The sequence below is a fragment of the Chaetodon auriga genome, chromosome 19, assembly GCF_051107435.1.
Source record: "Chaetodon auriga isolate fChaAug3 chromosome 19, fChaAug3.hap1, whole genome shotgun sequence".
NCBI classification, from domain to species: Eukaryota; Metazoa; Chordata; class Actinopteri; order Chaetodontiformes; family Chaetodontidae; genus Chaetodon; species Chaetodon auriga.
In genome coordinates, this window is record NC_135092.1 from 962769 (window position 1) to 1106947 (window position 144179).

Sequence of the window (144179 nt, forward strand, 5' to 3'; positions counted from 1 at the left end):
TGCCCCGGTTGGCTGGTCAGTCGGGCCGTAAACAATCCCTGAAAATCCGGCTCACTTTAAGTTTCGTTTCTGTTCAGCTGATCCGTATCCGCGTGTTAGATTTCGCGTGGCTGTGACCAACTCCGCATCAGCGAGTGGTTTGCTACTGCTCAGTTCTCTCAGATCCTCTGTTTGGCTGGCTCGAAATCTCGCACGGGCTTACTGATGACTTGGCCTGGTTTAATGCATAGACTATCATCAAAAACAAGGCAGGCAGGGCTGAGAGACAGACTCAGGGTGAGCCCGTGCGAGATTTCGCGCCGAGACAGATCCGAGAGAGAGCAGCTGCAGCAGCAGCTCCCTGAGGATTGCCGAGTTGGTCACCCACACAAAACGAAACCTAACAGTCGGTACGACCAGCGGGTGCGACGAATCAGCGAGGATTTGGTTGCTCACAGTACAGAAACGAAACTTAAGGTGAACCGAGGGATACGTTACGGCCCGCCTGACCGTGGATTTGCTGGATCTCGCCAGCAGCCCAGCACAGCAGACTCGAGGAGGAGTCTCTTGCTGACTGTACGAGGCGGGGTTTCGGAACAAGTCTGGACTCTGAGAGAGTTACGTGTAATATAGGTACTTAGCAGAAGCTTTTACTTTATTTTTATTTTTTAAATTTTTTTGGTGACTCAAGTGATTCTAGTGATCCGTAATGATTCGACTCCCCTCTTCAGACTGATCCGATCAATCGTAATCCCTCAAAAGATTCTAGTTTATCATCACTACCCCTGAATCACCTGAGTTCAAGTAATTTAAACAAAGCCTTCGTTAGTTTTTAAAATGAAGTGGATCTGTAAAATTTGCAAATTTGAAACACCAAGAAAGATAGATCTCTTAAAGCACTATAGACTAAGACATGGCCACGGGGGAGAATTTCTCCCTTGTCTTTATTGGGAGTGTTATTGCTCATTTAAAACATGGGGCAGCCTGCGAACCCATCTGTCAAGAAGTCACTCGACCTGTGAGTCAGTGACACTCTCCACTGTACTGTCATTTAAATGTCCATGTTGCTCTTTGAACACCATCTCCACAGAAAGAGAATACTTTGAGCACATTGGTCGTCATTTAACGAAACAGGAAACTGTGTCTTATGTTTTTGAAAACTGTCCTTTCAAAACAAACATTATGGAACATTTGCCTCTCATAAGAGCCATAAGCACACTCCTCACACTCTTGATGACTTCAAGCCTGAGTTTTTGCAGAGGTATGTCAATCCTCTAAATGCAGGGGATGATCCCGTGGATGAGGACGATACTGAAGGTGCAGTGAGTGAAGATCCTGAAGGTAATGAAATGAGAGAACTGCCTGATTTAATAGAAAAACATGTAGCCCACCTGCTGCTTAAGTTGGAAAGCATATTTAGTGTACCACAACGGTGTATTGATGAGTTAGTTGAAGAACTACACTTTATTTCCTCATCAGCTTCAGGTCCTATTTTAAAAGAGATTTTACAGTCATGCTTAAAGAAGCATAATTGTGAGGTTGATGATTTGATCATCTCAGAGATGGTAACAGACCTATGTGAGAGCAACCCAATTACATTGGAATTAAGGAGTGATGGTCCTTTTTCCACCTCCTACAAAAGAAGAGAATATTTCAAGGAGCATTTTTCCATGGTGGAACCCATAGAGTATATGCTCAGTGCCAGGGAGCAGAAAAGTTTCCAATATGTACCTATTTTGAAGTCCTTGCATGAAGTTTTGAAGAAAAAAGAGATCCAGGATTTGCTCACACTCAGTTGTGAAGCAGACAGCAGTTCTGAAAGTCAAAACAAATCATTTCAGGATGGCACACATTTTAAAAACAATACATTGCTATCAGAAAATTATCCAGCTATTTCTCTCATTCTGTATGTAGATGATTTTGAAGTGTGTAATCCACTTGGCACTTCGAGAAAAAAAAGCACAAAATTACTGCTGTGTATTGGGTTTTAGCAAATGTGCCACCATTGCTCAGATCATCACTAACATCGATATACCTCGCCATTCTCTACAAGGCTGACGATATCAAAAAGTATGGCTATAATGCTGTGTTTGAGCCATTGCTAAAAGATCTTGCCAGCCTTGAAGAAGAGGGACTTTACATTTTCATTAGGCATTCGAGTCAAAGGTACTGTGTATTGTGTTGTTGCAGATAACCTTGGCACTCACTCCATTGGAGGATTTGTGGAGAGCTTCTCGAGTACACACGTCTGCAGGTTCTGTCTTGGAGAAAGATCCCAGTTCCAAGTAAGTGAAGTTAGAACTGGAGCATTTAATCCTAGGACAATACAAGAGCACAGGGCTCATGTTCAGACAGCAAAGGGACATAATCATTGTTATGGAGTAAAGAGACAGTGCCCACTGACTGAAAGGCTAAAACATTTTGATGTTTTATCTGGTTATCCACCTGATTTGCTCCACGACCTCTTTGAAGGTATTGTACCTTTTGAGTTAACACTGTGCCTAAATGCCTTAATCAAAAAGAAATATTTCACCCATGAGGAACTAAATAAATTGATCAAAGAGTTCCCATACATGGGCAGATAAATCTGATGCACCACAAGCAGTTCCATTGTCTTTTGCTACAAGAAAAACTGTTGGTGCGAATGCCCATGAAAATTGGGCTTTGCTTCGCCTCCTTCCCCTGATAGTTGGAGAAAGAATACCAGAGAGTGAACCAACGTGGCTGGTCCCTCTGAACCTTAAGGACATAGTTGAACTTGTCCTTTCCCCTGTGCATACAGACTTAACTATTTGTTTCCTTGAAAGCAACATTTCTGAGCATTGCCACAGATTCCCGGAGACTTTCCCTCAGGAAAGACTTATTCCAAAGCATCGTTTCCTAGAGCACTACCCACAGCTAATAAAGGCTTTTGGTCCACTTGTATCTCTTTGGACTATGCGCTTTGAAGCTAAACACAGCTTTTTCAAGCGTGTGGTTAGGCATACCCACAGCTTCCGGAACATTCTGTTGTCTCTTGCAGCAAAGCAACAGTTAATGGTTGCACACCATCTATATGATGGTGCAATTGTTCCATCGTCTCTCCAGGCAACAAAACTGTCAATGGTGGATTTGACTGTGCTGAGGGAAGACATATAAAAAGCACTGCAAGTAAAATTCCCCAGCGAGTCGTTTGTCCAGATGGCAACCACAGTGTGTCGCAGTGGCACCAGTTACTCCACTGGAATGATCTTGGCACAAGGTTCAACAGGTTGTCTTCCAGGTTTTGTGGAGTTGATTCAGATAGCTGTTATAAATGGGAAGGTTTGCTTCATTGTGAAATGTTTAAATGCATGGTATATTGAACATTTTGGAAGCTATGAACTTGAAAACACAAGAAGCGTTAAGGTGATTGAGCCAAGTGAGTTGTCTGACATCTTCCCAATGGCAGCATACACTGTTGCAGGGAAGCATAATCAATAATAATAATAATAATCAAATCATAATCATAATCAAAAATGCTATCATCTTCTTTATAAATGAGATCATAATTTCATGGAGAAAACGAAAAGGTTGCTTACATAAATGTACTAATGTACTTATCTCACACTCACACAAGTGCAAATAATCATTTTCACCTGGCCTCTACAAACAGTTAGCAATTCACTTCAATATACACATTTTTTTTTACAGTTTAAGTGAGAATGTTATGTCTATTATCAAACATTGGACAGTAATAGTGTCTGGCTTAGCCAAAAAAAGCCTGGAATGCCTTTTAAGTTCAAATCATGTCATTTGTTACTGCAAATGGAGATGATGCAAAAAAGTAAATCTGAGTAGTAGTTGTGGCATATAACTGAAAATGTCATGGTTCATGGTAGGTTTTATGTGAAATAACAGTACTCTTAGCCACTGTAATTTTCTAATCATTGTAGTTTTACTTTTATCACATTATGCTTCAATGGAAAAATGGAAAATGTTAGGAAGGTGAAAATGTTATTTGCCATAGAAATATATGTTTTTAGTCAAACTAAAAGTGGATATATAAATGGATGCTCAGTTTCACAGTAGTCCAATTTTGACAAAAAGAAGAAATAAAATGTCACAATTCAACATGAAAGTTAATTATTAGAGACATAATCAACAGCATAATTCCTTTCTCCATGCAAATTAATATCGTGAAGGTGATGAAAAGTCCTTTGCTTATGAAAGGTAATATTCCCCTCTGACCCTTAATGTTTTAAGGATGACACTGGATGTATTCTATAAATCAAACTGAGGCGATGTGGTTTCTCTTACAGATGCTCCAATGGCTCATCAAGCTAAACTTAGGATCATTCTTCAGGACCGTGACATTCGCAAACTTGACTTACCTCATGGCCTCCCTGGGACTGTTATTGAACTTGAGTCCATTGTTAGAGAGTCATTTGGGCTTCAAGGGAACTTAACTTTGCATTACAAGGATGCTGATTTTGGAGAGGAATATTTTAGTCTTACCTCAACAAGTGACATCAATGACAAGGACACAATAAAAGTGGTTAACATTGTTGAGCCTCCCACATTTACTCTGAACTTAACTGAAGTGGACAGTTCCTTTGAAAGTGAATCAGAAACCTCCATCTATAGCTCAGCAACCTCAGTCAGTACTTCAGTGACCACCGTCCATACTCCCCAAAGAAGTTCCTCTTCTGGATCCCAGGAAACACTGATCCTATCGTCACCTGAACACAGGATTCAGCGATCACAGCGGTGGCCGACTGAATTTCCTGTACCTCACTTTGCCTATGACACAGAGCTTATGCTTGCCTCAGGAAATGAAGCTTTCAAGAAGGATGGAATTCCACTCAACTTTGCCTCAGTCCTCCCAGACATCCTTGAGAGACTGGCTGAAAGCATCTTTCAGTATGTTGCCTACCCAACAAGCGTGCAGTTTTCAGATATTGCTGAGGCGCTGATTCAGAAGCATCCTTGCCTTAAAGAACCGGGATCATATAATGGATGCTATGGTTGGCAACAGAGACTAAAATACAAAATGGCCAACTATAGAACCAAGTTGAGAGGGCTTGGATGCGCTGAACTTGATGTGAACTCTCTCAGAAAGAAGTGAGCACATGAGAGAGCACCTGCAAAGAATGTCAAAAAGCCAAAAACATCAGAAGTGAACCATTTACCCCCTCACCCACAAGGAGAAACGGAAGAAAGTTTGGAAAATGAAAGGGTGGAGCTCCTCAATGAAGTGAGGAAGAAGGACAACTGTCTGATCATCAGTGGAAAAAATGGCGAAGACATTCTCCATTCGCAGGCAGGAAGTTGTCAACTAAGAACCAACAGTCACTGACCTGAAAGAAAGATGGCCTGCTCTTTTTGATGCAGCTCAGGTAGATGTTTTTCCATTAGTTAATTTGCAGTATGTGTTCTTTTGAAGTATATTGTATACATTAACATGTTGTGCCCATTTTTGCTTTTGTTTTACAGATAAACCAAGAATTCAGAAGGATCACCACTGTTAACCTGGAGACAACATTCACGGCAAAGCTGGACCAGTACTCCCTGAAAATAATGTCCTTGCTGTCCTCAAGAGGGGGGCAGCAAAAATGAATATTCAGCGCATCCGGAACATGCTGCTAGAGGTGTGAATAAATAAAATGTTGTTAATTTCAAATAGGATATTACACTTTTTTTTCCAATTGATGATGTTCTGTGTTTGACCATGATTTATGCATGTCAGGCTATCAGTAGTGCTGTGCCATTCAGTGTAACTTGAGAGTGAATAATGGACCTAAATTTTACAGGTTGCCAGAAATACAATTTAAAATCAATGGCAAGATTGTCCATTGTCTCCTGGATGTATAAAAAGGTAGCTGTTTACAACTCTAATTCTTATAAGGGAATAATATGTCAGATTATTGTTTAGGGCTTAGTCTAAGGCAAAAATATCTATTGAAACTATAAATACTGAATATGAAAACAAATATTAAGGTGACATGGAACATGATAGGCAGAGTAATTGTAAGATTTTGCATTTTTTTCTATTTTTTACCTGGATTTTTCGAGTTATATTGGCTATCCTTAAAATGATCAATTCATTATTTTGATTATCACAGGAAATCTATAATCGGTACAGGTCAGACCTCATAAAGTTTACCCTTCTGTCTTTTTCTTTTTGGATGTAATTATCAAAAACGCATCCTCCTAAAAGAGCAGTTCAACATCCTCTTTCTATTCACAGGACGATTCTGTCGAGAGGAGAGAGGTCGCTATCTGTGGCTTGGAGGTGTATCTCAGGGAAAAGGAGGAGGATCTCTTCAAAGAGCAGGTAAAGACACCACTATACTTTGTGTTAGAGCTGCTACAATTCATTGTATAATCAATAATTAATCGATTACTAAACTAATTGTCAATTATTTCGATGATTGATTAATCGGTTCAAGTAATTAATTAAGAAAGGAAGTCCAGATTCACTGATTTCAGCTTCATAAATGTGAATATTTTCTGCTTTCTTGACTCCTTGAAACATTGACATTTTCCACCATTTTCTGACATTTTATGGACCAAACAACTAACTGATTCATTGAGAAAATAATCGACAGATAAAGCGATAGTGAAAATAATCGTTAGTTGCAGCCCTACTTTGTGTTACTCTCATGTTTAGGTATTATTACTTAAAACATTCACATTGATTCTGACCTACCAGGATGGTGGCAGGGATTTTACCAGTGAAGTGATGAAGATTGTGGTAACCAGAGGTGCCATGACGTCTGAGCCAGCCAGCGCAACGATCATACTTGAAGGAACAGAAGTCCTAGCAGACCTGGATGTACCCAGAGCCTGTGCCTTGCTAATGCGGCTGATATATGCCCTCAACCTCAGCTACCCAAAAGAACTGAAAAACACTTTTGAAGTGTTTCAAAAGATATTCCTCAAGCTGGATGATCTGAAGGCCAGTCCTAAGGTGAGGCTATCCTCAAATTAAAGAGAAAATGTTGCACTGTTGTGACTTCAGTGTTAGTTTGTGTTAGTTCAGAATTACCAAAGTCACACAAACAAACCAAGCCTATCTTGTGTGCCAGTGGCCCTGTCTACCAGGAGCCACCAACCACTGTCTGTGTAATGCGCTCTACGCATATACCTCATACAACCCCACTTAAAAAAAAAAACTGAACTAATACTTGAATATAAAAGAACTTGAATCAGTCTGACCAGCATGACTGTCAAAATGTTCAGTCTTTTTGAGACAGTTTTACAGGGATGTTTTGTGTCACTTATTTTATGGAGGCTGCAGTTTTGTGTACTATTGAAATGTCAATATGCAGTCAGTCCTGGCAAATGGGATGCTTACTGCTGTTCTAAAAAACAGATTCATCATAAAACTGGAGTTTCAAGGTGTAATTTATTCTGACTTAGAGAAATAAGTTACGAGTACTTAAAAAATTAAGGTAACAATTTGCATGGACATTTCTGAGCAGAATGAAAGTAAAAGAATAAGTTAGAATAACTAAATGGAGCAGTTTTTACACAATTAAAAACTGACTTGGTTCAACTTAATTAAGCTTGTAGAGGACAAAGCAAATCATGTTGTTTGTGCTTAAGTAGTAGAGTTTACCTAACTAGATAAGTCTTGTTGCATTTACACAATAATGACAAAGTTGAAAGAACTTAAAAAGATCCATGCAAATTGTTACCTGAATTTTTTTTACGTTGAGCCAGCATATCATTTTTTAGAATGTATGGTGTATCTTGGGAACATTGAAGGTGTTGTGATGAAAGATGAGACCTACCTACTAAGGTATTACTTGCAGTAAGTAAGAAATCTGTTACCAGAAAGTGGCTTAATGAAGACACCTTATAATAATAATAATAATAATAATAATAATAATAATAATGTAGGGGAATTACCTCTAAATTAATGTTACATTCGTTAATAAATGCAGGGCACCAACCTTCCTCAGCTAAGAAGGATTTTGTATATCATATCTGGTAATGCTGATGTAGTGAACGAATGAGCCAACAGTAGATCAGTCTGATAATCTAAGGCGTAAACTCTCAGTACAGGGATTGCTTATATCCAGCTCAAAAGGACACTGTCTGACAACGACTTGTATGCAAAAGATTATTTATTAAACACAATAATGAAATGAATATGAATCATGGATAATGCGATAGATTATATGGATGAGGTAGATTAACACAAACACTGCACAGAGGAACTTATGGCAAGAGAATGGTAAAATGAGTTTGGCGATAGTGAGAAGTAGGTTTTTAAAGGGAAATGGGGATGCGAATATGAAGTTAATTTGTTGAATGAACGATTTAGAGAATTTAGACAAATTGACAATATCTCAACCTCACGGACCAACTCTTATTCAAAACCGCTTATGTATGCCTACTTTGTCAGCGACGTTCCTAGATGTCTGCCCAGAACTGACACAAAGAGGCTCCGCATCGTCGCCCGTCACTCTGATCTGCACAGCGGTCTGCCGGACGAATCAAGTGAACCACTGTTGAGAGCCGGTGTTGGACAGGGATGTCTCGGGAGCTGAGGGTCTTCGGTGTCGGTTACAGACGAGGAACGGCTTCCGATGGTTATTTAACCCGGACCAGTGGGTCAGCAGCAGGCTACAGGTCTTCGGTGCGGTCAGTTAGTTGTTGGCCGTTTGGCAAGGCTTTTGATTAGTAATAATAAGATTGAGAAACTCTTCGATGGCCGGTTGAAAATGTCTTCAAAATTATTATTGTGTGACTAGAGTTTAACAACAAAAATAGGAATTATGCGGCTTGGCGTGGCAAGCAAAAATGAAAGTTTCACGAAGATTAGAAAAGTGCGTTTTCTGCAGAATTAAATCAGGCCACTCTGTGTAGTTGTGAGCAGCAACAAAAAGACTGAGAAAACAACGGAGCAAAAAAAAAATACTTGAAAACTAAAGACAAAGAACTTAACACAAACTAAGACAGAACTAGACAAAAAGAAAAACAAAACTAGAAGAAAGAAGAAACTAAAAACTAGACTAGTCCGTTGCGCGCGGCTAACTTTATCATCGCTCCAGGGCGTGTCTAATCAATAGGACGTCACGCATGTGGGATGGTTCGCAGACGCGCAACGTGATTTCATTTCACAGAGCGAGAATTAATTAATGATTCATACGAGGGCTCATCTGCTTCTCACTATGGTCAATCGAATATATTTTAAATGATCAATTTTCAATGGCACTTCAACAACAACATGCGTGTTCACTACATGCGTTAGACAATTCTTATGAATAACGACAACATTAAACAATGAACATGGTAACATTTCCTAACACTAATCCTAATAAACATGCTGACTAAGGGTATAACTACTTCAATATGATGAAGGCATAAAGAAGGGCAGACTATATTTGCCGAAATGATTATCGCTATTATGGTTACTTATTAATAAATGTATCCCGCTAAGCACATTCAACTTAACCGCTATGAACCCCTAGATGGCAGTATGGTTCCATGGTAGAAGCTCAGAGAAAACCTTTGAAATAGTTAAATTCACAGTTTCGTCATCCTGTAAGTTAGAAAAACCAGGAAAGCACTGTTATTGTACAGATCACGAGCTTAGCAATGTAATAAAATCTACAGTTAAATCAAACATTGAGATTTGGTTAATTTGGTAGGTTAAGCAAAAAGGCACACAGACATACAGAACAGTTTGCTTCAGGAATGTCTAATTTACAACCCATCAGCATTATCTGGTTTGAAGATTCCTTTGAGACATGGCATTCGTCCATCCAGGCAGTTTTATTGTCCTTAACTCCCATGGGCTATCAAGAAAGAGTTAGCACCTCCATGAGAACATCTTGACAGATGTAAATTAGGAGTAAAAGTGTTATCAGTGACTCTTGTTGCCCTGAAAGAGTGTGAGAAGATGTCTCTAAACCAGACATCCTGTCTCTGCCTGGGTTCACACCTTCCTGTGAACCTTCCAGATGGTCAATAACTCTTAAAAGTCTGATTGTTTTATCACTACACTTCTCCTGAGCAATGCAAAGAGGGGAGAAGAGGGTCAGCTACAGACCAGTTCTGCTACAATAATAATAGTAAATTTGTTTCTATAGCACTTTTCATACAGAAGGAAATGTAGCACAAAGTGCTTTACAATCAAAGATAAAGAAAATAAAGACCCCCCACACACACACACACCTCAACCCTGCCCACACATACCCACACACAAGATCACAAACTCACACAATCAACACTCACGTTACACAAGATAAATCTGAAATATTAAAACAATAAAAAACTAATAAAATTGAACAAAATTAAAATTAGAAATATATACCCAGACAACATGTCCACCTGGGTACCATATGGGCTCAATGTGTGTTACCTGGGTACAAAGTGGGCATGGGCTAGAAGTGGGCAATTGTTCTGGGTTCCATATAGGTTCCATATGGGCTAAGTGGGCATGGGTTAGAACTAGGCAAATTTGGTGGGTTCTATATGGGTTACACATGGGCTAAGTGGCTATGGGTTAGAACTGGGCAGCCATGGTTGGGTCCCATTAGGGTTATGTATGGGTGAAGTGGGCATGGGTTTGAACTGGTCAACCATATCTTGGTGCCGTATGGGTTATGTGTGGGCTCAATGGGCATGGGTTAGAACTGGTCAACCACATCTGGGTCCGGTAAGAGTTTTATATGGGCTAAGTGGGCATGGGCTGGAACTGTTCACCCATGTCTGGATCCCATATGGGCTATCTATGGGTTAAGTGGGCATGGGTTCGAACTGGGCAACCATGGTTGGGTCCCATTATGGTCATGTATGGGTGCAGTGGGCATGTGTTTGAACTGGTCAACCATATCTGGGTCTGGTAAGAGTTTTATATGGGCTAAGTAGGCATGGGCTGGACCTGGTCAACCATATCTGGGTGCCGTATGGGTTATCTATGGGCTAAGTGGTGAAGGACACCCAGAAGGTCCATACCAGGATGCTAACCAACCTCCTGAAACAAAAAGAGGGTGTTCAAGTGCTGACTGTGCCAGAGGGAGCAGTGTTCCCACTAAACACAGTGGAGGATGTCGAGGCCAAGCTGGGCGACGCAGAGTTCAATTCTGCAGTTGTAAGTTCAAATCTCTTATTCACTTCAAAATGTAATTGTATTTTTTATATCTCTTATTCACTTCAATATCTATTTTCTAATGACATTGGTGATTATTTTTTAGTAGAATAGCTTTTGTAGCCTACATCTGGACACCTGTGCATTTACACACACACACACACACACACACACACACACACACACACACACACCGACACACACACATGCAAAAGTAGACATGGTCTTGATCAAATCCAATACAGAATTTCCTTCCTGTGACTTTTATCATACTCAAGTTGCCATCGTTGCAGACATTGGTGGAACTTCATTGCATGACAGTGTCAGAAGGATGATGGCGTTCATCATCACCAATGTTCTGTCTCTCCAATACAATCTCTTTGGACCTCGTGGCAAGAAGAAGTTCCGAGACCTGCCTCTTCTTAATGTTATATACGGTAATTTTGAGTTTTTAATAGGACATTGTAATTCCTTTTGTATTTTTATCTTTAAATAAAGGCTTTTATGCCTTTATTTACATAGTATGTAGTGGAGATTAACAGGAGAGACTTGGTGGAGATACCTGCAGTAATGTTCGTCAGGAACGGTACTCAAACTCATAATGCAGCAGACCTTAGCCATTCTTGCTGTCAGGCTCTATACATATTCGTGCCATTTCCTGTACTCTTATACACATACGCATTATGCATACACATTTCTCAGTGATATAAGACTTTTTACGGATGTCTTTCTCATAAGGTTTCATAATCAAAGAATTAAGTTAGTTTTACTAAGTTGGCTTCCTGTCATTTATTTTTAGGGGCACTCAAAAGGAACACATCCACTAAGGACATAAACCAGAAAGAAGCAGAGGCGGCTCTGTCAAAGTGGTTTACGGGAGCCCGGGATCGAAGTGGGAATAGGGCCGTAAGAGCTCGGAGATCACTTGGCATTGGCAACACACAGGACAACGGCAGCGCACCTGGCAACTCACAGGACAATGGGACACAGCCCCAATAGGCAGAATGTCATCTGCCACCATCTTGGTATCTCTCTCACACGCACACACTTTAGCTGTCCATCACGTGCAATGATGATGACACTTGCGAGTGGGGTTTTCAGCTATGTTTCTGCTGATTGTGAAGGAAGGTTGGAACCTAGGAGCAAAACCAGATGGAACCCTAAATGGGCAGACACAGATGTGGCCTACATGGATTGCATATAGGTTGCCCAGCTGGAACCCACTTAATGCCCATTTAGATCCCAGTTCAAGCCCATATAGGCAAACACAGGTGGCACAAAGGTGGGTCAGATATAAAATAGCCCATTTGGAACCCACTTAAGACACAGTCAGAAACCCACAAAAGCCCATATGGGCTAACACAGGTGGGCCCCTGTAGGAACCCAGGAGCAAAACCAGATGGAACCCATGCCCACATGCCCATGTCAAAACCCATATGGGGCCCATATGGAAATGTTGACTGGGTAAAATGGAATAAAATAAATAAAATGAAATAAAATACCTAAAATTGATTAAATGAAAAATTTAGTTAAAAGCTAGACTAAAAAGGTGGGTCTTAAGTTTGCTTTTAAAAGTATCAATATTACATGTTGCCCTCAGATCTTCAGGCAGGCTATTCCATAAACGGGGGGCATAGGAATAAAAAGATGCCTCAACATATGTTTTGGTTCTAACTTTGGGTACTGTTAAAAGGCCACTTCCAGAAGACCTGAGGGCTCTGCTGGGTTCATATGGTAAAAGCAAGTTAGATAAATGAGAAGTAGCAAGACCATTAAGAGCTTTATAAATCAATAAAAGAATTTTAAAATCAATTCTAAAATCCACAAGAAGCCAGTGCAGAGACTTTAAAATCGGTATATGAGCTCTCTTTCTGGTCTTTGTCAGCATTCGAGCGGCTGAGTTTTGAAGTAATTGTAGTTGAAAAATATTCTTTCTGGGGAGACCAGAAAAAAGAGCATTGCAGTAATCAATCCTACAGTTAATAAAAGCATGAATACATGTCTCTGCATTGGCTTGAGAGAGAACCTGGAGTACTTTGGCAAATTCTTAAATGATAAAATGCCTTTCTTGTGACATCCTTTATATGAGCCTCAAAATTCAGTTCTGCGTCAAATGTTACACCAACATTTTTGACTTGTGGACATGGGCTAAAAGAGAGTTGCTCAGTTCAAGTGTACAGGGAGGCAAGCATTTAGATGCCAACTTTTTGCTCCTTTTTGTCCTCTGGACTCTGGACTACAGCATCTCTGCTGGGGTGTAACTGACCGGTCGCTTGGGCTTGGTCTTCAATGAGCCAGAAGTTCATGAGAAACACAGGGATGCACCCTTCAGGCCAGTCACCTTCAGGCCAACAATTTGAGTATTTATATAGGAAATGAATTAATTAAACAATTAACTCATGATGAAACATATTGCGGTATGAGTATTGTAATATTTCCAGACAACTGTTACTGGTAATCTTTGTACTTTGGTATATATCATTTTGTTTAAGACCCAAACGCAGTACCAACATGACATAGAGATTTCTGATGCTGACCCAGCGGCCATTCTCAAGAGTCCAGGATGTGGTAAGCAGGGACCCAGGATCTCTCTTCAGGACCATAACCCTCCCAGTCGACCAGATACTGAAGACCTCGTCATTGGTGGTGGGAGCACAGCAGACATTGAACAGAGTAAGTGGGACCTCCATCAATGAATCAAGAGTATTGTGGGTATATTTTGCCCACAGGAGCTGTTGCAACTTATTCTGGTTGCAGACGGAACAGGCATTGACGAATCCCCTGATGTCCTTGTTGAGCAGGGACCACCAGAAACGTTAATGGAGTACATCTTCTCTGCATCCTCAGATGACGTTAGCTTGGAGGAGTGGGCTCACTGATGGACATTTTAATGTCAGTCCGGACTTGGAGGGGTAACTTGGTACCCTCCAGCCAGTGGGACCAGTCCTCCAGGACCATCTCAACAGCCAGCAGTTTTCAGTTTCCGATGTCATAGTTTCTTTCAGCAGGAGACGATAATCGTGAGAAGAAGGTGCAGGTCTGGAGCTTCATGTAAGTGGCTGAGCACTGGGACAGCATGGCTCCCACTCCTCTGTTGATGTGTCCACTTTGACAACTAACTGTTGGTCAGAAACAGGCAGCTGGAGGTGGGGATCTGATGTGAACTGGGACTTGAAAGTCTGAAGGGCCTCATCCGCACCTTAGGTCCACTGGAAGGGCACCTTGGAGGACGTAAAAGCTGTAAGGGGAGCGGCTATGTAGCTGTAGATGAAGTGTCTGTAGAAGCTTGCAACTGCTGCAGTTGCTTGCAGGAGTTGGGAACGGAATTGAAAAAAATCTTTGCTGGGAAGCCTAAATTTCTCTCTTAACTGGTTATGGGTCACATCTCTATCCTGTGTCCATACACTGTCTTTCCCTCTTCATCACCTTGCAGCTGTTGTGCATGTTTCCATGTTGTTGACTGTGTTGCTGCTGTGGCTGCTTTGACATAGTGTGTTGGTGTTGAAGTTCGCTGTGTGCTATATTGTAAAATTTTAGCAAATTGTTGCAAATTGTTGTTAACAACCGACCATTCAAATTAAAACAAAATATGGATTTTTTATTATATAGACTGACTTTCTGTCACAGATAAGCTTGCACAGCAAACTGACGATAGACAAAATGTCTAAATCAGTGGTTCTCAAACTTTTTACACTAAGTACCACCTGAGAAAATACTTGGCTCTCCAAGTACCACCTAATGAACAACATTAAAGTACAGTAGCGTAGTAGGCCAAAGTTTTCATGAAAAACATTTTGAAAGTTTTATTTAACAAGTTTATTTAATATTGTTGGCCACTGTAACAATCATACACAGATGGAACACTGTGTTTAAAATTGGAAAAATAATAAACTGTACTTAAATAATAAATTAAAATGCACTGCATATGAAAATTAAATAAACATTGTAATAAAATAAATATACAAAAATTCTTCAATGTTATTTGAAAATGTACTTAAAATTTAAATAAAACTGTGCTGTGCTGAAATGTTAAAACTTCACTGTACTACTTGACTTAAAAAAAAAGAAAAAAAAAAAAAATTAAAACAGGCTATGCCTAACTACAACTTTCTCAGCTTTAGTGACTCCTTTCTGAAACAGAGACACAGACAAACACAGAGACAGAACAATAAGATTTAAGAGTAAAAAGTGTGGAAAAGCATTCAGAATAAGAGTTGCAATTAAACATCCACAGACATGATGACCACTTACATAAGCTTAATGTGATGGGTGTGCTTGCCTCTGTGAACACAGTCGAGGAATGTCTGGGTCAATGGAGGTCAGCTTCAGTCTCAGGTTGGGCTCAGCATCCACCCTGCTTCTGTACTTTGTTTTTATGACAACAAGTAAGACAACAAGCATCCCACCCCCTCCAAAACACACTCACTGCACTGAGGAGCTCCATCAGTGACAGGATGCTACATCCAAAGTGTGTGAAAGAGCGGTATCGCAGGTCATTCCTCCCTGCAGCTGTCAGACTGTACAATAAAAGCTACTCCAAGTAGTCAGTGCAATAGTCTGGACAATAAGCTATGCAATAAAAACATGTACATAGCAATCTGTAAATACGATCTACAATTTCTTACAATTTTTTTACAATGTCTTTCTTTTTATTTTTATTTAAATTCTCACTCTTTTGTATATACTGTTTTGTTTCTAATCTGCATTGCACTTCTTATATTAATCTAATCTTTACTGATGCTGCTGTATTCTGAAATTTCCCCTCGCGGGACAAATAAAGGAATATTGATCTTGATCTTGAAGTGAAGAGAAGCCTTTCTCGCAAAGGTAGGTGGTTGCAAAAGGAAGGAGAGTGTGCACTGCTTTGTCAGAAAGCACAGGGTACTCACTGTACTGCTTTATCCAAAAGTCCAACAAAGTGTGCTCTTTGAAAGTGGCCTTCAGTGTTTCGTCACAAGACAGCTCTATCAAACTCTCCTGCTCAACAGCAGTTAAGTCCCCTGAGGCCATGTGGGTAATGTCGATGGTGAAGGGATTTCTCATCCAGCTGCCAGCTCCATCTTTATGCATCCCTGGGAAATACTTGCAGAACTGTTGTCTGAGTGAGGCGAGGTGTGCAGCAATGTTCTCCCGCACTCCATCTTCAAGCATCAGGTCATTTTCTGACAAAAAGCTCTCCAAAGCAGGGAAAGCTGAGACATCACCTGCTCTGACTTTGATTTCAAATAACTCCAATTTTTTTGATCAGTGCATTGATTTTGTCCTGCACATCAAAAACATTTACGGAGAGTCCCTGCAGTCCCAAGTTAAGTTCATTTAAACATGAGAAAACGTCTGACAGGTAGGCCATCTGGCTGAGCCACACGGGTTCCTCAAAAAGGTCTGCAAAGGGGGAGGTTATTCCTTGCAAGAACAGCTGCACCTCTCTGTGTAATTCAAACAGCCTCGAAAGCACCTTCCCCCTTGAGAGCCATCTTACTTCAGTATGAAGTAAAAGCTGGACATGCTCACTTCCCATCTCCTCACAGAGCACGTGAAATAACCGAGCATTCATCGGTCTGGCCTTGATGAAGTTTACTGTTTTTACAGCTGAATCCAGTACAGACTTGAGGTTGTCAGGCATCCTCTTCACTGCCAGCGCCTCACGATGGATGCTGCAGTGAGTCCAGCGAATCTCGGGTGCCACCTCTCGGATGCGAGCCACAACCCCGCTATTACGGCCAGTCATTGCTCTTGCATTACACACACCCACACACTTTTTCCAGTCCAGTCCGTTCTCTTGCATGAAAGCATTCAGTACCTGGAATATATGGTCAGCTGTAGTTCTGGTCTCAAGTGGTTTACAAAACAAGAAATCCTCCGTAGCTGCACCGTCATGTTCATATCTCACATAAACCAATAATTGTGCTAAATCTGCAACGTCTGTCGTCTCATCAAGCTGTATGGCAAAATATCGACTTTTTTTAATGCGTTCAATCAGTGTGTTTTTAACATCGTTGGCCATTTCTGTTATTCTTCTTGATACGGTGTCGTTTGAAAGCGGCACGAAGTTTAACTTCTTGGCAGCTTCCTCTCCACACATGATCTTTGTCATCTCTTTGGCTAATGGTAAACACAGCTGTTCCCCAATTGTGTGAGGCTTACCGGCTCTGGTGATCCGGAGGCTGGCACGATATGATGCTTCATGTGCTTTGGCTGTGGGTGTACCATACGACTGAATCGTGGACTTTGACTGCTTCAGTCCTTCACGTTTTCATAAAAAAAAACTCACTGGTTTGTCCTTAAGTGCCGGGTGTTTGGTTGTTAGATGCCGTTTGAGATGTGAGGGTTTCATCGATTCATTGCCCAGCAGGTCACCACACACCACACACTGCGGTCGGGGCTCTTCCTCTCTTCCGCTAAACATAAATCCAAATTTAATGTAGTTTTCGTCATATCTCCTTACTGCTTTATGTCGTTTTTTGCTAGCAGTAGCAGATGTTGTGGGGCTGGTACCGGCATCACTGTTCGCGCTTGTGCTCGGCTCACACAAGTCCTCCTCTTCGGTTCTTGTTATCTCCTGTTCCACGTCTGTCTTTGCTGATTTAAGCCACGACAAGAGTTTTGTCGTACGTTTCATTTTTCTTGTCCTTGTTATTACAGTAACTAAACCGTCTTCCCATCACATCTCGGCTACAAACGGCGTCTGTATCGGCGGGAATATTACATATCGCCTAACTTTACCCAGAAACACTTGCGGATTTTTAAAATTATTAACTTAATTTATTGTCTTAATTTCCTTTCATTTTTTGTCATCGGTTGATACAGTTTTTTCATACATTCTCATATATTAAATAGTGTTTCACCTTTTAAATGTATTTTAGTATATAATTAAGTGATTATTTTGCGTACCACTAGAGGGAGCCCGCGTACCACTAGTGGTACGTGTACCACAGTTTGAGAAAGGCTGGTCTAAATAATCTCACTGTGTCCTGTGCATTCTAAAAGCTTCAGAATGGATTTCCTTTTACCGCAGTTATCACTTCACTGACACTGATGACGAAGAAAACATTGACATGATTTTAACCAACGAAGGGCGCATGGTGAATGAAGTAAGGTGGCTGCCCCCTGGTGCCCACTTGTGGAGCCAATGCTGAGAGGGAGGTCAGAAGGGCAGTTACTTGGCAGAAAGAGGTTAGGAGGAAAGTGAGCAGGCTGGATCTACAACGGAGAGGCGAGTTAGAAAGAAGACTGCACTTAAAGATGTATGCCATCATACCAAATATTTAGGCAAATAGTACTTTCGGAAACTGATGTGCTGCACAACAGTCATACCCTTCTGTTCTTGATATGCTAGAACTTTTAATAGTAAGAAACCATTACTCACATGTGTCTTGAAATCACGAAAACCAATATTTTTCTGAACATTAAAGAAGCTGGATATCATCCACCATCAAACGATTAACCAGTGAGACTGGGAAAACAAACGCCTGATTGCTGGACAAGAGAACAGTGTCATAGCTGGGAGGACAGGAACCCTTGGCTATGGATAAGGGATGGTACAATGGGATGCAGCTCATACAGAGATTCAAAGACCTTGTTACTGTCTGACAAAGGACCTGGAATTTACTTTTCTGATTAATGAATCAACGGAGCAGTGAACAGTATTTATAAAAAGGCAAAGACAATTAAGAAACATAGAGAAAGTGCATTACATCATCGGGTCACTGAAACAGAGGGAAAATGCTGCCCAGAAAAGTGATGGAAATTAACACAGGTTAAATCCAGAAAACTGTAACCTCATTCAGAACTACTACTGATGGCAGTGATGTCGATAACATTTTTCTAGATCTCGCTGAACTGAAAGAAGGCACTGATGCCAATTCCTTATATAATGCATTAAGTTTACAGGAAGCTGGCTTTGATTAAAAAAAAAAAAAAAAAAAAAAACAAATTTTATTAGCCCTGCAGCTGAATGAGCTTTCGTGTTGACAGGCTACATAAATGGAGTGATTTGGCCTGAAAGATGTTTTAAAGGAACTACAGAACTTCTCACTGAAGCTGCAGCAAAGAGGCAAAGCACTTAAGGCTATGTCCAACAGAAAATTGAAATTCTAACTGCAGTGAAAATGCAGGGTGGAAAGTAAACAGCAAAGGCTCAATAGAGCATCTTGGTAGGCCTGTTTAATGATGTGAACATTATTGGTGAGAGGTAAAATAAATAGCCATCAATTTTGATCAAGGGGGCGGCACGGTGGCGCAGCAGGTAGTGTGCGTGCCTCACAGCAAGAAGGTCGCTGGTTCCATCCCCTGCATGAAGTTTGCATGTTCTTCCCGTGCATGCGTGGGTTCTCTCCGGCTTCCTCCCACAGACCAAAAACATGCTCATTAGGTTAATTGGTGACTGAAAATTGTCCTTAGGTGTGAGTGTGAATGGTTGTCTGTGCGTATATGTGGCCCTGTAATCGACTGGCGACCGGTTCAGGGTGTACCCCGCCTCTCGCCCGTTGGCAGCTGGGATAGGCTCCAGCCCCCCGCAACCCCGAAAGGGATAGGCGGGTATAGAAAATGAATGAATTTTAATCAAGCAGTTGTTGACATCTTGACTGCTCACCTTCCAAGTAAGCTCATTTATAGAGGCCTCTTGAGAAGTCTAGTTGGCTGTAAAAGTGTGAAGAGCTTGTCTTGTTTGGTGAGACTGAGGTGCACAAGATGGCCATCCTCCTTTGTGTGGCGGAGGGAGGAGAGGGTGGTATTGAGTGATGCAAGGACGGCATTACACCCCAGGAAATACTACCTCAACACCTGATGATAGAGAAATTTAACTGGTAGGACACAGGACACAAGAGACAGGACAGAGACGTTTCTGGATAAACCAAATATCCTTTATTTTTCAAAACTAAACAAGCAGGGACTGGAGCTGCAAAAGAGAAAAAGCTTTAACAAATCACAACAAATCAATAAGGGGAATTAGAATTACTTTTATTATCATTTTACCCCCTAAAAAGGCCCAATCTAAAAATCAATGGTTAGATGTTAAAGTAGCTAAAACCCAGTCCAACATAAACTAAGCAAACTAAGAATATGGTGGGCAGAGGCCACTAGTGGAGAGGCAGACTACACTGAGGGGTGCCTAGGGGTGCTACCACTACTCACCTCAGTGAACACAGCAACACTGCAATCCTCACAGTAAATATAGTGTAGTCAATAATTGTGCGCCGGTGCCTTCACTCACATGCATTAGGTGTAGGAACCTCACCCGAGGTGCCTAGCCTCCCAAACAAAATGGCGCTCCATCTCACTAAAACAAAAGAACTAACAACGAAATTTACAAATACAGCAACCCAGTTAATTTAATATTCAAAAGAATAACTCAAAGGTAAATACCAAAACAAAGAATAACCAAGACAAAACAATACACTAAGGCAAAACAGGGCAAAACAGCAGCAAATCCAAAAGGAATCCTAAAGAAACTAAAGTTAATGTGGCTCACAAGATGTATAATTTAGAGGCCATAACCCCTACAGGAAAAAAAGAGGGAAATAAAATATGTGTAAAATGGCTTCCTCACCTACCTGCCAACACACCACACAACAGGGGCCACCATGTGCACCAGGAGCAGGAGTCAAAGGGAGTGATCACCTGCTCACTGGTGCTTTATATAGCCTGACCCTGATTGGGAAGAGAGAGGTCTGGGAGGAGTGCAGCCTGGAGTTGCATTCACAAAGACTTCCCAACACGTGTGCTGTGTACTCCACTACATTTGTAAACCAACCAGAGAAGAAACTCAGGACTTCAGAGAGTTTACACTACAAGGAACATAAGACCCAGGAGAGATGCTGAAGAGACTTCTGATTGCCAGTGAGGCCAACTTGACTACTACTTCACTACTACTATCAAAATATTAACTTTGTCAGCTGTTGTCTTACTTTGATTGGTTATAGAAAAATAAATCCTTAATCTGCAGGATATTTTCCATTGGAACCATATGTTTATCACTTCTGAATTAATCATGGACATCATTGAGGAAGTGTGTGGGAGGAGGATGTTAGCCAGGCTGACATCGATCATGACTGGACACTAAAGTTGGTTGAGTTCATGCTTTTTTCATGCCATCCCCTGCATGAGACAGTAGCTTAAGCAGCTCCTTGAGTAACAGACTGCTGCATCCAGTGTGTAAGAAAGAACACTCTTGCAGGTCCTTCATCCCAACAGCTGTCAGACTATTTAACTCTGGCATCATGTAATGTAGCACTCTCCTGATGTTGTTTCCCAATTCTACATCATAAACCCACTTTTTTATGCACAACTGTTATCAGTGCTAATATATGCTCACATTATCCATTTCATCTGGTGCAATACCATTACGCCTTGTGCAATTTCTAAGTTATTGTATCTTTTTTGTCTACTGTGCAATAACACTACTTATTATCTATATTGGCAACAGTATTTTTAGAAACTGTATATATTCTGACTATACATAGACTTCATATTTCTCAAGTATGACAGTGGTAGCTTTTTTCATAATAATTTTGGCAAACCTTTTATGGGCAGGTAGATATTTATAGCATTTAGGCAAGGCAAGGCAAAGTAAGGCAAATTTATTTGTATAACACAATTCATACACCAGGCAATTCAAAGTGCTTTACAGAAGCATAAAAGTACATTAAAATCATACATTTCAAAGAAAGAGATTAGAAGAGAATAAAAGAAATAAAAATAAAATACAGTTAAAGAAAAATAAAAACAGAAGCCAGTAAAAGACAATAATTTAGCACTAAGAATGATTAAAGTCATTGAGCAAATATATTTACTTTAAGTAAAATCTGTAGCAAATAATGTTTTCAACCCTGATTTAAATGAGCTGACAGTTGGTGCAGACCTCAGGTGTGCAGGGAGAAGGGGGTGAGGAGCATAATAACTGAAAGCTGCTTCACTTTGTTTGGTTCTCATTCTGGGAACACACAATAGACCTGTCCCTGATGACCTGAGAGGTCTGGAGACTTCATATGGAGTTAATAAATCGAAAATATATTTTCGGTCCTAGACCATTTAATGCTTTGTAGACCAACAGGAAGATTTTGAAGTCTATTCTTTGACTCACAGGAAGCCAATGTAGTGATCTGAGGACTGGTGTGATTCTGGCACATCCACTCATTGATTTGATGAATACACTCACTCAGTGAAAGTAAGGGACTGTAGTCATGTGATGACACAGAAATATAAAGTTGTGTATCATCTGCGTAAGTATGATAAGAAATATTATGATGCTCCATAATCTGAGCTAGGGGCAACATGTAGATATTGAAAAGTGGTCCGAGAATGGACCCTTGTGGCACCCCACACATCATCTTTTTTCGTTCAGACAGGTGCTCACCAATTGACACAAAGTAGTCTCTATCTTGGAAGTTAGATTTGAACCAGTGTAGTACAGTGCCAGTTAGTTCCACCCACTTTTCCAGTCTGTCAAGAAGTATGTCATGATCAACTGTATCAAAGGCAGCACTGAGATCTAATAATACTAAGACTGAGGTTTTGGAAGCATCATTATTCAGATGTATGTCATTTAAAACTTTGATAAGTACAGTCTCAGTGCTGTGGTGTGGACGAAATCCAGACTGAAATGCATTAAAAACATTGTTCTGCATCATGAAAGCATGCATTTGTTGAAAAACAACCCTTTCAATAATTGTTCCTAAAAAAGGGAAGATTTGATATTGGCCTGTAGTTACTTATTGCTGAAGCATCCAGATTAGTCTTTTTTAGGAGAGGTTTTATTACTGCAGTTTTCAAGGCCTGGGGAAAACAACCAGACTGAAGAGAATTATTAATTATCTGCAACACATCTGGAGCTATGCAATTAAAGACATTTTTAAAAAAGTTTGTTGGCAGAGTATCAAGGCAGCATGTTGTGGATTTTAACTGTGATACAGTTTCTGTCAGCCTTGTATGATCTAGAAGGTTAAAATGTGCTAGATTAACTGGAGAACAAGAAGGCACAGATGGACTTATCATGTTGCCTGAGCTGGAGCTGCACACTGTTTGTCTTATCCTTGAAATTTTATCTGTAAAAAAGGTTGCAAAATCATTGCATGACTTGTTGGATAGCAGCTCAGGAGGGACTGATGCTGTCAGGTTTGTCAGTCCACGGTCCACAACAGAAAACAAAGTGCGGGCATTATTACAGTTTCTGTTGATAATCTCTGAGAAGAATGCTTGCCTTGCCTTCTTTAGTTCATGGTTATAGGTGTGGAGACTGTTTTTGTAAATCTCATAATGAACCTGGAGTTTGGTTTTTCGCTACCTGCGCTCTGCCTGTCTGCAGACTCTTTTCTGGACTTTGACCAGTGTGGTATTTCTCCAAGGTGTCTTTTTCCTTCCTGATAAAACTTTTGTCTTAACTGGGGCGATGGAGTCAATAATAGTCATAACTTTGGAACTGAAACTATTTACAAGGTCATCAGTTGAAGCTGAGGGCAGTGTTGGTGATGGTGTAAAAGACTGAGTGAAGACTGCACAGGTGTTATCATTAATATAACGCTTTTTGATTACCTCTGTTCCACTTTTGTTAAGAATGGCAGGTGTGGCCATTTTAAATGACACACAGTAATGATCAGAAAAAGCAACATCCGTCACACAACCTCAGAGATATTAAGCCCTTTGGAAATAACCAAATCTAATATATGCCCTTTGTTATGTGTTGAATGTGTTGTGTGCTGAGATAGGCCAAAATGATCCAGGATGTTTAAAAGTTCTTTAGCACATCCATCTTTGAGATTATCAACATGAATGTTGAAGTCACCCACTAACACAACACAGTCAAAATCAATACAAACAACAGACAGTAGATTGGCAAACTCATCGGAAAACTTGTAGATGGTTACGAAGACTGATCGACAGGGAGACTTAGATTGAATGGCAACATATTCAAAAGATTCAAAGTGACCATAAGAGACTCTACTAAATTGAATGCTATCATTAAACTAAATGCCGACTCCACCTCCTCTCTTATGCATTCTTACTTCACTTATGAAACTGAAATTCGGAGGGGCTGACTCATTGAGAACTGCTGCGCTGTTATCTTGTCCTAACCAAGTTTCAGTTAAAAACATAAAATCAAGCGTGTGCTTGATGATAAAGTCATTGATTAAGAATGATTTGCCTGCCAAAGACCTAACATTTAAAAGAGCTAGCTTAAATGTGCTAAAAACTCCAACATCCCCATGTTTTAGAACATACTGTGGCTGACGTGGAATACATGTTAAATTCGATGATGTGATGTTTCTGGAGAGATGGGCCGATCTTCTCCTCCTACCTATTGAGACATGAATCAATGAAGCTTCCGGCACAATGGGCCCTGGCTTTTCCTTGGAAAAGTCAGGCATAATATTTGCCTTAAAAGCTGGACCCGGAACACATCCGTTACCAACACAAATAGGTGGCTGTGCTGGGCTCTTACTTGGGGACTGGAGTAGGTTCAGATCAAGCCGCGGAGGGGGTGGAGGTGGTGCCCGTCGGCGCTGTGGTGGTGGAGGGGGACAGGGTGGTTGTAGGGGGCGGGGTGGAATTTGGGGGGACAGGATCCCAGATGGGCGAGGAGTAAGTCTGATACCAGCCCTGACAAGTTTGTTCATTTGGTCAGTAAACTCCAGCAGGGGGGAGGAGGGTGATGGGATATCCAGTGAAGATGATGAGCTAGATGGAGTTTGGGCAGTTGGAGATGGTGACCTAGGTGGAGTTTTAGTGGTTGGAGTCGGTGAATCCTCACGAGCAGTGGCCCCTGGTGGAGGACATGAGGCATCCCCTTTTTTGCTCTGGCATCCTTCATGGTTAGAGCACACAGGCGGGGGGAGAGTTGGTTCTCCTTCATGTTTTGGTGTTTGCTGCTTTTGTTTGGATTCCTCTTGTCTCTTGTCCTTGGGAGTGGGAGCAGTGTTATGCAGGAAGAAAGATAGGTTGGAGGCAAAAAGTTTTACTCCTGACTTGTTTAGGGAAAGTCCATCTCCTTTGAAAAAATGTCTGCGGTCCCAGAAAAAGTTGAAATTGTCAATAAAATGCACTGAGTGGACATCACATGCAGTTGAAAGCCATCTGTTTACTGCCAATAATCTGCTAAATCTCTCTCCTCCTCCTCTGACTGGTGGTACAGGCCCACTGAGGAAGACCTCAGCATTCAGAGAGCTCACTGCATTTAGCAGTTTCTCTAAATCTCGTTTGAGCACTTCAGATTGTCGTTTCGCAATATCATTTGCCCCATGTGTGCAGTACAAGGTATTTCAAAGTTGGAATTTCTGCAACAATACTGAGGATTCTGTCGGTCATGTTGGAGACCGTATCATCAGGAAAGCACAATACTTTCGTGTTTCTGCTGTACATGCTTCCCACGTCTTTAATAGCAGAATCACCAACAACCAGAGTCTCAAGACCAGTCAGTAGCTTTCCTTGTAGCTTTCTAGCCTCTGACTTCCTGTCAGGCCTTACCCCTCACTGTGAGTCCGAGGAGTTATCCAGGTTTTCAGTTGGAGATCCAGGGTCCTGCAGTAGTGGAGCAAACCGATTTTGTAACTGCACACTAGCTGGTTTGGGAGCTTTGTTGCTCATCTTTCCCTTTAGCTTTTATCCACAGCTGTGTCTTACTCTGCACAGGTGTTGAGGAGGATGATAACGCAGGCCAGCCTGTCGCATCACAGATCTCTGGGCGCTGGGTTCTACCTGTTGGACGTCTCCCCATATCAGGCACGGTGGCACAGTGGCAACACTGTCGCCTCACAGCAAGAAGGTCCTGGGTTCGAATCTCGCTGCGGGCACTGGGTGTGTCCTCCACCATGCTTCGGTGCCTGCTGCTCGAGGAGGGCCTTTCTGTGTGGAGTTTGCATGTTCACCTGGGGTATCCTCCGTAAAAATATACCCCCACTAAAAACATGCAAGAAGATCACCACCTGACCAATGGTGACACAGAAGAAATGGGTCCCCGGGCGCCGGTCTGGCTGCCCACCGCTCCTGGTCTGCCGCGGAGGAAGGACGACCAGGATGGGTCAAAGGCGGAAGACAAATTTCACCTCCGTGTGCTGTGTGCATGTGTGTGTGATAATAAAGGGGAATGTCTCCCCCTGATTCTTCTTCTTCTTCTTATCAGCTGATTTACTCTTGGGCTTTGCCCCGAGAGCATTCCAGGGAGGACTAATACTGGCAGATTTATTACCCGGTACACAGCCCTTTAGTTTCGTGGCAGCTGTATCAGAGCTAATTAGCTGGATGTTAGCATTCTCCAGTCCGCTGTTTTGAGTTAGTGGCAAAGTGCTGTCATTTCCACAAGGTCTGTTCAGTTCTGCGTTTATTTGCTGTAGAAGTTTGTAGAGGTCATCTGTGGAGAAAGGAGGCATCTTGGTGCTAGTTAGTTAGCTTTAGCTGCCAGCAGGCTTTTTCTGTCAGTAGGCCAGAGCAGATTGTATCTGTGAAATATCAGAGGTCGCAAGGGTCATCCACAACTTTTAAATATTTGTCCATAAAATATGTCTTTGGATGTCCAATTCAGCCAAAAATTAAAACTTTCAAGTTTAAGGAAAGTAAAATAAATACAGAAAATAAGATGGGAAAATCACGAGCCCAGACAGAAACCAGCTACCAGAGGAGGAGGAGGAGGAGGAGCAGAACCTCCATTTAGTACTTTTAGAATGTGTACATAATGTGCATATACATAGTTGTTTTTCTGTTCTGTATCCTGTACACTTTTTCATCTTGACCCTTTTGTGCCACTGTTTTGTAATACTTGCTGGATGTAATGACTGAATTTCCCCAGTGTGGGACCAATTAAGTCTAATCTTATCTGTTATCTCATCTCATCTGCCTAACTCTTTGACATGTTGATAGTGTCCTTGGTTCTGGTACAGCATCGTGCAGGTCTGTGTTTGAACAGAAATAATTGTTTGTGTGTATGTGTGTGGGTCTGACTTGCTGGCAGTGTTGTGTTGTGCGTGCCCCGTGAGCTGGTGAAAGAAATTTGATGTATCATCATCTACAGACTGCAGACCAAGCACGGCGCTAGGATTTGAATTTTGGGTGGGCCACAGTTACTTTGAAGAAGAAGAAGAAGAAGAGAATCGAGGGGGAGACATTCCCCTTTATTGTCAGACACATGCACGGAACACTACACACTACGGTGGATACCCCAGGTGAACACGGGGAGAATATGCAAACTCCACACAGAAAGGCCCTTTTTTCCTCAAGCAGCAGGCACCGAAGGCATGGTGGAGGACACACCCCCAGTGCCCGCAGTGAGAATCAAACCTTCTTGCTGTGAGGCGACAGTGTTGCCACTGTGCCACCTGGGTGGCAACAGCCAACTGGCAGTCTCACTTAAACAAAAATGACTGGTATGCTGTGGAAGGAGACTAGTACGTCTAGCTGATTATGACATGTTCAAAATCTTTTTGAAAAACATTTTCAATGCCATAGCTTATTTGTATTTATTACAAGTGGCACACTATATTTTCGCTATGGATCAAGTGGATCAATGCATCAATTCATTACGAAAACAGACATTTTATTCATTAATTCATCTTCTATACCGCCTATCCCTCTCAGGGTTGCAGGAGCCTATCCCAGCTGTCAATGGGCGAGAGGCGGGGTACACCCTGAACCGGTCGCCAGCTGATTGCAGGGCAACATAGACAGACATACAGACATACAACCATTCACACTCACACCTATGGACAATTTAGAGTCACCAATTAACCTAATGAGCATGTTTTTGGTCTGTGGGAGGAAGTCGGAGTGCCCGGAGAGAACCCATGCTTGCAGGGGAAGAACATGCAAACTTCACAGAGAAAGGCACACACTACCTGCTGTGCCACTGTGCCACCCACAGACATTTTAATGCCTGTTAATTCATTTTTGTTTGATCTGACTGGATTACTCTTTAAATTGATTGCAAGGAGAGGGAGAAACAGAGTGATCTGCGTACCGGGTGAGCTACAATGACTTTTAACAGGAGAGAGAGCGCGGTGCACTGTGCTGTTCATTCATGACCTTAACTGTCTGTGAAGGTAATCTGAAGACAGTCAAGTCAGGCAGGAGTATTTAGCTCTAACTCCCATATTGACTACATTTTGTACAAGTTCTAGTTTTGATGGGAAACGCATTTGCAGGGATTTAAAAAAAACAACGTTATGATGTCCTAAATACACGCTTCTACATAATTGGAAAATGACGTTACTGTATTCAACATAAAACAGAGGGCGAAAGTCTGACTAAAAACACACGAAACTGTTGTGCTATAGCGATGCATCCATGCAGGTTAGGGTTAGCGTGCGTGAGCGTAACATGTCTGGGGTGACCAATGATGGCCCGCTGTGACTGGACTAGACCTCACGTGATAATAGCCAAATAAGTGTTGTATTTTTTTTTTTTCAAATTGAAATGTTTTTGCCTTCAGGGTTTTATTAAAATGCTGATTTTAATCATTAAAAATAAATGTTACAAAAATTGTCCAAGTCATTCAGGGCGGGCCAGTTGTACAAGTGGGTGGGCCCAGGTCCATCAGGCCCACCCCTAATGCCGCGCCTGCTGCAGACTGTACATTACATTCGTATGCGCCTGCCTCTTTCAATTATGTGTCTCCACTTCAACGGCTCAACACAGCGAGCAATGCACAGAGGTACGGACTGCAAGCAAGTCCTTCACTGAGCACAGAACAGTTATTTAACTTATGGATTTTTAAACATACAACCAACAATGTGTGTCAATCAGTTCATCACCCACTGGTGTCTTAAATGGCTACCTCCAATATAATGGATGTTTTCAAGTTTCTATTGGAATGGCTCCACTTCCTGACAAAGTAAGTAGTACATTTAAATATGATGAAGAAAAGTGAAGACCAACATGAAAAAACACAGCGCTTTCATTAATTTGAATGGAGCCGGCGAGTGAATGCACTGGGGATGCTAACAGGGGGGCAGTAAAACTGAATCAAACTTTTGCTGTAGTGGAATGTGACATCAAGCAAGGCACTGCATTGGCCAATCAAGTGCAAGCATGAGCACTGATGCATTACTTTGTAATGTGAAAACTATGTAACTTCTGTTTATCTGACGATCATTGAAAGGTAAAATAACTGCTGTTGTGATAACTTTCCAGAGTTGTAAAAATCCCAACTCTACAACTCCCCATCTGCATCAGTCATAACTAGTAATAACACCTTTCAAAGGTGTTATTATGTAGTGTCTGCAGTGAGGCACAATACAAAGATGCCCACTCTTTCCATTGCTGTTTGCCATTTTTATTGAAACTCTTGCAGCTGCCATTCATTGTATTACAGGTATACAAACAAGTAATTTTCACCTCAAAATTAGCTTATAATTACATACTGTTTTTTTTTTGTTTTTGTTTTTTTTTACCACTCTGTGACAAAGGCTCGAATGCTGTATCTCAAAAAACTCCCTCAGACAGTAACTCCCAAGCTCCCGTGCCCCCCTGGTGAGCTCGTCCATGGACCCGCTGCAGTTCATGTACCAGCCTGGCATCAGAGTGGACGATGCCCTCATCTTCTTCCACCATCGAGCTCTGTCTCACCTGGAATTGCCTGGGAGCACTGTTCGGGTCCTTTTCCTGGACCTCACCAGTGCTTTCAACACCATCAGGCCAGCCATCCGGAGAAACAAGCTGGAGCTTTCGGGGGTGGACCAACACCTCACATGCTGGATAGTGGACTACCTCTCCAACCGCCCACAGTATGTGAACACACGGCACTGTGTGTCAGGGACTGTCCTCTGCAGTGTAGGGGCCCCACAGGGAATGGTGCTGTCACAGTTCCCTCTTCACCCTCTATATGGCTGATTTTTCCCACCTGTCACCCACCTGCCACCTGCAGAAGTTCTCTGGTGACTCTGCCATTGTCGGCCTCATCACAGATGGGGATGACAGGTCATACAGAGGACTCATCCAGGATTTTGTGGAGGTGGTGCCAGCAGAACCACCTCCTGATTAATGCTGGAAAAAGCAAGGAGCTGGTTGTGGACTTCCGTCGGTGCCCGTACTCTTCCCCATCACCAGTGAACATCCAGGCAAGGGGCATTGAGATGGTGACATCTTATAAGTACCTGGGTGTTCATCTGAACAACAAACTGGACTGGACTCATAACACCACTGCACTTCATAAAAAAGGACAGAGCAGACTCTATCTGCTCAGGAGGCTGAGCTCTTTTGAGGTGCATGGGGCACTCCTGAAGACCTTCAATGACTCTGTTGTCGCCCCTGCCATTTTCTACACTGTAGTCTGCTGGGGAAGCAGCATCACAACAGCTGACAGGAAGAGGCTGGACAAACTCATTAGGAGACCGGGTCTGTCCTGGGATGCGCTCTGGAGCTGGTGGAGGAGACGGGGGAGAGAAGGAGGACAGCCAAGCTGTCCTCCATGACAGTCAATGACTCCCACCCCCTCCAACACACACTCACTGCACTGAGAAGCTCCATCAGTGATGCTACATCCAAAGTGTGTGAAGGACCGGTATCGCAGGTCATTCCTTCCTGCAGCTGTCAGACTACACAACAAAAACTGCTCCAAGTAATCTCTGAATTATCTGTGTAATAATAATAATAATCCTTCATCAATAATACCAAAGGGCTGTTAAAACACAGAAAAAAACTATCATCATGGTCGGACGAAGTGGTGTTGGTACAAACTACTGTTGCCGACCTTAAGAAACAGGTGGAAGAGTTAAAAGATAAATGTGAAGACTTGGAAGGGAGGCTGTGGAGAGGCAACATTCGGATTATGGGAGTCCTCGAACAATCAGGATCAAGTTCACCCACGGCAGTCTCCAAGCTTTTTAAGGAGATGTTTCAGATGGAGAAAGATCGCACATTGAGCATTCACACTGCAGCCTGAGGCAGAGATGACCCAGAGACAACCCACACGTCATCATTGCAAAGCTGCATAACGATGGATACACCATGGATATCCTCTGGAAGGCCCGTGAACGGGGTGGCCAACTCAACTACAACAGCAATCTAATCGCCGTAATCCCAGACTATACAGCCAAGGTTGCTAAAGACAGAGTGGCCTTCACAGAATTAAGAAAGATGCTTCAAGGAAGACCAGGAGTTCATTCTGGAATATTCTTCCCTGCCAGACTGCGCATCTCCCATAACAACAATGTGATGGAGTTTGTGGATGCTACCAAAGCAATGGACTATGTGAAGAAACATATCATCTCAATAACTGTGGAACTGACTGAATGCATCCTTATACTCTCAATATGGGAAATGAAGTGAGTGACACATGATCATATTCATACAGAATACGTTTGTGTGTGTGTGTGTGTGTGTGTGTGTGTGTGTGTGTGTGTGTGCATAAGTGTTAATTACGGATTTGTATTTAAAGTTAATGTGTGTAGGCCTATGCACATATTGGTGTGAAATATATACTTACATTTTTTTCTCCCATTTACATTAATTATTCGCGCTATATAAAATGTATAACCAACTTGATAATTGAGATATTAAGGTTAAGGTGTCTTATTTATTTGTTTCTGTTTATTTTGAGGTTCTGCAGGATAGTTCCCTTTGGTTTTCTATCGAAGCATTCACTAACAAAGACCACACCGATAAGATACAGATTTTGATTTGGTTTGATGTGTATTATGGATGGAGGAGAGCATAGCTGATGATTGATAATACATTAGGATTATCTGATTTCAGTTAAAGTCCCCAGTGGTTCCTATATTCAAGTGAGAGACAAGGGAACGAAAGAAAAAGGGGATTTTGAGGGTAGGGGCACGAAGACAGAGTCAGAGGGAAAATGAATGAAACAGGTGATCTTAAATACTTGTAAGGAAGTAGATTGTGTTCAGGGCATGGTCTTTGTTCCTGAACCTACTTATTAAACTTCATAAGGTGAGCTCTTTCGTAGACTGTTCGCAAAGCTGCCTGTTCTGACCTGCAGCCCGGGACCTTGTCCCTAAGGGCAAAATTTATATTTTTCCTCATTCAAATTTTGAACCATGGGATCACTTAAGGTTATAAGCTATGTCAAAGGTATCAATAGTCCTATGAAGCCAGAAAAAACAGTTTTTGTGATTTTGCATATCAACAGAATCAGATGTGTGGAGAAGTAAATACTTGACTTTTTATTCACGTAGACATTCAACTTATTCTAGAATTGATCTGTTTCTCACCCCACGAGCAGAGTTACATAGGATAGAGGACATAAAGATTTTACCAATTACTATATCTGACCATGTTCCTCTTATTTATCGTGGGACATAGGCCATTGGTCATCAACCACACAATGGAGATTGAATGCACGCTAAAGAATTTATCACATTCATTAAAACTGAACTAAGAAATTACCTTAATACAAACGACTCACCTGAAATATCACTTCTTACCCTATGGGACTGTGCTAAGGCATATATTAGAGGTCGCATTATCTCATTTACAAGTGCAAAAAAAGAAAAGGGAAACAAAACAATGTATTAGATGACAAAAATATACAGCTTGAACAACAACATAAAAGAGCACCAACCTCCATTATATTTAATGCTCTTAAACAAGCATGTAGGGCACGTGTCAAACTCAAGCCCTGCGGGCCGAATCCAGCCAGGAGTTGGTATATGATTGTCTTAAAATAAAAATCTATGCTACTTTAAAGCATACAGTGACCATAAACTACTTCTCCTACAATGCATGCTGATTTGGTGACCTGTGAAATGATGGCATCCTGAGAGTGCAGTGTTTTCATATCAGCATTTAGCTAAAGCGATTTTCTAAGAAGTGATAGAGGTGAAAAAGATTGACAAATAATCCCAAAATGTTCAGGAGGAGAAAAATTGATACAGAGGGAAGGCAACTTAATGAAAGATGGGAAAGCGACAAAAAACGGTTTGCCTTCTGTGTTACGAGGCAGTGTCAGTGATGAAGGAATACAATTTATGTTGACGTTTTGAGGCCGGAGCCAACAATGCTAAATTTAACCTCCAAGAAAGAAGTCAAGGGCAGACTGCAATCACAGCGGAACGTGTTTAAAAAAGCTGCAGCCAAAAATGATGTAGCAGAGAAAGCTACATAAACTAAAGTGTTTTTCAGAGGGTGCATTTTTGAAGCAGCGCATGTTAAAGGTACCAGATACAGACTTTTCAAAATGTCAGTTTATCAAGAAGCACCATCACAGACCAAGTTAAGGAACTAGCAGGCAATCTGACAGCACAGCTGGCCAAAGAGACTCACAGTTACCAGGCTTTTTCATTAGCTGTTGATGAAAGCACGGGCAACACGGATACATGGGAGTAAATCTGTGCCATTAGATTATGAATTTCAATTTTTAGCACTGAATTTTTTTCACATCAAAATCAGACTTTGAATTTTAAAAGCCACCAAATTTCTAGTACTGATTTTTTTTTATATATCTGACCCCCCCCCCCCCCCCCCATGTTTAAAAAAGAAAAAAAAAAGTGTAAAAAAATTTGATGTCACAAAAAATTCAGTGTAAAAAAATTCGATGTCTCAAAATATTCAGTGTGAAAAAATTCAATGTCTCAAAAAATTCAGTGTCAAAAATTCAGAGTCAGCATCTGGGTAACCAAAGACAAGTAATCGATCCCTGAATCAAATCGTTCAACATATAGCCAATCAAGTTACGCTCCGTTGGCCCTGTGACCCCAAAACAGGAAGGTGATGAAGCTCTGGCTCACTCAGTTACTCAGCTATGACAACAATGGACGGAAACGATGGCGCTTCGGTGAGTGTACTCACTCTTTATTTACCATTTGTATTCATAAAATTCAGTAGTAGATATTACCGGACACGTTGCAAATTAACAGAAGTTACTGAACAGTATCTACACGGAACTTTTTCATGAGGTGGCGTTCGTTAAAAGTTCGTTAGCAATTAGCTAACGTTATGTTAGCATGGTTTATGTTGTGGCTGGCAAGAAATATCTTACTGACAGTTTGTTTAACAGCTGACCATTAAGTCATTGGCTACTTCACTTTACCCAAATTATTAAAAGAAGGCATAGATAATTTAGTGACAGTGTTAACTGGTAACAGCATGGGTCATACTAGTTCATAAGTTGGTGATGCAATTCTGCATATATTTCAACACAGGCATAAACTTGAGGAGAAAGACAAAGAACAAACAATAATTTAGCACAATTAACATAATATAAAAATGTTAAATGGGATAGATCACTTGAGAATCTCTTCAGTGATCCTGTAAATAATCGTCTTTGTTGTGTCATAGGACTGTCTACTGTAAAATGTCCCAAAACATACAAGTACAACGTCCTGATGTCCACTACAGAGGACATTTATAAATTAGCATTTTTCATAAAAAAAAAAAACCTTAACTTGTTAGGTGTACGAACACCCTGAGACCAGAGGAAGGCGAACTCAAAGTGAAGGCTACAGGGATCACACAGGGCACAGGCAGGCAGAAACAAAAAGGGTTTATTAACTAAGGGTGTCCACAAAAACGGGAAAACAAAAGGCGAGAGCACAAAAACCACTCTGTACAGTTCAACTAAGGGTGTCCACAAAAACGGGAGCAACACAAAGCGAGAGCAAAAACACGCTCTGAAGAATCTGAGCTCCAACTCCTCTCACAACCGAGGCTGGGCTGAGGGCTATCCACAGGGCGAGACGCTCCTAAAACAAAAAGCAAAGCACAGGTCAGCGGACCGAGAAAGACACAGGGGATCAGAAGACTGGCAGAGGAACACACAATACCACGGAGGTAAGCAGACGATCTGACGACCACTGGAGAGAAGAGCCGGGGTTAAATGCATCCGTTGATTGGAAGGTGATGAGATGCAGGTGTGTGAGAGGAGGCGGGGAGGAGGGGCTGCCGAAACAGGTGCAGCCACTTAACACGGACCTGGACAGACAAGGGAAGACAGACAAGACCACAAGGGGGCAAGGAAACAGGGAAAACACAGGGAAAAAAAAGGGAAGACAGAGCCCTGCCTGACATAACTCTGAAAACTCACTCAGATATTCCTGAGATGTTTACTTACTTGAAACAATAGAAATATAAAAATGTTTTATTTAAGAATATCATGCTTACCTTTTTTTTTTTTTCCATAAAATGTTCACAGTGTTGGTAGACTTTTTGAAAAGACAGGTACTGGAAAGTGTTATGAGTTTGCTCAAGTACTTAAAGATCCCCTTCAGACAGGTTTTAAGGTGTATATAAAATACTTTTCTTCGAATAATATTAATTAAAGTGGGATTTTCAACAAACTCCAAGAAACTTTCCACTGTCAGCAGATGAATGTGAAAACAGCCCTTTAGTGTCAAACTCTGAACATGTATCGTTCTGTACACTGAAAGTCTGACTGGCAAAAATCAAAGATTAGAGAAAAAGTCCAAAAACTGAAAACACATTTGTGTATCAGAACTTTGTTTTTTCTTCTTTCCTCTTCCATTAATCATCTCACCACCCCTCACATTTATCTGCTGACCCTTTGGAGGGGCCCCACTCCTAGGTTGGAAACCACTGAAATAAACTAGCTAACTGTATACAAAGTACTGTTAACTAGCTCCACCTCCAGCAGCTACAACAGCTACAACATTGCTTTATTGGTACTTAAAGGAGTAAAGGATCTAAATACTTCTTCCACCTCTTAGAACAATACAGTGCCCAACATCATACTACCCCCAAAAAGAAGTATAATTTGCAAAAAAAAAAAAAAGATGCATATGCATTTTCAGAATTTGAAACCACTCCCATTGTTAATAAGCAACCATTAAACTGTAACCAGAATTACATAAATGTGATCTTTGAAAGTGTTGTGTGTCTACTTTAGAGTTCGTGCTGATCAGGGAGTAGAAAACGTGGACGTTGCACGCTTCATGTTTACAGTTCGTGGCACTGGAAAGAGCAGCTTTGTATCTGGGAAGAGTGTTCACAACCAACGGTTGTTCAGTGGAACAGATACTGCTAATTAAAGCTGCCACCTCACTGATGCCATGTAGTGGTAGTATGTTAGCATACAACTGCTAGCAGGAGTACTGTAATTTGTTAGTATTAGTATTAGTATTTGGGATAGGGTGTAATGACATGCACTATGTATGTACAAGATCTAATTCTAAATATAGTGGGTTATGCATGCAACACAAAATAAAATAGAAATTAAAAGGCACGATCTGAACTATTAAATCAGTTGGATATCTTAACATTTTATTTTTGTGCATTTGTGGATAAAAACCTTTTCATAAAAGATTTTTTTTCCAATTAAAATTTTCCAGGATTGAGCGGTTGTGGAGAGACCTGTGGGTAACTGTAACATGCATCTACTATGATGTTCTCCACTACCTTGAAGAAGAGGGCTTCCTCAGCATGGCCAATGATACACACCTCTTCTGCTGTCACTTTGTGTTTCTCCCATGCCTGCAGGATGACCTAGATACTTTTCGCAATGGTTGGGACAATCATCCGATGAGAACAGAAAGCCACATGACCCCCAACCAGCTGTGGGAGCTGGGTCGTATACATTACCCAATTCCAGGACCAGATAACACAGAGGTACATGCAATGGACATTCCTGACATTGGTTGGGAAAACAGCGGGCTTCGGTTTGATGACCACTTGAGCATCATTGTTCCAGACACACAGTATGCCCTCTGACTGATGGACAAATGACAGCATTAAGAGAAGCAGTTAACCCAAGAGCTGCATCCTAGTCCTTTGGCTGCGATACTTACATTACTGCTGTTCAATTTTGTGAGCAGTTTCTTGGTCTGTGAAACAACTGATCAGAGAATCAGAATGTTTTTTGTTTTGAGTTGATAGAGACAGTGAATCATATTTTGTATTTTTGCATAATCTGAATTGTATTATTGTTATTGCTTTGGCAAGAGAAAGAAAAAGAGGAAGGTGCAGCATAGTAACATTGCAAAAATGAAACCAGTACAGTTCATTTCACTTTAAACACTAAACACTTTATTTACTGTACAAGGAACGTTACAAAAAGGGCTTTCATCTCCTTATAGTTCACTTAACTCCTGCTTGATATCAGTACAGAGATTGTTTACAAGGAACATGTTAAACTGAAAAACTTAGATATACAAGATGTACATGTATACCTGACAGATGTTTTGTAATACTGCAAAGGACTCTCACTAACAGTGTGGAAATAAATTCAGTATACAATGAACTTCTTGAATGCTTGCAGAGATAGTTTACAAGGAAGATTTGTGGGAAGTACTCCCTTAGGTTAGTTCCCTTCAGTTTTGCAAGTCTTTAAACCAGAAGAAGAAGAATCGGAGGGAGATATTTAAATAGCACCTCCAAGTGTCTCTGTAAACCTCTGTCTCTGTAAAAGCAATGAACTGTCGAAGATAGCCTGAAATGCAGCATTTGGTGTCAACTGAACAATCATCATCAAGATTGAAAACAGACAGTAATAGATGCTGACCAGGTATGAACTAGGAAAATAACATTAGAAGATTAGAGTAATTAAAACTAGACAATTTCCCTTTGGGAAATTTTGAAAGGGCCACGGGGTCTACTGCCCAACTGTGTACATATACATTACATTATATGCCCATATGTCTGTTTATTTGTGTGTGGGAGCATGAGAGAGAAGTGCTCATAGAGGTACTGAGCCTCAGAGGTTGCCACAGCAACTTCAGAGGCCCTCCCAATCATGCTCTATGAGACACAGCTGCGCACGCACACACACGCCCACTCTCAGCACTCAGGCACACATGCACTCAGAGAGAGAAAAAGAGACAGAGACAGATGTGGCCGGGATTAGCGGCTGCTAATTCAAATTCTGTAAGTCTCACAGATTTGTTGAGCACATTGTGAGAGAGAGGACAAGTTTTTCTACAACTGTGGAAAATCATGCGTCTAGAGCATAAATTGTGGCTGGGAGGAGTGTGGAAAGACAAGAAATCTGGAGTTAAAAAAAGGCTCTCTGCCACTCTGAGTACTGAGGCTCAGAGGTTGTCATGGCAACTTCAGCTAGTTGCCATTGACGACAGGGGCAGACAGAAACGCGGAGAAAAGGAGCCATTTTCTGCCAAGCCGCTAGGGGGGTGTGGCTGTGTCTTTGTATGGTTTCGGGGGGCTCTTGCTGCCGCGAAGAGGAGTTGTAGAGGTGGTCGTACTTGCGTACCTCCTCGATAATTCTTTCTTCGGCTTGGTCCAGTTTTTCTTGTAGCTCTCACCACAGAAACTTTGAAAATGGCGGTGTTGTTGTGCTGCGACCATAGGGCTGCGACTGAACCGAAAATTACGTTCTGAATGGACCAATCGCAGTCCTCGACGTTCACGTCACTCCTGACTACGCGTCGACGCGACGCGTAGTCAGGATTTTTTGGAGGTGCACGTCAGGCTACGGCGTAGGGTCCGCGTAGGGGTCTGCGTCGACGGCGTAGGTACAGCGTCGACGCAACGCAGAAGCGTAAACCAGGCTTAACAGTCCACGCAACACACACCCATTGAAATCTGAGAATTTCTCCAAAAACGCTCATGGTCATTGATGAGGGATTACTCAAAAACTACATGAGTTATCAAAACGTGGCTTAATACACCAATAGCCAAGACTTGTGTCTACAGTTTAAAGTTTAAATGGAGTCTCTAGGTGAAAGTATGCCGGAGCAGTAGCCATTAGAAAAAGTGCGATAATTTTCAGCTCCTCCCATTCATTTCTTATGGGAAACGATTTGCTTTGCTGTAGGCAGTAGTGCTCGTGGCTGCCCCGTGGCCCTAATAATAATAATAAGAAGAAAAAACACGCAGGATAACAATAGTGCTCGTGGCTTGCCCCGTGGCCCTAATAATAATAATAAGAAGAAGAAAAAACACGCAGGATAACAATAGTGCTCGTGGCTGCCCCGTGGCCCTAATAATAAGAAAAAACCCGCAGGATAACAATAGTGCTCGTGGCTTGCCCCGTGGCCCTAATAATAATAATAATAATAAGAAGAAAAAACACGCAGGATAACAATAGTGCTCGGGGCGTCTACAGCTTTGCTGTAGGCAGTAGTGCTCGTGGCTTGCCCCGTGGCCCTAATAAGAAGAAGAAGAAAAAACACGCAGGATAACAATAGTGCTCGGGGCTTCGCCAGCTTTGCTGTAGGCAGTAGTGCTCTTGGCTTGCCCCGTGGCCCTAATAAGAAAAAACACGCAGGATAACAATAGTGCTCGGGGCGAAGCCCGTGCCCGTGGCCCTAATAAGAAGAAGAAGAAGAAAAAACACGCAGGATAACAATAGTGCTCTTGGCTTGCCCCGTGGCCCTAATAAGAAAAAACACGCAGGATAAGCCCCGAGCACTACTGTCTAGCTTTACTGTCTACAGCTTTGCTGTAGACGGTGGCTTGCCCCATGGACAGTAGACAGTGGCTTGCCCCGGTGGCCCGAGCACTTTGCTGTAGGCAGTAGTGCTCGTGGCTTGCCCCGTGGCCCTAATAAAAAGAAAAAACACGCAGGATAACAATAGTGCTCGGGGCTTCGCCCCGAGGCCCTAATAATAATAATAATAAAAAGAAAAAACACGCAGGATAACAATAGTGCTCGTGGCTTGCCCCGTGGCCCTAATAATAATAAGAAGAATAAGAATAAGAATAATAAATAGTGGGAATAACATGAGTGTGCAAGCTTCAGCTTGCCCACTAATAATAAGAAAAAACACGCAGGATAACAATAGTGCTCGAGGCTTGCCCCGTGGCCCTAATTAGCCTCAGGGCTGAAGTTTCCTGCTCCCTCTTTAGGAAAAAGCAAGGCCACTGTGTCAGGTCTTTGGGTCATCAGTGTCCACATTGGGGTTTCTTTAAGACCTCGTCTCAGCTGCTTAATTTGCCGTGTGACACGTCCTATTACCTGTTAATAATAATAAGACAGAGAGGATAGAACATGTAACATTCCTTATCTAAAAGCAAGGTTGAAGAGTAAGAGAGAAAAACAATAATTCCATTTGAATACATTTATTATGCTGGCGGGACACAGGGTGCACACCCCGCGCAGTGGTATTTTGGTAAACCGAGGCACACAGAGGTACGCCAGGATGGGGGTTGCGGCGCAGTAGGGGGAGGTGTCGGCAGGATCAGCCGGCGGATTTGGATTTTTGGTCCATTTCGGTCCACGCTGGCGGCGTAAAAGTGCGCTGAAAGCTCGCCACCCCAGGCCTGGTTAACTCTGTGCGCCAGTGGCCCGCCGCTTGGCAAGTGGATTTTCGTAAACCAGTGGAGACGTGCGCCCACTTCATCGATACCTCACAGGCAGGTTTCCACAGTGGCATTTCACTGTGATCAATAATTAGCAACAGCCACGATTCAATGCAACTATCGGAGTCAGCACATACAGTCAGACCTAAATTTATATATTTTTATCAGTATCTCATCTGACCACATCGCAAGTGCGTTCAGCACGCGTAATGGTCACTCAACCTGACCAAATGTACGCAGGTGAAACAGGGATGCAAACCAATAAATTAATGTTGCTGTGCCAACCAGAAACAGCCGTGGCATCCTACAGAGCATATATACTGCATCTATCTCAGAGCACTCGAGAGACAGAGAGAGACAGACACACAGAAAAAATGTAAGTGATGATCGTTGTTGTGGCCTCCGATGCGCACCCTGGCTGCGCTCTCCCGGTCGCGGTAAGGGTGACAGCGGCTGTGACCTTCTTCACCACCGGGTCTTTTCAACATACCGTGGCCTCGGTAGTGGGGATCAGTCAGTCCACTGTCTGCTCGGCTATACATGAGTTTCCTCCAGTCTAGTCCAACATGCAAATGAGCACATAATTTTCCATGCAACACCTGAGAGCCAGCTGGAAACTAAGGGAGGGTTCCTGTTGAAATTTGGATTCCCCAGGGTCCTGGGAGCAATTGACTGCACTCATGTGCATTTGCGCCCCAGAGACCCAAGCCCATATTTATGTGAACCGAAGGGGGGTCCATTCCATCAATATCCAGGTGATTTGTGACTCAAATAGCCTGGTGACAAATGTGTATGCCAATTTCCCTGGGTCGGCACATGACTCGTTCATCCTGGCAAATTCTAGCATCCCTACAGTCTTTCAGGGGGACACGCCTCTGGATGGGTGGCTGCTAGGTGATAACGGCTATCCACTGAAAACGTGGTTGATGATGCCATATATGACACCTTCAATGAGACGGCAGCATGCCTGGACCTCCCGGACCAGAACGTCAGACTCCTCCTGGGAGAAGTTTGGGCGACGGACAGTTTTCTGCGTGGGCTCAGTAACCCTCAAAACTTGCCATGCACCTTGCCAGTGGCGTTTTTAAAGGTGAGGCGAGGAGCTGGTGTGATTGGTGAAGATTGGAGTTTTCGGCTACCCCATCCACCTATAGAGGAGAGGAAAATTAGAACTTTCATCAGATATAGATTATATCTAGAAGTTATGTCAAAGCAACTAGACTTCTTGTCTGACAACAGACCAGGCTGAAGAAGTCACCTACAACAAAACAAGTCCAGTTTTTCTTTTTTCTTTTTTTTACTTGACTTTTACAAATAGAAATATTACAATCAAACAATTAGTTTGCAGTTGCTCATTTGCAGTTAGGCATGTGTTGTTACCAAGAATTATTTGGGAATTTGCATATTGGTCACTTCAGTTAAAATAGATTTCATCAGCTTAGGCAGAATCTATTCTATTTTCACTGTATTTGCTAATATTCCAAATATGATTCTGATTAATGTTACTAAGTAGGGGTCAAAGTTCATCAAAGTCATCAATCAGTGCCAGAGAGCGAAACAAAAGAAGGGAGTCAAGGAGAGCATGCATGGTTGTGAACTGAAGCTCGTGCCAGTTTTCTTTGTGAAAAAACAACTTCAAGTAAGAACTGGAAAGAATACAGGTTGCCAAGAAGGAGACAAAGTCATGTCTGCTTAAGGGTGCAACATAAAAACTGGTGTTTTCGGTCAAAAAAAGCTCGTTGTCATTTTTCACCAAAAAGAAAGAGAAGTCACGAGCGAGTGGCAAGTGCTAATGTTAGCTGCTAAGTAAGCCTACTGGACGTCAATACTGCAGTGCTACAAACGAAATGGTGAAGGTAAAAGTTGTCTATCATGTTGGAAGTGCAAGAGATGTCGTCTGACTGGGAAAGTGTTGTAGCAGAGATAGAAGAAAAGTTACTAACACTGAAAGCATGTTTTATGTGAAAGCATGTTTCATGCGCAGCACTTGGTCTTACAGTGGATAAGAGGGACAGAGAGGTACCCCACAAGTTGAGGAGGTGTATTCTGCAACATATAGAAGCAGAAGATGTAATTTCTAGAGAGGATGAAGGGATGTGTCTTTTATTGCAACTAAATGACGAAATTGACAAACTAATAGGGAAAACTGATGACAATGATGGATCTCCGCCTCAAAAAGTAGTCCACCCTGTAGATGAAAATGAAATTGCGCCCAGTAAAACAAAAGAGCGAAGAGAAAGTGTTTCACCACGAAATGCAACTGCAGCAGTAGCCTCAGTAGCAGATCAGAATGTCTCTTATGTTCATCCACTATAAAGGAGAGATTTAAAAATAACTGGACAAATTGGAGAACCAAATCAAAAGGATAAACTAACCTACACTAGTTTGGAAAGACAAATTCAAAGGGCACTGACCAAAGGATATGATGAGGGAGAAGTCATGGAAGCTGTCATTCAAGCCATAGCCCCAGGAACAAAACTGAAGAGCTATCTTGAAAGCAGAGTGGATTTGACATTGCAGGCTCTCAGGCAAGTTCTTCAGACGCATTGTGTTGAAAAGGATGCTACAGAGCTGTACCACTCCCTCACGTGTGCAATTCAGGAGCCTAACAAAACACCCACACATTTTTTGATGAGAGTAATGGGTTTGAGACAACAAACCATCATCCATCATCAAACCAGAGTCAAAACTGGTTTAAAGTACAGTTCAGAATTAATTGAAAATCAGTTCCTCCAGACAGTAATGACTGACCTCCATGATGACACCATCCCAACAGACATAAAGCCAGTCTTACAAGATCCAAATATGACAGATGAAATCCTTGAGAAAATGACTGTTGTATACACTCTTGAAATGGAGAGGAACAACAAGTTGTCAAGTACAACAAAAGCAAAGACAATTAGAGTGGGGGCCATTAGAGAAGAAAATGAGGAAACTGACCTTGTGCCCAAACCAACCAAGATCAAACATGGCAGGGCAAATAAATGTGATACATTGATGGAAAAGGTTGACCAAGGTAACAAAGCCATATGTGAAGCTATCCAGAATCTCACTACTCAGGTTGCAAGCCTGCAGCAGACCCCTCCATCTCAACAGAGGAGAGTGAGTGACGAGCCAGATCGAAAAAATAGAACACAGCGTGAGACTACAAATAGCAAACAGTGTCAGAAAGTCAACAGTCTAATCCTGATGGAAAATGTGGTCACTGTTGTGTGACAGCACAGAACATTGGGTATCGGGTTGCCGAAAGAAAAAACTAGCACAAGCAAAATTGAAATTCTGCACCATCCTGCTTAAAACATAGAGAAAGTAGATCTGTTCAGTCTAGGAACACCACTCACTGGTAAACAACACCAAACAGCAAAGCTAGTAGGGAAGAGATGTCTAGTTCGAGCCTCTCTGGGTGGAATTGACACTATGATACTGTGGGACACTGGTTCGCAGGTATCAATAGTGGGAGCGAACCGGAAAAGGAAGTACCTGCCAGATGTTGAGGTGAGACCAGTGACAGAGCTGCTTGAAGACGGATCATTGGATCTCGCAGCTGCAAATGGAACAGACATACTGTATGAAGGATGGATGGGAATTGAAGTGACCTTGGCCAAAGACGCTGTGGCTGGGATGAGTGACAAACCTGTAGTGGTGCCGATCCTGGTTGCTAGCCATGACACTGAACGCCCGATCATTGGCTTTAATGTAATTGAAGAACTAGTCCTGACAAATGATGCACGTGAAGACTGTATTCCTTCTGGGCGCATGGTAAAGAGACTGTGCTCAGCACTGGAGGTAGGACACAAAACTGCCAGAGCTGTTTTATCTGTTCTGAAAAAGCAAAAGCCTGTAAGCCAACCTCATTTAGCCAGAGTAGGCAGGCAGCCCGTGATCATACTGAAGAACAAAGTGATGGCAGTGCAGTGCGGTTGGCTAAACAAGAGCGTGTTGAGTGCATCATAGTGTTGAGTGGAGCCAAACCCTGAGATGCCATGGCCAACAGGCCTTGTCATTAGAGCACAGTTAATTGAGCTCCCTCCAGAAGGTAATGTTAAAATCAAGGTGACTGTAGAAAATATGACTGATAATGATATTGCGCTTTCCAGTCGCACTACACTCGGCTTGTTGCATAGTGTTGATGCCATCTACTCATTGCAGACAAAAGCCTCTGAGGAACAGACACCCCAGGCATCAGACAGCAGTGTTGGTCCACCAGCGCGACAGTCAAGTGTAGAGCCACATGGTGAGCCCTGGGATCCATCTGTCAACCTCAGCCATCTGTCAGAAGACCAACAGCAGCAGGTAAAGCAAATGCTCAAGGAATAGTGTGATGTTTTTGTAAAGGATGACTGGGATACAGGATGCATTAAAGATTTGGAGATGGACATACAGTTAAGAGACAATGTGCCAGTCCAGAGAACATACAATGCAATCCCTAAACATCTCTATCAAGAAGTGAAAACACACATACAGGACTTACTCCATCGAGGCTGGATCCAGAAATCCTGTTCTTCATACTCCTCACCTGTAGTATGTATCAGGAAGAAAGACGGCAGTCTGCGGCTGCATATAGACTACAGGCTACTGAACGGGAAAACACTGCTTGACTGCCATCCAATCCCAAGGATACAGGAGATTCTGGAGAACCTGGGAGGCAACTCCTGGTTCACAGTGCTAGACCAAGGGAAGGCCTATCACCAGGGCTTCATGTACGAGAAAAGCAGGCCCTGCACCGCGTTCATAACGGCATGGGTGAATGGGTGAGAATCCCATTTGGGCTTACCAATGCACCTGCCTGCTTCCAGTGCTACATGAAGGGATGTCTGGGGGACCTCAGAGATGAAGTATGTGTCCCATATTTGGATGATGTCCTCGTATTTAGCTCCAGCTTCAATGAGCACATTGAAAATGTGAGACAGGTGCTCAGGCGACAGCGAGAGTGTGGCATAAAGCTGAGGCCAAAGAAATGTGACTTTTTCGAGATCTGCTATGTGGGTCGGGTAATCTCTGACTATCTGTTTCATGCACCTCACTTTACTGTATACAGTGACAATAATACCCTGACATATGTCACAAAGTCAGCGAAACTCAATGCAGCTGGGCACCACTGGGTGGCAGAGTTGGCGGATTATAGGTTCACAGTGAAATACAGGCCTGGAACAGCAAATACAGATGCAGACTTCTTGTCATGCAGATCGAAGCCCATTGAGGAGGTCATGCAAGAATGCACAGAGGAGTGCCAACAGGAGGCCACTGAATGCATTGGGAAAGCCTTGAAGAGAGACGAAGCAGGAGAAGTGAATTGGATCTCTGCTGTTACCTGTAATGAAGATGCGCTGCCAGAAGGGTGCAACATCTCAGAGCCCTGAATTGCCTCTTGCAGCAGAAGACATGAGAGCTGCTCAAAATGCAGACCTGGTCATAAGCAGAGTTTTGGACTTGAAAAAAACACATACTCATCTGAAACATAAAGACAAGTTGACAGAGAATGGACCTGTCCGACAGCTGCTCAGAGAGGGGCCTCCTCTGCGGATAGATGACGATGGCATCCTTAGAAGAGAGACCGTGACAAGAATACAGCTTGTTGTTCCTGAGTCACTGAAGCTGGTCGTATATAAACACCTACACGAGGAATTGGGACACTTAGGTGCAGACAGAATGGTGGCTCTTGCAAGAGAACGCTTCTTTTGGCCTAAGATGAGACAGAAAATGGAACACTATGTCACCCGGGTGTGTTGCTGCATCAAGAGAAAGAAACCAGACCAAACCAACAGAATAACCAGAACAGCTATACAGAGCATTGAAACTTCTGCACCATTCGAGATGATTTCCATTGACTACGTAGATCTAGACAAGTGTAAAGAAGGTGAGCAATACATACTTGTCATTGTAGATCATTTTACCAAGTATGCACAGGCATTTGCAACGAGAGACAAGTCTGGGAAAACCGCAGCCAGAAAGCTTTTTTATGACTTCATCATGCGATTTGGTTTCCCATCCAAGATACACCACGACCAGGGAAAAGAGTTTGAAAAAACTCTCTTCCGCAAGCTCCAAGACTACTGTGGTATTCATCATTCTCGTACATCTCCCTATCACCCCCACGCTAATCCTGCTGAGCACTTCAATAGAATGCTGCTGGGTTTGTTGCGCACACTTGAGGAGTCTCAGAAGTCAAGGTGGAAAGAGCACCTAAACAAAGTAGTTCATGCCTATAATTCAACTGTGCATGAAGCGACAGGATTTTCCCCATTTTTTCTTCTCTTTAGCCATGAGCCGACTTTACCTGTTGACCTGATGTTCCCTAGGAAAGGAGGAGAGAGGAACCAGTCACAGGCTGGCTATGCTGAGAATTGGAGAGAGGTCATGCAAGAGGCCTATTCCATCGCAAGGCAGAATATGAAGAAAAGTGCAAGGAGAGGACAGAAAAACTACAATCAGCACACATGAATTCTACCCTTGAACCAGGTGACCATGTCCTTGTGAGAAACCTCACGCCTAGAGGCAGCACTGGAAAACTATGCAGCTACTGGGAAGACATGATCCAAGTTGTCAAGGGAAGAAAAGGCCTTGATAGTCCAGTGTACATGGTTGAGCCATTGCAAGGAACAGGAAGAAGACGTGTGCTACACCATAACCTACTCCTTCGATGCCCCTACCTGGTTGAAGAACCAGAGGCCCATGAACGTAACCTCAGACAGAAAAGCAACAGAAACAAAACAAAAAAAAAAAACTGAGAACAAGACAACAACCTAAGGACATGCACAATACCTACCTGTCAGACACTGACAGTTCCAGTGAAGAGGGTTATCACTTGTGGACAGCAGTGAGACAGGCTGATCCGTCTTTCAATGTGGAAGCAGAGGAGTTCTGTCCAAAGAGTGAGACACCCAGAGACAGGCCTGAGAGGGAGATCGTACCTGAGGATAATCCTGAACAGGAACACACTGAGGAGACATATGGAGCAGAGGAAGAGCCTGAAGCTCCAACTGTTGAATCCGAAAATGAGAAAGTGATGCTGAAACATGGAGGGACAGACCTAAGAGAGTCTGACAGCCCAGGAGTGTCTACACGTATGACCAGCTAGGTCAGCTGACCTTTCAGCAGCTGCACATCTGCCCTGTCAGTGTGAGGAGGCCCTTAGGGACCAGCCATGACCTGCCCAACAGACCATCATTCATGTATCCTTTTTATCATGAATAGATATGAGGTACACACAGAGACAATTTCATAAGTTAGTTTATTTGTTGTGAGTTCATGCCCTCTAAACAATTTGACGTCTGATGGACGTGCAGACCATGTCTATATCACGTATGTTGGTCCAAGACCAATTCTGGACATCTGCACGACATGCAAATTAGGTCTGCTATTTTGACATCTACCCATGACCCCATTTGGACGTCAATACGCAGTTCAACATTTGAACGTCGGCTAGGTAACTTTTTTGGACATCAAGTGGATGTCTAAGCAGGAGTGAGTGAGTGACTGAGTGAGTTAGTTTTTTTATTATCACAGTGTCACAAATGTCATGCTAATGCCTAATGCCTATTATTATTATTATTATTATTATTATTATTATTATTATTATTATTATTATTTGTGATTAAACGTTATTTTTGAATAAAAGTAATATTTTGTTTACATTTTCCTGTTTTTCCTTTCTAAAATAGCGATGTGTTATTGTTTTATTCTGTTGTTCTGTTACAACAAATTGAATAAAGGTGTATTGGAAAAAAAAACAACCAGTCAACACCATTGTGATTGGCTGAGGCATTGTGTCATCACAACGTACATCGCAAGAGCTACTCTGATTGGCCCAGGTGTTTCTGTACTGTGGAAGCAAATGGCCGCTCAGCTCTGTGCACCGTAGGCAATATGACCTCTACAACAAACCACAGTCATCCAAAATCATCATCCACTAAATTGCAGGTAAGTTTGGTCAGCCCATAGACTGCCTAGTTAATTTTATGTTAATTTACACATTTATAGTGTTTGCAGTTTTAGCTTTGTTGTATTAATTGTCACAGGCCGAGAATTAAGGCCTGTATTTTATTTTGAAAGTGGCTCAGTCCCTTTGTTGTGCTGATTGCCTGTGTTCATCTGCAGGTATGTGCAGGGTTTAAAAGCCATGGCCACACCCCTTTCTATCTCTCTCTCTCTCCATTCTCTTTCAGAGGTCCAGGTCAGAGCCTGACAGGCTGCGGCTGAGATCCACACTTAGCTCTTTTCAGTTTGGGTCATTTTATGAAATAAACCTCTTAAAAAGCTTTGCTTTGTTGCCGGGTGACTCATTGTGTTGCTTCCCTTTGAGCCAGACTCATAACATAAAGGGGGCTCGTCTGGGATAGGAAGTCCTGTTTACTGGTTGTTGTTACTTGTTGTTGCTTTTCCCCTCGTTTCCTGGATCATTTGGCGTCCTATGTGGTTCTTCAGCTGTCTGACTCCTGACGTTGGCCTCAGAGTGGTGAGTATGCTTCTCCAAGGTGCTTCAATTTTAACCAGTGCATGAGCTCCCCAGTCAGGTAGGTGAGTGTCCCAGCTGGACGTGAGTCCTTCCAACGGTTCACTTGATTGCTTTTTTGCCTTTTTTATTTTCGAGGGTATCCCTGGTGGGGGCACGCTTCGGGTCACAGCAGTAGACTGCAGTCTTGGTTTGCTGTGGGGGCCTTGAGTTTAGCGTCCGCTCTAATCTTCACCGTCCCACTGCACTGTGAACTCTGGTGGAAGCTCTTGTACAAGCATACAGTTCGAGAGGGAGAGAGGGAGCAATTGTGCCGCATTAGGTGAGTTTGTGCTTTCTAAGAGCACTTTGTGGGGTCTGTGATCCTAATGCTTGTGTGTTTGGTGGCTTTAGTATAACAGGTTGATTACCTGGAGTTTCAGTTGGGATTACCTATGAGTACAGTATGTGCTTGTGTGGGGCAGGTACTCTTTTGTGTGCTACTGCAGTAGCTGAAGGGTAATATTCGTCACCTAAATGTGGTCCCTCAGCCATATTTGTAGTTTTTTCTACTTTGTGTGTCAGCCATATTTGTAGTTGGGCTGTTGTGGGTGTGGTTTGTCAGCCATATTTGTAGTTTTGCCATTTTGCGTCAGTGGTGTGCTTTGAGTGGGACCCCTTTTGTTGACGGTGCTGTGTGCGCAATCAAATTAATCACTCCTGACAAAATTTGTGTTGAGCCCCACATTGTGTACTTGCTTATTTGAGCAACTTTCTAGGGAAGTGCTAAGCAAGATGTAATCATGGCAACTATTGAGAGTTTTCATGAGCAGCCGAGTAGAGAATTGCTTGGCCAGTTCACGAAAGAGCAATTGCTTCAGCTGGCAAGTGAGTATGATATTGACATTTCAAATGCTGATAAAAGGCAAAAACAGACCATCATAGATGTAATATAGACAGAACTGGTGGCCAAGGGTGTCCTACCACCACCTCCTGCAGGTGAGTTTGTCCTGCCCATTTCTCCTGTGTCGTTGTCTCAGACTGCCATACAGTTAAGGCAAATGGAATTAGATTTAAAGGAAAAGGAACTTGCTGAAAAGCGATGTGAACTCAAACTTCAAGAAAAGAAAATGTTGCTAAAACATGAACGTCTTTTAAAGGAATTGGACATTGGACATTACTCCTCCAGAGTGTGCTTGTTGGGAAAGCCCAGGGGGTGTATTTTGCTTTAAGCATTGACCAGAGTTTTCAATTATGATGTGGTGAAAGATGCTATTCTTAAAGTGTATGAGCTGGTTCTGGAGGCTTATCGTCAGCGCTTTAGAGCCCATAGGAAGCAGGAGAAGCAAACCTATATTGAATTTGCTAGAGAGAAGGAAAACTTGTTTGATAGGTGGTGTTCCTCCCAGAAAGTTGACTCTAAAGAAGGTCTCTGGCAGCTCATCCTGCTTGAAGAATTTAAGAATTGTGTGCCAGAGGCTGTTGGTGTCTATTTGAATGAGCAAAAGGCAGCAACTATAGATCAAGCTTCAAGACTTGCTGATGAGTTTGTTCTGGCACATAAAATAACCTTTGGGGGACAACATTCTCCCAAGAGGAATTCGTTCCACAAGGCACAGTATTTGAAACAAGCCTCTGCTTCAGTGACTAAAAAGCCATCTGACATGACATCAGAGAGATTGTGCTTTTACTGTAAGAAAACTGGGCATGTAATTGCTGATTGTAGGGTTCTTAAGAACAAACAGGCCACTGCTAAACCTATTGCCTTCATACAATGCATTGAGAAGCACCCCATAGCCCAACCAGTTGAAAAGCTGGCTGGGTCCTCCTCATTTCTGACTGATGGTTTTGTATCATTAAGTTCTGATACTAAGGGTAAAACCCCTATTGTTCTGACTCTTGTCAGTGTTTGTGTATTGTCCTGCTGCCCCTAGTGGTGTGTCAGGGCATTACGCCCAAAGAAAAAAAAGTCCGTGAGGAGATATGAGACTATACGTGGCTGTGCCCTACCGCAGTTGCTGTCTAACTCTGGAGTAGATCCGTCAGTGAGTACAGCTGTTTGTAACCCATTAAGTTATGTTTAAGGTTGTTGAGAGCATGTTTAAGTTAAGAACGTTTCATTTTATGTGTTTTATGGTTAGTGAACAACGCTGACGGTACAATGCTAATGCTAACTAGCGTCGCTATTAGCATAACAAATTCATGTTATTGTTCAGCCTCATCCGCGTTGTGCGCGGCGTTCGTGTGTAAATTGTGATTGTTTAATGTGTTCATTTGTCATCTGCCTGTCAGAACATCCTGTAAAAAAGAAAGTGTAAGCCTAACCAGTGTTCAATCAATCAATCAATCAATATTCCTTTATTTGTCCCGCGAGGGGAAATTTCAGAATACAGCAGCATCAGTAAAGATTAGATTAATATGAGAAGTGCAATGCAGATTAGAAACAAAACAGTATATACAAAAGAGTGAGAATTTAAATAAAAATAAAAAGAAAGAAATTGTAAAAAAATTGTAAGAAATTGTAGATCGTATTTACAGATTGTTATGTACATGTTTTTATTGCATAGCTTATTGTCCAGACTATTGCACTGACTACTTGGAGTAGTTTTTATTGTACAGTCTGACAGCTGCAGGGAGGAATGACCTGCGATACCGCTCTTTCACACACTTTGGATGTAGCATCCTGTCACTGATGGAGCTCCTCAGTGCAGTGAGTGTGTTTTGGAGGGGGTGGGAGTCATTGTCTGTCATGGAGGACAGCTTGGCTGTCATCCTCCTCCCCCCCACCTCCTCCACCAGTTCCAGAGGGCATCCCAGGACAGAGCTGGCCTTCTTGATAAGTTTGTCCAGCCTCTTCCTGTCAGCTGTAGTGATGCTGCTCCCCCAGCAGACTACACCATAGAAAATGGCAGAGGCCACAACAGAGTCATAGAAGGTCTTTAGGAGTGCCCCACGCTCCCCAAAAGACCTCAGCCTCCTGAGCAGATAGAGTCTGCTCTGTCCTTTTTTGTAAAGTGCAGTGGTGTTATGAGTCCAGTCCAATTTATTGTTCAGATGAACACCCAGGTACTTATAAGATGTCACCATCTCAATGTCCCTTCCCTGGATGTTCACTGGTGATGGTGAAGAGTGCGGGCGCCGACGAAAGTCCACAACCAGCTCCTTGGTTTTACCCGTGTTAATCTGGAGGTGGTTCTGCTGGCACCAGTCCACAAAGTCCTGGATGAGTCCTCTGTATGACCTGTGGTCCCCATCTGTGATGAGGCCAACAATGGCAGAGTCATCAGAGAACTTCTGCAGGTGGCAAGTGGGTGACAGGTGTGAAAAGTCTGCTGTGTAGAGGGTGAAGAGAAACGGTGCCAGCACCGTTCCCTGGGGGGCCCCCACACTGCAGAGGACAGTCCCTGACACACAGTCCCGTGTCCTCACATACTGTGGGCGGTTGGAAAGGTAGTCCACTATCCAGCATGTGAGGTGTTGGTCCACCCCTGAAAGCTCCAGCTTGTGTCTCAGGATGGCTGGCCTGATGGTGTTGAAAGCACTGCTAAGGTCCAGGAAAAGGACCCGAACAGAGCTCCCAGGCGATTCCAGGTGAGATGGAGCTCGATGGAGGAGGAAGCTGAGGGCATCGTCCACTCTGATGCCATGCTGATAAGCGAACTGCAGCGGGTCCATGGACGAGCTCACCAGGGGGCGCAGGTGGGCAAGGACCAGCCGCTCCAGGGCCTTCATGAGGTGGGATGTTAAGGCCACCGGCCTGTAGCAGCTAGGGTCCTTGGGATGCGGGGTCTTTGGCACAGGTACCACGAAGGACGTCTTCCAGAGGCGTGGCACCCTTCCCAGTCTCAGGCTCAGGTTAAACAGATGTCCAATGATCCCGCTCAGCTGATCAGAGCAGGATCTGAGGAGCCTGGGACTGAGGCCATCCGGTCCTGCGGCCTTCCTGGTCTTTAACCTCCTGAGTTGATTTCTCACCTGGAGAGGTGTGAGGGACAAGTTGGAGCAGGGGGGCTGAGAGTCTTGTGAAGTGGATGGGGGGCTGGGAGGAGCAGTGGGGGGTGGCGTTGATTGCGGTGAGCTGAATACTGTGGGGGGGGGGGGGGTCAGTGGGGTACTCGGGCAGGGTGCTGGCAGATCAAAAGAGGGCTGCTGCAGTGCTGGTGCAGCTGGGGGAGGGGCAGATGTTTCTTCAAACCTACAGAAGTAGGTGTTCAGCTCATCTGCCCACTTTGGATCCCCAGCCGCCTGGGAGTTTGGCTCCTGGTGACCTGAGATGGTTTTCAGGCCTCTCCAGACTCCCCTGGTGTTGTTCTCCTGCAGCTGTTCCTCCATTCTCTTTCTGTATCTGTCCTTCCCCTCCCTGATACTCCCTCTTAGCTCCCTCTGGACAGTTTTCAGCTCCTCTTTGTTTCCTTCTTCTCCTTTAAGAGAGCCTTAATGTCAGGATTAATCAAGGGTTTGTTGTTGGAGTGACACCGTACAGTCCTGGTGGGTACAGTGTTCTCCACACAGAAGTTTATGTAGTCCGTGATGCTGTCTGTCAGACTGTCAATGTCCTCCTCATGAGAGTCACTGAATATATCCCACACTGTTGTATCGAAGCAGTCCTTCAGAGCCTCTTCAGCCTCATCAGACCACCTCTTCACTGTGCGGGACACAGCTGGTTGCCTGTTAACAAGGGCCTTGTATACAGGCAAGAGATGAACCAGGTTGTGATCAGCTCTTCCCAGAGGGGGGAGTGGTGATGATTCGTATGCCTCCTTGGTGTTGGCGTAGAATAAGTCCAGTGTTTTATTGTCTCTGGTGGCACATGTGACATACTGGATGAATTTGGGCAGAGAGGAGGACAGAGAGGCATGATTAAAATCCCCAGAGATCAGTAAGAGGGCCTGTGGTTTCTGAGTCTGCAGCCTGCTGATCACGGTGTTGATGACGTCACAAGCTGCATCGGCGTTAGCAGAGGGAGGGATATACACATCCACCACGATGACATGCGAGAACTCCCTCGGCAGATAGCATGGCCTCAAACTAACAGCCAACAGTTCAATGTCCGGGCAGCAGTGCTGCTCTTTAATAGTGATGTGCCTGGAGTTCAGTGGGGGGGCTGAGTGTCTTGTGAAGTGGATGGGGGGCTGGGAGGAGCAGTGGGGGGTGGCATTGATTGCGGTGAGCTGAATACTGTGGGGGGGGGGGGGGGGGTCAGTGGGGTACTTGGGCAGGGTGCTGGCAGATCAAAAGAGGGCTGCTGCAGTGCTGGTGCAGCTGGGGGAGGGGCAGATGTTTCTTCAAACCTACAGAAGTAGGTGTTCAGCTCATCTGCCCACTTTGGATCCCCAGCCGCCTGGGAGTTTGGCTCCTGGTGACCTGAGATGGTTTTCAGGCCTCTCCAGACTCCCCTGGTGTTGTTCTCCTGCAGCTGTTCCTCCATTCTCTTTCTGTATCTGTCCTTCCCCTCCCTGATACTCCCTCTTAGCTCCCTCTGGACAGTTTTCAGCTCCTCTTTGTTTCCTTCTTCTCCTTTAAGAGAGCCTTAATGTCAGGATTAATCAAGGGTTTGTTGTTGGAGTGACACCGTACAGTCCTGGTGGGTACAGTGTTCTCCACACAGAAGTTTATGTAGTCCGTGATGCTGTCTGTCAGACTGTCAATGTCCTCCTCATGAGAGTCACTGAATATATCCCACACTGTTGTATCGAAGCAGTCCTTCAGAGCCTCTTCAGCCTCATCAGACCACCTCTTCACTGTGCGGGACACAGCTGGTTGCCTGTTAACAAGGGCCTTGTATACAGGCAAGAGATGAACCAGGTTGTGATCAGCTCTTCCCAGAGGGGGGAGTGGTGATGATTCGTATGCCTCCTTGGTGTTGGCGTAGAATAAGTCCAGTGTTTTATTGTCTCTGGTGGCACATGTGACATACTGGATGAATTTGGGCAGAGAGGAGGACAGAGAGGCATGATTAAAATCCCCAGAGATCAGTAAGAGGGCCTGTGGTTTCTGAGTCTGCAGCCTGCTGATCACGGTGTTGATGACGTCACAAGCTGCATCGGCGTTAGCAGAGGGAGGGATATACACATCCACCACGATGACATGCGAGAACTCCCTCGGCAGATAGCATGGCCTCAAACTAACAGCCAACAGTTCAATGTCCGGGCAGCAGTGCTGCTCTTTAATAGTGATGTGCCTGGAGTTCAGTGGGGGGGCTGAGTGTCTTGTGAAGTGGATGGGGGGCTGGGAGGAGCAGTGGGGGGTGGCATTGATTGCGGTGAGCTGAATACTGTGGGGGGGGGGGGGGGGTCAGTGGGGTACTTGGGCAGGGTGCTGGCAGATCAAAAGAGGGCTGCTGCAGTGCTGGTGCAGCTGGGGGAGGGGCAGATGTTTCTTCAAACCTACAGAAGTAGGTGTTCAGCTCATCTGCCCACTTTGGATCCCCAGCCGCCTGGGAGTTTGGCTCCTGGTGACCTGAGATGGTTTTCAGGCCTCTCCAGACTCCCCTGGTGTTGTTCTCCTGCAGCTGTTCCTCCATTCTCTTTCTGTATCTGTCCTTCCCCTCCCTGATACTCCCTCTTAGCTCCCTCTGGACAGTTTTCAGCTCCTCTTTGTTTCCTTCTTCTCCTTTAAGAGAGCCTTAATGTCAGGATTAATCAAGGGTTTGTTGTTGGAGTGACACCGTACAGTCCTGGTGGGTACAGTGTTCTCCACACAGAAGTTTATGTAGTCCGTGATGCTGTCTGTCAGACTGTCAATGTCCTCCTCATGAGAGTCACTGAATATATCCCACACTGTTGTATCGAAGCAGTCCTTCAGAGCCTCTTCAGCCTCATCAGACCACCTCTTCACTGTGCGGGACACAGCTGGTTGCCTGTTAACAAGGGCCTTGTATACAGGCAAGAGATGAACCAGGTTGTGATCAGCTCTTCCCAGAGGGGGGAGTGGTGATGATTCGTATGCCTCCTTGGTGTTGGCATAGAATAAGTCCAGTGTTTTATTGTCTCTGGTGGCACATGTGACATACTGGATGAATTTGGGCAGAGAGGAGGACAGAGAGGCATGATTAAAATCCCCAGAGATCAGTAAGAGGGCCTGTGGTTTCTGAGTCTGCAGCCTGCTGATCACGGTGTTGATGACGTCACAAGCTGCATCGGCGTTAGCAGAGGGAGGGATATACACATCCACCACGATGACATGCGAGAACTCCCTCGGCAGATAGCATGGCCTCAAACTAACAGCCAACAGTTCAATGTCCGGGCAGCAGTGCTGCTCTTTAATAGTGATGTGCCTGGAGTTACACCATCTATCATTCACAAACACTGCCAGCCCTCCTCCTTTCCTCTTACCGCTCTTCTCTGTCCTGTCTGCCCGTATGAGTGAGAATCCATCCAGCGCTACAGTCGCGTCTGTGTGCTGCGTTCCCAGCCAAGTCTCAGTGAACAATAGCATACTGCACCGCCGGAATTCCTGGTGATGCCGGGTCAACGCCGCTAGCTCGTCCATCTTGTTGGATAGAGATCTTACGTTCCCCATGATGACGGACGGGAGAGTCGGTCTATAAGCTCTCCTCCTGTCGCAGCGTTTGATCCCAGCGCGGCACCCCCGTATCCTCCTCCTTAACTCGTGGGGGACATCAGGTCGCTCCTCCGGCCGCACAGCTGTGTTACGCAGGGCCAGCAGCTGATTCCTACTGTAAACAATGGGGGCCATTGTCTCACGGACCCACAGACGCGGAGAAAGTTCCACGAGTTGTAAAAAGTGATGAAAAAGTAGCACCAGTGTTACCGTGCTTGATGTCTCTAATGCACCAAAGATTTACAAACACGCAGAACTGAATGGAATAAAAGAAAACAATAAAGAGAAGAAAAAACTAGAGAGCTGCTGTAACAGGCTGCCACTCGTACGGCGCCACATCATTTCTTGCTGCATATAGTTAATTTGATATAATTGTAACATACTGTATGTTTACTGTGTTACAGTTTTACAAAATACAAACAGACTACAAACAGACAAGCAAGTTTTCAGTAAACCCTTGAACTGGAATCAAGTCTACGGAGTCTTCTGTGTTCGCTATCTGTCTAAAGACACCTGACGTGTTATCCAGGACAGAATAGTAAAATGACGACCACTCAGCTGGGAAAGGCAATCAAGCAACTGTGAACACAGCACACAGAGACTTTGCAAGATGAGTGACCAGGAACGTCGGTCTCAGCTGGAGACGAGGTCTCGAATCTCAGCTTCACACAAGTCTTCCGGAGCTTCAACCCGGACATCAGTCAGCGCTGCTGCAACAAGGGCCAGAGCTAAGGCTGAAGCCGCAAAAGTTAAAGTATCCTTTGCAGAAAAGGAAGCAGCCATGATGAAGCAATGAGCTTCGATAGAGGCAAGTCTTCACGTGTTAAAACAAGAGAAAGAAGCTACTGCAGCGTTGACAGAGGCAGCGATATTCGAGGCAGCAGCAGCAGATTATGAGGAAAAAGACACTGATGGTGAGTTACAGGATTTAACTCTTGAGGATCCAATAAAACGCACCAGAGACTATGTAGAGACTCCCCCTGCCCCAAAGGAGTTTTTTCCAAAACATAAACATTCACCTGTTTCTCCTGAAAAAGAGAGGAAATACAAACCAGCTGCACCTCCAGTCTCTCACCCTTACCAGTATATCAGATACTGACCTTCAACACCTGAAACCCCTGACTTGGCTCAGTATCTTATGAGAAGAGAGATGGTGAGCTCAGGGCTCCTTGCCTTTGATGACTGCCCAGAAAATTACTGGGCATGGAAAGCATCGTTCTTTGCAGCCACAAGAGACTTAAACCTATCTGAACAGGAAGAGCTCAACCTACTGGTCAAATGGCTCGGGCCCGAGTCATCAGCTCAAGCCAAGCGGATAAGGTCTGTACATGTAAATAATCCACGAGCAGGTGTTTTGATGGTATGGGAGTGATTAGAGGAAATATACGGAAGCCCAGAGGTGATCGAAAGTGCACTGATGAAAAAATTAGACACTTTTCCAGCCATCTCTAACAAGGACACGCATAAGCTCAGAGATTTAAGTGACTTGTTAAAAGAGCCTGAAGCTGCAAAGGCTGAGGGATTCTTGCCTGGGCTCATGTATCTGGATACGGCTAGAGGTGTGAATCCGATAGTCGAAAAGCTCCCCTTCCCATTACGGGAACACTGGATCACACAAGGGTCCAAATATAAAGTTGATTATCAGGTCCCTTTCCCACCATTTAGTTTTTTTGTCGACTTTGTATGTTCCCAGGCTAAGACCCGCAATGACCCCAGCTTTGTACTTAACCTGTCCTCTGCCCCCACTCAAGCGAAGTTTGAAAAAGCACCAAAACATTTTCCAAAATCAGCTGTAACTGTTAGGAAAACTGATGTTACTGCTGCAGTTAGTGCACCGCACGCTGGCACAGCTGTGAAGAAAAATGAGCCAGACAAACAGTGTCCCATACACAACAAACCTCATCCACTGTCAAAATGTCGTGGGTTCAGAGGAAGACACCTTGATGAAAGGAAAGCATATTTAAAGGAACAGTCAATCTGTTTTCGATGTTGTGCTAGCACCAAGCATATGGCTAAAGACTGTAAGACCACACTTAATGTGTAGAGTGTGCGAGTGACAAACATACCTCAGCAATGCATCCTGGTCCAGCTCCATGGTCATTTGGTGGGCAAGCCGAACACTCACCTGAGGACATGCAAAGCGGGGAGGGTGAAGGTCTAGCAGCTCCTATAGTCACCTCCAAATGCACTGAGATATGTGGCGGTGCGCCAAAACCCAGATCCTGTTCAAAAATCTGTTTGGTTAAAGTTTTTCACCCCGACAATCCAAGTAAGTCTCACAGAGTGTACGCAGTGCTCGACGACCAAAGCAATTGGTCTTTGGTAAAATCAGAGTTCTTCAGTCTGTTGGACATTGACAGCACTGCATCACCCTACACTCTAAAAACATGCTCCAGCACAGTCGACTGCAGGGAGGAAAGCAAGCAACATCATAGTGGAGTCACTTCATGGGAAAACCAAGGTAACGCTTCCCACGTTGTTGGAGTGCAACTACCTGCCTGATGACAGATCTGAGATCCCAACTCCCGAGTGCACCCAATATTTTCCTCACCTCCAACCGGTGGCAGATAAGATCCCTCCACTTGATGTCACCGCTCCCATCCTGCTTCTGTTAGGCAGAGACATTTTGAGTTTGCACAAGGTACGCGAACAACGCAACGGGCCCCACAACTCGCCGTACGCCCAGCGCCTTGACCTTGGCTGGGTCATAGTTGGAGAGTTATGCTTAGGTGGCGCTCACAAAGCAGAGGAAGTTAATGCCTACAAGACTCATGTCCTTCAAAATGGACGCTCCTCTTTTCTCAAGCCATGTGCCAACAACATCCATATAAAGGAGAAGTTCAAAGGTCTGACCCAGCATGGTCTTCAAACACCATGTCACGCTAAGGAGATCTATCGAGAGACCTATAGAGATGGGTTGGGGGAAACTGTGTTTCAAAAAACTGCTAAGGATGACAAACTAGCGATGTCAGTCGACGACAATGACTTTCTCAAAATTATGGACAATGAAGTATACATGGACAATGAAAACCACTGGGTGGTGCCGCTACCCTTTCGTTCCCCTCGTCAGCTCCTTCCAAATAACAGAGAACAGGCCTTCCAGAGACTTCAGTCCGTCCAGCGCTCATTTAGAAGGAGACCTGACATGAAAGAACATTTCTTTGACTTTATGCAAAAAGTCATTGACAACCGCCAAGCAGAACCAGCTCCTCAATCACAGCCAGGGCAGGAGTGTTGGTATTTGCCGACGTTTGGTGTATACCACCCCCAGAAACCTGGAAAGATAAGAGTCGTTTTCGACTCCAGCGCTGAGTACAAGGGAACATCGTTGAATGACGTACTTCTCAGTGGACCCAACCTCAACAACACGCTGATAGGTGTTCTAATAAGGTTCAGGAGGGAGCGAACAGTTGTCACTGCCGATGTAGAACAGATGTTCTATGGGTTCAAGGTTAAAGAAGACCACCGCCATTTCCTCCGGTTTCTGTGGTACAAAGACAATAATCCGGACAAAGAGATAATTGACTACTGGATGACTGTCCATGTGTTCGGGAACAGCCCGTCCCCAGCTGTGGCAACATATGGGATGAAGAAGGCTGCAGAACATGGAGAGACCGAACATGGCACAGATGCAAAGTCTTTTGTCTTCAGAAATTTCTATGTTGATGACGGACTCGTCTCGGTGGCCAAGGAGGAGGATGCTATCGATCTACTGCAGCGAACCAAGGCTCTGCTGGCGGAGTCTAACTTAAGACTCCACAAGATAGCTTCAAATAGCACAAAGGTCATGGAGGCCTTTCCTGTGGAAGAACAAGCAAGTGACTTTAAGGATCTAGATTTGGGAGCTGACCCCTTGCCCCACCAGAGGAGTTTGGGTTTAAGCTGGGAGCTCCAAACCGACAGTTTCACTTTCAGAGTGTCAAAGGATGTTAAACCGTTCACTCGCAGAGGTATACTGTCCACAGTAAATAGTCTTTATGATCCCCTTGGATTTGCTTCCCCAATCACGATCCAAGGGAAAGCATTGGTAAGGGATGCTACCTCAGAGCAGCACGAGTGGGACACACCTCTGCCATTAGAGAAGGAGACACAGTGGAAGGCATGGACTGACTCTTTAGCTGAGCTTGAACAGGTTTGCATCCAGAGCATATATTCCAGTCTCTTTGTCATGTTGTAAATGGATAGAACTATGTGTGTTTGCAGATGCTTCAACCATGGCGATAGCGGCAGTAGCCTACCTGCGTGCCTTAGACCTTGATGGAAAATGGCATGTAGGGTTTGTGATGGGGAAATCAAAGCTAGCTCCTTATCCCATGCACACCATACCACATCGAGAGTTGTGCGCAGCAGTCTTGGCAGTCGAGCTAGCAGAAGTGATCCAGTCTGAAATAGATATAGAGTTGCAAGCAGTCAGGTTTTTCACAGACAGTCGCATTGTGCTGGGCTACATCCACAACAGCTCACGGAGGTTTTATACCTATGTAGCTAACCGAGTAGCTCGCATTCGGAGCTCCACTGAACCAAAGCAGTGGCAGTACGTGTTAACTGACGAAAAGCCTGCAGACCATGGGACCAGGTCAGTTCCAGCAGCTCACTTGGTGTCCTCCAGCTGGTTGCTTGGTCCTCCTTTTCTCAGTCAGCTAAGCCCAAGTCAGGAAGACGAAGCTGAATTATTTGAGCTTGTTCAACCAGATACAGATAAAGATGTTCGGTCCCAAGTCACCTGTCTCGTAACCAATGTCACAGAGCAGTCTCTTGGAGCAACAAGATTTGAACGCTTCTCAGTTTGGAGGAGCCTAGTAAGAGGCATGGCAAGTCTTGTCCACGTAGCCAAATCATTCTCTAGAGAGACAAAGACTGACAAATGTAAGTGGTGGCATCAGTGTGGCCATCTGCTCATGACAGAGCACTCTCAAGCTAAGGTGCACATCTTCAAGGCAGTGCAAGAGGATGTGTATAAGAATGAGCTAAAATGTCTGACACAGGGCATCAAGGTTCACCATCAAAGTCCCCTTGCAAAGCTTGATCCCTACATTGATGAGAGCGGACTGATAAGAGTAGGGGGTCGTATACACAGAGCAGACTTGGAAGACCAAGAGAAACACCCACTCATCCTACCAGCTGGCCATCATGTTGCCACTCTCCTGGTCCGACACTATCACAACAAAGTAGCCCACAAAGGTCGCCACTTCACAGAGGGTGCATTGCGCACCGCTGGTGTCTGGATAGTAGGAGGGAGAAGACTCATCTCTAGCGTCATATTCAAGTGTGTCATCTGTAAGAAGCTGAGAGGCAAGAGAGAAGTGCAAAAGATGTCTGAGCTGCCGGCTGACAGGTTGACAATGGACCCGCCCTTTACTTATGTAGGGCTTGACGTTTTTGGTCCGTGGAGTGTCACCACTCGGCAAACACGAGGCGGAGCTGCTGAGAGCAAGAGATGGGCGGTCATTTTCGCCTGCCTCAGTACAAGAGCCGTCCACCTGGAAGTTATTGAATCGATGTCAACCTCAAGCTTCATCAACGCCTTGAGACGTTTTCTATCCATACGTGGACCTGTTAAACACATGAGGTCAGACAGAGGCACAAATTTCATCGGTGCATGCAGGGAGCTTCAGGTTAACACAGACGACCCTGAGATCAAGAACTACCTACAGGACCAGGGCTGTACATGGATCTTTAACGCTCCTCACTCCTCGCACATGGGAGGAGCATGGGAGAGGTTAATAGGTGTGGCAAGATGCATCCTGGATGGACTGCTAGTGAAAGATTTTTCAACCAGACTGACTCATGAAGTCTTAACAACCTTAATGGCTGAGGTTATGGCCATCATGAACTCTCCGCCTCTGGTTCCCATCTCATATGATGTTGAGATACCTGAAATGCTCTCACCTGCTACTCTGCTCACCCAGAAGGCGAGTTCTACCCCTGCACCGCTGGGAGACTTCAAACTGGATCATCTATGCAAGGTTCAATGGCGCCAGGTCCAGAGTTTGGCGGACTCCTTCTGGAGAAGGTGGAGAGTGGAGTACCTGGCAACTCTTCAGCCACAAAGGAAGTGGACCACAGAGAAGCCTGATCTCCAGGAAGGAGATATTGTTCTGATACGGGACGTTCAGGCAAAACGCAACGAGTGGCCTCTTGGTCGGATCGTTAAAGCCATTCCTAGCTCAGACTCCAAAGTCCGAAAGGTTGTGGTTAAGACTCTTAGCCAGGGTGTTCTTAAAGAGTATCTTAGGCCTGTTAATGATGTTGTTTTACTTATGTCACAGAAAAAAGAGTAAATAGTGGTATAACATATTTATACCAAGCGGGGAGTGTTCTGACTCTTGTCAGTGTTTGTGTATTGTCCCGCTGCCCCTAGTGGTATGTCAGGGCATTACGCCCAAAGAAAAAAAAGTCCGTGAGGAGATATGAGACTATACGTGGCTGTGCTCTACCGCAGTTGCTGTCTAACCCTGGAGTAGATCCGTCAGTGAGTACAGTTGTTTGTAACCCATTAAGTTATGTTTAAGGTTGTTGAGGGCATGTTTAAGTTAAGAACGTTTCATTTTATGTGTTTTATGGTTAGTGAACAACGCTGACGGTACAATGCTAACGCTAACTAGTGTCGCTATTAGCTTAACAAATTCATGTTATTGTTTAGCCTCATCCGCGTTGTGCGCGGCGTTCGTGTGTAAATTGTGATTGTTTAATGTGTTTATTTGTCATCTGCCTGTCAGAACATCCTGTAAAAAAGAAAGTGTAAGCCTAACCAGTGTTGCTGCATATAGTTAATTTGATATAATTGTAACATACTGTATGTTTACTGTGTTACAGTTTTACAAAATACAAACAGACTACAAACAGACAAGCAAGTTTTCAGTAAACCCTTGAACTGGAATCAAGTCTACGGAGTCTTCTGTGTTCGCTATCTGTCTAAAGACACCTGACGTGTTATCCAGGACAGAATACCTATCAAGATATGGCGGGATTCAGCTGCTTTTCAGTCGGTGATTCTCCAAGGCGCTCTTCCTTTTACGGAAGAGACTTTCCTTGGTTTTCATGCATTGATAAAGGGATTTGGGGGGATTTTTGAATGGGGATCTACCCCTCCATAAAATCAATCTTGACTGTGAGTTGGTATCTGGTGAAGTTGTGGTGGCTCTTTCTCCACAGCTTCCCATCGATGGAGTCACACTGCTTCTTGGGAATGATTTGGCTGAAGGCGTAGTTCATGCCACTCCCAGAGTAACATCACATCCCCAGGTGATTAGTGTCCCTGATGAGTTGAAACAAAGTTTTCCAGATACGTTCCCTGTTTGTGCTGTAACCTGTGCCATGACCAGGCAAAAAGAGAAGGAACGAGAGGTGGATTAGTCCGACAGTTGTCTTTCAGACACCTTTATGGTATCCAGTCATCTTGATCTCACTGGATTTGGTAAAACTGTGCCCTCTCATGCTCAACTGGTGTCAGAACAAAGAGCTGACCCTTCCTTGTGTGCTCTGTTGTAAGAGGCTGTCTCTGAGGATGATATTGCTGAGGAGCCTCATGGCTATTTTTTCTCCAATGGGGTGCTGATGAGGAAGTGGATGCCTTCTAACATGTCTAGCCAAGATGACTGGAGCAGTGTGTTTCAGATCATGGTTCCAGCTTATTTTAGGACTGAAATATTACGGTTGGCTCATGATCATTGTCTTTCTGGTCACCTACGAATAAGGAAAACTTGGGATTGTGTGGTGAGACACTTTTATTGGCCTGGTGTTCGTTCTGATGTGTCACAGTATTGTAGGTTGTGCCACGTGTGCCAAGTGGGGGGCAAAGCAAATCAAAAGATTCCCACAGCACCTCTCCATCCTATCCCTGCTGCCGGAGAGCCTTTTAAGTGTGTTTTGATCGACTGTGTTGGCCCACTCCCACATTGCAAGTCAGCTAATCAATATCTTTTGACCATTATGTGTGCAGCAACTAGGTTTCCCGAAGCAGTTCCTCTGAGGAAAATTACAGCATCTGCCATATCTAAAGCCCTAATCAAGTTTTTTACAGTTTGGACTCCCCAAGATTTTTCAATCTTACCAGGGTTTCAATTTCATGAGTCATTTGTTCTTGCAGGTTCTCAAACAATTGTCTATCCAACATTGTACGTCCTCTGCCTACCATCCGGAGTCACAGGGTGCCTTAGAAAGGTTCCGCCAAACCATTAAGACCATGCTGCAAGCTTACTGTATGGAGTTTGGAAAGGACTGCGATGAGGGAGTCCCTTTGTTACTCTTTGCCATCAGAGAAGTAACCCAGGAGTCTACTGGCTTTAGTCCTGCAGAACTTGTGTTTGGGCATTCTGTAAGGGGCCCTTTGAAACACCTGAAGGAGAAATGGTTGGGTTGTGAATCTGGCCCCACAACCAACTTGTTGGATTTTGTGAGTGATTTCAGATTTAAGTTATCAAGAGCTTGTGAGCTTGCCAATGAGAACCTGGGTGTAGCTCAAAAGAAAATGAAGAGTTGGTTCGATAAGAAAGCCAAACAGCGTGTCTTCTCTCCTGGTGACCAGGTTCTTGTGTTGCTACCACTGCCAGGGTCTGCCCTGCAAGCTCAACACCATGGGCTGTATGTGATCGAACGGCAGATCGGTCAGTGTGATTACATGGTGAGGACACCTGATTGTAAGCACAAGACTCAACTGTGTCATGTTAATCTGCTGACGCCTTATGTTGATCGTAGCTTTTTATCTGAAGTGAAGCCCGTGGCAACGCTGGCTCCCCCCTCACTCAGCAGTGTTCCTGTAGATTCCAGGTGTGCAGATGGTGAGTCTGAGATTAACCACTTAACCCAAGTTTCATGTGCCAGACTAACCAACTCTGAAATTCTTGCTGGATTGGACACCTATCTATCATATTTGAAAACCTCTGAGCATCATGATGTTAAACAGCTGATAAACAAAAACTTGGCTGTCTTTTCTGATGTGCCAACTCGACCTAGTGTGCTATCTCATGACACTGATGTTGGTGATGCCACTCCTATTAAGCAGCATCCCTACAGAGCAAATCCGGTGAAGCGCCAGGTTTTGCACCAAGAGGTGAACTATATGCTTGAACATGACATAGCTGAGCCCAGTTCTGGTCCCTGGAGCTCCCCTTGTCTGCTTGCGGGAAATCTGATGGCACAGCCCATTTTTGCACAGATTTCTGTAAACGCTGTAACGAAGCCTGACTCTTTTCCTCTTCCTCACTTGATGACTGTATTGATGAGGTTGGTTCCACATCATTCGTAACAAAGTTAGATCTGCTGAAAGGTAACTGGAAAGTGCCCCTGACCAGGGTTCTAAATGAACTTTTTTGATCACCAGCCAATGTGGCTGGTGACCTTCTAAAGTTACCAGCCAATCAGAATTTCCACTAGCCAAATTTTTTCCCGGTGAAAATAAGAGAGATTATGAGTACCACTGAATGCATTTGATCATTTTATTTACATTGTTGGCATGAAAAATGCACAGAAAGTACAACACATGAAACAAAATATACACAGAAAGTGCAAACATTTAATTTATACAAACAAAAAATGCTGTCAGATTTATTATTTTATAAAAGACATTTTTCCAGTATTTAGTATCATTACATTCCTAATAAAATGTATTTTTCCTTTCAACTTAAAGTGTTTCTGCTTTCCTTCTTTAATAAGAAATATATATAAGTAACAGCCATGACTTAAACACTTGCAAAAAATTGCATTGGTAATGTATGTATGTACAACTAGAAAACACAAATAGTGCAGCAGTCAGTATTGCAGACTCCTTAGGCTTTCCTGATGACTTCGGGCACTCTCATGGTCCTTTACTGCCTCGACTTTAAAATTATTAGTCCCCACCACAAAATTATTCGTCTTGTTTTTTTCTTTCGTGTACATGCGGCAATCCTTACAAAACATGACGGCATTTTCGTGATCAAACACAAGCCATTCACGACCTGTCAACCATTTAGCGTTAAACTTTCTTTTCTTCGTTTCGCACGCTTTGTCGACATTCTCATCCCCTGCCTCCTTCCTCTTCTCGCCCCCAGACGTCTGTCCCAACCACGCATTTAGTTTAACTTTACTTTTTACTTTTAGCTAGCTCAGTCTCCTTTTTTACAGTTTATACGCTGCCGTTCATTCTTCTTCTTCTTTGTGTTTGCGTTTCTGTGGTTTCTCGCGCCGGTTGCACTACAAACTGTAGTGTGCCTGCGCACAGCCAATGGGCGTCTTGTACGTCATCACGTAGCATTACGACAGTGTTCATGGGAAATGTAGGACGGACTGTCCGGGGGACAAAAGACCAAGAACTGTAGAGCGGCTCTGACTGACATGATTGCCTAATGCATTACCGGCTAAATTGGCTAGTAAGTTTTTATTTACGCCCGCCAATATGAATTTTAACCCGCATTTGGCGGGTTGGCGGGTGTTAATTTAGAACCCTGCCCCTGACACCCCGTGCTTGTGAGGTCTCAGCATTTGTTACACCAGATAACTTTTGTCAGTATAAAGTTACTGACTAGGGAAAACCTCTTTAAAAAGACGAGGAGAGACAGCATCACAGGGAGAACCTGATGGCTTAATATGGCCAATCAGTTCTTCTAAAAACGACAGAGTCACGGGCTCAAACTTATCAAGAGCTACAGAAAATGGAACAGGGTCAGAGGGATCAGATGCAGGAGCTGAAATGAGAGCCCTAGCAGTAGCAACCTTATCAATAAAAAAGTGCAGGAAGCTATTGCACATTTCAGGAGATGCCTCCAAGCTGACAGGCTGTGGGGCATTAAGAACAGTGTCAATGGTTTTAAATAACACACGTGGGTTGTGACGATTGGACTCAATGATGTTTGCCAGGTATTTTCTTTTGGTCTCTTTAACAGTGCTCTGGTAGCAGCGCCAACAGTCCTTTAGGATTTGGAAGGAAACCTGCAGCTGGTCCGTCTTCCACTTGCGCTCAGCCTTGCGGCACTCCCGTCTAGCTGCGCGAGTTCTTTCGTTAAACCAGGGCTCAGATTTCGCTTTGGGCTGCACAATTTTTAATGGAGCCACCGAGTCCATTATGGTTCGGCAGGAGGAGTGAAACCAGGAGCTGAGCTCTTCTGTGTTAACAGAGGCAGGAGGGACACAGAGCTGATCAAAAGCCACAGAGAACTGACTGGCAGTACAAGAGTTAAAAATCCGACGTCTCTGAACAGGAGCGCTAGATTTACCCTCAGCACAGGAGAAAGTAACTTCAAACAAAACAGGCATATGATCAGAAATCACATTGTCACAGATCTTCAAGTTAGAGACAGATAATCCATAAGAGAGGACAAGGTCTAATGTGTGTCCATGTTCATGTGTGGGACCAGACACACACTGCACCAAATTAAAAGAGTCAATAAGGCTTAAAAAGTCCTTCACCAGAGGCTTATCAGGACAACACACGTGAATATTAAAATCCCCGAGAAGGAGAACACGGTCATACTTCGGCATAATTTCGGCCAGAAGGCCAGCGAAGTCATTCACGAAATCCCTATTATATTTGGGGGGTCGGTAAATGACGGTGCACAGTCTCTGTCATACAGAGGAAGTCCAGGCCACGGGAGCTGAAGAAATTCCTCACGATGAGGGTCTTGTTCGCGAGGGATCTAGCGTTCACCAAGCCAACCCTGGTGGGAGCCGGGGCCTGTGGTCCGGTGGATCAGGGAGCCCGGGGCAGCGTCCTGAGGAGCCGGTGGTTCACCCCGCGCTGAGAGAGCTGAAGAGGGCAGAGCCAGTGGGACCGGGGTACCAGACAGGCATCGATGGGATCCAGGAAACGCCGGGGCACAGCAAAAGGAGGGAATAATCCATGTCCTGTCCTGGAAATGGACGAAGTGCATGCCAGCTGGAGTTTCAGCCTCACCAACCGACCGCCGCGTCTGCCGCGGCACCGGGGACGCTTCCGCCGGGAACGTAGGGCCGAGGCCCAGTACAGGTGACACGGAATGGCCGCCAAGAGCGGAGGCACAGTATTCTGTCCACCGTAATTAAACGCACCTACATCTCTGACATTTTGCCCGAGAAACAAAAGGGACTGGCGATCACACACCAACAGAGACTCGATCTGTTTAGTGCCGATGGATAAAAACAGTAAAAACACCAAACATTGCAGGAGGAGCAGACGGCCAGCCGTACACACAGGCACCATCTATCTCGACAAGCTTCAAGCTTGTCATTGCTTTGGGACAAAGACAGATTCAAAGAGTCGAAGTACAAGTTTAGCAAGGCGATGAAAGAGGCTAAACGACTGTAGTCTGAGAAGCTCCAACACCAGTTCTCAGCTAACGACTCTGCGTCTGTCTGGAAAGGGCTCAGGCAGATCACCAACTACAAGCCTAAAGCCCCCCCACTCCATCAACGATCGACGCCTAGCCAACAACTTGAATGAGTTCTATTGCCGCTTTGAAAGACAAAGGGACAGTCCAGCAACCATCCCCCACGACACCTCCCAACAGCTCCAGCTCCAGTCACCTGCACCAATGCCCACCTTAAAGGCCCCCCCTCCCCCTCCCCACCCATCTCAGTGACAACTCTTTCCATGAGAGGGACGTCAACAAACTCTTCAGGAGACAGAACCCCCGGAAAGCAGCTGGACCGGATTCTGTCTCCCCATCCACCTTGAAGCACTGCACTGATAAGCTGTCTCCAGTGTTCACAGACATTTTTAACACCTAACGGAGACATGTCACATGCCAGCCTGCTTCAAGTCTTCAACCATCATCCCTGTTCCCAAGAAACCAAGGACCACAGGACTTAACGACTTTAGACCCATTGTCCTGACCTCTGTGGTCATGAAGTCCTTTGAGCGCCTTGTACTCTCACACCTCAAAGACATCACTGACCCTCTCCTCGGGATATCTTTGCTGTTGGGGGAAGTGAATGATGGCACTCTCTGCACTCGACAGATCGAAACTTGGTTTCCAAATGCAGCTCTAATCCGTTTCATCTCCTGTTCCGCTTTGTCTGCATTTTTATGGCTCAATTGATTTCTTTTTTGACTCATCTCCATTAGAGTCTTCCTTCAATCAGAAAAGTAGGCGATCAGTTGGTGTGTGGCACTTTCTGTATCAACAATTACTCCATTGCTGATGAGCCCATTTTTGACCTTAGGGTCATCGGCAGCAATGTTATACTCCAAGATACCTGCTGGCCACTCTTCCTCTGGTTTCTACAGAAACTCTGGGCCTTTAATCCAACCTTTGTCAGTCAACAAATCATCCACCTTAAGTCCTCTTGAGGCCTTGTCTGCAGGATTCTGGGTAGTATGAGCGTACCTCCACTGTATGACGTCAGATGTTCTTCGGAGCACACAAGCAGCAAGAGCAGCTGCAGTGAGCTCTAAGCGTGGAATGGTCACTTGTTTTAGTGGAGCAACTCTGGCTTTGCCTAGCATGAAAGAGACATGACACCTGCTGCTGTTGTTCCATATCTTCAGATAGGTCACAGTGCCATATCCACTTTCGCTGGCATCAGTGAAGTGATGTAACTGACCACTGATGGATTCTTGAGGCATCTTTCAACCTTGAACTCCATCACTCTCTCCAGGTCTCTCAACCACTTTGCCCATTGCTTTTGGAGAATTGAGTGAATTTCCTCATCCCATCCATAGTTCTTTCGACACATATCTTGCAGTATGAGCTTGGCTGGAAGTGTGAGTGGGGCAAGAAATCCTAATGGATCATAGATTGAGCTGACCATTGATAAAATCCCACGTCGAGTATGAGGCTGTTCTTTGAATGCCAACTTGAACTTAAAAGTGTCGGTATCAACACACCAATGAAGTCCAAGGGCCCTCTTCACTGGCAGTTGGTCTATGTCCACATTCAATTCAAGCAGATTCTTTGATCGGTCTTCTCTGGAATGGATAGCGGTACTCCTCGGTTATTGCTAATCCATTTTGACAAATGGAAGCCTCCCCTTTGACAAACCTCTACCAAGTCCGTGACCATTTTAACAGCCTCCTCCTCCGATGCAAGCTCTTAAGGCAGTCGTCCATGTAGAAGCTTCTGCTGACTGTGTCAACTACACCAGCAGAGAAACTGTTGCGGTTATCTTCTGCTGTCTTTCTCAGTGCATAACAAGCACAGCTAGGAGAAGACACCGCCCTGAACAGATGCACAGTCATCTGATAGACAACCATTTCTTGGGATACATCGTCCTCAGGCCACCACAAGAATCGAAGAAAGTCTCTGTCTTTCTGTGCCACATTGACTTGATGGAACATTGCTTTAACATCAGTCATTAAGGCTACAGGTTCTTGCCGGAATCGTGTGAGGACTCCTAACAATGTGCTGGTGAGGCAAGGGCCTTGTAGAAGCTCCTTGTTGAGAGACTTTCCTCTATACTCTGTCCCACAGTCAAATACGACACGCAGAGTTCTTTTCTTAGGATGGTACACTCCGTGATGTGGAATGTACCACACCTTTCCATCACACTGTTCCACTTCATGTTCAGGAACACATTCAGCATATCTTTTACTGATAACGTCTTGTAGAAAGTAGGTGTATTTCTGGTGGAATTCCTCATCTCTCTCAAACCTTCTTTTCAATCCAAGAATTCGTTGCTTAGCAACACACTCATTGTTTGGCAGAAACACTTCTTTCCTTAAAAAGGAAGCTCCAAGGTGTAATGTCCATCTTGAAGTTTGCACGAATCGTTCATGATGTCTATGAACTTCATATCTACTCTTGACATTTCCTCTTTGTCTTCTGATGACTTTACATTAAAATCATGGTTGTACTGATTGCTTATAAACTCCTCTAACGTGGTTATGGAGATCCTATTTACAGCAGCACTTACACTGCTCCTCGTAACCTGAAAGGGGACCATTGATAACCCACCCCAATAGGGTCTTAATGGCATATGGCCCATTGCCACGACTGTTCACAACATCCCATGGTTCAAGCATTTTGGAGGCATGGGTACCACATCGGCTTGAATGCGAGGAAGGACAACCCCTTCCAGATATGGCCACTTTGCCAACTCTTCCTCCTTGATGGTGTTATGTGGACTTACAGGCATCTTCTTCTGGGTGTAAACCTTTGGCAGTTCATAAATTTGATTCCCAGTGAGGCTTGCAACCTCCAGGTCTGATAGTATATAGCTTGGGACGGATGCCTTCAGGCCCATGGTCAATAAGCTGATTTGAGCTTTCCTTCCATTAAGGTTTAGCCTTCTCATGAGGGATTCTGAACAGAATGTGTCGGTGCTGCCTATATCCAAGAATGCATATGTTTTAATGATTTTGCCTCCCTTGCTTGATTTCACCTGTATGGGCAAGATAGACAGAATGCCTTTGATGTTACCGGCCCCTGTTTGTCCGCATGCGTGCAAAGAGATGAGTGCCTTACTCACTGCTGGTTTTCCTGGTTGATTTGGGTTTGTGTTGTTTGCTCTGTTAATACGAAGAATTCTGGGATGGTTTTGGTTACAATCCTTGCAGGTTAGGCGTTTTTCGCAATTCCTGCTAAGATGCCCAATGCGAAGGCAGCCAAAATAGAGTCCGTTTTGCCTTATAAAAGTAATCCTGTCCCTGTGTGTCCTCTCCCCCATCTGAGGACATTGATCCAGAGTGTGATTTTTAGAGCAGCATACACAAACCATATTGGGGGTAGATGCAGTACTTTGCTTGTGAACTGGTTTCGATCTTGCTTGGTGTACTTCTGCAGGGGGTTCAATGGTGGTAACTGTGGTGGCAAAACTGTCTCCCTTAAACTGGGGGTTGATTTGTGATTTTATCCTGTTTACCAGTTTACTTCCTGCTTTCTGTGGTGTATTTTGGATATCTCCAAAGACTGGATCTGAGACAATTCTTACCTGGCGCTCAACAAATGTAACAATATCCATGAATTGGGGTCTGCGAAAATGTCTTTCCATTATACCACATGCAAAGACTCTCCAATGTTCTCTCAACTTGTATGGAAGTTTCGAAATGACCGTTTTCATGTTGGCTGGCATATTGAGTTCCCCTATATACTGTAAACTTGCAACACTCTCAAAGGAAAAGTGGATATGCTCAGAGAGATTTTACATCTTCCGACTTCAAGATGGTGCCGCGGACGGCTGCCTCGGTGTGTTGGTGCACGTTGTTTTGTCTTTCTCCTCTGCTCTTCTCCCTGTACACAAACAGCTGCACCTCCAGTAACCAGTCTGTCAAGCTCCTGAAGTTTGCGGACGACACCACCCTCATTGGACTCATCTCTGATGGCGATGAGTCCACCTACAGGTGGGACGTTGACCATCTGGTGACCTGGTGTGACCAGAACAACCTGGAGCTCAACGCTCTAAAGACAGTGGAGATGGTTGTGGACAACAGGAAGAACTCAGCCTCACCTGCCCCCATCACTCTCTGTGACTCCACTATTGACACTGTGGAGTCTTTCCGCTTCCTGGGAATTATCATCTCCCAGGACCTCAAGTGGGAGCCAAACATCAGCTCCCTCATCAAGAAAGCACAGCAGAGGATGTACTTCCTACCGCAGCTGAAGAAATTCAGCCTGCCAAAGACAATGATGGTGCACTTTTACACTGCCATCATTGAGTCCATCCTCACCTCCTCCATCACCATCTGGTATGCTGCTGCCACCGTCAAGGACAAGGACAGATTGCAGTGTGTCATTCGGTCTGCAGAGAAGGTGATTGGCTGTAATCTCCCATCTCTCCAGGACCTGTACACCTCCAGGACCCTGAGGCGTGCAGAAAAGATTGTGGCTGATCCCTCTCACCCTGGTCACAAACTCTTTGAGTCACTCCCATCTGGCAGGAGGCTGCGGTCTATCAGGACCAAAACCTCATGCCACAAGAACAGTTTTTTCCCGTCGGCTGTCAGCCTTATTAACAAGGCCCGGAACCCCCCTGACACTCTTCACACTCCACCTCTGCCTCATCTTGTCACATTGACATAGAAACAACTCTATGCGTTACATTAACGCTCAGCTTGGACTTCTTTCTGATTCTGATTCACTTGTGGCCAGTTGAGCACTTTCTCCATGTACGCAGCTGAGATCTTATATTCACCACCAAAGTGCTGCTCCAGTAAATACTTTGCCTGGTCATAGCTCCTGTCTGGAGCCATATGTTGACAGCTGCGCACGAGCTCTTTGGGCTGACTCCTGGTGTACATTTCCAGGAAGTACAAACGATCCCCTTTGTTTCTTGTGTTCTTCTCCACACAGTGTACAAAGGCCCTGACAAAGGTTCGATACTTTAAAGGATCCCCATCAAAATAGGGAATCTGTGGCAGGACGTGAGAGGTTTGCTGCTCCGCTAACAAAGCTGTAATCTCATTTTGTCTGTGCAATAAATTGCATACAGCTGATGTTTCAATATTGCTTTGAGGAGAAATGGCCAGTTCATTTGTTAGCTGCACAGGAGGGTCCACGTGGCTTGTATTGTCTTGTGCTTCGTTCCAAAATGCATGTTGTTGTTGTAAGGATGGTGGTGTTTGTTCTTGCCGAGGTGGTGGTTGTTGAATGGGTGTTTGCTGCTGTTGCATGGATTGTTGTTGCTGTGGTATCAGTTGTTGCTGCTGTGGAAGCAGTTGCTCTGGTTGCTGTTGCTGCTGTGGAAGCAGTTGTTGCTGTAGAAGCAGTTGCTGTGGTTATATGGCTGGTTGATATTCTGGGGCTAGAGGGTTGAATGTGACTGAGGGTTGCTTTGACCTTGTTCCTTTTCTGAAGTATGAGTCCATGTCATCTGATTGTGTATTTGAAGCTTGCTGGTGACTGGGGGATTTTAAAACAGCAATTTTAGCATCAGCAGCTGCCAATTGTGCCTCCAGCTCCATCATTTCCTTTTTCTTTCATAGCTTTTCTTCCTCCTCCTCCAGTGCATGCTTCTTCTTTAACGCTACTGACTGTATGGCAAGTGCAGCTCTTTCTGCCTTGTAAGGGAAATTCTCCTTGTTGCTTGTTGAGAGTTGCTAATTCTCAGAAGAATTACAGACTCGGTGTGATGAATCAGGTCTCTTTAATGCATGCAGCATGGAGGGAAGACTCATGCAGAGTGTTCTCTCCAGATCTCCACAATGTCTTGGCATTTATACTGTTCAACAAAAGGTTGTCACATGCACCTGGTAATGATAAAATCTTTCCTTCAAAAACAATGACAATTTGGGGGAGTTCACTCATCCTGTTCCCAGAGGTTAATACTATACCATAAACTTCTCAGTTACAATGGATCGCACCCTAAAAACTTCCCCCTTCATCCTGTTCCCTCATTGAATGCTCTTCTCACCTTAGTGATCAAAGGCCACAAAGACTTTTACAATTCACAGACTGATTCCCGAGATTAGCAAGTCATCTAATTCCTACAGCCTCTGCTTATTTGCGAGCAGACAAGGTGGAGAACCTGCTGGACCTGCTGGTTCCAGATGACGTTGTGTGACTTTTGTGTGTTGATTTTTTACTTTCCACATTTGAAATGCTATCATTTGGATTTATGATATCTTCATCCTTAGTAACATGTTCCCCAGAATTAGAAACGTTTGGCTTTTCTGTCCATGCATTGACTTCTTCAATGAAATTATTCACATTAAGCATTTTTGCTTTAAACCATGTGACATGTTTTAATTGTTCCTCTGGAGATAGTAGTGGCAGAAGGGAGTCCTGTGTCCCTGTGGCTTCCCAGATTACATGGAGATATTTTCCAAAATGTGTTTTGTAACTTGGTTGCCTTGATAAATTTCAATTTTCTTTCCTTTTGTAATTTGTCGAGTTTTTCCATCTAAGCCTTTGGTGTCATGATGCGTTTTCTGACAGCCGCAGGCTCAGCTGTCAGCACACTGTGAGTGATTTGACTGTTGTCCTCCTTGGACTGGGTTTCAGTCACTGCGGGTTGTGACTGCCTTTCAGTCAGCAGCGGCACTGACTGTGTTGGGTCAGATTTAACCATTTGATTCTGCGGCTGAATTGGGTCACCATTTGAACGCATTTCAATTTCAGGCATAGCAGGCTGTTCACCCATTACTGCATCATCATGTGTTTGACCCTGTGCACCATTAACAGAATCCATAATTCACAACACAATACCTTAAATCAGTCAGCAACACCAAAACCCACAATTATTATTTATCACAGTTAAACAAGAACTTGATTGAGATCAACACACCCACAAACGTGTTGCAATCAAGCCAAAAATATGTATAAAATTCAAAAAAAAAAAAAAAAGAAAAAAAGAAAGATGTTGAATGTTGACCTGCACAGCCCATAAAAACCAAAACACGTATTCACAGTCGAAAACTGTTTGCTTCCCGACTCACTGCACACCCACCTGGCTTCAATCACTGCCAGGTATAAATCAGTTACCATAGCAACCGACTGAGACTGACAGGTGACAGGAGCAACCATAGCAACCAGTTAGATTTGACAGGACGTCATAGCAAGGCCAGACGATTCATTTAAATAAATAAAAATAACCAAAAATGTATTTTGGCTCCAACAGAAATGTAAGAACATTCTTTGTGTTTTTCAGGATCTCGACATGCAGCCAGAGGGCTATCGCTCTAGGTAAAGAAACAAGATAAGGCATGACATGGTATTTTATGTCAGTTATAAAATTGCCAAGTGATTAAAATTTGAATGGAACTACGTCCAGCGGTGGATCCAGCATCAGTTACCAATGCAACAATGTCTCCCAATACAGGTCCAGGTCCAAGTCCCAGTGCAGTGATGCCTCAAGACACACCACCAGGTCCACGTGTGATAGGTCTCAGCGCAGTGAGGACTTGAGACACACCATCGGGTCCAGGCGTGATGGGTCTCAGTGCAGTGAAGACATGAGACACACTGTCAGGTCCAAGCGTGATGGGTCTCAGTGCAGTGAAGACTCAAGACACACTGTCAGGTCCAGGCGTGATGGGTCTCAGCGCAGTGAAGACTTGAGACACACTGTCAGGTCCAGGCGTGATGGGTCTCAGCGCAATGATGACTCGAGACATTACCACAGATCCCGCAGCCACAATGATGTCTCCAGGACCCCAGCCAGGTCCAGACGATAAAAGATCACAGCACGGTGATCACACCAGCCCCCCATCACACACCAAGGCATAGTGAGTTGTCGAAAGACCGCAATTTCATCAGAACACTTCAGTCAGTAGCATCGATGCACTCCTATTCATTAGAATATTACAGATTTATTATTTCTCTTGTAATGTGGCCCAAATCTGTTGACAGTTTTGTCCTTTGGTAATTTCTAAAATATACTTTCTGTGGCGCAGATGCAGTGACTGAGAGTGGAAAGTGGACATTCCTATTCCCTTGGGATGGTAAGTGTGTAGTGTAATGTAGACGACAGGACACTGAGCAAGAGAGAGAGACACTTTTAAAACTACCACCTTATCTCCCTCTACTGTTCACTCTGCTTTTCAATTATAAGTGGCTTCATTTTCTACCATCAATCGTACGGTTTCTTTCTATCATGTCAGATAACATTTGATTTTTTTTTTTCCAATGCTATGATTGTGTTAATGACAAACACTGAAGCTGATTACAAAAACAATTGTGAACCAGCTAGTTAGCCTAGCTATTCAAATTGGAGGTAACCATTGTAATCAACAAATGTGCTCATTTTTTTCAGTGTACCAGAAGGTACAGGTAAAGGTAAGTTTACTGGTTGACCTCCACAATCACTATAAGCAAGCACAACCTGCCTCTTCAGCTATCCACATTGAGAGGATGGAGACTATAGAGGATTTTGAGAAAGAGGAGCAATGCCTATGTAATAAACAAGCCTTTGATACCCTGGTAGGTTTTACAAGTATGGAATACAGAACCAGTGCACTCGCACACTGTTAGGTTCCTCTGGGGACTGTCAGTCAACTTAATCATGGACTTTCAGCAGGTGCTGAAAATTGCAAAAATCGGCAGGAAGAAGGACTGTGTCCACAAAGTCCTTGACAGGTATGTTTCTACATACAGTATTAATTTTGTGTTTTAATGTTTGGGTGGTATGTTGTTTTTCAATGTCTGAACTTTTTTTTCTGGGTGTGGACCAGACAGCATTTCATTAGCAGTGTCCATATTCTGAGTATGTGATAACAGGTGAAAATTAAGAGAACTTACAAGTTCACAACACAATGCATTGTATAGACTAGCTGTTCTTGATCAATGTATTATGAAGGTTTTATGACATGTGCTATTCCTGTTTTTCCCACATATATCATTCAAATTGATTTTGTAGATGTAATTTATTTTTCTTTAGACTCTTCACTAATGCCCTGATGGCCAATTTCAACATGAAGGGCAAGGGGGAAAAGGGCGAAAAACCTTTGGAAAAAACAAAGGTTTACAGAGCAATACAAGGTAAGCCCATATTTCATGTTGAAGGGAAGAAAAGTTTGCTAGCGCCAATATCTAAATAATGACTTGATTGGACAAAACATTTCCTTGCCTGTTGACATTTAAAATACAATGCCAACTGCCTACCATGGCTGATTTTGTATTAATACAGAATTGGTAGTTGCATATAGGCAACATATTTTTGCTTAGATATGCGGATTTGGTGTATGACAGCAGTTTGCCTTTGCATATTTCTTATCATTTGTCTTTTTCTACTTGGGCAGATGGAGTCATGCAATTTGATAACACGGCAACTTAGGACTTCATAAGGACACATGTTTCAGTGCATTTAAAGCATGCACCACAAGGAAGTGGAGGTGGGGGGTTCACAGTCATTCAAGACTGATTTTTTGATTTTCATTTGTTTATTTGTTTGTTTATTTTCATTAGTCAGCCCTTTTTCTGTGTTCAGTTGGATTTTTACCTCAGTGTTCACACTTAAATTTTTATTGTTTTATATTTTCATTCTTATATTTGTGGTACAGACCAGAGATAAGGTAATTTTATTTATTGTATTTTACTATGATTTTTTTACAAACTTAACTGCGGGTTACGTTGACTACTACTCAGAACTGATATTCCATTGGGGGAATCTGTTCAACTTTTTTTTCTGTGTTCAGTTGGATTTTTACCTCAGTGTTAGCATTATATAGTAGTAGTAGTAGTAGTAGTAGTAGTAGTAGTACTTCTCAGCTGAAGTCAGGAGGTTCTTAAGACTGACATGTTTGCAATAAAGATGGGGAAAAACCAGTCAGGACTGGATTGTGATTTATTGTAAACCTGACTGTAGTCCCATGTGTCAAGAAGGTGGGGGACCTGTTTCCTGTACCAGTTAATTTTCCTGTAGCTTAATTTGGCTCAGCAGCAGGTTTGAAGTGGAAATGTATAACGCCTTTGTATGCATTTCCAGTTACCATCTGCTGCTGAGAATCAAATGAAGCTATTGGAAAATGAATTGGAACAATATGCCACCTTCTGAAATGGGACTACAGTTATGCACAGAGCAGTGTAAAAACAATGTCTAAAATGAGTTTAAATTTGATGTAGAAAAGACGTCCACAAAGCCCACATTTGGACTACAATTAGCTCTTTTACGAAGGTACTGTGGACGTCATTAATGGACATTCACTAGACGTCGGAAAAAAGACGTCGCCCGGAGTAACAGTGTTCACCTTCAGGGGACCAAAATTAGACGTGCAGAAATGACATTGAAAAGGCGTTGTTTGAACGTGTCTTCGCGCAGTGGGTGGTGAGGTGGTAACTGACACATATTACAGAGTATAGAAACAGGATATCTGTACATATATTTAAATAATAAGTACAGAAATGGAGGTACTATGCTAGTATTTTGGAGTTAAGCCAGTGGTGTGGTACATATGCACTGAAGAAAGACATTAGTAGTATGTAGAACAGAACAGACTTACTGAATACAAGGCTTTAAAATGTGTAAACTCACAGTAGTGGGTGTATATGGTATTTTCCTTGTCCCATGTGCAAAGATCTCGGGGGCCCACCAATACTTCGATGGACTATTCACCCTCCAATACTAATGGAGTATGGACATTTAGTCTTGTATTATGGCCATGAGAGTTTTTTTTTTTTTGCAAAGAGAGAAAACAAAGAGAATGGACTATTAAGATAGTACAGCCTAACCACCATGTAAAGTGTGATGTGTGTGTGATACTTGCCTGTTTACTTACCTTACACCAAATGTTCTATTTTTGAGATGTTGCTCAGTATTGCTAGAGAATGGTAAAGAAAATGTTTGGTAACATTTTGATTTAGTAGGGGAGAGTGTTTCGACCAAGAATTATTCGGGAATTTGCATAGTGGTCACTTCAATTAAAATAGAATACATCAGCTTAAGCAGAATATATTCTATTTTCATTGTATTTTGATATCGCTAATATTCTAAATATGATTCTGATTAATGTTACTAAGTAGGGGTCAGAGTTCAGTATAGAGAGTGATGTCATCAGTCAGTGCCGGAGAGCGAAAAAAAAGAAGGGAGTCACAGAGAGCATGCGTGGTTGTGTACTGAAGCTCGCGCCAGTTTTCTTTATGAAAAAACAACTTCAAGTAAGAACTGGAAAGAATAAAGGTTGCCAAGAAGGAGACAAAGTCATGTCTGCTTAAGGGTGCAACACATGACCTAATAAATGTTCACAAAATTTCTTAAATTGAACTGGCTTAATAATAAATGTACAGAGATGAGTTTGAAGAAATCTTTTGAAGTTTTATTTAGGTACACCTGTTAAATTCTAAGAAACAGTGTTGTGAACTGCATAATGTGAAGTTAGCTGCTGCATATGTACTTTTTTATGACTGAGCAACTGTCGACCTGTGTCGCCCTACCTGCAGATTTGTATAGCAGCCACCCACCAGTAACGGCCCCCAATTTTGGAAATAAAACTTTGAGGGCATCACATAACTGTAAGCAAGAAATGGAGGCAAGTGTAAGCCTCTCCAAAAGAGAGTTAAAACTCATCAAGTCAGAAATAGCATTCATCACACTGCATGACAAATTAGCAAATCCTTACAATACAGCTAGCCTGAACAACTAATTTCTTGTTATTACCTCTTCATGTGTTGTGCTTTCATTGAGATGAGCAGTCCTACGGCCCAATCCTGCATGCATATGGACCATTTCCTCCTGCTTTTTTGGGGTTTTTTCACACTGGGATCAGGGATCGATTGCTTCTCTTTGGTTACCCGGATGTTGACTCTGGATTTTTGACACTGAATTTTTGGAGACATTGAATTTTTTCGCACTGAATATTTTGAGACATCAAATTTTTTTACACTGAATTTTTTGAGACTGATTTTTTTTACACTGATTTTCAAATGCAGCACTGTGTTTGTGAATTTAGTGCTCTGCACTGTTTTGCACTGTGTGTTTTTTCTTCAATATTACATTCCTATCTCTTGTATCAAGTCTTTGCATATACACAATTTTCTCTCTGCTACATATTTCTTGACAAAAGTGCAATACTGGAAAACACGGTAACACTTTCTATGAAGACCACATCTATAGTGCATTATGAGCACATTCATAGTGAATTATAATGCTCATCATAATAAATCATAATGCATTATGGCTATACTCATAATGCTTTATGGTGCACTATTTCAACAGTTATGAATAACTATAAATCTAGCTTATAATGACTTATAAATCCAAGGGTCTTATGAGTGCTCTTGACAAGGTTATAAACTACAGACTGACTGATGGGGCTTATAATACGTTTTGACTACTTGTACCCCTCTATACACACACCTCAACAATAGACTGTTGTAAGGGCTCATAGGATGCTATAAAACTCCATGAACGATCGTAAGTTATCAATGTATGCTTTGAGTAAAGTGAAGTTCATATGGTTGCATCTGTAATGCAGCATACCTCATTGCAATGTTTCATTGTTGGTGTTAAGTAAAGGGTAACACATTTGCATGCATTTAAAAGAATCATAAGTTATTATGTCAGATACTAAAATATAAAGACACTAAATACGTAGACATAATAGTTTTCAGCTGAAAACATGGTTTTGGGGTTTAGTTACTGTTGGTATAAAACACTAAAAGTGATAAAAAGACAAAACACATTTTAAGTCTCTCTATTTCTCAACTTTATTTTCAGAATAGAAACCTTAACACTTAAGTGCAAACATGTGGCATTCTTTTTAACTTGTTAACGTGGCAAACATTATATATATATATAGATTGATAATGTGCTATCTTATCTTATTGTGGGGGTTGGGGGGGTTGGTATTGTTCTTTTGTCTGTCTGTGTCTTTTGTATTTCGTGCAGGTTTGGAGGTGTGGCGTGCAGTTGTGCTTTGCTGATTGGCATCCTGCAATTATCTCCCTGAGTTTTTAAGCTCTGCGTTTTCTTACTGCTGGTTGTCAGGTCGTTTTGGTATTCCTGGCAATCTTGGTAACCTTGGTATCCTGTATTCTGCTCGTGATTTTCCTGTGTCATTGTTCCTGGTGAGGTTTGCGCTGCCACGCAGCTACTGTTTTTTCCTGTGCCTGTCTATAGAAACATAGTTCTGCCTGCCCGCCTGTACTTTTTTGTTTTTGGGTCTGTCTTAGTTAGCTTGTGATTTTGTGTTTGTGGTTTTTTCCTCCTGAGGAGAGATTTTGGTTTATTGTTCCTTTTGTTACTTAATAAAAACCGTTTAACAGCTACCTGTTTTTTCATCCTCTGTACCTTGGCATTAGTCATTTTCTGGTGGTGTCCAGACCTAACACTTATCTTGTAATGGATGAACAGAGCAAGTAAATTGTTAGCATTAAGACTTAAAAACAACAGTCATCTAACAGTACAGAGGTTAAAGTCTGATAATTCAATGTTCTCAAAACCAAAAGAAATTCCAGAGTCTTTTGCAGAATTTGATAAATCTCTATAAAAAAAAAACAGACACTTACACGGATGATGAAGAATTAGTAACATTTTTGAGAGATGTCAAGTTAACAGAGTTATCAGAGCCTATGGCAAAGGAGTTGGACAAACCTATTCATGAAAGGGGAATACAGCAGGTGATCTCAACACCGAAAAACAACGGAAGATCTTCAGTGTGTTTTTCCAGCCTTCGACCTCATCTGAACCTGACCTGAACTCCTTATCTGATCCTGTTCCTGTTACCTTCGCTTGACAAAATGCCAGATCTGCTTACTCTCTGGGTCTGAAAGAGCTTATGTTCCGAATTGAGATTTGTTTTTCTCAGTGGCTTCGAAACAATTTCATCCCCATCATCTCATCCATCAGAGCTCGCTCTCAGCTCGGTACAGTGCACAGTTGTCTCGGTCCTTTGTTTGCCTGTCCCTGTGTACTGTCAGCTGGTACTACACTTGGGTCTTTCCGGTACCTCAATGCATAAACGCTTATCACCATGTTTAACAATCTGGTACCATGGCCCCCTCCTGGAGGGAGGTGTAAGCCAAGTTATTAGACGTTAAATATTACATCATAATCCAGAAATGTCATTTAAAATGATGATGGTAAAATTCATATTTTCCATGCAGAAATAAATCAGAACTTGATTAAAAAGACAGATTAGTGCATTAATTAATTCATTCACTCTAAAAAAGGGTTAAAATCTTTAATCTAAAAAATATTTTATTTCATTTCATTGGAGGTGAAAGTGCTTAATGTGCTCAGTTTGTGACGTTTGTAAAGATTCAGGTGACATGGGAGGAGGATAGCGCTGAACTCGATGAGTTCAGGTGACATGCGCAGGATACAGGGCTGATCCCCTACCAGCCAATCAGAGCCCAGCTCGCTCCGTGTCGCTTAAGCTCACTTGCGTTTCCGACTTTCTTTCTCTTTCGTGCAAGCGGGATCAGACAGGAGATATTGTATTGCCGTCGAGCTGAGGAAAAACGTGAGTGTTGGCTAACTTGTCGCCGCCATGTTTGCTAACACCAGTCATATTCGCCGTTTAAAGTCGAGCAAGGGCTAGTGCATTGTGACGTTAGATGTCTTACTTTGTCCTCATGTCACCTGTGTCTGCAAAGTGGGGAAAAAAAAAAACCCCTGGAGTTTGTGAGCCGTGCTCCTTTATAAGTTGGAGTGTGTGGCTATGATTGAACTTTCCTGGTGAGTGAATTTTATTGTTAATTTTGTGAGTGAATTAGTTGGTACCGACCTGTTGTTTACTGTTAGATAATTAAGGAGATGCTGATTTGATGCATGCGTTATTTCTATACGTGCCGTGCATAAGGCCATGCGCTGTAAATTACCCCCGGCTGTGTTTTTTTTTTGTTTTGTGCGCGGTGGTGGTGAGTAAACGAGTGAGAGTAACGTGTGGTCGGAGCAGCTAATTCATACAGAAGTCTTTGTAAAGTTCAAAAGAGTAAATGCATAGTTTTCCTTTTGGCCTATTGCAGGCCGGGTCTTTTTCTTTGTCCCTGTTGAAGTTGTTGAAGAAGTGGACTTCTTCTGCTGTCCTCTGCGCTGCAACAGTGGTGGTAGAGTCAAGCAGTTGTGGCGAGCCACATTAATCGAAGCAACGATCCTGAGATATCTGAACTGTTGTTTCCATCATCATTCTGGTAGGACTGATCTTTGCCATAACGCTGAAGGAATTCGTTTTGCACATTTCATTGTTGAAGGACACTAAGAGAGAAACTGTTCATGCTTTAAAGGTGCATTCTGAAGTTGTATTGGATTTGTATTTGATTTTTTGATTTGATTTTTTGAAGTTGTTTGTAAATTGATACTTCACTTCTAGTGGTGTTTGATAAGCACTTTAAAGGGTGTTTTGATAAATTCATTTAATTGCACTGTTAAAAATCCAAACTCATTGTACTGACAATCTTAAGGTGTAGCTTATCTCTAGGATTAAAATTAGCACAGGATAAACTTAAAGTGGGTCCTAAACACATTAAGAATTAAGAGCCACTAACAGTAATAGTTTTTTTTTTTTCCTTGTTTTGTTTATTTGTTTTTGGTCACAGTGTAAATAATTTCCTTGAAGATAGGAAATCATTGTGTATTGTGACAAATGTTTTATTTTCTTCCTGTTTACATAAATAATCAATACAATTACACGTGTTTTTTTTTTAACTTATCTGTTTTTGTGACTTTTACTCTTGCTGCTTCATGCACATCACTAAATACTCCCTCCTCCTGTAACGAACCTAGAACCTGATAACTGGTCCATGTGATAGTGAAGCTATGCAGTGATACCGTTTCTGAACCACCCAGTGTCTACCATCTTGATTTAGAGCTGAGATTGGTTACAGAGGCAATAATAGTCGTAATAGACAAGGAAAGCAAAGACTCAACCAAATGGCAATCAAATAGGCCGATATTATTGTTGAATACAGACCTACATATATTAACAGTGATTTTAGTGAGACACGTTAATAAAATTATTACAAAAATTATCCACCCTGATCAATTAGGATTCATCACAGGAAGATATTATGGAGACAATATTATAAGACTCCTCAATCAAGTATCCTGGCAATACCTATTTCAGACATTGAGAAGATTCCAATTTGGCCCCAGTTTCATAAAATGGATACAAATTCTATATTCTAATCCACAAGCTGCTGTCGAAGTGAATGGATTCATTTCAGACTGATTTGCTCTTGAACGACTTTGGAGACAGGGTTGTCCCCTATCACTTTTGTTGTTTGATATTAGTATTGAACCGTTGGCACAGCTCATTAGGGATGACAACAACATAAAGGGACTGACAACAAATGAAGAACAAGGTAAGATTTCGATGTACAAAGATCATCATCCCAACTCTGCTTCAGGAGAAGCTCTCCCAGCTGAGCATGCCTGGCTCCACCTGCAGGTGGATTACAGACTTCCTGTCTGACAAACAGTGTGTGAAGCTGGGGAAACACATCTCTGACGAAAAGACCATCAGCACTGGATCCTCGCAGGGCTGCGTTCTTTCTCTTCTGCTCTTCTCCCTGTATATGAACAGCTGCACCTCCAGTCACCAGTCTGTCAAGCTCCTGAAGTTTACAAACGACCCCACCCTCATCGGACTCATCTCTGATGGTGACACCACAAGAACAGTTTTTTCCCATCTGCTGTCAGCCTTATCAACAAGGCCCGGCACCCCCCCTTGACACTCTTCACACTCCACCTCTGCCTCTACTACCACATTGACATTGCCATAACTCTGTGCATTACATTAACGCTCAGCTTGGAGTTCCTTATGATTTTACTGTATCACTGTCAGCTGTACTGCTCTCTTTATTCTGGGAAAAAAAAAGAAATAAATAAATAACAGTCTGTGTGTATATATATTTGTTGTATTTTTTACTTTTTAATAGCTTATTTTTAGAAGATTTGTCATGCACCAACTTCACGAAAACAAATTCCTGGTATGTGTAAAATTGTACTTGGCAATAAAGCTTTTTCTGATTCTGATTCTGATGTACTTATATATATATATATATATCTCCAGACCTGCAACAACAATACCATACTTAAAGAATCTCATCTCATTTTATGGATACTTTTCGGGGTATAAAGTAAATGAACAAAAGACAATGGCTCTGGATATAAATGGCAGGATCCCACAAATGACCAAATTACAGAGTGGGTTTCTATGGCCGAATGATGGCTATATGATGCAAAAGCAAAATTCAAAATATCAGTAAAGACATGGATAGATGGTAAACACTTCCCTTGTCTCTGTTAGGATGTATTGAGAGTGTATGTATGAAAGTACTTCCTAGACTTTTAAACCCATTTCAGATGTTACCTATTGATATTCCTAAATCGACATTTGATAAATTGGACAGGCTTATTTCAAATTTTATATGGCAAGGAAAGCAGCATAGAATTGAACTACATGGATACAGGTTTTAGAAAATGGTCAGAATATGGACTCACTAACCTGCACCAAATCCAACTACCCTTAACAGAGTTTCCAGTCTACAGTAGTAGTTCATACACTTAACTGAAAAAACAGCAAGTTGTCGATTCATAATCAACCTGTTGTAATTGTATCACAGAAAAAACAGGAATGAACCCAAATGCAGACTAGACAGTGCGGGGCTGGTGCAGTTCAATAAATTTATTAACAGAAAGCCAACCAAACAGAGACTTACAGAAGGTTGAGGTTGGTGAATCAGAATCACTAAATCACAGGAGAAAAAATTCTGAGGTTGACAGGAACACTTGACATAAAAGGGAACGAAGACAAACTGACAAAAACTAAGGGAAACACACAGGCTAAAATACACATGGGAGAACTAATGAGGCACAGGTGAGACAAATAAAAAAAACATCACAAGGATGGCAAAACACAGAAAGCCAAAGCCAATCCGATCACAACCTGGTTCATCTGCTCTCTTCATACATACCTTTGATGAATAAAGAACCACCAACCATCAGGTATGTGAGAAGATGGTCAGAGGAGTCGAGCACAGCACTGAGGGACTGCTTTGAAACCACTGACTGGGATGAGTTGTGCAGTCCACACGGGGAGGACATTTACAGTTTGACAACCTGCATTACGGACTACATTGACTTCTGTGTGGAAGACACTGTGCCTACCAGGAAGGTGTGGTGTTTCCCAAACAACAAACCCTGGGTGTCCACGGAACTGAAAGCCCTACTGAATGAGAAGAACCAGTTCTTGTCCCAAGGAGCAGGGTAACGCTGGTTGTATGATCCTCACATCACACACCAGCCGGACACATGGAAGGTTGCCTGGGCCTCTTTGTCGCTCTGGAGGTCAAGATGTTCTTGTATATTGGCCGTGCACTCCATGACATCGGCCTGGAAGGGCTCCACCACCCCGTTGGGGACAGCGAGATTCTGGAAGTCCCTGAAGCAGATTTCCATGTCAGCCTGTTCTGCCCTCAAGTGGTCGGTGTAACAGACCAGGTGGTCATCAATCAGCTCATCGGACACCTGAGACAGGTATAAACCACAAATATATTCTGTAAGTGTACTTTTGGGCTATTTTTGTTTATTCATTAGGTGACATATGATTTATCATTGGTGAATTTAATTTAAATTAATTAAAATAGGTAAGATAACTTTATTTACTTTATTGATCACCACACTACATGCACATGCTGTTTTTGTTGAACACAACAGCAACACACGACATGCACATGCCATGCTTTTGGTGAAATTGTTCCTCCGCATTTGACCCATCCTGGTAAGTCCTTCCTCCGTGGCAGACCAGGAGCGGTGGGACCAGTTCCTCTTTGTCACCGTTCGGTCAGGTTGTGATCTTCTTGCATGTTTTTAGTGATTTTTTTTTTTTGTGGAGGATAACCCAGGTGAACTTCAATTCAATTCAATTCAATTCAATATTCCTTTATTTAGCCACAATTGTATCTATAATTACTATTATTACAACTACAAGAATAATAGGTTATTCATAGCAATAATCATAATAATGAGGAAGATAATAATAATAATAATAATAATAATAATAATGCCTTGGCCAGCTGTGGGACATGAGTGAACTGATGCCGGCCTACGCTCTGTCTGTACAGTTCCAGTTTGGCGAGCAAGCTGCGGATGATGGCCTTGGAGTGGACCAGAGTCACTGCAGTGCAGTTCCCCTGCAGCTTGAGAGTGATTCGTTCATTTTCTCAACAATGTCAGCCAGGTAGATGACATCGCAGCGGCAGGATAGCACCTTCTCCCAGAGAGATGCATTGGCATCCTTGAGAAAATCCAGGACTGTGTTGAATAGCTTGCAAAAACGAGCAAGACAGTTGCCCTTGGACAGCCAGTGCACCTCTATGCCGCCCACTGATCGATGCAAGGCTCCGGTTCCTTTTACAAATGTTTACTATGCCAACACTGTAGAACTAAATGTTCATATATACAAAATAAAAGACAACGTCAGTTAAATAACGTGGCTTAGCACCGTAGCTAATATGGATAAAAACACATCAAACACTAACCACTTTAGCCTGCTCTTCAACCAGCGGCAGAGTCATTCCCCAGTGGCAGTCTTCACGGTCAACGTTCTTAATCAGGAACCTCTCATAAACTTCATTCAGACAATTTGCAAAGCATGGAGTGATTAACAAAAAGGAGGGAGACGAACTGGCGGACATCACTGCTACAGGTGCTCCTTGGTCTCTGGTGAAGCTGGTGGAGCTAACAGATGCTACTTCCTGTTTTTTCACTAATTTCAAAACAAAGCATGTATTTCAAAATAAACTCAAAATCGACTGCATTTACAACCTCAGTATGCAGCAACAGGGGCTCGAATGTCTCATTATTCTCCCCACATAGTCCTCTGAACAGCCGGTCATTCAATGGTTGGGCCTTGATTTTATTGTTGGCTTTGACTGCCACATTCAGGGACATGTGAAATGGAGGGCTGATGTTTTAGGCCACCAGGTTGTGCAACACACAGTGGACCATCAGGATGTGCCGTGCCCACGCCTTCAAGAGATTGGTGAAACCACGGTACCTGACTGTTACTGTTATAGAAACGCCCCCCATTTGCAGCAAAACGCCTTCCTCTCAGCTATTTTGCTCCTAGCGCCTCCCGACGTTCTCTGAATGCCCACTGGGGGGCAGTATTGCCCCCATTGAGAAACCCTGCAATAGGAGCATGAGATATATGTATTTGTTTATTATTTATGTACTGCTGGGTACCTTGTGAATTTCACCCAGGGGATCCTCGTAGCTTAAGATCAGAATTTATTCATTGATTATATTTTGTTTTATTAATCTGACTCTGCAAAGAAAGTTATAAATGTAGTAGAGTTAAACTCTTTGCCTCTGAAATGTACTAGAACAGAAGCTGAAAGTAGCAGAAAGTGAAAATACTTGAGTGAAGTATAAATACTTTGAAATTCTGCTAAAGTACAGGATTATTATTAGTTTCTTTGCATCACTGTTTTAAATGTATTCTGAGTTGTGGGAGCAGACCCCTTTTCTGCAAAATTAAGCACAGAAAAACTGATTAATGCTGTAAGTCCACACCCTCCAGAAAAAAAGTTATACTGAATGTTAGTGTAGTCAATGACACATTGTAATTAATGCACATTTTGCATTCATATTGATGGGACATTGCTGTAGATATAGTCGCTGCTGCTGTCTCTCCTGCTTGAAACCAGGGTGACAGCTCGAATTTCTACCCAGAGCTACATGAACCACATGACCACACGCTGGCGAGATCAAACAAAGTTGTGGGTCTCTCTTTCAAAGATGCTGGCCATGTGTGTGTGTTTCCACCCTTGTATGGAAGCCCTTTTCCACCAGACAATGGAAAAAAAAAAAAAAAAAGAAAGAAATTTGCAACTGTTTCCAAAAAAATGGGACACTGTGAAATGTAAATAATGTGATGATTCACAAAGCATGTATATGTATAATTTAGATGAGACAGTATATTAGACAGTATATTTTACTGTATATATTACAATTACAATTTGTCATTTAGCAGGCGCTTTTATCCAAAGTGATGTACATATGAGATTTTCATACATCACAAGCAAGTTTCTAGACGAGAAAGAACAACAAGAGTAAGTACCCTCGCGCAACTTTCTGGTCCAACTGGACATAGGTGCTATGATAGTTGACCGAGACGTTTTCTTTTTCTAAAGATCGAGAGAGGCACTGCAGAACAAATGGAGTTTGGTAACTCGTTCCACCACCAAGGAACCACAGAACCACAGCAAGAGACTTGGGGCCTTTTGGAGGTGGCAGCACCAGGCGCTGTTCCTGGGCAGAGCGTAGTGAGCGGGGGGGAGCATAAACCTGAATGAGGGAGTTCAGGTAGGCTGGAGCGGTTTTGGTGGCAATTTTGTAGGCAAGCATCAAGGATTTATACTTGATGCAGGCAGCAACTGGGAGCCAGTGGAGCAGGCATGGACAGGCCATCAGGCGTACCAGGCAACGCGCCGACACACATTTTTGGGCTGGGGCTGACATAATTTAATAATAAAAAAAAAGTTACAAATATTTTTTTATCGGCCGCGACGATATTTGAGACACAAACATGGCCCATTGGTTGATTTTCTTGAAGGACAATGGGTTAGTCCACTGAAATCTCTCAGCCCTCCCCTCCCTCCTCGGCCTGCTCCTCTCCTCCAGGCAAGGTTATCAAATTTTGCCATTGGAGTTCGATAGGAGTTAGAGAGAAGTGAGTGTCCGTCTGTGGAAATGGATAGGCCTAAACCACAAAAGCACAAAGGGGGGGCGCAGAGAAACAAGGCTCAAAAGGCTACAAGTGGACGCAGCAAAATGTGCCAAAATCACAAACATGTTTGCGGCCACAGGTACGACTGCAGCAGCAAAGGCTGTCGGAGAGGCACACACCTCTAATGTGCAACAAAGTTGTAAAACAGAGGAAGGAGAAGTAGTTATTCAGGTTGATTCGGAGCAGGAGGAGGAGAGAGACATCATCCAGCAGGGACAGCTTGAGGAGGTCAGAATAGCTACTGTCAGCCCGGTAAGAAGTAGCCGAAATATTAGCAGAATGAAGAGGGTCTTTTCATGTAGGGAGGGTGTAGGGCTGTTTGTGTGAGGGTGTGCGCGCGCGCGCATGTCACTCTCGATTGGCATGCATTTGAGCGTTTGTCTGCAACCTGCACCAGTAGCAAAGACCATTTCTCTCAAATATTGCTCACAAATTGTGAACAATATTTGAGAGAAATGGTCGTTGTGTATATAGAAAATGTTTTAGATCTTTGAGTTCATCTCATGAAAAACGGGAGCAAAAACAAATGTTGCGTTTATATTTTTGTTCAATGTATTATTTAAACTATATCTTATCTGATCCCTGTTCTCTTTCTTTCCTTTGTCTGCCTGTCTCTGCATCTCTCTCTCTCTCATTCTCTCTGTTTTTCATATTTAAAGGTGCCACTTTGAGGAGTTCTTTATTTTACATGGATGTATGGTCTTACTGTAGGCCTATGTTACGACCCTTAGATGGAATACGCTAGGGAAAAAGGGAAGCAACACGGTGCCGTGATGTTAAAAAAAGGCAGAATGCCGTTTATTGTTTAATGCAAACCAAAACCACCACAACAATTATTGCCAACAACAAACAAAACCCAAATATAGAAATAACTAAGGGAGAGGGCGGCGGGTGGCGGCAAATCATAAAACAAACAAAACACAGCTACGCCTAACTTAAATTCCACCCCAAAATTGACTAGCCAACCAAGAACAACAAAAAGAAGAAATTTAGCTGCCTGCCCTGTTTCTTACCTCAACCAAAAATTACACGGGGACCACCACCCATAAACCTAATGCGCAAACAAAAAATTGTCGGTGGTGTGGTGCACGGTGACGTGTGTAAAACAAAATAAACTAACTATAGCCCAGCTTCCCAAACCTAGTGCCTCAGTGCAATTAATTGAACAAAACTATCGACTCACGGTCAGTACTAAATTTTACAAGTTTTTCAAAGAGGCACGACGAGGCGAACTGATCACTAAAATCACAGCCGCACCCGGGCGTCGACAGCACACACTTTTTATAATGTGCGCGCGTGCCCGGATTGGAGAGGAGAGACCAGCTGGAGCCACTGGATTGGTCGGGAACACTCACGGAGGGGGGGGCGGTTCTGAGACTGGAGAGAGAGAGCATCTCCAAATTAGGAGCCGCTGCCAAAGGGAATCCCCGGTGACGTCATGAGTTCCACGCTGCTCAACTGGAGAGGCTCAAGAACACAAATTAAAAGAACCGAACACCTGACGCCCGTAACAGCCTAATTGTCTTATTTGTATTTGTAAACAGTAAATTTCATTAAACAGTAGTCTAAAAACATCTCTAGCAGTCTTTCTTTGACAACCACTTTCACTTCAAGATGGGAATTGTGGCATCTCTCCCAAGATGAAAGTCTCTGTGAGTAGTGAAAGAACATATATTTGATTTGATTTGATTTGATTTGATTAATTCATGCTTGCAGTGGGGCCAGGGCTCCACTGAAAAAACACAGAACTTTACAAAACAAACATTAGAGAAAGAAACTACAAAACAATTTCAAGATTAAGAAGAATAGATAGATAACTAAAATATTTCAGGGCAGTGAATTGGGAGCAGTTAGCAGTCATAGTGGCCATGCTATGTCATTTTATTTTTATTTATTTATTTTTCCAGTCTAAATAGTGTCATTATATAGCCTGACTGCTGTGTGCAGCGTTGAGTTCCTCAGCCTGCTGGTCTTGGCCATGGGTTCAGCCAGCTTGTGCTGGTTCCTCAGTGTCTTGGCGGTGCAGTTGCCTCGTGTTGGAGGAAGCAGGTCATACAGAGGATGTTGCTCATCATGCATGTCCCTGATTAACTTCACTGCAGCCTCCTCCCTCCTGATATACATTTTTTTTTATATATTTTTTAGCATGGTTACTCTCTTCCATGTAGGCTATTGTGCTTTATTTTAATTTTTGAAACAACCCAATGTGCGCATATATCCTCTGGTATGTCGTGTGCCTCCGCATATTGTATAAATAATCATGGTGGGCTGCCATGGCAAAAAATGCCAGGGCCATTATTTGGTCCCAGTCCAGCCCTGCAGTGGAGGCATATAAACAGCGGAGTGACATGCGCTCATGTGGGCTGGTTAAATACCAGGCAAGCCGCCGCATTCTGTATCATCTGCAAAGGTTTTAGGGAGCATGCTGGGAGCCCCCAGTAAGGAATTACAATAGTTGAGGCGTGATAGTACCAACGCTTGTACTAGGAGTTGTGTTACATGCTCAGGCAGGTAGTAGAGTTGGGCGGTATCCAAATTTTGATACCGTCAACCCTTCCCCACATTTTCCCAGGATCTACGGTATTACCATGACTAATTAAAAATCACTTTGCAGGGCAGTGTGACACGCGCGCAGTTCAGCTGGTCATTGCTCATGCTTGGAAGCACCAATCCTAACTTGTAGCATACCAGAATGATGGGGAGAAACCCCGTTAAAAGCCTCTACCAAGCATTGCCACCCAAACGAAACATAATTCATACCCCAAGAAATTATATGCACATGTAACAAAAACACGAAAATAGTGCACGTCAATGGTGCTGCATCTGCTGATTTCACCACTTCACGCAAACCACACAAGCCTGATATCATATTAAAGCAGAGAGTCTGATGATCACGAAGATGTCTGCCTCCTCACTGTGCGCAAAAACTTGGCGAGCTAGCAGCCAAAGAGTAGCAGAAAAAAAACTTAGCTAAATGTTAGGCCCCATAGACCTATATGCACAGCATTTTTTTTTTTCAAATGAGGGTAATGAAACTGATACCGTTGCCATTCTCAGATACCGCAGGATACCTTATTATCGGATTAACACCCAACCCTAGCAGGTAGGGTCTGATGTTGTACAGGGCAAATCGGTATGACCGAGAAACAGAGGTCACATGCTCTTTAAAAGTTAGTTGGTCATCAATCATGACACCCAAGTTTCTGGCAGATTTTGCGGGAGTGAGCAGAGCTGAGTCAAGCTGGAAACTGATCTGTTGTAGGTTGTTAGAGGGATTGGCTGGGATGACAAGGAGCTCAGTCCTTTATTCGTCACACAGATACATGCATCATGCCCACACACATGCCATGCACTGGTGAAATTTATCTTCCGCCTTTAACCCATCCTGGTCGTCCTTCCTCCGCGGCAGACCAGGAGCGGTGGGCTGCCATCCAACCGGCGCCCATCCATGGAGGATACCCCAGGTGAACACGGGGAGAACATGCAAAACTCCACACTTCTCAAGCAGCAGGGACCGAAGGCATGGTGGAGGACACACCCCCGGTGCCCGCAGCGAGAATCGAACCCGGGACCTTCTTGCTGTGAGGCGACAGTGTTGCCACCATGCCACCGTGCCACCCAGGTGTCGCTCCTTCATCCATGCTGAGATATCTGCAAGGCATGCCAATATCCGAGATTTGATGTAGCTTTACAAGTGCTTGGATACATTCGGTTTTGTTCACAGCAGACTAGCAATTCCATAGAGCAAAGGAAAAAGCAGAGGGAGTAGCTGAGCTTTTTCTGAGTGAGTAATGGTTCTCAGGATTGCATTGCCTTTTATGGCCAATGCTTTTATATATATATATATATATATATATATATATATATAGAGAGAGAGAGAGAGAGAGAGAGAGAGAGAGACACACATACATATATAATATATTGGTAGCACATGATGCGTGTGCTCAGAAAGGCAGCAGGAGTAGTGTAAAGCTTGGTTTAGGCTTCTGCGTCGCGGCGACGCCGTACCTACGCCGTCGACGCAGACCCCTACGCGGACCCTACGCCGTAGCCTGACGCGCACCTCCAAAAAATCCTGACTGACGTGAACGTCGAGGACTGTGATTGGTCCGTTCAGAACGTAATTTTCGGTTCAGTCGCAGCCCTATGGTCGCAGCACAACAACACCGCCATTTTCAAAGTTTCTGTGGTGAGAGCTACAAGAAAAACTGGACCAAGCCGAAGAAAGAATTATCGAGGAGGTACGCAAGTACGACCACCTCTACAACTCCTCTTCGCGGCAGCAAGAGCCCCCCGAAACCACACAAAGACACAGCCGCACCCCCCTAGCGGCTTGGCGGTGAATTGCGGAGCAACGCGTTCCCTCGACGCAGAACTACGAATGCTCAGTGACGGCGTAGGGTGTACGCCGTAGGTACGGCGTCGCCGCGACGCCGAAGCCTAAACCAAGCTTAAGAGTAGTGGTGGTTACCTTGCCGTGTCCTTGCTCAGAGGACTTGTGAAGTCCACTGCAAGTCTCGCAGGTCTTTACCTAAAAGGGTCTTCACACGAGTCTGACACTTCTGCTGATGCTTCAGCGCAGCCTGTGTATTAAATACAGGAAGTGCTGTGCCCCCTCACAGCCTGTCGCCATGGCTGAACCCGCCCCTTAAGGATTTCGCTGGCTAGCGATAGATAGAGGGTGTGCCCAGCATCAGCCGACCCTACGACCCTAACGAAACTCAGAGAGTGAGAGCAAGTGCTCCATGACACAATAACAAAGTCTGCCAACAGCCTAGCTCCTAGTGTGAGCCAGAAATAATGACAGAAAACACTTAGTGATCAATTGTCAACTCCTGTCATCCACAACATAGCTTGCTCTGGTAGTGGTAAACTCAGTCTCTCTTTTGCGAGTTTAGTGAAAATCCCGTCCCTTCAGGATTTCCCCGGCTAGCGACAGATAGAGGGCGTGACCCGCATCAGCCGACCCTACTATCGAAACTCAGAGTGAGAACAAGTGCTCCGTGACACAATAACAACAACAATAACAAAGTCTGCTAACAGCCTAGCTCCTAGTGTGAGTCAGAAATAATGACAGAAAACACTTACTGATCAATTGCCAACTCCTATTATCCACAATCTCGCTTGCTCTGCTCTATATATTGGCAGGTATTCATTAATCCGTTAATCTTTGACCCTGTATGCATCGAAAGCCCTGTGATTGCCTACCTGAGCCCCAAATGAGTGGGCCGAGACCCTCCTGAGGCTATGCTCCTCCCTTCATACTCCACTTTCACATCCTGTCCCATAACACAATGCAGTGGTTGGGTTTATAATTACTTTGGTGAATGAAATATCACTTTAATGCCTTTACAGACACGACACATAGCAGTTACAATCCAGTTTATTACAGCTGGGGTCTGATTTTTCTAGCACTGTTCCTCAAACTAACCATATTGAACACTTTTTACTGGACAAATTCTGAACATGAAATAAATAGATGTAACAAAGAATAAATACTTTCACATTTTAATTTTAAGTTACATATGATTAATGTATTCTATTTTATTTTTGATTTACATACAATTAATTTTATTCTGCTTGTCAATTTTAGGACCATGAGCTGCAGCAGCTGACCGGTTGACAGACTGCAGACCAACAGCTGATGTGTTTGTTTAAGATACGAGAGCAGCTGATAATCAGTACAAACCTCATTAACAAACTCAAGAGATAAGAGACAGTTCCCACTGAAAATACCTACAGATAGCAAATTTTGAAGGAAAGACAAACTCTGTTTTAAAATGTTGAAAAATGTTTGTAATATTTAGTTTGCACAATTTGGTCACCCAAGCATGTATTTTTTCACATCTAAAAATGTACTTTTATGTTACAGTGTCACATCTATTTCAGTGATATAAATACATGTTTTTCAAGTGACAACATAATTTCAGCTTCACACAACACAAACAAAACTCGTGCAACAGAGCAATTTCAGAAACACATAATCAATACATGTTTATAGTAAATGGCCACAATACCACATCAGCTCACAGTTTGTGCAAACACAAGACACAAAGTCAAAAACCAAAGACTGTCTTCTTTTACAAAGAAAAAAAAAACATATTAAGCTATAGATCCTGTCAGAAATGAAAAAGAATACTTTTCATAAAAATCTTATGTACAGCTTCCTTCACTCACATTTTGTTCTTCGAGACATCACAGACACAGAGACAACCTTCCACTGGAAGAATAAGTTTAAAGAAACAGAGCTTATATGAGATGAACTTCTGCTGCGGTCACTGTTAAGCTGATGAATAACTCCTTTAAAGAAGATTGAGCATGAATGCATATGTAAAACTGTACCTGGGAGAACTAGACACACATGATCACTGATCTAATCATTATTATAATTTGGGTGTTTTGTCATCTATGGTTCCTAAAAATCCACACTAACATTTTTTTCTTTTACAGGTCATTCAGTACTGAATCCTAAAATGTTCAAATTTATCAGTGGGCTACTTTAAAGATATTTACACTTATGTCTAAGAATGTTTTGAAACAAGACAAGGCACAAGATGAATTGTCATCCTTGACTTAAGAAACTGATTGGTTAACTTAGAATTTACTGAATTCTCGAAAATGCTAGAAGTTGGTCCAGTGGTATGTCCATTCAGTCCATTCAATCCCCAGTCCCCCAAAAATCCCCATTTCAGAAGCAGCAATGAAAGGTTCAGTTTACAGCAGAAGTCCCCATGAACCACAACATCAGAAGTCTACATAAACCACAACAGTCTAACTGTAGACTTTAAAATACAGTAAACTGAAAGTAGCATGTCTTGAAGGATGAAGGTTCAACTCCTAATACCAGTTTTCAAACAATATTGTACTTCTCCACAGGCTGTCCCATTTGGACAAATTACAATAAATATTTTTAATGCTTATAAAGCTCGGATTGGATTGGGAAGATCATTTATAGTCCTGAAGAAGCATCTGGAGAAATCTTGCATAGTCCCCAGCTCAGTGTTTGACTTAAATCCTGTTGGTGTGTCTAGCATCCATGCACAAAATCTTCAAAAGAGAAGCAGAGGAAGAAATACCATGGGATACAGGAAACAGTCGCTCCAAACTGACCTGACAGCTGATGAACGAAACCAACGCACCCCCTCAGACTCATCTGGGAAGTGGAGAAAGACAGAAAAATAATGAAGAACTGGTCTCATCATTCAGTGCACAACTCAGGTGCAATTTTGCATGTATTTATTGCATCTTCCTCATTCCTCACACACACACACACACACACACACACACACACACACACACACACACACAAAAGGTTGCCACCAAAAAAAAGGTCACACACTAACATTTCGTTGGACCGCCTTTTGCTTTGATTACAGCACTCGTTCGCTGTGGCATTGTTTCGATAAGCTTCTGCAACATCACAAGATTTATTTCCGTCTGGTATTGCATTAATTTTTCACCAAGATCTTGATCTTGATGATGGGAGAGTCGGACCACTGCGCTATATATATATATATATACACTGTAAAAAAGGATTTGATCAATAAGTCATGGTCACTTCTTCCTGTAATTTACTTTAACGATTTATGCAATTTCAACTGAATTTCTTGATTTATCAAGTTTAAAACTCAGGTTTATAAGTCAGTTCAATTGTATAAAAATTTCATGGTGCCAACATAACTTAACAGTGTGAGTTGCAAATTTCCGTGACTTCTAAACGTCGCATTATGTGGTAGAGTTGCATTAATGCGCAATGCAAATAGTCCTGGAAAATTGGTCTTAAAGCGCTGTCATTTGATACAAGACTGATAAAAAGGATATAGGATTTTATTAAACTGAAACAAGTGATGCACCCAGAAGCTATTGGCCATTAACAGAAGAACACCAACCGAGCATAACGACAACAGTGAAAAGACAAGCGGCGGATGGATACGTTTTGAAAGCGACTTGATGATTGACATGATTTCAACCGCGCTTTGACAGTTTTGGTTTAGGACAGACACGATACAGACGACGTAAGGTAAGTGATTCAAATTGTTAGTTAACTGTTTATTTTCATTAACTCTCACAGAAGCACCTTCATGGCGTCTTGTTTAAGTTTCGTATGGTACCGGTGTTGTTTGTAGCGGAGTTGTCAGTAATTAGCCGTGGCCCTGGTAAAGTGTGTGTGTGGCTTAATTTGTCAGCGGTTAGCTGCTTCCCTGCTGTGTTGCTGCTGTGTTGTCCGAATTGAGAGGATTTGAGGATATTCCACGTTATTAAATGAACTGCGTGTATTATTTCCCTTTCATGCAACGTTATCCACGCAGGTGTTGGTTTGTGTTCAGCTCGGACTAAACCTGCCAATTTGAAAGACTTAAGTGAGTAGCGCTATATTGGCTGCTTTATTAACGTTACTCACCTTCACCTTAAATTAATGTTAATATGGTGTTTCTCACTGTGAGAAGTGCAATGCTACCGTAAAATTGTAGAGCTATCGGTTTAGTGGTGTTTGCAGTGGAATTAAGGTCCAGTTGGTGTTCTTGCAAGACACTGCAGTGATGGTAAAATAAATAAAATGCGCGGCTTGCAGCCGCTAACGTTAGCTAACCACAGTGTGCTGCTAGAAGGAGAGAACTATGGTGGGCGCCTCGTTTTGTACATGTTGGTGACTTCCTCTTGTCATGAGCGAATTTAAAATCATTTCTGTTGTTGTTTTAGATATGCAATATACATCACTATTAAGTGGTGATAAAGCTAGCTGGCGGCTAATTTAGTTCATTGCACGTAATGGCGTTGACTATTTAATGGCGTCCTGTTGGGGCTGTAGCTATGCTTTATTGGCATGAATGTCAATGACATATTGCTGTAAAATGATTATTAAATTAATAGAGAAGTAAACCAATAACTTAATTAAGTACAGTTCATACAATGCTGAAAGCTTTTTTTTCTTTGTATTTGTGAAAGACTATGGAAGTGTGTGTTGAAGTTGTGAATGTGTGAGTATGCTGGTGCTGTTGGGTGTGGGTATTAACACCTGGACAGTGGAGGGGCTGGATGGTTTAGTAATGTTAATGGAAAATTTTCTCTTATGAGTTTCTAATGATTTTCTAAATTTCATAACGGAAAGTCAGCTAGGGCTGTGTAAACAAGCATGGTTGCTCAGATCATTAATCAAATTGAAGTTCATTGTTATGGGGTGCCAAATGTAAAACTTCAATAACAGTTTTCAAGCTGATATATTTTCAATGTTTAGTTCATTTTCTTCACATTTAGCTCATTTCACACACATTTGAGATATAAATTATTTAAAATTTTGGCTATATGTGAACGAAAAAGAAATGCTAAATCTAAATGCTAAATCTATATGTTAAATCTAAATGATTTAGATAGGTTTAACATTTAGATTTAACATTTCATTTTCGTTCACATGTAACCAAATTTTTTAATAATTTATGTCTCAAATGTGTGTAAAATGAGCTAAATGTGAAGAAAATGAACTAAATATTGAAAATATAAATTTGAAAACTGTAATCAAGTTTTTACATTTAGCACCCCATATATGATTATTGTTGCCATTGTGTAAAGTTAATCCTCTTTGTCAAGTTTTCAATTCATATGACTGATTAAAAGTTTGCTATAGCATGACATGTGACTATGTTCTGTGTTTCAGGTGCAGATATTTCATCCATTGAAGTTTGGTGGATGAAGTGGAGTTGTAAGTTTTGCAGTTTTGCCACTTTCAATGAGAAAATTGTGAATCATTACAAAGACAGTCATGGACATGGAAGACGGGGTTTCAGCTGCATTTACCCAAACTGTCTAACAGTCTTTCAAACGCATGTGGAATTTGCACAACATCTAAAGGAGCACAAAAAAAGGATCCAATCCAGTCGCTAAGATTCGCTGTGAACTTTGTGCTTTTTCAGCACCAACCAACATCAATGTTGCTGAACATGCTGTGTAAAATTTCTTGTTGGATGTTTATGTGTCTGACTTTGACACATCTGTTTACTTCTGAAAGTTTTGAAGATGGTTCAATGTGTGGTGGTTTTTGGAGTTGAATCCATTCAATCAACAGCCAAAGATGTATTCATAGGAATGAAGGCTGTAAGTTGAGGCAGTTTTTCAAATAAACGTTTTATATTTGAACAGATGAGTTGCAAGTTGATTATGTGAAGTTGAAGGAAACTGGTAAACTTGCTGTTATTAGTTTAGATAAGGGATACCATTTAAAAACATAAGTCGTTTTAATTTGAAAACTTAAATTCAGTTGCTGCCTTAAAAACACAAGTGAACATAACTTGAAATGTCAATTGGTATTAATATGGTCAAAATTATAATTAAAAACTTAAAATTGTAAGTCTAAATTGTGTAGAACTGTATGTTTCTTTTACTAGAAAAAGCAAGTTTTCTTGAATGTAAAATGTAACATAGTAAGTTGTTTAAACTCAGAGTATCAAGTTTAAACAACAAATGACAATTGGTTAAACAACTTGTGTAACTTAACTTTGTGAGCTGAAACAAAGCATAGCTTGATATTGAGTTAACTCATGCTTTTAAGGCAGCAATTGAACTTAAGTTTTTAAGTTAAACCACATTAATTATTTTTACAGTGTGTATACACACACACACACACACACATACGTATATATATATACGTATATACACACACACAGACACACACACACACATATATATGTGTGTGTGTGTGTGTGTATATATACATATGTGTATATGTATATAGTGTGTCTCAGTACAATTTGTCATTATTTGTGGTTAGTATACTGTAACTTGATTGTTATTTCAACTCTCAATTTTTCATTATGTACACTGTTGATAAACATAATGTGCACAGTATTCAAGTTTTTAAGGTTACTTATCTGTACTCTTTACTGCATCAGCTGATACTTTACTTATGCTATACCTTATCTTAACTTGCACTTCTTTAGTTATTGCTTTTCACAAGAAAACTTTGAGAAACACTGTATTGTCTGCCACAGTAAGCATATCAACATTTTCATCAAGCCCTCTCCTGTCTCATCTGAAGAAAACTGAAAAAGCAACAAATTTATCTAAAACATTTCAACTTGACCGTGACCAGTATGTAAGATTAGCGGGCTCTATTGGCACACTAAGGAGAAATGGAATCTAAGTATGTTTTCATCTAATCACCCGTGGACCATAGGCCGAAACAATGAGAAACAGATGCACTTTTATATTCAGACAACTTAACATGAGGACTCTGACGCAATCGTGGGATATTTGTGTAGAGGTTGACGTTGTGGCAGTCTTTTGCATTTCAGAATAAAGCCTTGAACTGTAAATGTGGAGGAAGAGCTTGTGGGCATTCAGAGATGCATTTACAATCAGTGGGAGTTAACTGTTAAGGCAGCTTTTAAATGACTGCTAGGTGTCGATGGCTCGTCTACACCTTGCTGCTCATTCAAATGAAAAACACATGAAAGAACTGCATGAAAAACTGCCAACTCAGGTAGAGACACAGGAAGGACTGAGTCTGTGCATTCACGCAAATGAACCTGGTGAAGAGTTTTAAAATGCAGTGCCTGCTCTCAACTTCATCACTTAATGCTGATTGATAATGGCTGCTTTGGAAAATGATAAATGGGTGCAGACAACAGCTACAGAAAATATACAGGTGGAACTTCATAATGTCAGGTGTGTATTTATTTATTTATTTATTATGTGTGTGTATATCTTACCACAGTCTTTGTGGAAAATGTGGGGGAAGCAATGCAAGATGCCATAACCACAGCGGCAGTAGGAGCATCCTTTCTGAACCCACTCCCCATGAGGAATTGAACCACAGCTCCTACAGGCAGATAGAGGAAACACAAATTACTAAACTAAGAGAAGAATAACTGCTAGGAGGAAGTGATTCATTTAATAGTAGATGTGCAGCTAAGACTTGCGTCTGCATTGTTAAAAAGTGTAAATGCAGAGCAGTAGAGTGTTGTTTTCTTGTTGTTTACCTGATGCGTTGATCATACTCACAACTCCTTCCTGTGAAGAACGGTAGGCAGGCGCAGAAGCTGCCCAGGATACAAGTTCCCCCGTTCTTACAGCAGCTACGACTCTGTTCTGCACCTACAAGAAAAAAAACACACATCAGAATGACAGACAGCAGTACATATAACAAACTAAATCCATTTCCTTCAAAAAGATCACAGAACTGCAGTTAGAATAAAACCTCTAACATTAAACATCCTTTTAAAGAATTTTCTGTCAGACTATTTATTAGAATTAAAGCTGTTGCTTCACTCCAGAATGCAGTGTACAACTTGCTGGACATTTCAACCACTTTGCCCTTTGCCTCCAACTCAAATGGCTTCTTTATTTCAGAAATGAAGTTCTAACAATAGAATACAGTCAACCATTAACAGTGACATCAAAGGCTACAGAGGGTGTGAGGGCCGATCGGCTCCGAAACAACTTCTTTTAGAAATATGTCTATATTCATTGATCTGGTTAGACACCTGCAAAGAATCTGGTAAACTTGTTTTGAAAGCTGGAGAATAAATTAGATATTGCTAGATCCATATGGGGATTTCTTTGTTAATGAAACGCTCTTAATGTGTCTGTCCCTTTGCAGAACAAGTTTTGGGACCCTGTGAGTCCAGTTGTAGTCCAATGCAGGGCCCCCATACCCCAGGTTGAGCCTCTCTCTGCCTTATCTGTGTCTATGAGATAAACCAGTCTCCATCTTGCAGTGCATTCCTGTCGTCCTCTGCTTCCCATCATCAGACAAACACTGAGAGTCAGAGCAAATGTAAAAATAACAGAAAAACACTAAAATTAACTGCTGGTGATCTGGAACATCCAGACTCTTCGTCAGCCCATCAACAAGTTTTTTGGTTTACGGGGTACAAAAAGTTTGCAGCAAAAACAAATGACAATTTACAAAGAATTTCAATAACATTAAACAACATTTAGTAGTAACAACATATAATAAAATGTGGTCTTACACAATCTTTATTGTTTTGCTGTGTTGAAAATGTATTTCAATTTCTGTATTTACTTATTTGAATATTCTATTTTATTTGTTGTATAATCTCTTTTTCTTGACCTAAAACTTTCCACATTTAACACAGAGAGTCTAACAAAAATGGATTTCCACCTTTCAGAAAAACCTACATACACAACATGACCTCATAACAATAACTCATTCCCAAACATGTTGACTATTGTTGGGAATATTCTTTACAGACTTTAGGCATGTTTTAGAGCTCAGTTACAGAAAAAAACTAGATTTTTTTTGGTGAACCCAAACTGCCTCTGTCTGTCTGTTCTAGGCAAAGTGGTAAATTCTTTTCTTCGTTTTTTTTTTTTTTTTCCCCACCCCCATCTGTGCATACAGTGGTTAAGTGCTAACTTACTGCCTGTAAGGCCAACGAAAGGCAGAACCATGCTGGCATCACGGCGTTTATGGTCACCACTGTTTGATGAGCTCACTTGGGTATAATGACCCAGGAACTCCTGTGAGGGCTGCAGGGATTTCACCACCAAGGAAGAAGGAGACGATAAAAAGGGTGAAGAGGAGGATGATGATGAGGAGGAGGTCTGGTCTCTGCTGCACCCATCTCCCTCACAGCCTGAAAAATAAGATGCAACAAAGTTGGATGTTATCCAAACAAGCAAAACTGTACAGCCTTTCAATTGAAAATAGTCAACGAGAATTGTCAAGTATATGTGACCTGTCACATTAGTTTATCAAGTTCAAATCGAAGCAAAAAATGACCCAAGTGCCTGCAAATTCCAGTGAAGTTGTCATGTGAAATGGTGCGCTCATTTTTTAGGACTGAGTTGTTCAATGTTGTTCGGTTCAGAAGCTCTGCTAAAGACACACTGTTGCTGTCTCAACAGACACGGTCCTTATCAGAACAAAGAAACAGACGCATCGAATGCGTCGTGTTCCTCATACACCAACAATTAAATAGCAGCGAGCACATTAGCGCGTATGCTTACTGTGGGACACAGACCTGAAGCAGGCAGAGAATCAGTAGTGTGGACGATGATTGCACACACCACGATCCTGAAAACATCCGAACAAAACAAACATCAGTAATAAGAAGACATAGGAACATTCGTTCGTAAAGTAGACAACAGCGTCTAAATGAAGTCTCATTCCTTAACATCTCAAATTCATTTAATTTCCATTTCATTATTCTTTCGAGACTCACCTGAGCAGCGGCGTCCAACTCATCTTACCAGAGAAAAAAAATAAATAAAAATAATAAGAAATTTTAAAAAATCAAACAACTGTGGATTTTTTTTCACCGTCTCAACTCAGTAAAAAAGTAAAACCAATTCAAAATAATTGCCAAAGAGAACTCTTCCCTGGACAAACACAATAACATATATATATGTATATCTAAAACAATAAAAACGTAGAATCATTAGTATTTGCTGCTTCCAAAGGTCAGAAGAATATGAATGTGTCCATGAAATAAGTTCCTGTCCTGAGTGAGTTGGGCTGTTTCTTCACGCAACCGCCGGTTTTGAACAAAAAGCGAAAAAGTAAAAACCGTTTCAAGGCTTGAAAAAAACGACAAAGAAATAAAAGAAAAATAAGAAAAGTAAACGACCCAAACATACGCCGTCCTGACCCCTTCCGCAGTGAATATCCTCAATGAGCGCAGCTGTTAATTCAAAACTTTTTTTCCGATCTCCAGGTGACTCTCGTACAGAGGGGTTCCGTAAGACCCGCCCACTCCGGTCTCACTTTCTGACTGACTGTTCAGTTGGAATAAGCAATAATGGAAACTGTCCTAAAACATTACGCTTCAGCAAAAACAGGAAATTCAACTTTTCCTAAATTAAGAAAACAGTGACAATTAATTATTCAGATATTATCTACGCATATATTTTGAGAGAATTTTCTCAACCATTAAAAAGTAATCCTTTAGACGTTTTGTAATTTAAATAGCTGTATTTGGCAATAGTTTTTGCTGGACAGTCACTATATATTTGTAGAACTCACTATCTTCAGTTCACTGTGACGTTGTTGTCAGAGAGAAGTCTAAACCATTCAAGGTAAAGACAGAAAATGTTGTGATATTTATAAAACTAAGAAAAAAGGGAATAACAATAGACAGCATTTATATGTGTGTTGATGTGGTTGGTTAGTGTATATAGAAGAAAAATGAAGCAATAGATAATAAAAGCTCTGTTGTCTTTTGCTTAGTTGAGAAATGTTCCTTGACTGTGATCTATGAGTACATATAGACTTTTCTTCAAATTTTACTTTTGGTTAAATTTGGAAAACCTCTATCTCCTCTCCCTCTTTCTCACCTTCCACCTCCACGCCCTTCTCTGTCTCTTTCACTGACGCCCCTCTTCTCGTGTACATATGTATAGTAACCTCACTCAATCATCCACTCCTGCCTTCACATGTTAATGACCATGCTGCTAAAAGGAAATTAACTTTTAAGGAACATGCCCCTCCTTCTCCACTGCAGACAAGAAGCTTTATTTTTCTATCATTTCTTTTTACATGATACATACATGTCATCTTTTATTACATATCTTTCAACAGTACACAGTATAATCAGAATGCACATAGTCAAGCACTCAGGTGAATAGCATTCAATGGTGTATTCACCCCATACATAGCGCGGTCTTAAAAACAGTCTTTGTACTTCTCTCCTTCACTGTGATCTCAGCTTCCTGCATGGTAGATGATGAAGATGCACCTCCCAGTCACAAACTGAGCTTCTGATTCCATCCAAAAGTCAACAGCTGGCTTTAGGTCAAATGTTTCTGTGGCAATCTCTGATGAAGGTGAATGTGCATCAGGGCTGAGAGACAAGTATGTGACACAGTGAAATAGACAAATTTAACCACTTTATTAATGTTACAGTAACTCTCTGGATTGCTTGTATACTATTTTGACAAAGTTATACACAGAGAAATCTGCCAAGCAGTTTCTTGCTTGCTTTAAATGCATCAATTCTCCCACAGTTGAGTCTCTGTTATGTTTCATGGTGGTTTTTGTGATGTCCTCCGATTTCATCAAAGAGCAGTCCCAAAAGTTCAGCTGACTGCACCTTTCCTTTTAATCTCCCCACTGATACTTTGTGCAGTGGTCTGCATTATCCATTTCCCGTGTTCACATGAATAATATACACCTCATTCTTCTGCTAGGGTTTGGTGTGGCATCTCTCACAGACATTGGGTCAAATGTGTTGACAAGAAATGTGTGTCAATAAGAAATGTTTATTCAATAAATCAATGAAGGATTCAATATTTTTTTTATTCTTGTGACATATTAAGGGTTTTGAAACTGTGACCAGGCTTTATGTTGGGAAATAAAATGATAATGATTTTATTGTATGAGACAAAGTTATTTAGCTTTCTATCACTCTCCTTCAAGGTATACCATCAGATTTGAGTTAAACATGGCCTAATCTTGGGGGGATTATTAAACAAAAAGTTTATGTCCAAGAGTTTGTGGTGTAATGTTAACTTATCTGGAGCTGAATGAGCAACAGGTTCATCAGTGTGTTATGGATGAATGAATGAGAATTACTAAACTCTTGTTTCTTTTAAAATTTGGCTTTTGGAGTAAAAATAGGATCAAACCCATCCCCACTTCCACCCAGCTCTGGTTAATCTGTCACTACTTTGACAATGGAGGACAATTAGAGGTGGAAATGGGTATTTTGTAATCTTTGCAGCATCACAATTCAGTCTGATCTCATGCTAATTAACAGCAGGAGATTCAGCAGTGGGAGGGAAAACCTGATCTGCACACAACAGAAGGTCAGCAGGAGAAAGCTCTCTGCCTGCTGCATGACACAAAATGAAGTTTGAACATTAGCATGATTAAGTCGATTTTCATTATAGTAATTAATGATTATGTCATACGCAAGCACCTCACATTCCCACCAATAAAGTGTCTGGACCTGGATGGCAAGTCACGTGTTGACAGAATCCTGATGCAGGAGTGGCCTCCTTCTTTGTGTGGTCTGAAAGGGGTGAGTGACCTGGAATAGTGACTTATTGGCCTATGGTAGGGCATCAGACAGAAAAAAACAAAAGAAAACTTAATTTTCTGCCACTCCAAAATGAGACCTGGTCTCAGCCTGGACACATTTATTTGGCTGTACCTCCTCTGACATTGTAGGAAACGTGTAAAATTCCCTTGCGCTTTTCAAGCAGGGTTCAAATTACAAGGTTGTTTGAGTGGGTCTGATCCCCCTAATTAATACTGGGTCCCTGTCCCCTGAAGTGGTAAAAACAGCAGGTCGGGAAGGTCAAAATATTTGTATATCCTCCTGTTATGGTAAATATGTCTGCCTGGAGGAATCTTGTAATATGGTTTTAGACACCCTTAAAGCAGACCATACGAAGTAACCTTGGCATTAGTTGGATCTCTTGTCTGCCTGCCTCATAGTCATAGCATTGCGGTGGATTGCATTGTGCAAGCAAATGGAGATGCTGTAGCTTAATATAAGTAGACAGTTGATGAGGTAGCTTGATACTCTTTCCTTTCTTACCTTCACAGTTTGTGAATTAGACTGACAAGTGTTTATAGATGAAGACTAACGTTAGATAGTTTATTACCTTTGCCTTAAGTTACATTTCAGCTAACTAATATTAGCTAGCTGATAGTTCATGACCCAATCTGAACAGCTGTCCTATCTAAGTAGGTCAAGTGGATGGGGATCAGTTAGGATTAGGGTTATCCATTCGACAGGTATTAACACTACTCAGATCAGGCAGCTACTCAAATTTGGTAGTGACAGTGTCCTTTCATTTCCAATGCTGGCTAAATAGCTAGCTAGCCGTGCCTATGGCTTGGTATTTTATTATCAGTATATAATCATCGTAATTATAGCCATTTGACAGACTGCCAATTTCAGAGATTCAGAGGTACAAGTTACTGGACAAGTTCCTATTAACCTAAATAAAATGATCACATTTTGTACTTAGTTGCAGATTCTTTGAATTTGATAACAAAATAATAAATACCCCCTTTATGCTGAAGGACAGAGCAAAAATTTACAATAAATAAATACATACATACATACATAAATACATAAATACATAAATACATAAATACATAAATAAATAAAATAATAAAATAAAATAATTCACACATATTGACCTGTACCTGATCTATATAAATCCCAAACCAACCTAACACCTGTAGGCTCACCCAACATCTAAACTTCTCCTTCTTCGAATTACAAGGGTGAGGACATTGTGGACATGGGGCCTTTTCCTCACCAACAGGAATCAGAGGTTAATCCTTGGCAACACTTCATCAGTTCCCTCTGTGCATGACCGCTTCTAGGTAACACCATGATGACAGACATCAAGTTCATAGTACAGCACCACCTTCAACTATGACCTTAGTAATAAACCTCTAATTGAATTTTCACATTTATGACTGTCAACAAACTGAACAGTATGAAATTCATAAAAACAAACTTCATGGCAGAGTTGTTACAAACTATGATACTAGATAATGTTAAAATTAATGATGTTTGTCCATCAGGCACTCAAAAAATAAATAAATAAATAAAAATAAAAAAAATGTACACAAACGGCTGTTTCATTTGTATTTTCATCAGTGTATTCAAAGTTAGATTATATTACCAACTCCATAATGGAATTGCCCTTTAGAGTTAGAGAAATATTCTAGTTTCAGGTGTGTACATTTCTTTAGACATGAGGTGTCATGTCCAGGAAATAATGTCAAGTTATGTTTAGTTTTTGTCTTGTGTCTATGTTGTCTCGTGGCTTTTATTTTGACATCCCTCTCTCCTCTCGTTTCAGGTAACTTGCCCTTCCCTCGTGTGTCTGTGATTGTCTGCTCCGCCCTGATTATCTCCACCTGTTTCCCATTACCTTGTGTGTGCGTGTATATATAGTCTTTGTCTCCCTTTGTCCTGTGCCAGTTCGTCTTGTCTGTAACGTCAGAGAACCACGCCAGCCCCATGCCAAGCACCTTGTTAACCCAGGTCTTGTATTGATACTTTGTCTTACCTTTGCTTATTTTGATACTTTGCCTTTGCCATAGCCTGAGTTGCTTTCCTCGTTAGAGTGTTTTTTGTTCTCGTTATGTCCTCATAGTGAGTGATTCCTTATTTAGTGCATTTTGTGATTTTCCTCGAAAGAGTGATTTTCTGTTGATACTTTGTCCTTAATAAATTGTTTGTGTTAACCTTGTCTCCTGAGTCGTGCATTTGGGTTCACGTCCAAGCTAAGTCGTGACATGAGGGACCGATGGATGAGAGAAATGTCGTAATGGCGATTCCAAAGAAACAACCAACAACATGTACATGTACGTCTCTCAGAGAAAGTTGGAATCACCAGAATGAGCTCTTTCTCTCATTTCTGTGACATTCTCATAAATCTTCAAGCCATGTCACCTGGAAAAGGAAAAAAATGAACCACTGTTATTAGTCCCAGGAATCAAACATGAGGAGTTGTGCAGCATAAATCCATCACTGTATTCTATCTAACAAGTGTTAAATATATGACTTCAGTTTTAGTGATCATGCACAAGCAGATGACCTAAGAGGCTGTTACGAGTTCAAGTGTGAATACAATTACATGTGCCTTGGTGGTTTTTAGTCACAAGTCATCTTTCCACAGACCTGTTCCCAACACTAGGCCATGTTGTCTTCAGACTGTGACTTCTACCTCTTTTACTGCATGAGGACTGCCCCTTGACACACAGAAACACACACAGACACACTGGGGACGAAATAACGACTAAGCTTGTGTGCAATAATACTACTGTGGACAAATGAAGAGAAACAGTAAAAACCAAAATGTTCTCACACTCTGTGACCTGAAGAAATGTTCAGTTAAACAGACACATCCTCCTGGTGCTGATTTATTAAAGGATTAATCTACTCAAACATAAAAAAAAAACAGCCTTGGGTAACATTGTGATGGTAGGTCCACCAACATCAGATTCAGAAAATGTTGACTGATTCTTAAACATCACCAACAATAGTTAGGTATTAGTGTGACTCTGAAATGAAGAGGGTTTCATTCTGGATTTAACTCTTTGAAAGTAAGATTGAACAGCCAACAGATGAGGGTGATGTGACAAACAAAAAGAATTGGTTAGTACTCATCCTCCTCTTAATCTGATTTCACATACCAAAACAACACAATCCCAAACCTGACACAAAGGAGCAGAACGAGAGAAAACATGAAATGATTAAATGAGAAAAGTAAAGACAGAATGTAGAAGAGAAGGAAATAAGTGATAAAAAGAGGAAAAGAATGTGGAAGGAGGCAGAGAGGAAAGAATAATTAGGGAGATGATAAAACAGGAAGGTGGAGAACAGGGGAGGAGTTAAAAGAGGAGATAAAGGAGAAAGCAAAAGAGAAAAGAAGACACGAGACAAGATACACAGAGAGGTAAAAAAAACAGAGAGGAAGAGTGGAGAATAATGAGGGATTACTGTGAAGTTAAATAAAAGATTGAGAGAAGAACAAAGAGAGGGAACAAGTAAAAATACAAAAGGAGAAAGAAGAGACTCAAGCTGGAAAACAGTAGGAAGTTCATCAGTTTTTATGGGACAATTAATACAACTCCGATTATTGTTTTGTAAGGATGGAGAATGGAGAACATTTGTCAAACATGCAAACCTTTATGTGTCTGCAGCACGAGTTTCTGTCCCTGGTGACCACAGTTTCTTTCCCGTTGTCAGTGATGAACACAGCTGGGATTCATGACAAACAGAAGCTGAAGTCATTCTGGGAGAAGAGGATTCTTCAGCATAAGAAGCAGATGGACAAGGAGGAGAACCGCTTGAGGAACAGCTCTCTGACACGGTCAGCCACAAAGCTTTTACAAGGACCACATACTCCACCCAAACATGTAATTTAAAATTGTAGAAGTTGGCGGTTGCAAGTTTGTAGTTTCTCAAATAACAGCTGTGTTGAGCTTCAAATTTTGTTGGTTGAAAACCCAGATGAATTCAGGCGAAAAGCTTGATTTTATACACACACACACACACACACACACACACACACATATATATGGATACATAGATAGATAGATAGATAGATAGATAGAGAGAGAGAGAGAGAGAGAGAGAGAGAGATCTAGGTGCCCATTTACATCTCATGCCTCTGCAGTGGACTGGTGAACTATCAAATATCAAATAAGATACCTGAAATTCATCTGAGAATGACAGAATGCATCCATCTCTCCAAGCTACACATGTAATCTTTACTCGATATAACTATAACGTGCTCTGTGGAAGTACTGTAGCTTCTGCAGAATTTCTCTCCCCTGTGATAATCGAAGAAAATGTTACCAAGCTGAAAGATCCATGTTAGCCCATGACGGTGATGAAACTATTTTCAAAGTTAGTTTTTCCATAGTTCATAAATTTGATTCATGCATGTGTTCGCATTATTTTATTAATTTTTATCTAGCAAGCTAAACCATTATTGCTGTAACTAAACTGCAGCACATGTTTTTCTTCTGGCATGTTTGGCAGTTATTAAAAGTCCCTCTCTCATCTGAATTATTACCACCACCCACTGGACTGTAGAAGTAGCGACCCTGAAACTCATTTTTTGTATCAACATTCATAGTGTTATTTGCACAGTGTTATTTACTCTAGTCAATAGCAGACCTCAGAAGTTGACTGCACATCTCAGCTGTCAGATTTTAACCTTTTCCATGGGAGACACCCACCCAGACACTTGAAGCGTATCTGCTTCTTACACAAACCTGTCCAAACACTGCTTTATCCTCTTTTTAAAAATGTGCACAATATCACAATAGCTGAAGTATCATTCAAATTTCTTTATATAAAAAGTAAGTGGTGTTTAGAAGAAACCCATACTGACTGTTTGTTTGACAGAGGAAACGAATGCCAGTATAAGGGGTACGTCTGAAGTCTCTTGAACCAGATGTCATGATCATATATATTCTGTATCATGTTGTTCCAGCTCTTCACTGAAGCTGTATGGTGTTCAAACAGAGTGAAATATTCAAACACAATGCACCGTTTCATCAAATGGAAGTAGTCTATCTGTCTTTTGCATAATTTTTAAAACATTTCCCCCAAATTCATCCTCACATACTTTGTGTCATTGGAGACTTTGGGGTCTCTACTAAATTTGAAAACAAAGTTTTGTCGGTTTAAACAAAGTTTGGACAAACATGAGTTTATTAAGATGGATGAACTGCAGGGTCCAACAGGATCAGAGAGGAAAAGAGTATTAAAAATAAACTTTATTATTTTTAATAATAAAGTTTGTCCCTGTCTTTGCTTTGTAACTTGATTAGTTTGGAAAATGCCTCAGTTATGTTTCCAGCTCATCTGTCTGTCATCACATAGTAGCCTGAGAATGTTGATTAGAGGCAGCTCAACTCAATTTGAGTCCTGGAGATCAGTGTAAATAAATGGGTACAGACAAATAGTACATTGCAGATTAACTGACACATGTCTGCTGACAGACAAATGTTCATTAACACTGAGACAACATTAATCCTGTCATATCTAACAGCCTCTCTCTCTCTCTCAAACACACACACACGCACACACACGTATACATGACTTATGGGGACATTATACAGACTTGCATTCAATTCCTGTAGCGTTACCCTAACCATAACCAAATTTCCCATTTTACACTATGGGGAACTGCATTTTGTCTCCATGAGGAAGGTGAGCCCCCGCAATGTGACGGTGCAGACAGATTTAGGTCCCCACAATGTAAGGAATACGTAGCACACACACAGTCCTTTATTTTCCACAATGTAATTGGCTCTTGCAGCGATGACTGCAGATCAAGTTTCACTGGATGTTTGCACAATTAATTTAAGCCCAGGAGTTATGGTGTCAGAGTAACTACTGGCCTCTGATGTTGGGACAAAACCTCTGCTCATCTCTGCCTCCCAAACACCTCTCAAAGCAAAATATGATTGATTCTAGTCTTGTTTATACTCCTTTTAAAGAAACAATGTATGCTGAATAGTAAGATTGTAAGCTATTGTAAGATGTTTTGGTGAGGTTCTGTGTGAGTCTCAGTAAGCACTGAAATGTCTTTGTTAAAACTAAAGTGAAAATCTTTTTGGTTACATAAAAACATTGGTTTAACAGCATTTAAACCTTCTCTTAGAAGACATATTCTAGTAATAGGTCAACTGGTCAAACTAGAAAGTCAGTAAATTTGTTCCGATCCTACAGACCTTACTCATCAGTTTCAGCCACCGATTATATCTCCACTCACTGAAAACCAAATAACTAACCCCGAACCCTTTATTTGTCCCGCGAGGGGAAATTGCAGATTACAGCAGCATCAGTAGAGCAGATAAATATAAGAAGATAGGTCCCGCAATAAGTGTCGAGGGTCCCTGTTACAATGTAACATTGTTTTTTGTCAGTGTCCGCGCTTGTTCTTCTCTGAACAAGTGAAAGTTTACTACACTTTTGGGTCGAGACAAGGCGGTAAAGCTGCAGTAGGTAACTTGTATAAGAGTAATTTTTTGTCATATTTGCTAAAACTGTCCCTATGCCCCGACAGCAGTACATGAAACATGTAATCTGTGAAAAAAAATGGCTCCATTGGTCCCACCTACTGCTCCGACTGCGATTTGCAAGAATCCACCGTGCCCGACACAAAACAACCAATTAGAGCCAGAGGAGCATCTGAGGGAGTGTCTGATATCTGTCAATTACTACTCACACACACTGCGTACTGATCTCTCCCTCCGCTCATGTTGCCAGCCGCCGCTCAGTCAAACAGCTCTGTGAGCGGCGTCAGGAGGCTAGTTAAAGCTATGGCGGAGCAACAGCCACCCACAAAAGAGAAACTGCCCATACCACCGCTGCCAACAACAGCATATGTGACTAAGACAACAACCTACTACAGCTTTAGGGCACCAAACACTAATGTTAATGTGGCGAGGGAGAGTAGGAGGAAGTGATTGATCAGAGTACTGTATGTATGCTTGTACACACTAACGGTTGCACGACAACGCCACCCCGGGAATTTCACCCAGGGAAATAGACACACAGGTCCGTTTCTACTGATGGGCAGAGACGTGGTTCCAAAGGTTAAAGGACAAGTTTATTAAATTGTATTTTTAAAAGCAAACCATTCATACAGGGAGGAAAAGGGGAGACCTGATCAGGAGCTGAGGAATCGGGGTGGGCGAGTGCTAGTGAAGGGGGAGTGAGCCAAACAAATATGAAAAAATAATACCAACTTAAAACACCCACACACACACACGTGATGGACAGTGAAGTGACCAAATCCCAGGGGAGCACAGCACACAAACCGGAGGACACCACCACCTTTCACCGGCACCGTCACCACCACCGGCCTCCAGCAGCTGAAAAGGGGGAAAACAAATTAGCGGGACTGGGACAACAACAAAAGAGAAACCAACAAAATCATTCAAAATCAAACCAAAGTTCAAACAAAGTTAAACTCTTAACCAAAAATATACAAAAATAAATCATTTAAATTAGAATTTATAACAAACAATACCAAGGGACAAACCCCTCAAATTAACCCAGCAAACATAAGAAACAAAGGAGACAATTGAAATCAAACTAAGTCAAATAACTAAATAAATGGGATGAAAGAAAGAATACAAAATCAAAATAAACAAAATACAACCAAATAAATCTAATGTAAATAACACAGGGGTAGGGAGAGTAGGAAACACGCATGCATCCGGTTAAGAAAAAGGACGCAACCCCGGTTAAAAAGTTTTATTAAACTCGCGGGCCGAGCCGCCGTGGCAAGACCACTCGCTCCGCCAGAGCAACACGGAGAAAACTTCTTGTGGAGACAAAACAGCAGTGGCCCCAGTCAGCTGATTATCGCGGCCTGATCGCCGTTTAACCTGTTCAAAATAGCGTTAGCATTGCTAGGCCAAGAAAGTGATGATGATGCGGCTATGGATGAGACTACGTGCTCACCTGTTGAAGAGGGGCATACGCACACACACAAGGGAAGCGAGAGGGCTGCAGACAGTCACCAGAGCTCTCAACCTGCGACCATACTGGCATTAGCCACGTTATAGCAAGTACCATAACGCCAGCACAGAGAGAGAGGATACTCACCACACAAAGGCCACGCACAGGAGTAAACTCAGGGAGGCACGAAGCGGCGCACAGCAATCTACGGAGCACACCATTACCGTGAGCATGGTGAGCAATCGGAATAGCCTACCAGCCAGCAAAAAGGAGCAGTGAGCAGCCATACCTGTTGAGGACCGACAGCTCTGACCCGGAAATGACGCGTCAGGTGAAGTGCAGAGAGGACGGACCCGGGGAACGAGCTGTCGCTTTTATACGCCGCTCGTTTCCCTGATTGGCCATCGCCCGGCTCATTACGTGCAGCAGTGCATAGATAAATAAACAATATTTCTATGCTGCTACATTAACATTAGCACACTTTGTAGTTTGCTGATTTCGAGAGGAGGTTGAAGTTAGTGTTTGACCACCCAAACCACGCTGGGAATGCTTCGAGTTGTCTGCTTCGTCTTATGCGAGGCCATCAAATGGCAGCGGATTACGCTGTGAACTTTCTCACCATTTCAGCCAACGCTGGCTGGAATGACACTGTAATACAGGGAGTGTTTTTACATGGCTTATCTGAGTCTTTACAGGATGAGATCGCTACTAAGGACAAGCCTGCAGACTTGAATGCCTTGGTTGATTTGGCGGTTCCAATCAATAATTGTCTGAGGGAATGGCGTCAGGACAGGTCTTCATGAGCCTCCACTCTATCCCTGTCGTGCTACCAGAGACCTCCGCCCTCCACCTCAGGTCAGATCACAACCAACCTTCCACTTCCTCCTCCTAACCAGTCAGTGGAGGAGAAGCCCATGCAATTGGGAAGAGCTCATCCTCCGCCGAATGCAACAAAGTAACTTGTAGCTGGGAAGTCCAGGGAACAGCCGATGAGCCACGAGGTAATGAGGTGGTGCACAGTTCCTAGTTATGCTGGAGCACACAGTGCTCAGGTGGTATGAGTACTTGTGTGGCGGGCATGTGGAGATAGAGGCACAGGTGAAGCAAGGTGGTGGTGGCTGTGGGTTGGGGGCTTGATGCAGGTGGAGGCAAGAGGCTAGGCAGTGTGGTGATCGGTGCTGGATCACTGATCCAAAACAAAGGAAAAGACAGAGGATGAGACGTAACAATACACAAACAATATTTGCAGGCCCACACTTTACTAAACAAAATAAATCAATTAATCAACCCCCTGTTTCAGGCCTGATAGTTAATGGCATGCGCTTAGCCACCCATGTCTGCCGCCGAATGTGGCCGTGAAGTGAGTTACTCACTTTCTGATGTCTGTTTTACCTCTGGGCTTAATCTCTGGGCAGCGGCTCCTCATGCGATTAACAGAAGTCCTGGTTCCCGTCAAGAAGACGGCTCCTCACCACGGCCCCCGTCAGCATGAAGAAAAATCAGTCTCCTGCGGTTAATACGGTTCAAAGTCCAAATGCCCTTCTTGATGGAAGCATGGGGGTTAGCCTCCAAGCTAATGATGTTCAAAACTGCCTCATGCTAGCTCAGCTGTTAGCTTAACATTAGCTGAATGCTCACACTAACTCTCACAGTCTTAATACACTTCATTCAACTCACAAAAGCATTGACGGTGACTTTCTGTGCCTAATCAATTCACTGTAACTCTCACTTAAGTTCTCCGTCCTCACTCTGAGAGATGGTCAGGCTGTGACAGACAAAGACACTATCTCTTCTCACACCCCTTGCCCTCACTCTGATGCTGTTATCCCACCCCTAACCTATCAGAAACCAAGGAAGTTGATGTTGCCTCTTTTCTGACTAATTAGAAGTAGATTCAAACAAACATCAAGGTAAGACACAAACTAGCATGTTAGGTTTTAACACTTCTCCACTTTGCAGACATTAAGGAAATGCATTATGATGCATACATAGTCAGAAGTAAATCACATTGCTGTTAAGGAAATAGACATTTAACCACATTTTATCCATTATATGCCCATACAAATACAGGGGCGGCTGTGGTTCAGGAGGTAGAGTGGTCATCCACCTATCAGAGGGTCAATGGTACAATCCCTGGCCTCAGCAGTCCACATGCCGAAGTATCCTTGGGCAACTTCTGAACCCCAAAACTGCCCCTGATGCTGTGCCATCTGTGTGTGAGTAGATAATGGTCGTAATGAGCAGATGGCTTAATTGCTGTGTGAATAAGTGCGTGAATGGGTGAATGTAGACTTGAGTTGTAAAAGTGCTATACAAAATACAGCCTATTTTGTGAACAAAATGTTAGAGCCTCCCCCTTCTAAAAGTCTAGATGCCCTCATCTGGAACTTTGCAGCCTGTCAATGTAAAATGCTTAAAAATTGATCAGCAAACAAGATCATAGCTGTGTGTTTTATGAGAATGTAACTCATTCATTAACAGGGGAAAGATATGCTGGGAGCTACTGGAGGGTCTCCTTTTCTGCTGATGGTGATTCTCAGTCCACAATGCACCACTACTATGGGTTGGTCAGTGGAATGTTCAGGCTTAGCAGGATGACTGGTTTCACCTCTCTTCAGAAAGGGTGGTCGCAGGCAGGCTCTGCATTCTTTTCAGACTGACTAGTAGAGGGGGGCTCTCCTCATTCTAGACCTGTGTCTGCTACAGGGTCTTCAGGCAATTTGTAAGCCCTTCTCAAGTCTCCTTTCAGGTTGTTGACATATTGCAAGTAGTTCACATGGTCTTCTCCATCAGGTGATGTCCCAAAGCACAAGTTGATGGGCAGACAAGCTTTGCGCCCTAACATGAAAAAGTAGGGACAGTAGCCTGTTGCGTAGGTGTGAAGGAGTAGACTGACTGTAACCATAAGGATGTTGGCCACTCCACTGAATCTGGTTCAACTGACAGGAAGTCAATACATACTAGGTCAGGAGGACCACTGCTGGTGATTTGTTGCAGAGGTGATGCTCGCTGAGGCATAGTCTTGCGGGTGATACACATGCCACAGTTTTTGATGTACTCAGAGATGTCAGCCACCATCTTTAACCAATATAATCTGTATTGCCAGCCCAATGGTATGTTCAGCTCCCAGATGACATGAATCATCATGCAAGGACTTTAGCACTTTAAGACGATGTGCTGAAACTGGTAGAAACCCAGGGGACAGATGAACGCTGTCTTCTCTTTAATTTCCTCTGACATGGCAATTTGGTACCAATCAGAAACCAAGGAAGTTGATGTTGGCTCTTGACTGACTAATTAGAAGTAGACTCAAACAAACATCATTGCAAGATGCAAACTAGCAGGTTAGGTTTTAACACCTCTCAACATTGTAAACACTAAAGAAACACACTACATTTGTGGTCAGTAGTAAATCAATACTTTTAAGGAAATAGACATTTAACCACATTTTATCCATTGTATGGAGATATACAGATAAACAAAGGAACTAGCTTAGGGCTTTGTGAACAAAATAACCCAGGGGATTACATATATCATTGTCTCTGCTGCACTCTGACGATGACAATAAAGTTGAATCTAATCTAATCTAATCTAATCAAATATACAGTATATACATAGATGTGTGGATCTACTTTTTATGAATGAACATGTGGAAAACATATTCATTCACTCGTCCATCAATCTGAATATCAATTGATGGTTAGATGAGAGACGGATAGATGTATTGCTCACAATATATCCACTTATAATGTGTGTAAATATATACAATATATAAATATAAATATATGTGTGTGTGTACACACACACACACACACACACACACACACACACACACACACATATATATTAGGGCCAGCGCAATGCCAGGTTGTGACATTTCACTTCTGCCACTTTCAGTGCAATTGTATAAGGACAGTCTGTCCTAGAGACAAACTTCGTCTTCACTTGTAGCAGACATACCTAAATACCTGATTAATCTAACCCAAATGCTTTTTTTTATTTTATTTTATTTTTTATTATTATTTAGCCCAAACCAAATTTAGTTAAATGTCAGGATGCATGTTAAATCTTGTAACTAAATGTTAGGTTGTGCCCCTCAACATAATTCATGTTTTTCCCTGGTGACTATAATGTAAATTTTTTGTCTCAAAGTCTTTTTACTGTGTTTTAAGGCCTGATAAACCTTCAAACTTCAAACCCAAAAACTATTGTTCAAATCGGAGTTGCACAATCATATTTCATCATCTCAGTCAGGGTGTGAACTAGCTACCCTTGGCTCCCCTATAGGAGACATGAGCTCCCCTGAAAACATGATTATCAAAATTTTGGGGGGGTCTCTAAAATATTTGCAATATGCTTTTTTTTTTGCCATGCATATCTATCTTTCTGTATCATCATCTTTATTGATCATGCATTTAATTAGGCTATTATTGATGTATGATTCATGCATGAGGTTAACTAGAATATAGTACAACACTGCAAAGTAAGTTAATCTGCGATGTTTGGTTTTCACAATAAGTCCTCTCCTTGTGAACTAGTTATCAGTTGAAGAAAAAAAAGAAAGAAAAAAGAAAAAGAGCTCCTCCAAAAGCCATGGCATAGTTCGCATCGCACACTGATCTGAAGACATATACACCACCCGCCTCACCCACAAAGTGACCACAATTGTGAGTGATGCAAGCCACCCTGCACACAATCTGCTCAGCCTCCTGCCCTCTCGGAGGAGGTATAGGAGCCTCCGTTCCCGCACTACCAGACTCACCAACAGCTTTATCCATCAGGCTGTTAGGATGTGAAACTCTCTCCCCTCCCTACCCTCAGCTCCATCCAACAGGCTGTCAGGAAGCTAAAAAACTTCCCCCACTCTGGACACTCTGGACTCTGAACCCTCTGACCCACATAAATGACTGTCTTTGCACTACTATGCCACTTGCACACTTCTGTCAAACAGAAAACTTCTGCTGCTATTATTGACTGACATTGCACTATAACAATCCTCTAACTTAAACTTCTTGCTGCTACTTGTGAAATCTATTCTCTATTGTTCATTTTTAGTATTTATTTTCAGTTTATTGTTACTGTAGCTGTTAGGACATGTCTGTCTTTATTCTCTGTGCCTGTGCACTTTACTGTGTTTTGTTACTTGAAATTTTCTTGTCATACCATGGGATAGTGGGAAACGTAATTTCGATTCCTTTGTATGTCTGGTACATGTGAAGAAATTGACAATAATGCCGACTTTGACTTTGACTTTGATCTCAGTGGTACCTGGAGGAACACACCGACACCAATGCTGACATCTTTTTTTAAGTTGGGTTGTTTCAGTCTAAACATGTCCTCATTCCTTTTTCTCCCCCTTTGCCCCCTCTGTCCACCTGTCTTGCTTTCTCTAGGCTGAGGGAGCAGTGGTTGGTCAGGTTGGATCAGAGGAATCAGCACCAAAAGAGTTTCTTCGAGGAGAGAATCAGACGAGCTCAGCAAGCTCAGCAGAGCCTCAGGAATCTCAACTTTCCCTAAAAGTGGCATATCAGTGTGGAGAAGGTTACAAAACCCCAAATCTATCTTTAAATAAATCTTTAAATATGTAAAATAGGTATCACCTTCCATATTGTATTTCATTCCTGACTGGTGCCATAGAAAGTGACACTGTGCCAAGCCATGCCGTGATGACATACATTTCTACTACAGTTTCACTGCATTGTTACTGTAGTCCTACAGTTGTGTTTAAAACAATAACAGTGTGTTTAAAAAAAGTGAGTAAACCTCCAAATCCTTTATAACTGCTTTTATTGCCATACAGTTGTTGTGTTCAACCAGTGACACCTGTGCTTTACTTGTGTTTGACTTTTGCCACCTGTGCTCACCATTATGCAACACAGGTGCATCACAATGAAAATGTGTTGGCAAGTTGTGTCTAAACAGGTGAAAAGTGCTTATGGTTTTGCCAAAAGAGTGACTGATTCAATCAGTGGGTTCAGACAATAGGGTTTAGTGTTTTAGCAATTGAGAAAAACTGTAATTGGTTTAAAATGTGAGACACAGGAGATGTATCTTCACCCTCTTCTCCAACTACGGGTAGCTGCATGGGTGGCAGGATCATAGGCTGTGGTGCTAGGGGCCTAGGGGGATGAGGAGTGGACCAGGTACTGGTTGGGGTTGACCTCTTCGAAGCTGTCGGAATCCAATGGTGTGGAGGTGGGTGGTGTGAGGGTGGGTGTTGTGGCTGACCAGAAGCAAACACATTAACAACACTGCTTAGTACCAAACATTTGCATTTGTTCCTGTTGCTGTGTCTGCATGGCATTAAAACTTCTTTCGTCTGCCTCCTGATTTGCCCTCATAAGGTTTTCAAAAGCTGTTAGGCTTTCTTGTTCAGCTTTATGGTGGCACGGTGGCACGGTGGCACGGTGGCAACACTGTCGCCTCACAGCAAGAAGATTCTCGCTGCGGGCACCGGGGGTGTGTCCTCCACCATGCCTTCGGTGCCTGCTGCAAAAAAAAGAGGGCCTTTCTGTGTGGAGTTTGCATGTTCTCCCCGTGTTCACCTGGGGTATCCTCCGTAAAAATATACCCCCACTAAAAACATGCAAGAAGATCACCACCTGACCAATGGTGATGGCGAGATGGGTCCCCGGGCGCCGGTCTGGCTGCCCACCGCTCCTGGTCTGCCGCGGAGGACGACCAGGATGGGTGAAATGCGGAGGACAAATTTCACCTTGTGCATGTGTGTGACAGATCAAGGGGAATGTCTCCCCCCGATTCTTCTTATAAATTTTCCTTAGCTGCTTGCTTTGCTGATCCAAATAAGCCTGCAGCCCACTATCAGAAAGACCAGCTTCAGCCTTACGCTTCCTACCCAGGAGGCTCCTAGCTTAGGCAGGAATGGAATGGCCAGTTTCCCCAGAAGCATTGCTGTTCTCTCCATCTATGGATGGTGTGAAAGAAGTGTCTGCCAGGCTGTTTGTTTCCAGATCACCCACCCCCTCTGTCAATAAAAAATAAACAATGTTAAAATTAACTCAAAACAAACACAACATGCCGCAGAATGTCACAGCTGTGGGCTATATAGCCTTTTGGCCGTGTTCGTGAGACTTTAGATAGATAGATAGATCAATATCGACACCTCCAGAGACGCTGCTTGAAGGGGATGCCCTTTGGCCAGCAGAGGTCTTGGGTGATTTGCTCTCGATTATCTTGCAACTATTGGCCTTGTCCCAAGGATTTTGTCTAGTTTGTCATACCACTTGCACTTCTTTTTAACATCCGCAGAACTACCACTTCGGTACAGGGCGTCCCGCACCTTCGTGTAGCTTTGTCGAAGGTTTTTACCTTCACGCGACACTGATCTGCGGACCGCTCGAAATTCTTCGCCCCCATCCTGGTACTGAATATATTAAATGCATCGGCATTTTTATGTGTGTTTGCCAGCATACTTTTTATGTTGACGTCACCCAAATCTCCAAAAGACATTTCGTCTCCTCCTTGCTCCATGTTGAGCCATGACTTAGCAGCCACGAATTTTAAATCGATGGTCTCAGTTAACATGCTGCTAATTTTTAAAGTTACCGCGCTGATCAAAAAAATATTTCCCACAATGCCCGCTAAATGCCTGCAGCAACGGGAGCCTGTTGCGTCCAAAAAAGCAATATAATATTTAAAACTGGGTCAGACCGAGTGTGGTCGCTTTCACATATCAAGCGAACCGCACCAGGGTTCGTGTGGAAGCGAACCGAGACCACCTCTCCGGCTGGGTCTCGGTCCAGCTGTTTGGTCCACACCAGAGTTTGATGGTTTGTATTCACGCCAGCCCAAAAGATCCGCACCAATGATTTTTTTTGGTTTGATTTGAACCAAACAACGTAGGTGTGAATACGCCCAAAGAAACAAATCAATATAAGCACAACGAGCGCAACATGCTGAATCTCCATAATCTCCATAGTTTGTTTTCACCGGCGCCGCCCCCCCTCCCCCTCTTTACCGCGTTACCCTGCCCCCAACTGTTTTGTCCAATAATTGAACGATCTTTGCACACATATGGGTTTGTTAACAAACTCTGGGGCTCCTGCGAATATTGCAATGTGAAAACGGACCGCACCAAAGCAAAAAAGAAACATTGTATTTTGGTCCGAACCAAAGACAGTGGACCAAACTTTCCTGGTCTGAATATGCCCTGAGTGCACTTTTCTCTGTTCTGTTCCACTCCCTATTGAGTGCACCTTATGTTAGTTTTGTCCACCTGCATTTTTTGTTGCAATTATATTATTAAAAGTACATTTTTAGTGTTCTATAATCCTCTCTGGTCTGCATCCTTGGGTCCTAAAAACAATTCAGACAGAAAGCCTCACAGGCTGGAGATTGAGGTTCACCTCTGAGAGGTACTTGGTAATGTCCATCAAATCACATGGCCACATCACTGAGTTTCCACAACAGGTTTTCCCTTCACCTCAATGACTTATTCCAGACAGAATGTTAGCAGCACTAAGGGGGGCGGGCTGTTGCTAGCCCGACAAGCTTCTTGACGCCGACGGACTGTCAACACAGTGTCATGGCAGGGAGAAGTATACCGGTGCGTTTCAGTGACTCTTTTAGGAGCAATACCAGTGCAATATCCTCCAGATCGAGGCAAAAGGGGTTGCAATATGCAGTGGAGGAGTATATCCAAAATATTAAAATAAGGAACGATGGCAACACTATGACTATCGAGGCGAAAGCATACCGGTCAATGGGAAAATTGGAGAAACCCCACGACCTCTACCTCAAATGCAATGAGCAAAGCCTTGTGGACCAGTCATGCTCTTGCACTGCCGGGAAAATTCTCTTATGTTAGCCTAGTATTGTTAAAATATGTTTATCTGTGTCCACATCCTCCATAAGAGCGTTACCGTTAGGTTAGCTAGCTAGCTAAACTTACTGGTGCCCCAAGGGCACTAATAAAGCCTGTTAATGTAGATTGGGACACTTGCATGCTTCAGGAGGATGTTGACTGAAATATTTAAATTAAAATGATAGTTGCTAACAAGTTACAGCGCTGTTAAAGTTAGATAGCTAGTCAACATCCTTTCAACTATCCTAGGTGTATAAACTGTACCCAGGGTTGGGAGGGTTACTTTATAAATGTATTCTGATAGTTACCAATTACCTGTTAAAAAATGTAATCAGTAACTTAATCCAATTACCACAATATTAAAGTAATGTAACTTGATTGCTTTCCATTACTTTTGGATTACTTCAGTACCAAATATGGTGAAATTTTAGCCTAATATGATGTTTTATGATGGCTTTAGATTTATTAATTATTTGATCAGCTATTTCTTCCCCTTTTGTTCAAATGTACATTTAGATTAAAAGCAGTAATTATGCACATTTAAATGTACTTTGTTACGTGACATCATGTTATTCACACTTCACACTTAAATCAGTTCACCAGGTTTTTTTGTGCTCATATTGTGGGCCTTATGCACACCCTGGACCTGTGCCGTGCCAGAAGTGAAGACATCTCCTCCACAAGCCAGCCCCAACAGTGGCACAAAGCCAGGGGTAAAAAAAAATAACTGGACAACCTGTGAGCAGTGTGGTGGTAGCCAAGGCCAAAGTTAACCGCAAGCGAAAACCCATCATGTCCAGTTATGCCCACAATAAGTAAGTCTTTTACTCTCCATGTACTCTACATCAGCACCATCCGTCACACTGTTCTGAATATATTCTCGTGTACTGTGTAACATGATAGACAATAATACTCACCACCCACCACTTGTTATAGGAAAGAGTTAGGGACAGGAGTGTATGGTCTACTGAGGGAGATGTCAGATGCACCTATAAACTACATTACTGATGAAACTGCACCTGAGGTAGAAGTTGAAGGCAGGAAGTGTGCAGTGGGGTGCGGTCTAAGCCACCAGGTGAGATGAACTACAGAAGATTCAAGCAAGCCAGTCAGAATCAAGTAGCACTACTTGCCATTGTAGATAAGATTTTTCCCCACAGGTTTATTAAAGTTTAATTAAAATTGGACATTTACAAATTCTAAATGGTGCTTACAATGTAAAAAAAGAAAGAAAAGAATCATCATTGGGCTGACATATTATATAGGCCTACACATAAAAACATGAAACAAGGATTTAGCCACATTGTATCCAGAAATCTGTATTTCTATAGCACCTTCCACAGCTCTGGCTTACAAAATGCTCCACAGTGGTGAATAAAAAAAAACAGGATAAAGCAGTAGTAATGTGATGTAGTAATACTTGACATTTGTTGTCATGTGATGCTACAACTGTCCCACACTGTCCCTTACTTAAGTATGTGTGGCTGGAAGTTTGAAAGCATGCTCACCACATACCAGATGTGATTTATGATCCCTAACCTTGTATTAGGAATTTTGTCTGACACTATCTTGAACTTTTTTATTTCAGCGATGGCCCTCTCTACGTGCACCCTGTGCTTTGCAATGCGCTTTGTCAACAGCACATCTCCAGCTGGCATTTGCCTCTCAGACCTTGAAAACGGTGGCAGGTTTAACTGAAGCCCGACTGCTTACATCTCTTCCTCGATCAAAAAGCCCTTATCAGCCATTATGCCATCCCCTCTTTGCAAATAGCCACTGTCTATAAGTTTCTCTTGTAGTGGGATGATACCACACTGTCTGACAATCCCCTTGTCGGACATGGATCCTGTGAAGAGGGCAGATGAAAAAATCACAGCACCATGGGGGTCACAGGCAACTAGCAATTTTAGGGTGTTTGTGCTTTTGTAGTTGGAAAAGCTCTGGCTTTGCAACACCAGTGATGTTGGCCTTTGCATTTTCAGCTTTGTGCAATCTAATATTGCAAATCTGGACGGGTAGTCTCCTTTGTAGGTTTCTGGCATGTTTTGTGCAATGACATCTCTGTGAGGCCAAATTGGTAATTCACCTAATACATCAAACATATATTGAATCCAGGAATTGAAAATATTACTTGCTGTTTGCGTGTTTATACTAAATCTAAAGGCAAGGTTCTTTAGGTCTTCATTATTGCGGAGTTTCATTAAAACAAACAGCAACTGGCTATGGAGGGGCATCTCAGCAACTTGCCAATCGCTTGCAGTTTAGGGGCACATTTATTTGCGTGGTGTGTGGATCATTTGGGATGCCAAATATTGTGCACAGTTGGTTGAATAGTTCATATGTAAACCCAGTACTGTATTCCAACATTTTAGGGTTGCACTGCTTTCAAGGAGTTCTGGTGTTAGAGTTTTCTTTTTAAGTGTGCTAATTTGTGCTTTCAGACTTTCTATTTGAGTTTCTTTTAAAGACAATTTCAATTTCATGTTGTCATTTTCTTCTTGTAATGTCTTCTCCTTTTCAGTGCTTTGCTCCTCCTCAGGCTCCCTTTCCAGCTGGCATCCAGGAAGTGCATGTTCATGATAATCATTTATCTTTGTCACCTTTTTACAGCTGCCACTTGTTGGCCAAATTGGAGAGCCTTCTGTTGACCCTGGAGCAGCTCCTGTCAGCCAACCAGATGACCTGCCCAACTTTCCTCTGCCATCCCAACGCACCAGCCTCTGCACAGTTCTGAATGAAAGTGCCATGTGTCGTTACACAGAAGTGAACATTTCTTTGCCTGATTCTGTAGCTCTGGAACGGGAATCCAGAGAACAGAGCACAAACAACTTGTGGTTCCATACAAGGTCTGCCCGAATCACATCAACCTCTTTTAAAAGAATCTGCTCTAGGAGAGCTGACCATGAAAAACTTGCCACAAGCTTAAAGAGTGCAGCATCAGTACAAACTAAGGCCATGAAAAGAGGTGTAGAACATGAGCCCATAGCAGCAACACAGTACACCAAGCTCACAGGTAATCTAGTGTATCCATGTGGTTTTGCTGTTAATCCTGATGCCCCACACCTTGGTATGTCACCTGACCGTAGGGTGATAGAGAGAGGAGGGAGTGAAAGCCCAAGCTATGGGCTTTTAGAAATGAAGTGCCCTTCCAAGAACAGCTTCACAGAGTGTCCCTACCTTTGCAAGCAGGCAGATGGCAGCTATAAACTAAAAGAGTGTCATGCCCACCATTATCAAATAATGGGGCAGCTTGGGCTCACAGGTATGTTATGGTGTGATTTTTTTTGTTAAATGTGAAGAAGACTACCACCTAGAAAGAATACACTTTGATGTTGCAAAGTGGGAACAGATGAAGAGCAAGCTTGATGTATTTTTCTTTGACTGCTATGTTACATGGCAGTGAGATAAATCAGTTATCGTCTTACATACAGGGACTCTTATTTTGTTCTCTTACGTCTGGCATTGCTGTATGTTTGTTTTGACCTCTGAACAGAGAATGAACATGCCAATAAATGAACTGATCCACTGTCTGAAACATCTTGCCGTCTATTCTATCATTCAACACAATACAGAGGTGATGTGATTGGGGAGGCTATTCCACTCTTCTTACGCCAGTATTAATTTGAAAAAGGCTTATCACTCACCATTGTCAACAACATGCTGTTAAGTCTCCTCTGCATCATCAGTGCTGGAGGTGGAACCGGAGGCATCCTGCACACTTAATCTGCCATCTGTATACATTTTTTGCACATGAATTTACAGTATATAGTTTCTATTACATTATATCATTATCATCAACCTTTATTTAATCAGCAAGTTAGTCATGTTCTTATTTACAGTAACAGTAAGGCTACATGACATGTACTAACAGGTTGAATATAGAGTTATATACTGTACTTCAAATCAAATATTATTGGCATGTAAATGAGGCTTAGCGTGCTGCTCCCTACTCTGGTTCAGCACTTGTACAGCAAGTACAGGTAGGTTGATACTCAGGAGTAGGCTGTCCATTCACAAAATGCTACATGAAAGATGAAAAAATAAGTTTACAACGTCGATGTAAACTGACGAAACATAACATTAGAGAGCTGAAGTGAACTCGTTAGCAAGCTAGCTAACATTAAGTTAATTAACATTAGCTAACACTATTGGCTAGATACACTTAGAGGATATTGGTAACGTTCTGGCAATGATATACTAGTAATATACAATATTTGTTAATAGTAACCATAACTTTGATATCCAGTTTTGTATATATGAGCGTCTTGCTCATATAGTCTTGCTAGCTAGCTATCGCTATGGCATTAGCCTAGCCTTGCCTTACCTTGGAGCAGATGTATGTATGCTTGTTTATTTTCATGACATTTAGCTGGGAGGGGGGCCTTCCACACTGTTTGATCCATTATAGGCACCGCTTCTGTTGTGTCTTCGGCTTTGGGAAGATCAATTTGACCTTTCGCTGACTCCTACAGGTCAGTAGGGGTGCTGGAGTGATTATTATTATTATTATTATTATTATTATCCACTGATGATAATCATACGTGAATGAGCTCAACTCCTGTACTCATCCATATGTAAAGTGAGAAACAAAGCTGATGCTCCAGATGGAAGTCACCCCAAAGATAGTATAAGGTAAAAAGAGTGCACACTTAACTCTATAAACAACCAGGACCTTCACAATGCATTTAAGACTAACTAGCTAGCTAAGTAGCAACGTTCTTTTAGAGCTGGAATGTAACTTTTGACTGCAAAACAACAAAGGTAAGACGTGCGCAGAGATTGTCTATAGTGTGCAAGCCAGGTTTTTATTTGTCAAACACAGAGCATTTGGTTTATTAATTACATGGGACTTTCTCCTGTTAGCTGGGTGCTGGAGCTAACTAATTGTTAATACCAGCAGTGATGAATACTTAGCTTCTTGAAAAACATTCTCATATCCATCCGATGGAGGTCTTCTGCAAGTCTCTCTGGATGTCATTTCCTTCGATGTCCTGTATATTTTAAGAAAATAACACATAAAAGGAAAACATTTGTTCAAGTAATTTATTTAATCTTAGTGGCATAAACTTTACTTGATGAGAAATGTTCATTTGACTCACATACCAAACAACCCCTAAAGATAAGTCTGGTGATATTGTGTATTTCTATATTTCTTTTCTTGTTCAGCAGTGTAAATAAAGGCTGAATTAAAAAAAAATAAAAAAAATAAATCTTTGTTCACATGTACTTTGCCATAAACACCATGCTTACACCAGATACGTTTTATGTGCATTGCTGTGGCCCAAGGTGTTTTTAAACTTCAAATCAATACATATTCTGAGTGTTAAGAACAAAACATGTGTCATGTGTCTGAAGAAATTAAGTTCTGGGAGCTAATGTGGTAATAGACCATTTTCTGGGGTGTTGACCATGTGGATGTATTATAAAATCTGGATATCAGAATAAATGATGGCGCCTTTTCAATCAAATAAGAACTGCTCGCCTGGCGCATGAGCCAAAAATGTTTCGAGCTTCCAGATTTCCCACTGAATATACGCAGCAGTGTTTTTTCCACTGGCCCCGCCCGAGAGTTCCCGCTCAGCCCATAGACTTTACACTGGAACAACGTTGCAGATTTGAAAATCACTTTCCTCGGCTTGATGGATGCTTTACAAACATTAAACCTTTATGGATCAAAATTCATAATAGAAAGAGTCATAATTGACCCCATTTGCAGTTTGAGGTGTTCTTTGTCAAGTCGAGCTGGTACTATGTGGTTTAAAAGTGGCAAAATGACAACAATGACGATGAGTGAAAAAAACACAGACATGTAATAAAAAAATTCCCATTCTGGAATGGGACCATATGGCAGCAGTGCTGGTGTAATGCGCTACAATAGTAATGCGTTACAGGTAATATATTACTTTCAGCAGTTAAGAAGTAATATAATGCGTTACTAAAAGGACTTTTGGTAATATATCACAGTTACTATGTCACGTAACGGGTTATCACCTGAAATACCCACAATAGAGACCGCCACCAGCAGGAAGTCAAACCAAACCAGGAAGGACACAGATGCAGTTTGAGTAGTTGCCTAAATTGAACAGCGCAAAGGTAATCAATGTGGCAGACGGCACTGAGATGGAAGACCAGACTGTAGCTGCTAGACCCTCTGCAAATCAAAATCAGACTTTAACAGAAGAGGCTAAAACATTTAAGAGGGACAGCAAAGGCAGCGTGAGACCCGGAGTGCCTAGTTGCCCTGCAGATCGATCGGCTTGAAGTTCCCATTCCCCCGCCCACCGTAACATGGCAGAGGAGCCCAAACAGGCCCATCAGCACTGAGCACTAGCATGACAGTCAGGATCAGACCGACCAGAGTTAACTTGACAGGACTTAACGCGGCGACATACTGGATGGAGCTGAAGAGGTTTCAGACCCACAGATTTTAATTGAAACTTTACTACTAGTTTTGATTTAGCTCACTGTATGCAAAACAACTGTGACTGTACCACACATGACCATTTTGTAATTTGTAGATAAAAATAGTGAAACTATGAGAGTAAAATAGACAATGAAAAAGACTATGTTATGGGAATGATTGACATGTCGCCTGACCAGTGACGGCGTGGTTCTTCAATTATGGATCAATAGCTGGTGGTGCTGCAGCTCTGTGGGAAACCCCTGGTCTTGCGCTAGCTGCTTCTGGCTCCAAATAATCAAGATGGTGATGGTCAAAATGCTAAACTTGAGGCTTCAAAATTGGAGTTCATAAACCAGTGGGTGACATCATGGGGGCTATGTCCTGATGTTTATACAGTCTTTGGTACACACTGAGAGAGGGCTAAAGCTGCAGTTGTGGTGCCAACACACTGCTTTCATGAACAGTGTATGATCTCTGTTACATTTTTGGTGTGTTTCTTGTTGTGAAAGCTATTTTCTCAACCTTTTCAACAGGTTCTTGGTGTTGACGCAATGGCTAGTAATAGTGGGTGAAAGAAATTAAAAACATTTTCTATAATAAAGACACACTACTTGCCTTGAAAATGCTATTACAGTGACTTACTATATACTCCTGAATGAGATGTCCATCATCTTCACCAATGTAGAGGCAAAGTTGCTTGAGGACCGGAGCCCTTTTAAGGTTGACATCACTTGTAGCCTGTGTAAAAGTATTCCATTGATTTAAACTACATGAATAATTACAAAGACATATTTTACAGATTGTAGAACATTTCTAGCCTGACCTAAAATTATAGATTTAACTGCCTCAGGGTTGTATGCCCCTGCCAACAAGTCAAGTTGCAGTTTACACCCATGTCTGTCCAGACAAAAATATAAAATATATATAGTGAAGACTTTGAAGGAATTTAATAAAATGTAATAAGTGTGGTTTTTTTGCGAGTACAGACAACTGATTCGTCACATGGTGCAACGCCAACCACCTGACACTCAACATCAGTCATTAAATGTAATCAGCAAAACCAATGAGCTTGTGGTGGACTACCAGAGGAACAGTAGACCCCCTGGTGTGGTTGTCATACAGGAAGAGGGAGTGAAGAGGGTGGACTCATACAACTACCTTGGGGTCCAAATTAAAATAATTAATGTAATTATTAGATCAACTTAAAGGATTTTGGTGTTTGCAAAAGTAAGTGACTTCCACTTCCACCGTTTTTGTAATATGACCAGGGTTCTAAATTAATACCCGCCAACCCGCCAAATGCGGGTTAAAATTCATATTGGCGGGTGTAAATAAAAACTTACTAGCCAATTTGGCCGGTAATGCCTTAGGCAATCATGTCAGTCAGAGCCGCTCTACAGTTCTTGGTCATTTGTCCCCCTGACAGTCCGTCCTACATTTCCCATGAACACTGTCGTAATGCTACGTGAAGGAGACTGAGCTAGCTAAAAGTAAAAAGTAAAGTTAAACTAAATGCTGCGGTGGTTGGGACAGACGTCTGGGGGCGAGAAGAGGAAGGAGGCAGGGGATGAGAATGTCGACAAAGCGTGCAAAACGAAGAAAAGAAAGTTTAACGCTAAATGGCTGACAGGTCGTGAATGGCTTGTGTTTGATCACGAAAATGCCGTCATGTACACGAAAGAAAAAAACAAGACGAATAATTTTGTGGTGGGGACTAATAATTTTATAAAGTATAAAATAAAAAAAAATAAAGTCGAGGCAGTAAAGGACCATGAGAGTGCCCGAAGTCATCAGGAGAGCCTATTTGTGTTTTCTAGTTGTACATACATAATTCAATTTATTACCAATGCAATTTTTTGCAAGTGTGTAAGTCATGGCTGTTACTTATATATATTTCTTATTAAAGAAGGAAAGCAGAAACACTTTAAGTTGAAAGGAAAAATACATTTTATTAGGAATATAATGATACTAAATACTTACTGGAAAAATGTCTTTTAGAAAATAAGAAATCTGACAGCATTTTTTGTTTGTAGAAATTAAATGTTTGCACTTTCTGTGTATATTTTGTTTCATGTGTTGTACTTTCTGTGCATTTTTCATGCCAACAATGTAAATAAAATGATCAAATGCATTCAGTGGCACTCATAATCTCTCTTATTTTCACCGGGAAAAAATTTGGCTAGTGGAAATTCTGATTGGCTGGTAGCTTTAGAAGGTCACCAGCCACATTGGCTGGTGATCAAAAAAGTTAATTTAGAACCCTGAATATGACCAAGGATTGTTTTCTCAGCTGCAGTGGCAAAACATTATGATGTCACAGTGAATTTGAATTCTTAACTAATGTTAGTTGTGCAGGGAGAAAGGACTGGTTTGATGAATCTATTTATCAAGGAAAGTTTCACTAAGAAGATAGAGGACAATGTTCTCTTCTTCACAGATAGGTGCTACTGAGTTTAGGATTTTCAAGTGTCTTGCGCTGCTCTTTCACTCTCCCCACCTGGGGGTGTGAATTGGCACCTTTCTGATCACAAGTTTGCTTCTTGCAAATAATTAAGGCAAAATCTTTGACAGGTACATTTCAGAAACACAGGGTATATTAGGCTTACCATGTTAAACTGGGGTACATGACTGTCCAACTGTGCCATGAAGGCTGACTCAAGTGGGATGGTTGTTATGCACTGGAATTCAGCATTTATCTGTTATGCACAGAAGAAAATTACATATATAAGACAAAGAGCACTGTGTTCAGTCATTGGTGTAAGGATATTTTGTAGCTACTTTATCCCTATAAATGCAAATGTTGCATCTGGTCTTAATTTTGACCTCCTTATTAACCAAGATCGTCGATAGCACAGAATGGTCAGGGGCGGGGGCTTATGGACAGGCAAGCCAGGCAATTGCTTGGAGCATCCGGCCACTTATTGACAACAATGATTACTGATAGGCCTGGGCTTTCAGGGACCTCTGTTGGTCCCTGGACCTCATTTTGAGAACCACTTATCTATTTTTTCAGTTTTCATCTCAGAAATGTCCCAGAAATTGTGCATTTATGTGTGCAAAAACAAAATTTTTGCGGTGTGCACGGGTGGGGTGGGGGCCCCAGGGATTTTTTGCTTGGAGCCCCAAGAGACCCTAGCAACGCCACTGTGAACGGTAATGTCTGTCACTATTAACAGTGATAAGATTAAAGCACACTAATGCACTTGGACTTATGGCACTTATTTCATTAAACTCTTGAATAACATTTGGTTATAACTTTTGATGTTATGTACCTGTAGATGTGACACAAACTATTGCTTTCTGAAAGATCTTGTAAAAGACAAGGGCAAAATTCACTTGTTTTAAAGTTTAATGATAACAGACCACTTTGCATTACTTATAGCTCCTGTTTAAAATATTCACGAGGCAAAGAATTTAACTTGTGGAAATTTAACATTCTATGCAGTTTGTTCAATGTTATCTGACTGAATGAAAGGCAGAATTGTGTTTTTAGAGTTGTTCACGTCTGCCTGAGTGGCTTATATTTGGTTACATTGTCATTTGAAAAATAAAGGTAATTGTGACAATTAGTAGTTAAAAAAATGTCAGAAGGAATTATTGGCCCGTGGGCATCTTCAGTTTTATCAAATTAGGCCCTCTTCGCAAAAAGTTTGGACACCCCTGGCTTATCAGCTACTCTGGTCCAGACTGTCCTGCTCCTCCTCAGAATGTGTCCTTTTCCTTCTTTGAAAATATTTTTTAATAGAGGGAGAGGGAGAATACAGTCAAAAAGTTAATGTTAGCATTATCGATACTGACTATTCTCAGAATCCCTGATGAATTCCGAGTAATGTTAACGGTTTTGTTCTTGTTTTGGCATGGAAAAAATATCCCTCATGCCTGCATGTGTAATGCAAGGCAAACAGATGGGTCCGGTGAGGCGAATGAGAGACAGAGGCCCAGCGCCAGACAGAGAGAGAGAAAAAACAAGTGTGAGAGAAAGACAGCAAGCAAGATACAGCGATAGAGACAGAGAGAGAGGGTGCGAAACAATTAGGGGCTAAGCGAATCAATGCACTACAAGTAGTTCTATAATGAAAGCGTGGAAAAAAAGACATATTGTGGTGGACAGTGCTGATATTGTGGTGGTCAGTGCCGATATTGTGGCAATGTATGGTAGAGGCTTTTAGCTGAGTTTTTCCCCGTCATTCTGATATGCTACAAGTTAGGATTGGTGCTTCCTAGCGTGAGCATTGATCGTCTGAACTGTGGGCATCTCACGCTGCCCCCTGTACAGGGGGTGCTCAATACAGGGGCGCTAATATCCCTCCATGACATAATTAAGTCCTTTCTGGTGGCCTCTGGTGGCTCCTTATAAGTGCGCTTTTTGTTACTTATTTCCTCAATAAACTTGTTTTCTTGTTTTCCTCTTTGTCTCCGGTCTGTACTTTGAGTCCTACTACCTTCTAAATTAAGACTCAGCCGAACAGAATAATATGGCCAGTATGTACTCAGCAGACCCAGTGAAACGAGCGTTTACCAGTCAGGGGTTGTTCCTCGGCAAACACGAGCAGCTTCTCCAGGCCTTGTGCGAAACTAGCCAGCACATGGCAGCTCAAGTTACTGAGCTCACGTGGCACATGTCGCACCTGACTGGTACGCTGCATCACCACCTGCAGCTGCAAGTAGTCACTTCTGAATCGCAGCTGGTTACCAAAGCGCATATTAGTGACCCAGAACCTTTTGATGGTTTACCATCGGTGAACCGCAATAAGTGTCAAGGTTTTCTTCTACAGTGCAGTTTGGTCTTCAAGCAGTGACCCCGCTCCTTCTCCTCTAACTAGGCCAAGGTTCATTTTGTTTTAGGCACAGCGCTGATGTGGGCTGAGGCATTTAACGCCAATACGAGCGTAAGCACACTAACTTATGAGACCTATGAAAAGCAACTGAGATTAGTTTTTGATCATCCCAATCACTCGGGTAATGCTTCCAGTCGACTATTGCGTCTCAGGCAGGGCTCCCGCCCCACCGTCGATCGTGCCATAAGCTTCCAGATGCTGGCCGCAGATGTGGGGTGGAACGACACTGCTTTGAGTGGTGTGTTTATCCAGAGGCTAAATGAACAGTTAAAGGACGAACTGGCTTCCCGAGATTAACCGACAGACCTGCAGACCCTCATCAACCTCTCCATCAAGATTGACAACCGCCTCTGGGAGAGAAAGACCTGCCCACTCCTCAAACCAGTCCTCGCTCCGCTTCAACCATCCCTTTCCCCCTGAGTTGTCCATTCGAGTTGAACCACCTCTGCCGCCTGCCAACCAGCCTGCTGAGGATGAGCCCATGCAGCTGGGGAGAGCTTGCTTGTCATCCGCTGAACGCCTCCGCAGGATCCAGGCAGGTGAGTGCACTGTCGGCAGTCCACGACTTTGTCCACTACGGCCAAAGGAGAAGGTTCACCAGTAGGCATGGAGGCGCTGATGAGCCCTATCTCATCTAATCCCCGTTCTGCCAAACCACGTAAATTTGGAAGCTTCACTGACTGTGGGAGGGGAGGTTTTTTCTGTACTCGCTGATCGGTTCCAGAGCAGAGGAAAACCTGCTGGATGCGCCGATGGTGAGACAGGCTGTCTGCGGGTTGGAGACCCTGGAGAAGCCGATTAAAACGTACGGACTCAACTGCATATTCTCTCTGAGGCAACACACCACACCACTCCTGTCAGGATAATTCGGGTAATCATCATGAGGAAATGTCCTTCCTAATAATTCAGACTCCTCACTCTCCTCTGGTTCTTGGCCACAGCATCAAGGGCATAGTCTGGGAGGCCCAACAACAACACCCTGACCCAGGTAATGGGCCTGCCAATAAACTTTTGGTCCCTCCGCCAGTCCGTTCGCAGGTCCTCCACTGGCCCGCCTCGCCTTTCACCCTGGAGCCATCTCCCTGCTCTGCTGACACTTCTTGTGGCCATCGCTCGAGGCTGATACCTGGGAGTACGTCACTGCATGCACCATCTGTGCACGGAGCAAAGCTTCCCATCAGGCACCAGCTGGTCTCCTGCATCCCCTGCCTGTTCCCGGAAGACCCTGGTCCCACATTGCGCTGGACTTTGTCACTGGTTTACCACCATCTAAAGGTAACACAGTCATCCTCACCATTGTCGACCGCTTTTCCAAGGCCGCTCACTTTGTTCCTTTTCAAAAACTCCCATCCGCCCTTGAAACCACCGAATTATTCACCCAACATGATTCAGCTACATGGCATACTTGCTGACATTGTTTCCAACCATGGCCCCCGTGGCCCCGGTCAACTTAAATACATTGCTTCACCACTGAGATCCCGGCTAACTGGAGCCACCTCCTCCCTTGGATAGAGTCTATCCCCCTTCGAAGTCTCTCTCGGTTTTCAACCCCCCCGTTCCCAGCCCAGGAGAGGGAGATCACTGTGCCAGCTGTCTCCGACAACATTGAGAACATCAGGAGGACCTGGAAGGAGGCCAAGGTGGCCCTCGAGCGCACCCAGAAAGTCAAGCAGCAATCGGTGGATCGGCACAGGAACCCAGCCCCTCCTTATCAGCCAGGTCAGTCTGTTTGGTTTTCTACCAAGAATATACCTTTACGGACCAAGTCTTGTAAACTTTCCCCTAGATATATCGGCCCGTTTCCAGTGCTCAAGGTCATCAACCCTCAGTCTGTCTCACTCAAGCTTCCAGACTCAATGAGGATCCACCCCACCTTCCATGTCTCCCAGCTCAAAGCTCGAGCACTGTGAGGGTTATGTTTTTTGCCTTCTCCAGTGCATTTAACACCATTCATCCAGCTTCATTGGGTGACAAGCTGACAGCAATGCAGGTGGACGCCCCCTAGTGTCCTGGATTGTGGACTTCCTAGTGTTCTCTGTTTCCCCTTTTTCCCGTAGTGTTATGTGTCTGTCTGTCTGTTGCCCCTGTCTGTCTCTGCTGGGTGTTCCCTGCACCTAGCTGGTTCCCCCTCTCCAGCACCACATTTGGAGCGCATGAGCCTAATTAAGGCCTTGTATATAAGGAAGACGCTGAGCTTGGTTTGTCACCGGATTATCCTTTTGAGGTTCCAGAGCCTGTGCCCAGTGACTACCTTAGTCTTTTCCAATTGCTGTCAGCCTTTTTATACACCAAGAACGGTGGCCTTTCTTTCGTTTCTTTATGTGTGCTTCTGTCTCTTGCAGTGCCTACCAGTCACGTCCATCCTTGCTCAGCTTCAGCCTCCAATGTGGAGAATATGTTTGTTCCACTCCTTTGAGTGCGCCTTTGTTTGTTCCGCTCCTTATGAGTGCGCTTTTTGTTACTTATTTCCTTTATAAACTTGTTTTCTTTCTTTAAGTCTTTGTCTCCGGTCTGTACTTTGAGTCCAACTACTTCTAAATTAAGGCTCAGCCTAACAGCTTCTAGGCGAAATCAGACCCCCCTCTCTCCAAAAGATAGCTGAGTAGATTTTCTGTCTGAGTGAGCATGGGCGAGGCTTAGCGATAGGTCACTTTCTTTCCAGAAGGAACCATAATAAAATGCCCTGTTCTATAACATTCCACAGTCAACAATGCTTAAAATAACACAGACTGAACAACCAAACCAAGGAAAGATGCAATACAACTCACTTAACTCGACGGTCCAGTTGTAAAACAACAGTATTCACACCACACACGGGTTTAGTGATAAAACAGCAGCACAGATACTAAATGTTCCGCAGGTTACTAAAAGGCTGTCAACCGAGCTCTGGCAGCCGGGAAAACTAGCAGGCGGGGGAGGAGACGGAGGGCTAGCAAGGGCTAAGCTAAGGTTGAGTACTCTTCGGCTATCGCCACTGAAGTCGGCTTCATCTTCATACTGCCATCAGCTTCATTTTGGTAGTGCCACTTCCAAAATGAAACTAACTTCAGCAGAGAAGTGAGATGATGGATTGCTTGTTGAGTTACATTGTTACTGAACATTTACTGACAAAATAGCTACCAAATTAACCAGTAGCTCTTAATGTTACTTTATTTTTTAAAATTTGGATGTTTCTGCATTTTTCCCCCCCCCCCCCCAATATATGGTTTTGCATTTCACTGATTTGAGTGTGTGTTTTGTTGTGTGTGTTGTTTAATGTGCAGGGGGTCTGTATACCTATACTGGCATCCGTTGTGTGGGTTTGAGGTAAAACAATCAAACACAAACTAAATAATCAAAACAAATTTAAAAGAAAAACTGAACTCAAATGACAGATGACTCAGTTTAACATCTTAAATGCCAAGAGAGAGACCTGGCTGGCACCCCTAAAAATCAACATAAAAAATAATACAAAATTAAAGTTCCCAGACTCAACCTGTCACATAAAAAGTGGCACTCCAGATGGGACCCATTGAAAACCACACTGAATGACACAAGGAAACACAGAAGAACCACATCTGTTTTGGAGGGAAAAAAACTTTATTTCTGGAACAGAGGGAGAGAACAAAGTGGCCGCTGACTCTGACTCATTGTTGTGTGAAATGAACGGACTGGACTCTCTGCCACCAAATCCAGTGCAGGAAATACCCCCCACCGCATATTCTCTGCTGGACATGGATTTGACTGGAGTCGTTGAACTAGCAAAGCCATTAACCCCTGAACATGTGACTGGTCCAAACAGCCATCAAGATGGTGGACCTCAGACCACAGGTGGCACGGTGGCACAGTGGCAACACTGTCGCCTCACAGCAAGAAGGTCCCGGGTTTGAATCTCGCTGCGGGCACTGGGTGTGTCCTCCACCATGCTTCGGTGCCTGCTGCTCGAGGAGGGCCTTTCTGTGTGGAGTTTGCATGTTCTCCCCGTGTTCACCTGGGGTATCCTCCGTAAAAATATACCCCCACTAAAAACATGCAAGAAGATCACCACCTGACCAATGGTGACAGAAGAATGGGTCCCCGGGCGCCGGTCTGGCTGCCCACCGCTCCTGGTCTGCCGCGGAGGAAGGACGACCAGGATGGGTCAAAGGCGGAAGACAAATTTCACCTGCGTGTGTGTGACAATAAAGGGGAATGTCTCCCCCTGATTCTATTCTATTCTATTCTACACTACAGGAGACTGTCTCTGTTCCTGGAATCGACCAGCAGCTTCAGGAAGCTTCACATGCTCAGACCCACCACGGGAAGGAGCTAAGTGGAAAAATGGAACAAATATCAAACACAATCACATCCCAAATTGAACAAGTGAGCAATGCACTAACACGTTTAATCCAAGAACAACGCAGAGACATTATTAAACACATGGACACACAGCACAGAATATCTGAGGACACAGGTCAATGCAACACCGGGGTGGAGGTTGAAGCATCATCACACAGCAATATTAAAGGAACTCCACCCTGTACTAATACCCATTACAGAGGCTGTAACTCACCTTCAGGAGGAGATATCCCACTGCAAAAACTCCATAGAGACACTGTCAGCAGAAATCACTGCCAAAGCGGCAACAACCCCCTTTGGCCACGCAAGTGTTCAACCTCAGTATGAAACTCTACCTGAAAGAAACCCAATACTCATCTCAAACTGCCCCAGATTACATTATTATTATTATTATTACATTATCGATTACATCTCCTTATCTGGCCTGCAGTTTGATGTCTCAGAGAACTGCTACTGGTTCAAGTCCAACAGAAAAAACAAATTCCAGTTCTTGCCGGAGGCTGCTGTGGTGTTGAATGCCGGTGGTCTACCCCAGCTGGCTTTCTTCTCTGCGGTCACACCAATGAGCCTAGTCCTTCTGCCTCCATGTCCGGACCTCCTACACACTGCTGCAAGCAATGCCCATCTGGGCGATTTCGAGAAAAGACAGTTGCTATGCCAACTCAAAGAGAACTCAGACGTCTGCACAGAGAAACTAGGTTGTACTGGCGTTCTAAAACATAAACTTTTTCTCACCCATCAAGTACCCATTAAACAGAAACCATACCGTTTATCCCCTACCAAACTCCAAGTGATCAAAGAACACGTAGAGGAAATGCTGGAAAAGGACATCATAGAGCCTTCCACCTTTCCATATGCTGCTCCCGTGGTCTTGGTCCCCAAGAACAACACCCCAAAGCCAAGGTTCTGTGTGGACTACAGGAAGGTGAATGCTGCAACACACATGTGGAAAGATCTGTTTCATGTACTTGTATGACATCATCTACTCCACTACTCCTGAACAGCACAGTTTTCACATCCAAGCAGTTCTGGACAAACTACCAAGGCTCACCTCATTGTAAATATGAAGAAGAGTCAGTTCTTCAGAAACTCACTGACGTTCCTGGGACACGTTGTTTCCTCAGCTTGCATGGAAGTGAATGCTGAAAAAACAAAGGCCGTTCAGGACTTTCCTGTTCCTAAGAACATCAAGGAGCTCCAAACATTTCTGGGAATGGCTGGCTGGTTCCATTGCTTTGTGCCCCAATTCTCTCAGCTGACAGAACCACTCAATGCTCTGCAACGGAAGGGAGCCAAATTCATTTGGACACCATCTTGTCAAACAGCCTTTGATACCCTGAAACAACATTTGGTCTCTTCACCTGTGCTGGGTCATCCGGACTTCAACCTCCCTTTCATTGTATACACTGATGCCAGTGATGTGGGCTTGGGGGCTGTTTTAGCTCAGCAAACTGGGTTGGGCGCAGAGCAGGTTCTTGCTTTTGCCAGCCGGACTCTGAATCAGGCAGAGTGGAACTATTCCACAACTGAACAGGAGTGCCTCGCTGTTGTCTGGGCCCTGGAGAAATGGAGGTATTATCTGGAAGGCCGACACTTTACTGTTGTGACTGATCATTCCTCTCTTGTGTGGGTTTTCAAAACCCAAAAGCCCAGCTCTCAGCTTATCCGGTGAGCACTATGTCTCCAATAGTTCTCCTTTACAGTGGAATACCATGAAGGCAAGTACAATACAGTACCGGATGCCTTGTCAGGAGCCCCTGTGGATGATCCTCACCACCAACCTGCCACTTGTGCTGCTGTCCTACGGTCCAGGAGAGACACTTCCAAAAGCCTCCACATCACAGATGCAGACATATGGAAAGCCCAGCAGGAGGACTCTGCCATTCAGGATCTGTATGAAAAAATAATGGAAACCGGAGAGATCACTGAAAACCCAACCACGAAGTTCACTGTTCTAGAGGACAAAGTGTACAGAGTGGTGCAACTGCCCCACAAAACCCTCTACCAAATCTACATACCAACCTCTCTCCGTTAACAGCTTCTCCACCATTATCATGATGAACATCTATCTGGCCATCTTGGAAGGCACAAAACCTACAAACGATTGCAAGTCCTGGTGTACTGGCCAAAGATGAGCTTGAATGTGAGGGAGTATGTCCGATGTTGCCAGGTCTGCCAGCTTCACAAACTTGAGACCAGAAAACCTCCAGGTAAACTCCAGCAAACAGTAATAAATGCACCCTGGGAGATGCTTGGAGTTGATCTAATGGGTCCCTTCCCTTGGAGCTCAAATGGCAACCTCTACCTGATTGTCTTTGTGGACTACTACACGAGACGGGTTGAAATGTTCCCACTTCGGACAGCCACTGCGGAGATGATATCCCAAGTTCTCAGGAAGGAGATCCTGACTTGCTGGGGCGTCCCCACTTTCCTTCTGTCCGATCAAGGCCCTCAGTTTATGCCTTTCAAGGAAACGTGTAAGCGGTGGAACCTCCAACGGAAGAGGACCTCACCATACCATCCTCAAACAAACTTGACAGAAAGGATAAACCGTAACATCAAGGCCATGATTGCTTCTTATGTGGAGGGAAAGCACAAAAGTTGGGACAAATACCTACCTGAATTCCAGTTTGTGCTAAACACCACAGCACATGAGTCCACAGGAGTCACCCCTGCAGAACTTAATCTCAGCCGTCTGTTGAAAGGGTCTCTGGATGTGGAGATGAGTCCACAGTTGCGTGGACCGGACTCTTCTGCATACACCACAGCAACCCAGATCTCTGAGTTCCAAAAACTTATGATGGGCAACCTGGAAAAAGCAAGAAAGGGACAGAAACAAAACTATGACAAAGGGAGACAAGATGGAAATTTCACAGACAATGATCGTGTCTGGCTACGTACCTACCCTTATTCAAAAGCTGACCAGTCATTTTCAGCTAAGCTGAATCCACGGTGGAAAGGTCTGCATCGGGTGACCAGGAATGTTGGGCCTCTCAACTTTGAGGTTGTCCTGGAGGATACGGGAGAGGACCTCTGTGTTGTAAATGTGGCCCAGCTTAAGCCATGCTATCCCACTGCAGCGGAGATAGACAGCAGAATAGGATCCTTGAAATCTTTTAAGAGGACAGCGATGAGGAGGATTTCCCTGGGTTCTCTACCCCAGATAAAAAGGGCACAGCATGAAGGGAGGAAAGTGAGCACATAAAGCTGCCTGCTGTGTTGATGGAAGGCCCCTCTTAATTCAGGCTTCTCTCAGGGGGGAGGGAGTGTGACAAATTGAAAAAGTTGCACCATACCAGTCACATCACACCAGCGCACACACCCCTGGAGAAAACGCCTGTCATCGTCTGTTTATACCCCGGATCCAGACATTCACTCACCCCATTCGCTCACGGCTCATGGCAGTTTTTCAAATACTCCTACATCCGCATCCACTGAGAGGGCTCAGAGAGAGAGAGTGCAGAGGAAGCGTTGGAGCAGCATGCTCATAAGGCAGACAAAAAGTATGGTAGATAAAAACTGTCTTTTCATGTCCGTTCCCTCACTCTGGTTCATACGCCATCTCCATTCCGTCTCCCACTAATCAGTTTAATTTGCCATTGAGTCACTCCGCTATTGTCAGAAGCCGGTCAGCTTTTCATGCCAAACACCCAGCAGCCAAACCCTGGACCGGATTCCAGACTGACTGACTGACTGACTGACCGACTGACAAGACGGTGTCCGTGAGTAAATTGTTTTCTTTTCGGTGATATTTTTAAAAGGCCTATAAACTGAACTTGAGCTGAACTTATCTGAGAGTTTTTGGTTGGAGGAAGGAATCAAACTGAATCGTTTTTTCTTCTTTTTTATTTAGACTGGTGAGCAGGAAAACCCGGAGTGGAATTTTGAGTTGGATTTTTGCCTTAGGTTGTGGATGTTTTTTTGAGTTGGACTGGGGGGGATTTTTTTTAATTTCAATATATGGTTTTACATTTGACTGGTTTGAGTGTGCGTTTTATTGTGTGTGTTGTTTAATGTGCAGGTGGTCTGTATACCTATACTGGCATCCTTTTTGTGGATTTGAGGTAAAACAAACAAACACAAACTAAATAATCAAAACAAATTTAAAAGAAAAACTGAACTCAAACAACTGACTGACAAAACACCATAAATATGTTTAGAAGTACAAATGAACTTTTGTCTGTCCATTCTTGTTTATCCTTAATGTCCCAATTCCAACCCTCCTCCTTCGTCCGGGCTTGGGACCCGCAAAAGTTTTTTAGTTTAGTTTTCTTGAATTTGGTCTGGTTTAAACGTTATGGCCCAGCACCCTTATGGTTGATTCATTTGCAGTCTGAACGCGGAGGGGTGAACATCTCCTTTTTCTGACTGCAGCTGGGAAGGACTGCTGCACTGCGCGAGGACTGGGCCATCTGTGAGTGCTTTGGGACGGTGGAGCGGCAATGGCAGCATCCGCTGCTCGTTGAGAAGAAAAAGGGATTTTGTTCGCTAAGTTGGCAACACGGCTGAGTAGAGCTACCACTGCAGCTGTGGGAGAGACAGTAGTGAGGGGTGAGGGGCAAGGGGCAATCACACACAGCACAGCCGAACTCATTGCTTGCTCCGTAAAAAGGGTTGGTTCATGCCGTCACGTCAGAGTCTCCAAAAGTCTCCAAGAATGCCAGAAAAAGTAGCTAGATTTGTTGCTAGTCGCTTCT

At 42.8% G+C, this 144179-nt stretch overlaps 2 protein-coding genes and 1 pseudogene across 5 annotated transcripts; all 3 read right to left on the minus strand.

The window, feature by feature from the left end:
- Positions 1 to 15144: 15144 nt before the first annotated feature.
- On the minus strand, positions 15145 to 42739 carry LOC143338339 (zinc finger BED domain-containing protein 5-like; annotated as a pseudogene).
- Positions 33632 to 88111, minus strand: LOC143337715 (uncharacterized). 4 transcript variants are annotated; one of them, XR_013079195.1, is made up of 4 exons: positions 87932 to 88111; positions 86366 to 86918; positions 34747 to 41340; positions 33632 to 34665 (listed from the first exon to the last, which is right to left on the minus strand). XR_013079195.1 is itself a non-coding variant. In XM_076757444.1 (2 exons), the coding sequence occupies exons 1-2, from the start codon at positions 88085 to 88087 to the stop codon at positions 86679 to 86681; spliced, it is 396 nt and encodes a 131-aa protein (XP_076613559.1). In that variant the 5' UTR covers positions 88088 to 88111; the 3' UTR covers positions 81281 to 86678. The 4 variants fall into 4 exon arrangements, 1 of the variants encoding a protein (XP_076613559.1); XR_013079194.1 differs by having other exon boundaries at positions 33632 to 41340; XR_013079196.1 differs by lacking the exons at positions 33632 to 34665; positions 34747 to 41340 and adding an exon at positions 81281 to 85252.
- An 8194-nt stretch (positions 88112 to 96305) lies between these two features.
- On the minus strand, positions 96306 to 104458 carry tdgf1 (teratocarcinoma-derived growth factor 1). Its single transcript, XM_076758771.1, has 6 exons — positions 104364 to 104458; positions 104163 to 104215; positions 103560 to 103775; positions 102156 to 102270; positions 101886 to 101995; positions 96306 to 97336 (listed from the first exon to the last, which is right to left on the minus strand). Exons 1-6 carry the CDS (start codon positions 104384 to 104386, stop codon positions 97233 to 97235), a joined length of 621 nt encoding a protein of 206 aa, XP_076614886.1. The 5' UTR covers positions 104387 to 104458; the 3' UTR covers positions 96306 to 97232.
- Positions 104459 to 144179: the final 39721 nt, after the last annotated feature.

What these genes read in the sequence shown, in the direction of transcription:
- LOC143337715 (XM_076757444.1), bottom strand. Translation starts at nt 88,087, where the DNA reads ATGTCCGCCAGTTCGTCTCCCTCCTTTTTGTTAATCACTCCATGCTTT. An exon ending in TTGAAGAGCAGGCTAAAGTG is followed by an intron (nt 86,919 to 87,931) that starts GTTAGTGTTTGA and finishes TACCTGTCTCAG; the next exon opens with GTGTCCGATGAGCTGATTGA.
- tdgf1 (XM_076758771.1), bottom strand. Translation starts at nt 104,386, where the DNA reads ATGAGTTGGACGCCGCTGCTCAG. An exon ending in AGTTGGACGCCGCTGCTCAG is followed by an intron (nt 104,216 to 104,363) that starts GTGAGTCTCGAA and finishes GGATGTTTTCAG; the next exon opens with GATCGTGGTGTGTGCAATCA. An exon ending in GAGTATGATCAACGCATCAG is followed by an intron (nt 101,996 to 102,155) that starts GTAAACAACAAG and finishes ATCTGCCTGTAG; the next exon opens with GAGCTGTGGTTCAATTCCTC.